The 115,561-nt window shown below is 39.8% G+C and overlaps 5 protein-coding genes and 2 long non-coding RNA genes across 7 annotated transcripts in view; 3 read left to right on the forward strand and 4 right to left on the reverse strand.

The window, feature by feature from the left end:
- Positions 1-3,358, reverse strand: part of tap (basic helix-loop-helix neural transcription factor TAP) — a 3,835-nt gene extending 477 nt beyond the window's left edge. Inside the window, exons 1-3 of the mRNA XM_033479465.2 lie at positions 3,086-3,358; positions 2,031-2,228; positions 1-1,347 (exon numbers count right to left, since the gene is read on the reverse strand). The exon at positions 1-1,347 is cut by the window's left edge and continues 477 nt beyond it. Of these exons, the coding sequence (XP_033335356.1) occupies positions 838-1,347; positions 2,031-2,216 (696 nt within the window). The 5' untranslated portion in view covers positions 2,217-2,228; positions 3,086-3,358 and the 3' untranslated portion in view covers positions 1-837. The remainder of the gene's footprint in view (positions 1,348-2,030; positions 2,229-3,085) is intronic.
- Positions 3,359-17,966: 14,608 nt separating this feature from the next.
- Positions 17,967-20,086, forward strand: LOC117225803 (uncharacterized). The gene is made up of 2 exons (XR_004491611.2): positions 17,967-18,950; positions 19,770-20,086. It is a non-coding gene; the product is annotated as an uncharacterized LOC117225803 (long non-coding RNA).
- Positions 20,087-21,778: 1,692 nt separating this feature from the next.
- Positions 21,779-49,591, forward strand: Cad74A (cadherin 74A). The gene is made up of 14 exons (XM_033479423.2): positions 21,779-22,134; positions 36,473-36,776; positions 37,221-37,492; positions 38,361-38,525; positions 38,907-39,345; positions 40,366-40,607; positions 41,949-42,473; positions 42,551-42,903; positions 43,005-43,219; positions 44,177-44,736; positions 45,740-46,048; positions 46,111-46,405; positions 46,465-48,109; positions 48,220-49,591. Exons 2-14 carry the CDS (start codon positions 36,479-36,481, stop codon positions 48,428-48,430), a joined length of 5,529 nt encoding a protein of 1,842 aa, XP_033335314.2. The 5' UTR covers positions 21,779-22,134; positions 36,473-36,478; the 3' UTR covers positions 48,431-49,591.
- A 1,781-nt stretch (positions 49,592-51,372) lies between these two features.
- Positions 51,373-63,497, reverse strand: LOC117225804 (uncharacterized). The gene is made up of 5 exons (XM_076526248.1): positions 62,923-63,497; positions 58,308-58,696; positions 56,813-57,211; positions 55,632-56,042; positions 51,373-51,936 (listed from the first exon to the last, which is right to left on the reverse strand). The coding sequence occupies exons 1-5, from the start codon at positions 63,100-63,102 to the stop codon at positions 51,471-51,473; spliced, it is 1,845 nt and encodes a 614-aa protein (XP_076382363.1). The 5' UTR covers positions 63,103-63,497; the 3' UTR covers positions 51,373-51,470.
- A 1,817-nt stretch (positions 63,498-65,314) lies between these two features.
- On the reverse strand, positions 65,315-89,717 carry LOC117225695 (uncharacterized). Its single transcript, XM_076526202.1, has 3 exons — positions 89,559-89,717; positions 68,867-69,018; positions 65,315-68,764 (listed from the first exon to the last, which is right to left on the reverse strand). The coding sequence occupies exons 1-3, from the start codon at positions 89,559-89,561 to the stop codon at positions 65,692-65,694; spliced, it is 3,228 nt and encodes a 1,075-aa protein (XP_076382317.1). The 5' UTR covers positions 89,562-89,717; the 3' UTR covers positions 65,315-65,691.
- A 12,929-nt stretch (positions 89,718-102,646) lies between these two features.
- LOC143260507 (uncharacterized) lies at positions 102,647-104,268 on the forward strand. Its single transcript, XR_013034749.1, has 2 exons — positions 102,647-102,880; positions 103,960-104,268. It is a non-coding gene; the product is annotated as an uncharacterized LOC143260507 (long non-coding RNA).
- Positions 104,269-104,874: 606 nt separating this feature from the next.
- LOC117225783 (uncharacterized) lies at positions 104,875-109,055 on the reverse strand. The gene is made up of 3 exons (XM_033479546.2): positions 108,900-109,055; positions 106,507-106,663; positions 104,875-105,260 (listed from the first exon to the last, which is right to left on the reverse strand). Exons 1-3 carry the CDS (start codon positions 108,915-108,917, stop codon positions 105,202-105,204), a joined length of 234 nt encoding a protein of 77 aa, XP_033335437.1. The 5' UTR covers positions 108,918-109,055; the 3' UTR covers positions 104,875-105,201.
- Between the last annotated feature and the right edge of the window lie 6,506 nt (positions 109,056-115,561).

The following is a 115,561-nucleotide window of genomic DNA, read 5'->3' on the forward strand; positions in this document are numbered from 1 at the left end:
TTCGTTTCATATAGAGTACTCTCTTACAAAGTAAATAACGATCACCGCTCGCACTGGCCTAATCATTTTTACAATCGCCGACGGACGAGTTTCGGCATTTAAATGGACCCCGCAACCGGTAAAAAAATAAACACGCGGGAGAGAAATTCAACGTTATCTTTGTAATCGTAGCTGCAACGGATAGCCGAGATTTTTCCGATTAAAATGAGTCCAAACACGACGCAATTCGCATTCGTTTAAGCCAATCTACGGTTAATTAATAAACTGATCTACAGGGTGAGCAGAATAATTCGATCAGAGAGAGTTTGAGTAATTCAGTTGTCTTCGATCATTTGAGAAGAAAAGCGAGGCGAAGTATTTTTTTGGTTACTGATTACGGGTCACTGGATGCATCTTGACTACACGCGATCAAAACATTGACGAATTGAAATAACAAAGATTACGATCGTTTTATCATCGTCATAATTGTCCATTCAAACGATACAACGTTCCTCCCCGATATTTTGTATCGATGTCTCCTATTATCGAACGCAAGGAATAGCGGTCAAGACATTTCGACCACCCTGTATCTAGTGATAAGCTTTTTCTGATTCGATCACTATCGTGTTTGGACTCATTTTAATCGCAAAAACCTCCTCTATCCAACGCCGCTATGATAACACCCCTAACACCGAGATTACTCTCTTTCTCGCGCGTTCACTTGGCCCGGTCGTTTTATTTTCACTGTCGTCATCGTACCCGTACAGATATCAGATAAATTGAACCGTGCGGACTTCAAGCAAGTGGGTCATCGCGGATTCGAAGTAAATTGAACCTCGCACCGTCGAAAAACGTTTCCTAAAGACACTGGTACATGTTGTTGTGGCCCATGTGGTGGGTCGGCGGCAGCTGGTGTTGCGCGTGGTACATCCTCTGGTCGTAGCACGGCTGGTACTGCATCGGCGGGCTGACGCTCTGGTCGCTGTAGCAGTCGTATTCTTGCCATTCGGGGACGAATCTCTCCTGCGGATAGGGGAACGCGTTGTGGGACGGGCCGAGCCGCTTCTGGGCGGCCACCGCGCAGCTTCCCGTCGACGACGTGATCATGTTCCCGTTCTCGCCGATGCTCACCGTCACGTTGCCCACGTTCACCGTGATCTCGCCGGTCTCCGTGTTGCCCAGCGTCTGCGACAGCGCCCAAATGTAGTTGTGGGCGAAACGCAGCGTCTCGATTTTCGTGAGCTTCGTGTCCTCCGGGAAAGTCGGCAACGCCATCCTCAACCGCTCCAACGCGTCGTTCAGCGTGTGCATCCTGTGACGCTCGCGATCGTTCGCCTTTATGCGACGGTTCCTTTTCAGCCGGAGCACCTGCGAGCCGATCAATAGGCACACGTGAACCACTCTCGATCGTCTTTCGGGGCTCTTTGATTTTTGTTCAAGGTGGAACGCGAAGTGCTGCTTCGCAGGCAGACTTCTTTTTTGGCCGAGGTTATTTTTATGGATTTTATTGACCGGACATTTTTTATGTTAATTTGATTGTTTTCAGAGGACAGATTTTTCTAACGTTTTATTAGGGGGGGGGGGGACTTTAGTGAATTTGTTAATAATTTACTGATAGATGGTTTAAATGTTTTTCGAAACTAATAATGGTGAATATTGTAACGAGTAATGTTATTGTTTAGTAAATACAAAAATAAATTATTTGACCGTGATTTTATTGTTGACAAAAATTAGATATTGCTCGAAATTAATAATGGTGAAAATTGTAATGGGCGATCCTACTGTTCAGTAGATACAAAAATAAAAAATTTTACTGTTGAGCAAAATTGAAGATATTCTTCAAAATTAATAATGATACAAATTGTAACGGATGACGCTACTGTTCAGTAGATACAAGAATAAATAATTTTACTGTTGAGCAAAATTGAAGATATTCTTCAAAATTAATAATGATACAAATTATAATTGACGCTACCCTCTAGTAATAATGAATTATGATTTCTGTGTGTGTGATGTGTGTGTGTGTGTGTTGAAGCTAGAACTGCGTTTACCTGCGTGGGGCTCTTACACCGCGTGTTCCGAGTTTTCTTCCTCTTTTCTTCTTTCGCCGGCGGGAAGAGGCACTCGGCTTGGATCTCGTGTTTAGGCGATTCGAAGCTGACGTCGAACCCCGAGTCCGAGGAACTCGACAGCTCGTCGAATCCTCCTTCGCTGCAGAACGAGTACTCCGAGGACATCGTGGACGCTTTCTGTGAAACGAAATATCCCTTTGTATCAACAAACTGTCGTAAAATGTGCTTTATATTTGATGAATATATTTGTTACATTATCTTAGTATTTTACGAATTTTAATTTTTATAAATATTGTTGATAAACTGTCTTAAAGAGTGCTATATATTTGACAAATTTAATTATTATAGTATTTCAGTATTTTACGAATTTTAATTTTTATAAATATTGTCGATAAACTGTCTTAAAGAATGCTTTATATTTGACGAATTTAATTCTTATATTATTTCAGTATTTTACGAAATTTTAATTTTTATAAATATTGTCGATAAAAACTGTTATAAATTATGCTTTACGTTTTACGAATTTTATTGTTACACTATGTTACTGTTTTATAAAATTTAAATCTTGGAGAAATTGTCAGTAAACAGCTTCGAACTATGCTTTATATTTTACGAATTTGTTTGTTAGACTATTTTGCTATTTTACGAAAGTTAAATCTTATAAATATTGTGAACAAACTTCCTTAAAATGTGCTTTATATTTTACCAATTTAATTGTCACATTACTTTACTATTTCACCAAATTTAAATCGCACAAATATTGTCAATAAATTACCTCAAGCAATTATATTTCAAAAATTTAATTACTATATTATATCAATAGATTAAAATAGGTAAAAATAACACAGTGAAAGTTTTCCATTCTTTCAATCTTTCTACTATTTTAAATTGCAATTGTTCATTGTAAATCGCAAAAACACAGACACAATAAATAATTTTAAACGAACATCCTCGAATAGTAATTTCAAAACGATCATCCCACGAACCCAATAAAAATATTCATTGCGACCGTAATTCACAAAAAGATCTCTTACTTGTTCCAATCCGACGAGAAATACAGTCCCTGATTCAATTGAAATTTATCCAGATCAGTCACCGCACACAAACTGTCACGTGTCGTAAATATATCCACGTTGAAAATTATGTGTCGTAAATATTTCCACGTCACAAAATCGCCTGCCGCAATTTTCCTGCGTCACAAAATTAATTGCTGCAATTTTCCTGTATCACAAAATTAATTACCGTAATCTTCCTGCGTCACAAAATTAATTACCGTAATCTTCCTGCGTCACAAAATTAATTACCGTAATTTTCCAGCGTCACAAAATTAATTGCCGTAATTTTCCTGCGCCACAAAATTAATTACCGTAATTTTCCTGCATCACAAAATTAATTGCCGTAATTTTCCTGCGTCACAAAATTAATTGCCGTGATTTTCCTGCGTCACAAAATTAATTGCCGTAATTTTCCTACGACACAAAACTCCCCAAAATTCCACAACGTCGCAATAATTCAATTCCCCTAAAATCCACAGCGTTGCAAAATCAAGTTCCCGCAGGTTCGACGACGTAGCAACGTTCTACGCGTGTCGTAATTTCCCTAAATCGTTTCTCAGCGCGGCAGAAATATAGTTTTTTCACGGCATCCCGTCGGCGGCGGCGAGAAAAAGTCGAAATAAGAAACGCGGAGCGTCCTAGACGGGGCACAATTTGGTACTGCGAAAGTGGCACAGGGCTCTTAGAACATATATACTCTCCCGGGGGTATTTTGCCCCCTCCATAGGGGCGGCTACGGTGCTTCTATGGGGCACCGTACCGACAGTTCACCCCATAATCACGACCGGTGCCGGGGCACCCAACGTTCTCCCCTCCGCGAGCCTCTCTGTGTGCATTAGACGCGTGCCACGGCGATGTAGTCGTCCAGTTTAGGAGATTAGAGGTTTTAGGGCGATTACACCTCTTTATGGATCTTCTGCGAGAAGGTGAGTACGATGTTCGGCGGTGTGTCGGGGGAATTGTTGTTACGAGAACCTTCTGTTGCATCGATAATCGCGTTTCTCAATTCCTCGCGCTCTCCTAATTCAATGATACTTCATTTCGCTGTACCTAATTTAACTGTATTTAATTTAACTGTGCTTAATTCACCTGTAATTGATTTACTCGTGTCTAATTCATTTGTGTTTATTTTATTCGTATCTGATTTATTTGTATTCATTTTATTCGTAACTAATTCAACTATACTTAATTTTACTGTATTTAATTTATTTGTACCTAATTTACTTGAACCTAATTCAAATATACTTAATTTACTTGTACCTAATTCAACTATACTTAATTTAACTGTACCTAATTTAACTATATTTAATTTAACTGTGTTTAATTTATTTGTATCTAATTTACTTGTACCTAATTTATTTGTACCTATTTTATTTCTACCTAATTCACTTGTACCTAATGTATTTGTACTTATTTTATCCCTACCTAATTAATTTGTACCTAATTTACTTTACTATAATTTATTTTTACTTATTTTATTTCTACCTAATTTATACTTGTATCATAGTTTATTTTTACTTATTTCATTTCTATCTGATATACCTGTACCTAATTTACTTGCACCTATTTTATTTGTACATAATTTAACTATAATTTACTTGTACCATAATTTATTTTTACTTATTTTATTTCTACCTAATTTACTTATATTATAGTTTATTTTTACTTATTTCATTTCTATCTGATTTACCTGTACCTAATTTACTTGTATCTAATTTATTTGTACCTAGTTTACTTGTACTATAATTTATTTTTCTTTATTTTATTTCTACCGAATTTACTTGTATCATAATTTATTCTTACTTATTTCATTTCTATCTGATTAACCTGTACTTAATTTACTTGTACCTAAATTAATTGTACCTAATTTACTTGTACCATAATTTATTTTTACTTATTTTATTTCAACCTAATTTACTTGCAGCATAATTTACTTTTACTTATTTTATTTCTACCTAATTTACTTGTACCTAATTTACTTGTACCTAATTTACCTATACCCAATTTACCTATACCCAATTTACCCAATATTTGACCCTGCCATATTTGTCGCAATTGCATAAAATCCGCAGTCTAGTTAAGAAGTACAGCCCCTATAGTGATGTCAACCGTGCACACAGCAGTGTACAGTAGGCAGCCTACGTAAGGAGCAGCCACGAATGCGTGTTCATTCTCATTCTCGCTCCACGAATTAATGTACACGTCTCGAACGTGATAGTAACTATCATTAATCCTTTATAATAACTGTATCGTTCGTTGTAAATATTTCGGAGATATTGTAATTAATTGTTCATTCTCACCTGTGCAATGATTAACAGCAGAACAGAAACAGTCCTCCTTCGCTGGGAGAAAGGTGAAAAATATCGCTTCGATGATCGTCGCAGCTAGTGTTCCAGGATGTACGATTTAAAACAAGTGGACGATAATCTAATGAAACCGACCAGCCATCTGTCACATTCGCTAATCAGCTGATAATGCTGGGCACCATCGCTATGGTAACGCGAAGGCAAATCAGTCGCAATGGGACAGGTATTTTCTAGCCGAATTAGATCGTTTATCCATTATTGTACGATAATGTAATGTGCATTTCATTTTGAATTTTTATAGTAACTGATAACATTCCATTCCCATTAAATTGCAGTGTTTATTTAATTTGATATGAATTTATATGAATCTGATCTTTGATGTTTCGATAATTTGTATTCAAATTTAATATTTAATTAATTTGAAGTGAGATTTATAAGATTGAATTAATTTGTATTTAAATTTAGTATTTCATTCATTTGTATTCATTGCTCTCTCTCTCTCTCTCTCTCTCTCTCTGTGTGTGTGTGTGTGTGTGTGTGTGTGTGTGTGTGTGTGTGTGTGTGTGTGATATTTGAATTATTCGACTTCAAAGTTAATATTTAATTCATTCGAATTGAAATTTAATATTTAATTCATTCGAATTCAAATTGGACATATAATTAATTTGTATTCCAATTGAATATTTAATTAATTCGAGATCCAATTAAATATGTAATTAATTCCAATTCCAATTGAATATTTACTTCATTCGAATTCATACTGAATATTTCATTAAGTCAAATTCAAATTGGATATTTAATTAATTTGAATTTAAATTGAGTATTTAATTGATTTCAATTCTAGTGGAATATTTAATTAATTCTAATTCTAATTGAATATTTATTTAATCAATTCTAATTCCAATTGAATATTTAATCAATTCTAATTCTAATTGAATATTCAATTAATTTTAATTCTAATGTAATATTTAATTAATTTGGATTCTAATTGAATATTTAATTAACTTCAATTTCAATTGAATGTTCAATTAATTCTAATTCTAACTGAATATTCAATTAATTCCAATTCGAATTGAGTATTTAATCAATTTGAATTCAAATTGAATATATTTAATCAATTCAATGTAGTAAAAGATTAGCAATTATGCAGTTAATAGTAATTCTTCGGTAGTTGTGGCAGTGATATTGAGTGAACAGCGATCGCACGTCGATCTAAGTAATCTCAGCCCATGTTTCAATAAAATATGAAATTAGACGCGCAGATACACAGGCTTCCGAGGTTCCCAGGAAATATCAGTGTGCGAAGGGATCACCGGTAGCAAGATAGGATACTCAGTAATCTTCGATTTCCACGGGCATTAACGTCGATCAATCACAGTTACGTCAATTATTCGACAGCTATCTCAATTTCCACAATATTGAAAGGTTACTTCAATCTGGAAGTTCGCAAAAATTGATTTTTATCCTCTCTTATTTTTTTCAAGTATGTATATTCAATAAATGGCTGCAATAATGTTGCCAAAATCTCGATGAAATAGCTCTCTGCACCAGAATATTAAAATTAATACATAGAGTGTCTCAGAAATAATATTACGAACGAAAGTGATGCGAAAGTGATCGAAGGTAAAATTAATTCTCACTGTTTTTCCAATCAAAAGATTTCTTAAGGAGCAAATCAGTGTTTCCATTGAATTCTACAGGGTGTCCCAAACGTTCTGTTACAAACTGAAGGGAGCGATTCCTGAGAAAATTTGAAAAAACTTTTTCCTTTGCGAAAATTGTCTCCGAGGCCCGGTTAACGGGTTATTAACGAAACGCGCGAACCAATCAGAGCCCGACGCGTCATCGGCCGCGAGGGCGTGGCGCCGGCCGTACTCACTCGCCGATTGGCCGACGTTTCTCGTCAATATCTCGTTAACGGAGCCTCGGAGAAGATTTCCGCAAAGGAAAAAGTTGTTCCAAATCGTCTCGGGAATCTCTTTCTCGTATCCGCGACACCGTTTCTGAAACGCCTTGTAGAATCCAACGATAACACCGACTTAATAGTTCCGAGCGCATAATTACACGAAAAAGCGAAAACATCTCTGTAATAGATACTTCTTAGCGACTCGTTCGTGCCCTTACGACTATCATAATTCATGTCCATCGCTCCTGATACCGTCTAACGACCCGAGACACGATCACCAGAAGAAGCGTAAAGAGTTCCTTCATCCGTACCGGCCATTGAACGATCACAGTGATTCGAGCGTACGTGCTATTGATGCACGGTAACAGTTTAGAACACGCGAGCGCGGTAATTACGGTTCGCCCTTAGACGCCGTCTTGGAATACCTTCCCGTCCCGTAAACGGGAGACGGATAATCACGCGTATAATGACCGCGATATTACGGAACTGTGTACGACCGTGTACGATTTACATAATTGCGACGCTTCCGACCGATCATTTCCCGAACGGCTCGGACACGGGTCTTTTTCGCTTTGCTGGGTGCTCTTTTTGTGTAAACAGCATTTATGTGCGCCGTAAAACGAATAATTTAATGTACATAATTTAATGTACACGGATTTAATGTACGTGATTCAATGCGCACGATTTACCGTACAAAATTTCATGTACATAATCTAATGTATATGAATGATTCACTGTACATAATTTAACGTAGATAATTTAATGTACATAATTTAATGTATATGACTCACTGTACATAATTTAACGTAGATGATTTAATGTACATAATATGATGTACGTGATTTACTGTACAGAATTTAATGTACATGATTCGATGTATGTCATTCAATGGACATATTTTAATACACATGGAATGGAATGGAATGTAACGACATGTAATTGAATTCACAAATATAATGTAATGTAACGTAATATAATGTTCAATGTTCAATCAATAATGTTTAATGTAATGTTCAATGTAATGCACAATGTAATGCACAATGTAACGTAATGTAATGTAATGTAATGCACAATGTAACGTAATGTAATGTAATGTAATGCACAATGTAACGTAATGTAATGCACAATGTAATGTACAATTTAATGTAATGTAATGTAATGCACAATGTAATGTAATGTAATGTAATGCAGAATGTAATATAATGTAATGTAATGTAATGTAATGTAATGCAGAATGTAATGTAATGTAATGTAATGTAATGTAATGTAATGTAATGTAATGTAATGTACAATGTAATGTAATGTAATGTAATGTACAATGTAATGTAATGTAATGTAATGTAATGTAATGCACAATGTAATGTACAATGTAATGTAATGTAATGCACAATGTAATGTAATGTACAATGTAATGTAATGCAATGTAATGCACAATGTACAATGTAATGTAATGCAATGTAATGCACAATGTAATGTAATGTAATGCAATGTAATGCACAATGTAATGTAATGTACAATGTAATGTAATGCACAATGTAATGTAATGTACAATGTAATGTAATGTACAATGTAATGTACAATGTAATGTAATATAATGTAATATAATATAATACATTGTATATATATTATTATTTGTATGCATATTAATATGTATATTATTATTATTATTATATATATATATTATTTAATGTATGTGATAGTAAAAATAATAATAATATATATTATGTAAAATGTATACGATGAAATGCCAGGATGCCAGGTCGATCCGAGCGAAGCATGAGCCGAGGCTGCATGATTTGCATGACACGGTTTGATCCGATTCGATCGAGTCTATCGAGCGGAGAAGAGGCTAAACGATAGCCCCGTACATAATACAGCTCTTCACGGCACGCATTTGCATCGAAAGTGCTCGTCCACAGTACCATACTAGGGATTATGCGCACCTAGCGATCCGGATTCTTTCGCCACTTCGTAAAATCGTCCCGCGGTGAAACATCGCCGCGCCGATTCTTTTTTCCTTTGTTTTCTAACGGTCCGCGAAAGAATGTTTCACGCCCAGAAAGTCGGCGGTCTTTCTTATCGACGGATCGGTAGAGTAGAACGCTGACACGCGGGAAAGTTAGGAATTCAGGTCGACTTTCCGAGGAAATACGATGAAACGCGATTTTTTGATATTGTGGGTCCGCGGTGGCCGGGTCACGTTGACCCCCTTGCGTTTAAATCGTTCTGAAAGTTTTACATTTCTGGTTAGTAAATTTGAGAAATTTTTGCTGCAGTGTGAACAACGAAAACACTAGGTCTAGAATTAATAATAATATTATTATATAGTGTATCACACACATGGATGTAATATAATATATATACAATAGAATGTAATATTATTATGTAATATATTATATATCTCATATAGTTTACATATATTTCGATATATCTGATATGTCATAAATTATTTATTATGGATATATTATGTTTGATATATTGTAAATTATATATTATAGATATATTATATCTGATGCATTATAAATTATATATTATAGATATATTATATCTGATATATATTATAAATTATATGTTGTAGATATATATCTAACATATTGTAAATTATACATTATAGACACATTATATTTGATATATTACAAAATATATATTATATTTGATATATTATAACAATATTATATATCATATAATCTTATATTATATTAGAATAAAATAATTATTCTAGAGTTATTTTTATGATATAATTGGTATAACCGAGTATTTAATAACTAAATATTTAACAATATATATTTAATAAATATTTAATCAATTATTTAATATTAACTGAATAAGAAGCAATTCCGATTGTTTTTTATTCATACGTCTACAATTAATAATTAATTAATGAAACTGAGGAGACAGAAGAAGTATTTAGTAGAATTGTTATTGACAAATATTGCTAATATTTGGTAGAATTTAATAATAAATACTGTTATTATAAATAAATGAATGAATGAATAAATAAATAAATAAATCGAAAAAGAAAGAAAGAAGAAAAGAAATGAAATGAAAAAATGAAATCGGCGTCTGTTATGGGCAACGACAGGGACCGACTGTGGAATTATTATTTATCGACGTGGCCAATAAATTGTCCAATTAGAGCGAATCGTTTCACAGACCTTCCTCGTACCCTTTTTCCGCGTTCGATAGCTTCCCGCACGCCCCTTTCTTTTTATGTTTGATCTTCGATTCTGCACGCACCGGGTAGCAAATCTTTCGTGTAATTCCCAATATTTCCGCGGCCAGATCGAACATGTGTCGGAAACGGTGTCGATTTCACGGGCTCCATTTATCGATGGAACGCGGCACGAATTCTCGAAGTGTGATAAAAAAGGGTTGGAGAAGGGCCCTGTGCACCCTTCCGTCGCACGGGGTGAGGCCAGGCCTTGTTTAGGTGACAGTTTAGGTGATTCGAAACCGCCACGTCGATTTTTATTTCCTTCGATTTTTGGATGACGAATTACCTTCACGAGATTTGAACAATATTTATAACAATTTTCCGATCGCTCGCTAAAATACAATTTGAACCCTTTTCAGGACAGGATAATTTTTTAAAGATTGTAACGGATGTACCAAATTGTCCTGCCAAAATAAAAAAAAAAATTTTTCCAAAAGGAGAGAGATATTTTCTTATCTTATCAAAATTTAAACAATGGATACCTAATGTCGCAAATTAATTTTGCAGAGTTAACGACGTTAGAAAATTATATAATGTCTAGACCGTGGATTTTATATATTTATTACAAAAATGAGTGCACGATTTTTACAATAGCAGAAGTATTTTTAAAAAAGTCGTTAACATTATTTAATATTAAGAATTTAATATTAAAAATGTACACATTATTATCGAATTAATAGAGTTATTAGATCATAATAATTGATAATAATTGATAATAATTGATAATAATTGATAATAATTGATAATAATTGACAATAATTGACAATAATTGACAATAATTGACAATAATTGATAATAATTGATAATAATTGACAATAATTGATAATAATTGATAATAATTGATAATAATTGACAATAATTGATAATAATTGATAATAATTGATAATAATTGATAATAATTGATAATAATTGATAATAATTGATAATAATTGATAATAATTGATAATAATTGACAATAATTGATAATAATTGATAATAATTGATAATAATTGATAATAATTGATAATAATTGATAATAATTGATAATAATTGATAATAATTGATAATAATTGATAATAATTAACAAAACTTAATAATAATTGGTAATAATTGACAATAATTGACAATAATCGATAATAATTAATAGAGTAGTTAACAATAAATATTCTGATATTTACATAAAGATGTCAGACTGCAGAGAGTCGTATTAAACAATACAGGTGTTTATAATAATAATAAAAACAATACAGGTGTTAATAACAGCAATTTAAACGATACAGCTGTTTGCGATAACAATCCGTAGAACAACAAACTGCGAAAGAAATGATTTCGCGAGGCTCGGTACAGGCCGACTGAAAAGTTCCCGAAGGTGTCGCGGCAGACCGCCATAAATGGTTTCGCCTGCAAAAGGTGTGCTGCGTGAGAAGTGGGTTAACTAACTGGCAACACCCATGTTTCATATAGTTCACGGGAGATTTCCCAGACCGGTAAGTAACGAGAAGCACCGCTCGCCGAGGAACGCCGGACGGCGCGCGTAAGAAGGAGGGAAGGCAGCCGGCGATCTCTTTGTTCAGCAGGACACTATCCCACGGCTTTCCTCCTTCTTGCGCCGCGACAATAGCTTCTGCCGCGTCGTCTGCTTACGACGACGCACAGATGCGATCGCATGAGCGACAGCCAGAACCTGCGCCGCGCGTGACAACCCGCGATTGCGACACACGGCGGATTATAAGGCGATGAGGTAACTGCACGGCGAAAGGGACGACACTGGAAAATCGTGGGAGTCGTGTGATAACGCGGCCCATGACTCCTGGAAATCGGCGACGCGATTTTTTTATCGGATGGCTGACCGACTGTAATTGGAGTAAAGTAGTGATAACAGTGAAATATGCGATTTAGTGTTTGTTATTAAAAAAATATGACTTTAGGTGTATGATAAAAAGATATGATTTTAGGTGTATGATAAAAAATATGATTTAGCGTGTATGATAACGTCATGTATAATTTAATGTACACCACAAAATATATGATGAAATGGTGTATGATGAAATATACGATGAAATTGTGTATGATGAAATATATGATGAAATGATTTAGCGTACAAGACAATATATGATAAAATATAATAGTATATAATGAAATATATGATTTAGTGTACAAGACAAAATATATGATAAAATAGTATATGATGAAATATATGATTTAGCATACAAGACAAAATATATGATAAAATATAATAGTACATAATGAAACATATGATTTAATATACATGACAAAATATATGATAAAATAGTATATGATAGTATAGTAGAGTTATTTTTAATCGATAGATAGTATAGTATAATATTTAGGGTATCTCACGAAATATGTATATGATATAATAGTATATGATAAAATATGTGATCCAATGTATATTATAAAATATATGATTTAGTGTACACGACAAAATGTATGACAAAATAGTATATTGTAAAATATATGATTTAGTGTATACGATAAAATGTATGATAAAATATTATATGATGGAATATATGATTTAGTATACAAGATAAAATATATGATAAAATACAATAGTATATGATGAAATATATGATTTAGTATACAAGATAAAATATATGACAAAATATAATAGTACATGATGTAATATATGATTTAGTATACATAAAAATATACATATATGATAAAGTATATGATGAATTATATAATTTAGTGTATTTAGTGTGATTCGATATTATACTGCTGAAATAAATTATAGCACATCAAAATTTTGCTTAAAAATCGGCCAAATTTGACCGACGATAACTCCGCGAGAAATCATCATACGTTGATAATTCTTTTTCCAAATTAAAGCTTGAAACCTCTACTTTAAGATAACCTATCTCGATTTTATATTTTCCGCACGCTCACCATTGTAACTAATTAAATATAACCATAGAAAAACCACCCCTTTCCTGGTGACTGACGCAAGCGACCGACAAGGATAACTTTAACGCGCTATAACTTCGCGAAAAAAAATCGCAACCACGTTTATTTTTCATCGAAATCAAGGGGAAAGATTGAACTTTATCCAGCTGGAAACGGCATTCCAGACAAAAATTCGACAAAGTCCCTGCATTTCCTGAAATTTGGCAATTTTCGACAGGAAATCGCATCGCATTTTAAGGGTTACAATGGCGAGGGTGCGTCGAATTTAAAATCCAGAAACAGTGTCTCAAAGCGACGGTTTCATGCCGAATGCATTCCGAAACATTCTCACGTACTGATCGGCTAATTAATAGGTTATTCGACGTCGCCGACGATTGCGTAATCCTGGCAAAGTCTTCGACGCGCGGCGACTTTCTCCGAATCTGAACCGGCGTCGAACAATGTCGATCTTATCTGGTTCCTTGTTAGACGTCGTCGCAGGCTACAAGAAAACGGAGCCACGGCAACGAGCCCGGTGCAACGCATAATTACCAACTGGAGCGTATTACTCCGAACCGCACGCGCGCGCGCGCGACACGCGTGACGATCATGCTGCAATCGGGTCGCCTTTGGAAAATTTTCTCGACGTGGTTTTATATCCGAGAGGATTTTCCTGAAAATTTTTCAGAATTTTACGAGGAAAATCTTTCATTTTAAGGTTCGTGTATATAATCATAAAATTAAAATTTGAAGTATACAATTACAATTTGAAGTATACAATTACAATTTGAAGTATACAATTACAATTTGAAGTATACAATTACAATTTGAAGTATACAATTACAATTTGAAGTATACAATTACAATTTGAAGTATACAATTACAATTTGAAGTATACAATTACAATTTAAAGTATAAAATTAAAATTTGAAGTATACAATTAAAATTACAAGTATACAATTACAATTTGAAGTTGCAAAATTAAAAATTAAAAAGTTTGAAACCCGAAATATTTGCTGCACAATTCCTGCACAAAATTATTAATAAAAAATGTGAAACTTGGAGTGCAAAATTCCAAACTGAAAAATTGGAAACTGGAAGTATACAATTACAAATGAAAAAATTCAAAACCTAGAGTGCAAAATTCCAAACTGAAAAATTAAAAACTGAAAGTATAAAATTAGAAATTAAAGAATTAAAAATTTGGAGCACAGAATTCCAAACTGAAAAATTGAAAATTGCAATTGCAAAATTAGAAATTCGAAAGTCCAAAACCCGAAATACAGAATTCTAAAACCGAAAAAAACAAAAGCTGCTGCACAAAATTACTAATAAAAAAAAAATATAAAACTTGGAGTAAAAAGTCACGACCGGAAATATGGAAAATTTCAAGCACCGAAATTAGAAACGAAAAATGGAAAGCTTGAAATACGAAGCACCGTTTGTACGTGAAACGGCGAGACCGACGAGATAGCGACCGTAGTTCGCGAAAGGGAGCTAAGGGAAGGGAGGAACGAAAGGGAAACCGTGTTGCGCAACTGTGAAGTCTGTAGGAAGCATGTCCGCTTCCGGTTTCCATTTCGCGGTTTAGTTCCATTGTGGTGGATAGGAAGGAGCCGGGACACTCGTTGCCTAAGATGTTTTCCACGGCTGCCAGCATTTCTAACCGCGAAAATTCGATCGCCGCTCCTTGGAAATGTGAAATGTCTGCTATAGGATATTGTGTTAAACGTGGACGTAGAATGGTGCACGTATTAATTTCGTATAATATGCACCGTTATTTCATACCCGTGTGACGATCGATGAAAAATACCAAAAAGACCATAATTGAAAAGACAAGAATTTTTAAAAAATATAAAATATCGTGTCTCATTCAAATAACGAGTCCTTAAAATGTTCAGATTGTTGCAAATATTGCCTCGTTTCTACATGAATTGAATAATTGAATAATGCATACAATGTATGTATATACATATATACATATATTTAATATACTTAATATATGCATATTAATATACGTACGCATTACATTAATATATAATATAATATTTCATATATCATTGAAATATAATATATTATATTATTTTTGATATATTTTAGTTATATTATTATTGATATATATTGATAACAGATACATTAATGTTAATATATTAGCATCATATATAATATTAGTATGATATATAATTATATATAATAATGATAGCATCTATATAATAGCATATATATTAATATTAGCATCGTATATGATATTAGTATGATATATAATATATTATATTAATATCAATATATAGCAGATACATTAATATTAACATATTAGCATCATATATAATATTAGTATGATATATAATATATTACATTGATATTAATATATAGCAGATACATTAATATTAACATATTAGTATGATATGTAATATATTATATTAATATTAATATATCAGTATGATATATATAACTTATAAATATTAATATATTACATACTAGTATCATATATCAGTATAATCTATTATACAATAATATTTACTATATCAACGTGATAAAACATTTTCTCTGTCAACAAATAAAACGTCTAAACTGCAACCAGGAAATTCTGAGTTAATTAAGAATTGAATTTTGGGAACGTGAAACCAACGAAACAGAGCCGTGCGCCAGAGCGAATGGAGGATACGACGAGGATCCGCGACTGGAAAGGTCGTGTAAACAGGATGGCGGGAACGAGGGCGTCGAGGATCAGCGGGAGAGGCGCGCGGCGGTCGGGGGGAGGCCAGGAGCGTTGGTAAGACGAGAAGAGAGCGCGTGTACAGTTACCAAAGGCCGAGGCGAGCGGCTCCACCTCCGACGATAAAGCATCGGCCGTCTTTGAAAAGTCGAACGCACAGTGTGTTCTCACCTTTAGCGGGACGATTCCGGGGCCGCATCCGCCTCGATTTTCAACGGACACCGTTCGAGAAGGACACCCCCTCCCCACCACGTCCGAACGAACGCGGCTGGTTCGTTACGTATGCCCGATCCTAGATCGTTATCGCGACGGCAGAAGTTCGACGTATAATCGTCCGCACGTGAATGCCGGACGCGTACACGTCGCCGAAGGTCGAGACATTCTCAGGCGGCATACCTTCGCCGGCAGCGCCCCGTTGCAAAACTTCGAATGCCAGCCGGGAAAAAGCATCGGTGACAAGGAAATGTCTGCTGGCGATGGCTCACTTCTGTTTTCTGCTGATCCGCCCTTCGAGTGCTGACCGGAGACGGGAAAGTATGGTTTAATACCTCTGTTATGTGTATAATTGTATGATGGCTTTATTGTACAGGGTGTTCCAGGACTCGTGTCGAGAACGGCTGAAGTTTATTATTTGTTTATAAAATTTGAAGTTTAGGCTTCAAGTTTATTAAATTGTATATTAAATCGTATATTAAATTGTTTATTAAATCCTATATTAAAGTGTATATTAAATCGTATATTAAATCGTATATTAAATTTTTTATTAAATCCTATTTTAAAGTGTATATTAAATCGTATATATATATATTAAATCGTATATTAAATCGTATATTAAATTGTTTATTGAATCCTATATTAAATTGTATATTAAATCCTATATTAAATCGTATATTAAATCGCATATTAAATCGTATATTAAATCGTATATTAAATCATATATTAAATCGTATATTAAATTGTATATAAAATCGTATATTAAATCGCATATTAAATCGTATATTAAATCGTATATTAAATCATATATTAAATCGTATATTAAATTGTATATAAAATCCTATATATTAAATCATATATTAAATCGTATATTAAATTGTACATTAAATCGTATATTAAATTGTATATTAAATCCTACATTAAATTATATATATTAAATCGTATACATTGAGTTATATACATTGCATAATCTATATAAAATTATATACGTTGGAGCATGCATTATTTTATAATATATTGTAAAATTTAAAACATATATTTTACCATTAAACATTAAATCATAAAATATTTTGTCAATCTATATTGAACCATGTATTATGTTACCTATATCGAATCATATATTTTATCACATATTTTGTTCTATCATATTCTTATTATATGTATATATTTTATTCTGTACACAAAGTACAAAGTACAAATTACAAAATACAATATACAATATATAATATGCAAAGTACGAGATTCAAAATATAAAATATAGGAAGGAATATAGGAAATATAGGAAAATATAGGAAGCACAAAGTACAAAATACAATATACAAAGTACGAAGTAAAATATACAAAGTATAAAGTAGGATGAACAAAGTACAAAGTACAAAATAGGAAATACAAAATAAAAAAGTACAAAATAGGAAATACAAAGCACAAAGTTCAAAATACAAAGTGCAGAATAATAATTGTACCAAATACAAAGTAAAAAATAGAAAGTACAAAGTACAAAATACAAAATACAAAATACAATATACAAAGTACAAAGTACAAAGTACAAAGTATAAAATACAATATACAAAGTACGAACTTCAAAATATAAAGGACAAAGTACAAAATAGGAAGTACAAAATAACAATTGTACACAATACAATCTAAAAAATAGGAAGTACAAAATACAAAGTACAGAATAACAATTGTACACAATACAAAGTGAAAAATAAAAATTCAAGAAAATACAAATTATACAAAATGTAAAGCACAAAATAACAATTGTTCACAATACAAAGTATAAAATAAAAATTCCAGAAAATAGAAACCGTACAAAATACAAAGCACAAAACAAATTTATACAAAATACGAAATACAAACTAAAAATTATATAAAATACAAAGCACGAAATAAAAATTGCTTACAATACAAGCTACAAAATCAAAATCAAAACTGAAACAGATAATTGCACGGTACTTAATTAACTACACAACGCCACCACGACACATTAAAAACCTCCCAGCTCACGAGCTTTAAAAAACAGCAGAAACCAAACACCACTTAAAGAAACCACCGCCCCGCGATATCGCCTGCAGGGGTTGTTCACCCGGCGCTTTAATTTCTCGCAATCAGCGGAGCGGTTTCGCGGGAAGAAATCCTCCCGATGTATCCTCGTTATCTCCCTCGAGCCGCTAATTTTCCAAGAACCCGTGCTCTTCCTCGTTTCCATCGAGGACTTGCTCCGAGGCCTTATCGGCGATCGAGAAGGAATGCCCCGCGCCGGTACGTTGAACCGCGAAACGACGATAAACGGCACGACGGAATTGCCGGTTGCATCGTCCCGGATTATCGGCCGAGTGCACGCGTCCCGCGGGATGCATGCCGGGAAGCTCTACGCGTGTAAGTATGCGCGCCGCGCGGCTTCCGTAAGTGTGCCGTGCCGTGCCGTGCTGAGCGCCGTTTCCGGTAGGACGCTCCGGTGCGTCCAAGCTCCGGCGTAACCTGCGCCCGCGTGTAGGTGCGCGCCGTGCCGCGGATGCAACGGACTTGTTCCGCGAAACCTGGTTCCTCCGTCGACCAAGATTTCCTGCTACGAAACGCGAAGAGTAATTGCACACGGGATGCAGGTGCGTCGTTTTCCTTTATAGCCGATTAATTGCGACGATATTTTGTTGGCATGCGATTATATTTATTTTACAGCTGGAAATATTTGAAACATTATTTAAAATAGAATGAATGAAATTGAATTTTATTTAATTAGTATCGTAATGTTGTAATGTATTTATAGAGAAATTCTTCAGATAACATTTTGTTGTTCCGAAATTATTTACGTGTCATTATATTATCATATTATCGTATTATGAAAATATATAACTATATTTTAATATAATAATAAAATATATTAACTAATATTAAAATAATATTAATATAAAATATATTAACTAATATATTAACTAAAATATATAAAATATACTATCATACTATCATATCATCATATTATCATATAGAAAAATATAGAACGTAGAATGAAATCATACTATCATACTATTATACCATCATACTATCATATAGAATAATATAGAACGCAGAATGCAAGAAAATGATCGAAAACCGTCCAGAGTCAATGTCAATATTTGTCCAAATGCTTACGAGACCGTGAAGTATCATGAAAATCCGTGAAACGGCGTGAACTTACGGAGCATGTAATATTTACGCACGTGGCAAAAGTAATTCACCGGCGTAACGATCGAGATGCAATGTAGTGGAAAGCAGAACAGTTTTTTTTCCACTGTATATAAATAAAGATCAGCGAAAACGTGCCAGCCGATTCGATCTTAATTAACTGTTGGAATTATGTTATATACATATACCTGTGCCACACCGGTCGTTCCAACTGGGTTTCAAATACATATATATATATATATAAACGTATTTTTCTCTTTCAGACTTACGAGCCACTGAAATTGGAGAAAATGCTGCTGCGCGACATACTTCTCCAACAACTTTTTTTTTCTCGTTTAAACGTGTACGCGCGGCGCGATAGAAATTGTGAAACTTTCGTGAAAATTCAATAACGACGTCGTTGCTGCGGACATTTTTGACGTGTTACAATGGCTATTGTAATGATTTATTGATGTTCAAATTGCTGTAAATCATTGTAGCATGTACTAGTATAGATTATTATACTAGGTAAATGTAATGTAATAATATAATGATAATAATAGTTATTGTATACAAATATATAAATGTGTTTATGGGCAAACATTTTTTATAATAATATATTCAATATAAAATAATATATCCACATATATGTGTCCATGTATTATTATTATTATATTATTGTATTATATTAAACAATATTTACAAAACTCTGCGTCCATTCAAAGAATACGCTAATAATGCAACAGATTAATTGTAGAAAAAAATAAAAAGTAGAGAAGATTAGCATAATAAAATGTGTTGTCTTCTAAAATTCCCTATGAATATAGAAAGCCAAATAAACATTACAGAACGTACAATTTATAAAGCAGCTTTAATTTAGCGGATGTGTAACGCAATATAGGTGTGTAATACTTAATTGTTTGATATACATGTACAACATGTATACAAATGTTGTTCAACATTTAACTGTCTAAAATAAAGTGTACAATATTAAATTGCTTAATATACATGTACAATAATCAATCGTCTAATACGGATGTATAATAAATAAATCGTCTAATATAAATCTATAGCAATAAATAATCTAGTATTAAATTGTCTAATACATATATATACATATAGTAACAAATCGTCTAATATTAATGTGCAGTAATAAAACGTCTGATAACAAATTGTCTAATTTACATGTGCTTTAATAAAATGTTTATCATAGACGTGTAATAATAAATTGTCTAATAGAGAGGTGTAATAATAAATGCCTAATAGAAAGGTGTAATAATAAATTGTCTGATAGACGCGTGTAATAATAAATTGTCTAATAGACGTATGTAATAATAAATTATCTAATAGAGAGATATAATAATAAATTGTCTCATAGACACGTGCAATAATAAATAGTCTAATAGAGAGGTGTAATAACAAATTGTCCAATAGAGAGGTGTAATAATGAATTGTCTATTAAACACGTGTAATAATAAATTGTCTAATAAACACGTGTGATGATAAATAGTCTAATAGGGAGGTGTAATAATAAATTGTCTAATAGAGAGGTGTAATGATAAATAGTCTAATAGAGAGGTATAATAATGAATTATCTAATAGAGAGATGTAATGATAAATTGTCTTCAAAGTTGTAATAACAAATTGTCTAATAGAGAGTTGTAATAATAAATGGTCTAATAGAGGGATGTAATAACAAATTGTCCAATAGAGAGGTGTAATAACAAATTGTCAAGTAAACACGTGTAATAATAAATAGACTAATAGAGAGGTGTAATAATAAATTGTCCAATAGAGAGGTGTAATAACAAATTGTCAAGTAAACACGTGTAATAATAAATAGTCTAATAGAGAGGTGTAATAATAAATTGTCTAATACAGATGTCCAATAAGATGTTATTCGCGAGAAGGAAAAAGTTTCAGGTCGCATCCAGAGAGCGGCCAGGTGAGAGAAAGAAAGAGAGAGAGAGAGAGAGAGAGAGAGAGAGAGAGATCCCTCTAGCTATCCTCGGCGCTCGATCACGGCCATGATGGAACCACGAAAGAGGCTCACCTGGCACGTCGAGGCACAAAAGGATCAAAGAGGTTCGCCCCCCTTTCGCTCGGTGTTACGGGGCACAGACTGTAGCCTCTCTCCTTCGAGCTGAGTAGCCGTTTCTCTCCATCTCTCTCTCTCGCTCTTTCTCCATCTCTCTCTCTCTCTCTCTCTCTCTCTCTCGCCATCTCTCTCGCTTCATTCCTTCCACTCCCATAGCAGAGGCCGCATACCTCCTTAGGATGCAGTGTAGACCTGTCCATTGGCTGGCAGACATCGGTTCTTTTCCGAAACGGCGACGGCGACGGCGACGACGACGACGAAGGTGGACGAGGACTCATGAAACCGAGAGGATAGGGACTGAGGGAGCCGGCGGGATCGGATAGTTGTTGCGAGAGTAGCGAGCCCGGCTGTGCGTCATGAGGTTCAGTGAATACGTGAACGTTCCTTGAACTGAGAAGAAGCTTGAAGTGTTGCTCTCTCGGCGACGCGAGCACCGTCCGCGGAGTGAGAGACCGAGGAGAAAGAAAAGAGCGAAAAAACACACGTGCCGCGATGAGCTGATACGCGACGCGGTGCTGCGAGGACGTAGGATCTTGAACCGACTTTATGAGGTAAGGACCTTGGCGGATCACGTTTTTCGTGCCGTGAAAAACATCGCTGTAACGGACTGACACTGTGCGTCACGCCGCCGGTACCGAGCGGTGGCCACGACCACGACGGACACCCGAATTCCTTCGAAATTAGCGGCGCTCGTTCGGAGAAAATCTCGGACGAAGTATCCGAGCGATCCGGGCTTGTGTCAGTTTCGTGCGACTGGTTCCTCGTACTGCAAAGTGTCGTGTCGATGGTCGATGCTGTTTTGGATTACTTTTAACAGCTCGGCCGCCGCGGTAACTGCCTTGATCATTTTTTAACGTTGATGTTGTTCGTTGAAACAATTCAATGATGACAGGTGAAGGATGAATGATTCGATGAATTTTTTAGCGTGGTTGGGAGACGATGTGGTAATGATAAAATGACAATGATGAAATGATAATGTTTACATGATAATGATGAAATAATAATGCTTAAATGACAATGACAAAATAATAATGATTACGTGATAATGATTTAATGATAATGATGAAACGGTAATGATCAAATGACAATGACAAAATAATAATGATTAAATGATAATGATAAAATGACAATGATAAAATGATAATGATGAAAAGATAATGGTGACATGATAATGACAAAATAATAATGATAAAATGACGATGATAAAATGATAATGACGAAATGACAATAACAAAATAATAATGATTACATGATAATGATGAAATAATAATACTTGAATGACAATGATAAAATAATAATGATTACGTGATAATGATTTAATGATAATGACGCAATGATAATGATTAAATGACAATGACAAAATAATAATGATGAAATGATAATGATACATTAAAGAATATTCTGATAAATGATATTAATGATTTTAATGTTATTAATGATTATCACGAAAGACTCCGTTAAAGTCAATAATAAAATATAATGATAACAGCGAATGATATAAAACCAATGATAAAAACACATTGATAAAATAACAACGATGAAAGACGCAGCAAAAATCTTTAATAAAAGACAGTGATAAAAATCCAACGATAAAAAGACAATTAAAAATTTACAACAGTAATAAAACAACATGGCCACCTCTGAAAATCCATCTTCAAGTCTGCGTAATTAATCGAATAAAATTAATCGAATAATATACCATATAGGAGTTAAAGCGGCAGCCGAAGTGTTAAGAGCCCCGTTCTTCCCATGCGGGCATACAGATCTCCGAGCGAACCGCGAACGAAATGGTACAATGACAATGCCTCGAAGCACGCGGATCTTGCCGAACTAATACAATCCCTCCGTTTTCGCCGCCCTCCGCACCGCCCCGCGTTCCGCCGGGAACCAGTCTGACCGGCGCGCGAGTGGGCTAGGCGCCGAAGTCTCCCGGGCTTCGTAGAACCGGTGTCAAGTTCGTGAAACAGGAAAATCGCTCGCACACGGAGCAACAGCTTTCGTAGATTCCTTCGTCGAATCGTTTTTTCTTTTTTTTCCCTTATTATTATCGGCGCGCAGCCTTGACCCCGCATGGGAAATCCGATTGGTGTTTTCTAGGCGTTCGAGGACACAGTGCCATTTTGTTTCTGTGGCGCATTTGTCACTGTCGGTCGAACGGGTCGGAGATATATTGCTGTGACGTTGTTTGGGAATTCATTTTGTCGGAATTTATTTTGTTCTTTAGGAAAGTAGTGATGTAGCGGTTGAGAAGTGGTGTATTTGGTTTTGTAGGTTTTAGAAGGATGTTTTAGGGTTGATTATGGAGTCATGTTGCTAGGTTGTGCTAGAAGGTTATTATAGATGTAGTAAATTTTTTACAATTGTGTCTCCAGCTTGTTAACAAAAATGGACAATTTGGAAGGAGGGGATGCGATTGTTCGAGCCTTGCGACTCGTTTTTTTTGTTGTTTTTGACAATCGGCGACTATAAAGACGAGCCACGAGGCTCGAATAATTGTTTTTCCTCTTCACAAGTTGTCCATTTTTTATTTAGAAGCTAAAGGACAATTGGGCAGATTTTACTGTATATGTTATAGAAGGATGTGTAGATGTATGATATAGATTGATGTCATAGAAGGATGTATTAGGAGGATGTTATGGATTGATGTTATAGTTGGATGTTAGAGGTTCATGTTGTAGATTGATCCCGTACACAGATGTTATAGGTTGATGATGTAGATTGATGTTGTAGGAGGATGTATTAGAAGGATGTTGCAGATTCATGTTATAGATGGATGCTATAAATTCATGTTGTAGATTGATCTTGTAGACGGATGTTATGGGTTGTAGGAGAAAATAGATTGATGTTGTAGGAGGGTGTATTAGAAGGATGTTGTACATTCATGTTATAGATGGATGTTATGCATTGATATTATAGATTGATGTTGTAAAAGGATGTTACGGGTTGATGTTATAGATTCATGTTACAGATGGATGTTACGAGTTGATGTTATAGATTGATGTTGTAAAAAGATGTCATGGGTTGATGTCGTAGATTGATATTATAGAATGATGTTATGGGGTGATGCTGTAGAATGTATTAGAAGGATGTATTAGGAGAATGTTATAATATTGATGTTATAGTTCCACACAAACACACACACACACACACACACACACACACACACACACACACACACACACACACACACACACACACACATGCTCTAAGAGGATTTATTAGAAAGATCTTGTAGATTGATGTTATAGATTCATGTTACAGATAGATGTTATGGATTGATAGATGTTGTTATGGATAGATGTTGTAGATTGATGTTGTACAAGGATGTATTACATGGATGTGTTATAGATTCATATTATAGATGATATTATAGGTTGATGTTGTAGATTCATATTGTACAAGGATGTATTAGGTGGATATTATAGTTTCATGTTGTAGAATGATGTTATGAGATGATGTTATGAGATGATGTTGTAGGATGTATTACAAGGATGTATTAAGAGGATGTTGTATATTGATGTTTTAGTTCCATGTTCTACAAGAATTTATTAGAAGGATCTTGTAGATTAATGTTATAGATTCATATTATAGATGGATGTTATCGGTTGATGTTGTATATTTATGATGTATAAAAGGATGTATTAGAAGGATATTATAGATTCATGTTATAGATGGATGTTATGGATCGATATTATAGGATGTATTAGAAGAATATTATAGATTGACGTTATAGATGGATGTTATGGGTTTATGTTGCAGATTGATGTCATAGTTTCATGTTCAGGAAAGATGTTATCAGTTGATGTTGTAGATTGATGATGTAGAAGGATGTTATGGATTGACGTTGTATACTGATATCGTAGAAGGATGTCAATAGTTGATGTTGCAGGATTGATGTTATAGATTTATATTACAAATGGATGTTATGGGATGATGTTGCAGATTCATATTATAGATGGATGTTATGGGTTAATGTTGTAAATTGATCTTATAGAAGAATATATTATAGAAGGATGTTATAGATTGATGTTACAGTTTCATGTTAAAGAAGGATGTTATGAATTGATGTTGTAGAGGGATGTTTTGAGCTGATATTGTAGATTGATGATGTAGAAGGATGTTATGAGTTGACTTTGTAGATTGATGTCTTAAAAAGATGTCATAAATTGATATTGTAAAAAAATGTTATGAGTTGATTTTGTAGAAGGATCTTATGGCTTGTAGAAGGATATTAAGGATTGATGTTGTACACAGATTTCGCGTAGAAGAATATCATGAACCGATATTCTAGAATTGACGTTCTAGATTGATGTTGTAGAAGAATGTTACGACTTCATATTGCAAAAAGATCTGCTAGAGTGATGTTACACACTGATGTTATATTTTCATGTTGTAGAAGAATGTTATAGCTTGACGTTGTCGATCAATGTTTCAGATTGATCTATTACAGTGATCGTATAAAGCGACCGCCTCGTGTTCTACGTATAGAAATATGCGAATGGAAAGTCACGCATTACGTATTCGACGAGTTGCAAAACTGAAAAAGCATAGTCTCTCCAGATAATCGTGTTAAATCTCTCTCTCTCTCTCTCTCTAATTACGGATACACATATTTCTAGACCTGTCTTCCAATGTTTTTTCATTACTTTCCCCACAAAAGTTTTCCAAACTGGTTCTTCAATTTTTTTTCTTTCTCAATCTTTCTGGTTCTCCAAAAGTTTTTCAAATACGTTCTTCATGTTGATTCGTTCTCCAAAAGTTACATCATTTTGTTTGTCCTACAAATGTTCATCAGATTCGTCTCTACTATATTATTTATTATATTATTATTATAATAGTATATTAGTATCATATTAATATATAATATTACAATAATACATTATATTCTATACTATAATATAATATATATAATATATAATATATTATATTGTACTATAATAATATATTAAAATAGTATATTAGTATTATATTAATACATTAAATTATATAGTATAATAGTATATTATGTATATTATAAAATATATAATATATTATATTAGACTATGATAATATATTACAATAGCATAGTAGTATTATATTAGTACATTATATTATATTATACTATAATAATATTTTAAAACAGTATATTAGTATTATATTAATACATTAAATTATACAGTATAATATTATATTATATATATTATAAAATATATAATATATTATATTAGACTACGATAATATATTACAATAGCATAGTAGTATTATATTAATACATTATATTATATTATATATATTATATCATACTATAACAATATTTTTTAAAATATTATATTAACATTATATTAACTCATTACATTATACTTTATAATTATTTATTTACATCCAAAAAGTCCTTCAAACACGTCAATCATTTTCGTTCCACCCGGCAAGTTCTCGAAGTTCGCAGCTCGTCCACCGAAACGTCTCCGTTACCCCTGAATAACCGTACACGGCGGTAAAACGCGAGCACGTTCCATTTCTCGTTCGTCGAAACGAACGCGTCGGCAGGAAGTGTCGTCGTCCGGAGCGCGGCGAGTCGATGGAAACCGGCATCGGAGGTGCAGGATTTAATCGGTAAAAGCGGCGCGCATCCTGTCCGCGGTGGAAGCGCGGCCGGAGCCGGTCGCAAAGAACGTGGCTCGATGAAGAAGTGGACGCGTGGCAGGACGCGTTGCTTTTCTTAGTCATTCATCCTGGTATCACCTGGTCACACAGTGTCAGGATTCCAGTCGCGTAACGTAATGGCGGGGCCGGCGGTGGGGGCACCGGCCTAACGGTTTTTTTTAGCCTCGCTCGGTCGCGCTCGCTTCTCCGTTTTCTGGCGTCTCCGTTTCACCGCCTTTCCCGGCGATTAACGAGTCTAGGACGACGAGTCCTCGCGCACGAGCGCCGCGGAACAGTTAGCCGCTGCTCTGGCTCCCGCAGAAAATCAGTTTCGCCGGGTGAAAATGCTTACGCCAATGACGGGGACCGTGAATCGCATTTTTTAACGAAAATGTCGTTGGATCTGAATAAATTCAGTCCCGGCATTCCGATAAGCGATTCAAGATTCCAGATGTGGTTCGAACTGAGTACAGTGATTTCTCCATAATTCGCGCTCAAATTACGCACAAAAATCATTTTTATGGTTATCGATTGTCAAGCTTATTTAATTTTTATTGTATATAATTTTATTTTAATTTTATTCAATTTTAATTTTATTTAATTCTATATAATTCTTTTCAATTTTAATTATACTTAATTCTATATAGTTTTATTTTAATTTTATTTAATTTTAATTTTACTTGATTCTATATAATTTTGTTTAATTTTATTTAATTTTATTTAATTTTATTTAATTTTATTTAATTTTATTTAAATTTATTTTAATTTTATTTTAATTTTACTTAATTGAATATAATTTGACTTTAATTTTATTTCATTTTACATAATTTGATTTTAATTTTGTTTCATGTTATACAATTTTATTTTAATTTCATTTCAATTTTATATAATTACTTGATTTGATTTTTCGATATTTGATTTTGCGGCCCTTTTTATAATAAAATTCTCTTCCCAAATTTTTTATTAGCACTCTTTTAATTTTTTTTAACACTCTGAGCGCGAATTTGGGAGAAATTACAATATACCGTTGAGCACGTCCATTATTCAATTTCGCTGTATCGTTTGTACGGCGTCTGATTGGGAGTAACTGTCTCTTCTATTTAACTCTTTCTCTCCACGTATCATGTCTGCGAATTATATCTGTGCCAGGCCCGAATTACCTCTGATTGCGTTAAGTGACCCAAAAAAAAACAATCGCCTCCAACTTCACGAGATCATAGCGTTTCCACAATGTCTGATTTGTTCTCAAGGTCATCGCGTACCGACCTCCACGATTTTCGAAATTCCTCGCGTTCATAATCCGCTCGTATAAATAGAATTCTGCCGTGATTTGGTTGTCGAATGGAACGGCACCGGACGCGTCGAGGCTGCGATTCATTGATGACCGGGGTGCCCACTTTTCTCCTTAAGCTCAATGGGACTCGGTCAATTTTGTCATTCGAAATTGATTGAAGGTAACGACCGCTCTTGCCCCGATACCTTCTGGTGATACTTTGGATGGGTTCGGCGAAGAATGAGGCCAACTCCTTTGGATCCATAATTAGAAAAAAAATTTCCACTTATTTGAATAATGCAAAGAAATGTATAATACATCGAATTTAAGACTCGATAACTTTGCACACGCTTATCTAAACATCTCCTCGGCAATTCGCTAGACAAGGGAGTTTCCTTGAGCGATTTCAAGCAACTTTGTCCTTTGCAAAACTGTTCTACGAGGCTTCGTTTACGAGATATCCGCGAAGAACGCGGAGCCAATCGGAGCGCGCGTTCAGCTGGCGAAGAGGCGGAGCGCAGCGCAGCGCTAGTCGCGAGGGCGTGGCGTCAGTCGCACTCGCTCTCCCATTGGTCCCTGTTTTTCGCCAATAACTCGTAAACGAAGCCTCGTAGAACATTTTCGTAAAGGAAAAAATTGCTCCAAATCGTCCGAGGAATTGCCTGCTTCAAGGACCTGCTACATTTTCCTAAAATGTTCCCACGACTTTAGATATTCTTTTAGACTTCGAACATTTCCATTCTCTCTTGAATTCTATCGTATTATTGCCCACAAAATCGAACATGTACACATCTCAGCAACTCGTTAAATAGCAACAAATTCGATAGCGAAAAAATTGTTCGAAATCACGGCACGGTGAATTCGAACCGGTTAATTAACCAGACGGCGATAATTCGTCGAACGCGATCGCCTGCCGCGGTCGGATTCTCTGCGAAGCACGTATTCCCGTCTCGGTTGAATCAATCACCCCGATCCCCGGCGTATCATTTTACACACGGTCGCCGGTAATTGCCGCATCTCCTCGCAGTTTCTCGCGCGGCACACGCGCGTCTCGCCTCGCCGCATTTAGCGAGCAACGTCGATGCTATAGCCGTCACGGGTCTTGACGCTGCTGCTTTTCCGCGTTGCGCGGCCCACCGTGGCGGGAATCGCGCGCCGAGAGTGCGTGCGCCTAATTATTGTTGCGGATCGGCGACCGACTGCGCCGCCGATAAATATTCACCGCGATACTCCGACCGTTCCGTTTTATATCCGCAACCGAGACGGCAGCGCCACCTACGAATAATTCCCATGAATATTGAAAACGTTGTTGCGCGCCGACGCGGACACGGCAAAACCGCTGTCTCGTAAAAGTTTATGAAAGTAAACAAACGGGCGTCGCTGTTACATAATGCATTGCGCGAGCACGTTGCGATTTGTGGCTGCTGGAAGGTATTCGCGGAATGCGTTAGATTTTTTTTTCGATGGCTTCCTGACTCGATCATTTATGCTCCGAACATTTTCAGTCTCCCAATCGCGATCTTTCCACCGCACCGACACCAACGTGTTAAAATCGCCGACGCATCGAACGAACTTCTCCGTTCGATTTAAACCTCTCGCTTGCACAACGAACGAGTCGAGGGGCTCTGATTCAGCGCAGAGATCCGCGATCCGCGGCCAATAAAGTACAGTAGTATCGTAGAGCCTCGATGGCTGCGCCTAAGCTCGGATTTTATTTATAGATTTCGAACCGGTTACATTATGTACCGTGCTAGCGTCGTCCCGGTGTTTCGAAAGATTTACACACCGTGGAAATTCATTCCTCCCGGTGTGCGTAACGCTGATCGAACGTACACGTACAGGGTGTCCGAAAGTTGTGATATTTCAGGGAAATTCGGGAAACCAGGGGTTCTTGAGGTCATTTGAAGCAACTTTTTCCTTTGCGAAAATGTTCTATTACGCTTCGTTTACGAGATATTAACGAAAAACGTACGGAGCCACGCCCCTGCGCGTCATCGCTCCGCCCTCGATCAGCAATTGGGCCGCGTTTTATGCTAATAACTCTTAAACGGAGCCTCGTAGAACATTTTCGCTAAGGAAAAAGTTACTTGAAATGATCTCGGGAATCATCCATTTCTGGATTGCGAGACATTTATGGGACACCCTGTGACCTTCGAGGATCTTTAGTGACCTTGAAAGTCGTGTAGAACATTTTCGCTGAGGAAAAGAATGCTTCAAATGACCTCGGGAACCCCTCATTTCCCGGAAATATTATTAATACAATTTCGGGACACCCTGTACATACGTCACCGGCGCAGAATTTCCGCCACGGAAGACGGACGGTTAGCGTGCTCGCTGATGTCTCTTGCTCAATAATTACCTTTCTCGCGGACAATAGAGGACGGCTGCCTTCGGGAACACGGAAGTCGTGTACGGCGGTGTGCAGAAAAACACGGACCAACTGTCGGGGCAATTGTCCCCGGTAATTGTTCGCTCCTACGCAGAGCAACGATCAGTTCTCACGCGTTGCTCCGACATTGTTTCGTCAAACGGTTCGAACACGCCGGCGTGCGCTAATTTCTCCAGTTTGTGCGAAACATTTTTCTTGCACAGTTCGCAGCGGCTTTAGGGTATACTGATTTATTTGGGACGAGCGTGGTGCAAACAAGATCCTTTTTCTTGTTTTAGTTTAAAATAATATACATTATATTATATATTATATTATATATTACGTATATTATCTTATATATTATATTATATTATGTTATATATTATATATATATTAGATTAAAATAAATTAAAAATAATGAGATTTATTAACGGTGAACAGAATTGTGGGAGAAAGAATTAATTGTTTAGGTGGATACTGAAAAAGTAATTCGACATTATATGTTTAAGGTTATATCAGGGATAAGCGGAGTTTGAATCACAAGGCCTAACTTAGACTTAAGCTGGAACTATTCCTTACTTAGCCTTTACTTAGCCTAGACCTGATTTAAACATAACCTATATTTTGAATGTCTAAGACTTTTTAAAAACTGTTCTCGAAAATTATAAACTTTTGAACATTCTAAGCAGATTTAATGCTGGCTTAATCCAGACTTAAGTACATCCCTAACATAGACCTAACATAGACCTAAGTTAGAACGAATTTAGTCCTCGCATATGTGTCTAAGTTATATTTACAACGTCCGAAGCGTTTAAAAAGAACCACTCACAGAAATAACAATCTCGCGAACGTTATAACTTACAAGTATAGACCTAACCCTGACCTAACCCTGACGCAGACCTGATTTAGAACGAATTTAGGCCAAATATAAGTCTAAGTTATGCTTGCAACGTTCGAAGCGTTTAAATGGAACCATTCGCTAAAATAACAAACTTGCGAACGTTGTAACTTAGAAGTATAGACCTAACCTTGAAGCAGACCTAACGCAGAATTAATATAGAAGGAAATTAGACCTAACAAAAGTCCAAGTTACCCTTGCAATTTTCAAAGCGTTTAAAATGAACCAATCACGAAAATAACAAACTTGCGAATCTTGTAACTTGCAAGTATAGACCTAACCCTGACCTAACTCTGATACAGACCTAACGCAGACCTAATTTAGAACAAAATTAAACCTAACAGAAGTACAAGCAATCCTTACAACGTTCGAAGCGTTTATAAGGAACCATTCACGAAAATAACAATCTTGCGAACAGTGTAACTTACAAGTATGGACTTAACCCTGACCTAACCCTAACGCAGATCCAATTTAGAACGAACTTAATCCTAACATAATTCTAAGCTGTAGCATTATTATTTAACGTCATAACTTACGAATATAGATCGAAGTCTTGATCTGATCAAGATTAGGTCTACATTAGATCGAGGTTAAGTCTGCGTTAGGTTCACAGTTTTCCGCGAATATCTCGAAAACTAAAGCCGAACGGCGATAACACATATATAGAAAAGTTGCTCAAAATATCATCCCTGATAACATACTTCGAGGTCGCGAAAATCGGCGCCACTAAAAACATTTATGCAAAAATAAATTAAAAGAAAAAAGATAAACACGATCTATTCCCGGTTTACTCGTGAGCGTAAAGTAAATAAACCTTTCGGTTTCATGCCGCTTCTATTGATCAAGTCGCGATCAGATACTGTATCTCGCGATCAGACAGCGTATCTCGCGATTTGCTCCAAATAGCGAACTGCATTCTAAGGTAACACGGTCTGAATATTGTTGCTGGTCGGTCTTGAGAGCGGCGGGAAAACGTAATCGGTCGAGTGGCTCCGATCCCATACGAACGGCCCTCCCGAGTGAGAGTTACGACGTTGGTAGAACAGCGCGGAACGCGTTCCGCGTTTATCTCAGCCGATGCTGGCACGGTTGCGCAACACTTTTGTTCGGAATCCGTACGGAGGCTCTACTAGAAAGTTACCGGCCCGCCGTCGATCACGACCGATCCGCTCGCAACGCCGATACGCGGTGCCCGTTGGCCCGCGATGCTTCGCCGGTTGATCTTGAAACGACTGTTTTCGATGCCCGATAGCAATGGGTGCCACGAAAATCATCGCCGACGCTCGGAAAACGCGACGAACGAAACGGACGTACGGGTTTCAAATCGCGATTACTGAATTTAATCGACAACGCGACCGTGGCGAACCGATATCCCGTAGTTATTGGTCTGGGGAGCGATAATTTCTGGACAAAAGTGAATTTATGGGCTTTTATGTTTGTAGACAAATTTTTCGCGACGAAAGAGGACAACTCGGAGCCTCGAAATTCAAAACAAATATAATCTGAGTACAATCTGAGCGTCAATTAGGAAGAATTATATATATAATTATAATATTTATTATATATAATAATATTATATTATAACTATATTATAATATATATTATATTATATTATAATTATAATATTTATTTTATATGATAATATTGTATTATAACTATATTATAATATATATTATATTATATTATAATTATAATTATAATATTTATTATATATAATAATATAATATTATAATTATAATTACTTTTCTGTTTTTTCTTTTTTTTGTAATTGCTTACTTATAAATAAAGGACTCTAGATCACGATTACGTCACGAAGAAAAAAAGTACTGACTTTTCGATTTTTTTCCATCGCTCGCATTGCTGCGTTTGGGCGAAACTGGTCGGCGACTTTTTTCGGCGAGATAAAAGGACGGCCGGCCGTGTAACAGGACAATTCAATTTACGGACAGGCGAGAAGAGTTCCGCGATCTCCTGAAATGGAATCTGATTTCTAACGGCTTTTCACTGACCGCGCGCGCTCTCTTGGTCGAACACGCGGCCGGCGCGACACGCTTGCGGCGCGACGCTGTCCGAGCCGTTTTTCTGTCCGCGTCCGGGAAAAGAACGCGGCACGCAGTCGTTTTGTACGCGGCCGGCAGAACCGGTGGCCTCGGCGAACCGTTGCGTCCTCTCCGCGGAGTTTAGCCGTTTCCTCTCCGGCCCACTCGTCTGCGGTCTGGCCGCCGCATTTTTCCGGCAGCGCGGACGCCACGGTGCCCGTGTCCGAGCAAGAAACTTGCGGCCGCTTATTATAGAAGTCCCCTGAACTCTCGTATCGTTATCTGGCATTCCCTTTTCCTTGTTTGGAGGCAGGAGACATCGACGGAGACCGCGGCCGATGCTATTTCGCACCGTTTTCTTGGACGAACGTGGCCGAGCATCGGGCGCCATTTTGTTCGCGCCAGCGACGTTCTTGTGAATCGATGGAAATCGACGGAATGCACACAAAAGTGTTTATTAATGTTTATATAACGTTTTTTTTGGAATGCGTTTACATTAATTAAAGAACATTTGCTAGTCGTCGAAACTTTACAGGAGTGAATAAAAACGAATCTCTTTTTCTTTAAGTAAATATATATATATAATTTAATATAATATATAATATAATATTTATAATATGTTGACAAATGACTTCCTTACAGTTGCGGTATGAAATGCGTAAATGCTCTATTATTGAATATATATATATTGTAAAAAAATAAATAAATATGTTAACACTCGGAACGAGGCGATTCCTGAGGCCATTTGCAGTAACTTTTTCCTTTACGAAAATGTTCTACGAGGCTCCGTTTACGAGATATTAACGAAAAACACTGACCAATCGGAGGGCGTTCCGATGACCGGCGCTCCGCCCGCTGGGGCGCTGCCGCGTCACGCCGGACGGGGCGTCAGCCGTACGCGATTTTTCATTGGTCGTTGTTTTACGTTAATATCTCGTAAACGCAGCCTCGTAGAACATTTTCGCAAAGGAAAAAGTTGCTTCAAATGACTTGAGGAATTTTTTCCGGGTGTTCACATAATTATGGAACACCCTGTATAATGAAAAAAGACGTTGATAAACTGAGTACAGAAAGATCGAAGAAGATAGAAACTAAAGAAGGAAATTTTTTCTTTAAGAAAAATAAAAGCGGAACCCTGGTTGCGAGTGCAACAAGTATTGCAAAGGAATTGCGAGAATTCACGGGAACGTTGGCAACACCGAGGTATTCCTGCTTTCCCAACCGTCGATTATGCTACACTTTTATTTCTACGGTGCCGCGAACTATGCGGCCCGCGAAAGGTTATTTCGTTCCCAGTCGGTAATTCCACGTGTTACATTATAGTAATCGCGATGCTACTCGTCCCAACGACCACGGGCCAGCGAAGTAGCACGGCACACCTCGCGGCCGAGGCACGTCCGTCCCGAGGACCGGAAGTGAACGGAATCGCGGCCGACTATAACACAGCGAGCATTGATAAAGGAAAACTTTTCTTGAGTCGCGTCGCTTCGATTTGCTCCTAATGAAAGTTGCCGGGAGGTCGGCGCACCGTTGCCCGCTGCGCCGGCTCTTCCATTTTCAGTTTCCACTGTCGTAATCCCTTCCCTGATGCAACAGCAGTCGACGCCTGGCGTCCGGTACCATGCGTGCAGAGGCGTAAATGCACGCCATTATAATTTTTAATGAGACCGAGGTTCGATGGACGGCTGAATGGAGAAGAAAGTGCGCGGTTTATTTTATGGCGTTGACGCACGAATCATTGGGACAGTTCATAGTTAGGTTTAAGTGGTACCTTGAGACAATTAAGAGTATCCGCCATCTTGGTACGCCACGCTAGTGTCGTAATCTATCGTTAAATTGCAGTATTAAGCAGACCCTTGGGCTATTCCAGCGGTTTACTGCGTCGATTATTTTATAATGGTCTAAAGTTTGACATTTTGGAGAACGTACAGACGTGGATTGAATGTTTAGGAAATGCTATTGATGATTCACGAATCGATTGTTGCGAAAATGAAGCATCAAAATATCTAGAACGGAACACTTGCGAGTTCAGTAATGTCTCCCTTACTGACGCTCATATTGTCCACTAAAATGGACAATTTGGGAAGAGGAGATACGATTATTTGAGCCCTCCTGCTCGTTTTTATAATTGTGGACAATTTATAACTATAAAAATAAACCGCAAGGCTCGAATAATCGTATCTCCTCTTCCCAAATTGTCAATTTTTGTGGTCAATCTGGGCGTCAATTAGAGAGATATTACTCTAGCTTGAAACGTTTGAAAAGACACGCGATCAAAAAAGTGATGTAGAGTTCCAAGCAGCTAATTAACAATTTGACATTTTGAAGAACGTACAGACGTGGACTAAACTTTTAGAAAATACTGTGCACCACTCCCGAATTGCTCGTTGCAATAGCGTAGCGTCGAAATGTCTAGAACGGAACACTTGCGAGTACAGTAATGTCTCCCTTACTGACGCTCATATTGTCCACTAAAATGGACAATTTGGGAAGAGGAGATACGATTATTCGAGCCCTCCTGCTCGTTTTTATAATTGTGGACAATTTATAACTATAAAAATAAACCGCAAGGCTCGAATGATCGTATCTCCTCTTCCCAAATTGTCCATTTTTGTGGTCAATCTGGGCGTCAATTCGAGAGACATTACTGTAGCCAAGTAACAACTTCGAAACAATGTTTCCCTGGCAGGTGACGATGTGGACGCTTCTGCTGCTCACGCTCTTCCTATCGCCTCCGTCATGGGGTCAGGTGATCAACCGTGCCCCGCATTTCGTGCAAGGTGGCGACATGGCCAGGCTGGCGGTGTCGGAGGGCACGCCGCCGGGCGCTCCCGTCTACAAGCTGCAGGGTGAGGACCCTGAGGCCTCCAGGCTGCACTACTCCATCAGCGGGGAGTACTTCACGGTGAATCGTGACACCGGCGTCGTCGTTCTCCGAAAGCCGCTGGACAGGGAGACGCAAGACCTGATCGAAGTGATCATCAGCATAACGGGTAACTATGCCGGCTTCATCGCGGCTGTACCGTTACGCCGCTGCGCCGGAATATCAATGGGCAATCGCGCGTACATCTAGGCCAATAGACGAATTCAACACGGCGGCATCGTTCGCGGAAGAACGGTGCTCGTCGGACCGCGTTCACGAAACACGTTCACGGAACGCCGACTTCTCCGTCCCTAATGACCGCGACGACCATAATCGACATGGCTGAATTTCCTCGTTCTATCGTGAAAATATAGATTCCATTTGAGCGAAAAAGAATCGTCGATTTTACTCGTAAAAGTACCAGCACGCGATTGGTCATGCTACAGTAGCCTTAAAATGACCTTGATATAACCTTGGGAGAGCACAGCGGGTTCTGAAAGTGGATGCTCTAAGGGATGAGGGGAGAAGTGGACATTTAGGCGAGCAACGCTGTAATTGGCGACATCTTTTCCAGACGAAGGGATCGCCGGATCGGAGCCGAATACTGTGTCCCTTCGCCGCGAGATCGCCGTGCTGGACGAGAACGACAACCCGCCGGTCTACCACGGCAGGCCGTACGCGGCCAGGGTGCCCGAAAGCGCGCACGTGGGTGGCCTGTTGGTTCCGCCTGGCACGATCACGATCACCGACTTGGACGGCGGCGTGAACGCGGACATCCACGTGGAGTGCGTCTCCGCGTCGCGGGACGACGACGTCTGCGATGTCTTCGATGTCCTCGCCGAGAAGGTGACCACTTTTGTCTTCGCGAGTTCGTTTTGTTGTGTTGAACGATTTTGGCGGAATATTTTTAGACATCCGATCACACAGAATTTATTTTATGCTATGCTCGCGCAATAGCACCATGGCGTACTAATTATGTTCCATAATTATGTTATCAGGAAGGAGGTGATTCCTGAGGTCATTTGGAGCAACTTTTTCCTTTGCGAAAAAGTTCTACGAGGCTCCGTTCACGAGTTGTTAACGAAAAACACTGACCAATCGGAGAGCGAGCGCGGCCGGCGCTCCGCCCGCGAGGGCGCGGCCTCATCGTGCCGGCCGTCTGCGGAGCGGCAGTGGCAGGGTGGGCGGGACGCCTGCCGCACGCGATCTCTCATTGGTCAGAGTTTTTCGTTTATATCTTGTAAACAGAGCCTCGTGGAACATTTTCGCAAAGGAGAAAGTTGCTGCAAATGACCTGAGGAATCATCTCCTGTCGGGAATTCAGATAATTATGGAACACGTCGTAGTATCGTAGCGCGGAACAGTAAATTCTCCCTAATTGACGCTTGGCTTGAAAACTAAAACAGTTTGGGAAGAAGACGTACAATTAAGTCTCGCCTAGCGGTCGATTTTTATAGTTGTTGACAATCGGTAACTATACAAATAATAACAATCATATATAACGATTACATACCACAAAATATAAAATATAATAGAAATAATCGTCTCTCCTCTTCCAAAATCGTCCATTTTCGTTTCCAAGCTGAATTAGGGAGTACTTACTACGACACCGTAGCATCGCAGTGCCAATCGTTCGCTACGTTTAAGCAATGCTTCTCGGAGGCACCGGCAAATCGCCGGCGAGTCTCGCTGACCCGAACTGCTTCTTGTCCAGCTGGCAGAGGGGAGGTACGACGTGCAGATCACGCTGGCGAAGCCGCTCGATTACGAGCGGAGGAATTCGTACCTGATCAATCTGCTGGCGGTGGACGGTGCCAGCGACGCGGCCAAGGTGCTGCAGGCTAGAGCCACTGTGGCCGTCGACGTTCTCGACGTTCAGGTAAGTGGGTCTTGACCGTGGCCGGAGGTAACTGTACATCCATCTCCCGATCGGCCTGTATCGGTTAACGAGAGACGGCGTATGCTAAAACCGGCCGGAAAATGCTGCGTTACCCGGTGACTCCGTTACCGAGCGCGTCGCACTTTCACCGAGCCCCGCGAGCCGCCGCGCCGTCCCCGCGCGCCCCGCGAGGTCGCGGAGCAACGGCTGCCGCGAAATTGATCCCGCGAATCTTCCCGAGTGTCCCGAGCAACGGGACACGGGACCGCCGAACGGGGCCCGATGATTCGCGAGGTCGTTTCGGGCCCAAGCGGGCCCAAACCGACCCAAGCGGGCCCAAGCGGACCGAAGCAGGACAGTTGCGAGAAATGTCGTTTTCAGGATCAGCCGCCCGTGTTCCTGAACGCGCCGTACAGCGCGGCGTTGCCGGAGAACACGCCGACCGGCCACACGGTCCTGACGGTGAGGGCCCGTGACGGCGACACCGGCGAGCCGAGGAACCTGCTGCTCGCCCTCGAGGAGGACGAGAAGGGCCACTTCGACCTGGAGGTGTCGCGGGAAGGTGACGTCACCGTCGGCAAACTGGTCACCGCTAACGTCTCCCTCGACAGGGAGGACCCAAAGATTCTGCAGAATGGGGGCATCTACACGTTCCAGGTGAAGGCCACCGAGCTCATCAACAACGAGATACCCGCGGACACGGCGACCTCGATCATCACCATCGTCGTCACCGACGTGGATGATCAGATGCCCGTTTTCAACGAGAACGTATTCGACGTCATGATCTCGGAGGACATCGGGCTGGACACCCCGTTGCCAGGTGGGCCATGATAGGATCTAAGAGGACGGTTTTAGCGTTGCCTGGTCTGATTCGCGGTTGCAGTTATCCTAATTGACGTTTAACCTTAATCTCCATCATTGACGCTTACCTTAAGTATCCCTAATTGACGTTTGGAAACAAAAATGGACAATTTGGAAAGAGGAGGTTCAATTATCCCAGCCTTGCGGCTCGTTATTGTAGCTATCTATTATTATTTAATTTAATTTTATATGATTTTATTTCAATTTTATTTAATTCTATATAATTTTATTTTTATTTTATTTAATTCCATTTAATTTTATTTTTATTTTATTTAATTTTATATAATTTTATTTTAATTATAAAATAGGCCGCAAGGCTCGAATAATCGTATCTTTCCTTCTCAAATTGTCCATTTTTATGTGCAATCTGAGCGTTAATTAGGGAGAATTTACTGTAATGTTAAAGTTGCTAATGAAAGGGTCAGAAAGACGTGCTGGATTGCGGCGCGAGGCATCGCGCAGCAGGAAGTGGGGGCATGCCACACACGGCTGGAAGTGGGTGGTGCCCTGGGCGGTGCCTCGCGCGGAAGGAAGTGGGGGTTGCCCCGCGCGGCCGAAAGTGGGCGGTGCCTCGGGCGGCAGGAAGTGGGGGATGCCCCGCGCGGCAGAAAGTGGGCAGTGTATCGCGCGGCAGGAAGTGGTAGGTGCCTCGTGTGGCAGGAAGTGGGAGGTGCCTCGCTGCGTAATCCAGCGCGTCTTTCTGACATTCTATTAGCAACTTCAACATGAATTATCTCAAAAACTATGAGCCGTCTGCCCCAAAACCTGGGTATTATTGGATTCAGCTTTTCAAGCTCACCATACCGAATCTCATCAAAATGTGAGCGTCAATCCTGCGGACCTTCCCTTGTAAGTATTGCTCCTCTTGCTCCCTTTGGCGTTCTAAAATCTCGCAGGTCTTCTTCTCAGCTCCTAATAGTACTCTAATCCTTGTATTTAACTAAAAGACGAATATGTACAACTTTTGTTCAATTGACAGGTCTGAATGTGATCGTGAGCGACGGCGACGTCGGCGAGAACGCCAGGTACACGTTAGCTCTGAGGGACGTGCCAGGGTACCCTGGAATTAGCGACGCGTTCACCGTTAGCCCGAAGGAAGCCCAAGGCAGGGTCCCCGTTGTGATCAAGGCGAGGAACGTCGAGGTGCTGGACTACGACGTGGACGACCCTGCGAAGAGAGAACTCAAATTCGACGTTGTCGCGCTCGTCGGGAACGAAGCGGTACTCATTTCTTAGCGAATTTCTCCTTTACGCTATGGTGACTCAGGCGTTGAGCGACTACAGTCACCCATAGATGATGCGGTAGTAATTTCTTCCGAAATGACTCAGGGACGGAATTGTAACCGCAGGTATAAAAATACTGAGCCGCGATTCTTCGAAGGCAGTGGCTAGCATGCTAGGATAAAGCTGATGACGTAACTTTTTTATTTATAATTTTTTATCCACGAAAATTTTTCCAATTAAAATGATACCAAACATGACATGCTTTAGATCGTATTGATTTATTATGCATTTTTTTATTTACGAAAAAAGCATCAACCAATTGTTAATATATGAAATATTAAAGGCAACGTCAAAGAATGTATGTGTGCCGTTTGAAAGAAAATATCAGCGAAGTTAGGCTATTTGAGCCTGCGTTCGACTGTCATTTGGAGAAGACCTGGCTCGATTCGACGACATTCGGAGAAGACTTGGCTCGATTCGATGACATTTGGAGAAGACTTGGCTCGACTCGATGACATTTCGAGAAGACTTGGCTCAACTTGATGACATTTGGAGAAGACTTGGCTCGATTCGATGACATTTGGAGAAAACGTGGCTCCATTCGACGACATTCGGAGAATACATGGCTCCATTCGACGACATTCGGAGAAGTCTTGGCTCGATTCGACGACATTTGGAGAAGACGTGGCTCTATTTGATGACATTCAAAGGAGACTTGGCTCGATTCGACGACATTTGAAGAAGACCTGACTTGATTTGACGATATTTGGAGAAGACCTGGCATGACCCAACGACATTCGGATAATTTATAGCTCGATTTGACGCCATTCGGAGGACGAGCCTACTCGATCGGACAGCGCCGATTAATCAGAAACATTTCTCCGAACTATATCATGTTTGGTCTCATTTTAACCAGAAAACTGTCAGCAATATTTTGAAAAGAAAATCAATTTAAAAATATTAAAATCCAAAAAAGTTATATCACCGTATCATGAATTGTCTTCCGGAAATTCAGAGTCAAAGAAGCCACGTCGCCTACCGTGTCACCTACCCCGTCAAATCTTGGCATAGGCGTAGCAAAAAAAATCAATAAATTACAGGGCCGTAGCAATATCGAGACACCATTCATGGCACACCGAGATTGTCATTTAGAGTGAAATTACTGCACCCAGTCAGAAATTGAAGGCTATAGTCATCAATGGTCCCCAGCCAGCGTCACTCGTTGAGTCACCATAGTCACCTATGTCCTACCTAGTCGCCTAGGGGAGGGGATAAGGGGTCACAGATTACTAAAAAATCTCATCAGTATAGATCATTCGCCATGATACTAACTTTCAGGTAGCCACGTGCCGAGTCCACATCCGCTTGGTGGACGCGAACGACCACAGCCCGAAGTTCACGCACCCGTTCTACGAGTTCTCGGTGCCCGAGGACGCGGAGATAGGGAGCAAACTGGGCGACGTGGTGGCGAATGACCGCGACAGCGGCTCCTTCGGCGAGCTATCGTACGCGCTGCGAGGTTTCGGTGCCGACAAGTTCAAGACGGACCCGAAGACCGGCGGCGTGTTCGTCGGCAAGCCGTTGGACTACGAGTCGAAGAGGCTGTACTTCCCGACGATGGAGGCCACTGACGGAGGCGGGAAGGTGTCCGTCGCCGGCATCTTCATAGACCTGGTGGACGTGAACGACAACAAGCCAGTCTTCGAGCAGTCCACGTTCTCCAGAACGGTCAGAGAGGACGCGACCAGTTTCGATCCGCAGATGTTCGTCAGGGCGACGGACGCCGACGGGCCCAGCCAGGGGAACGGCAAGGTGACCTACTCGATCAGTTCGCACAACAGCGTGACGGACGATGTCTTCAAGGTGATTGGAACGACGCTGTCTTCGAAGACCCCACGTGGTATATTTATTATTTATTCACTTATGAGATCCTCTCGCAGATAAATCCGGACACCGGCGAGGTGACGATGTCGAAGCCGGTCCGCTCCGGGGACACCGAGAGAGGCATTTACGAGCTGAAGATTCGCGCCACGGACGCGGGAACGCCGCCACTGTTCTCCGAGGCGGAGCTCCTGGTCCGAGTCGGCGTGCCCGGGAATCAGAAGCCCATATTCCGTGGGAATTACAAGTCGAATCTTCCCGGGCCGAGCAGCTATCGCGCGAGGCTCTTGGAGAACGCTTCGCCCGGAACGGAAGTGATCAGAGTGGTGGCGAACGATCCCGATGGACGTGACAATCTGTTGCAGTATCACATCGCGTCCGGTGCTAAAGACAACTTCGTTATAAACTCTAGGTACCTTAGACACGTTCCGGTCGGTGTTGCGCGCGCGCAAACGACACGATTACGAACGTTCGACGATTCCCGTGACGATATATGGACTTGTATGGTTCTAGCTCTGGTGTGATTACTGTGTCTCCAGATGCCCGTCTGGATCTGGAAACCGGCGGCGAGAAATACGAAGTGATCGTTTATGCCGTAGACTCCGGCACGCCTGTCAGGGAAACCGCCTCCACCACCGTCACCGTGAACATCGTCGACGTGAACAACAAGCCGCCGGTGTTCAACGTGTCGACGTATCTTGTTTACGTGTCCGAGAGAGCTGGCATTGGTAAGATATCGATCCGCTGGTACGGTAAAGTCTTCTTAGTTATAATAAATATTTATTTTGTAATAAAATGGGCCGCAGAATCAAATACTAAAAAATCTAATCAAAGTAAAATTAAAATAAATTATATAAATACTAAATAAATAATCAATTAAATAAAATTGAATAAAAATGAATAGAATCGAATAGAATCGAATAGAATCGAATAGAATCGAATAGAATCGAATAGAATCGAATAGAATCGAATAGAATCGAATAGAATCGAATAGAATCGAATAGAATCGAATAGAATCGAATAGAATCGAATAGAATCGAATAGAATCGAATGGAATCGAATAAAATCGAATAAAATTGAGTAAAACTGAATAGAATCGAATAGAATCGAATAAAATTGAAATAAAATTGAAATAAAATTGAAATAAAATTGAAATAAAATTGAAATAAAATTGAAATAAAATTGAAATAAAATTGAAATAAAATTGAAATAAAATTGAAATAAAATTGAAATAAAATTGAAATAAAATTGAAATAAAATTGAAATAAAATTGAAATAAAATTGAAATAAAATTGAAATAAAATTGAAATAAAATTGAAATAAAATTGAAATAAAATTGAAATAAAATTGAAATAAAATTGAAATAAAATTGAAATAAAATTGAAATAAAATTGAAATAAAATTGAAATAAAATTGAAATAAAATTGAAATAAAATTGAAATAAAATTGAAATAAAATTGAAATAAAATTGAAATAAAATTGAAATAAAATTGAAATAAAATTGAAATAAAATTGAAATAAAATTGAAATAAAATTGAAATAAAATTGAAATAAGATTGAAATAAAATTGAAATAAAATTGAACAAAATTGAACAAAATTGAACAAAATCGAACAAAATCGAACAAAATCGAATAAAATCGATATTGAATAAAATTGAATACAATTGAATATAATTATTAAACAGGCGAGCCTGTCCTGAAGGTGGCGGCTACCGACCCCGACTCTGACGCCATCTTAGAATACTCCTTGGTGGAGCCGATAAAGGCTGTCGATAAAACCGGCGTGGCACTGAAGAGCACCGCGTCCTACGACTACAAGACGGCTTTCCGTATCAATTCAACTACCGGTCAGATAACGGTGAACCGCGTCCTTGACTACCAAGTGGCAGCGGTGATCATCCTGACCGTTCAAGCCCGGGACTCGAACGCCGTCGTCAACAAGGAGAAGCAGTTCGCGAGGGTCGAGGTGACGATCTACATACAAGCGTACAGCGACGACAATCCGACGTTCTCCAACACCGGGTGGTCCCCTAACAACCCCGTGATCAGGATTTCGGTGCCGGAAGAACAACCGCTCGGCACGACCTTGTTGATGCTGTCGGCCAAAGAGCCCACCACTGGCTACGCTGTGCAGAGGTTCGAGCTGGTCAGGGACGACAACGACGAGGGATACGTCAACGTCGGTGTCCAGAGCGGGAACGTTGTCCTCAGCAGGATATTGGACTACGAGGCGCTAGTTCGGAAGGTATTGTCGAGATCTGGTGGCGATGAGACCTAGATGACCTAGAAAGAGGACGTGGTTCCTTTTAGGTGATTTTGAAGGCATTGACGAGCGTAGCAGTACAGGGTGTAAAAAATGTTACGTTATGGCTGTCGTAGACGTATTCTACGACTTCAGATCGATGGGATCTCTTAAAAAAAAACTTTTCGCAGGAGTGACCTTAATCACATTTTGCAAGGTCAAGCTTTTTTATAATGGCATCCTGCTGCACTTGTCGAGAGGAGCGAACTTTCGAAAGGAACCACATGGCCCAGAGCAATCATTTTGGTATCACCTTGACCTTGACTTTTAGTAGAAAAACAATAACTTTCTTTGTTCAATTACTGAAATGACTGAAATCAGGGTCATAGTATAGCAGGTCGGTTGAATTCATTACTTCATCAGCAATAGCCCTAAAAAGTAAAAAATACAGGGTGCTGTTTAAAATAGTCAGGGCGACCTTAGCTTTCAGTGGAAAAACTTCTTGGAATTTGTTATTTTTCAATATGTAACCGACGAAATACTAACTTTCGTTCGAAACATTTCTTTCTCAGCCGTCGAAAGTGCTTGAAAACTCCTGGCGACGGTTATGCGACAATTTAACACAATTTAACCTAGTATATAAATTACTGCAAATAGAATTCAATCGAGAAACGTTCAAAGTTAAATTACACCAAAACCGTTGCTCTGAGACATATGGTTCCGTTTGCAAGTTTGCTCCTCTCGACGAGTAGAACAGGATGCCATCGTAAAAAATGTTTGACCTTGAAAACCACGGCCAAGGTCACTCCTGCGAAAAGCTTCTTTTCAACAAATCTCCATCGACCCAATGGTGTAGAATACATCTACGATCCTTTTTTCACGTCCTGTACAGATTAAAACGTATAATTCCTCTAGACATCCGATGATTCCACATCCATCAGAGTCCCGAATGACGACTGACTCGATTTGGCCTAGATAGTCCCCCTTAAAGACCTTATCCTTCCAGTCGATCCGGTTCAAAGTGCGCGCGCTGGCCAGGGACTACGAGATCACGCGCAAGATGTCCGAGGCGAACGTGATCGTCGAGGTGCAGGACACGAACGACAACAGCCCGATATTCACGCAGGACGACTACAAGATCTCCGTCCTGGAGTCCGCGAAGCCGGGAAAGACGGTGCTTACCGTGAAAGCGACGGACATGGACAGCTCGGTGACGGAGCAAGAGATCGAGCGCGGCTACGGCGAGGTCAGGTACTCCATCACCGGTGAGAACGCGAACATGTTCGAGGTCGATCCGACAAGTGGCAGCATTCAGGTGAGCTATTCCGCGCGCCTAAACCTATTCAATAAGCCTAACATCCGGCCGAATGTCCACAGATAAACGTGAACACGAGCCTGGACAGGGAAAAGCAGTCGGTGCTGCGGTTCTACGCGGTGGCCTCGGATATGCCGCAGGGTGGCGCCGAGCAGCGCAGCACCAGGGCCCTGGTGACCATCGACGTGCTGGACGTGAACGACAACGCGCCGACCTTCGAGCAGGAGGCGTACACAGCTGTGATACCAGAAAACGCCCCGCCACGTGTCAGCGTGGTGAACATCACCGCGACGGACCCGGACGAGGGCGAGGGCGGGGTGATACACTTCGAGATCATCGACGAGGGCGAGGCGAACGGTGAGTAGCCCGACTGAAGACCTGATCCAGGACCCTGACCAACGCCAACGCGTTCGCAGGACTCTTCAAGATAAACCACACGACCGGCGAGATCTTCTCCGGCAAGGCGTTGACGGGGAAGGGCAGGACGGAGCCGTACATCATGAGGATCAGGGCGCAGGACGGCGGTGAGCCGGAGCTGTACACCGACGTGATTCTGACGTTGTACATAGGCGACGTGGTCAGCAACGACGGGGTGCCGTTGTTCATCAGGCCAACGTTCGAGGAGGTGGCCCACATAGCCGAGAACTCTACCCTAGGCAGCCCGGTGTTCCAGGTGGTGGCCTCGGACCCGGACGACCCGAATCTGCCGAACGGCAAGATCACCTTCAAGTTCCTGGAGGACGGGAACTTCGGCAAGGACGCCAGCGCCTTCAGGATCAACGCCGAGACCGGACTGATCACCACCAGGAAGCTGCTGGACCGCGAGCTGAAGGACAGCTACACGCTGATCCTGGTGGCCCAGGACCTCGGAAGCCCGCCCCAGCAAGCGACCAGGGTGCTGCAGGTGATCGTGGACGACATAGACGACCACAAGCCGCGCTTCAAGAGGAACCTGGACAGCCCGCCCATCGAGCTGACGATCTACGAGGAGACGCCGCCTGGCACCAGGGTGGGGCTGATCGAGGCCATCGACGAGGACATCGGAGAGAACGGGAAGATCGACTACGCCATCGTCTACGGGAACGAGGCGTGGCTGTTCGTCGTTGAACGCCTGGAAAACAACTCGGCCGTGATCAGGTCCAACGACCGTCTGGACCGCGAGTCCATGGACCGTCATTTGCTGACCGTGAAATGCTTCCCGTATTCAACGAAGAGGTCCAACATCATCCCGAAGCCGTACAACCGGCAGGACCCGTCGCAGAGGCAGGTTCTGATCAGGGTGCTCGACATCGACGACAACAAGCCCACCTTCAGGAAGCAAAACGTCACACTGGGCGTCCGGCTGAACGTCCCGATAGACACCAGCCTGATCACCTTCGAGGCCTTCGACGCGGACTCGGACGCCCTGCCCATCAAGTACAGCATGAGCAAGGCGTCCTTCGCGTCCCTCGTCGACCCCTCCATGTCCAGGCGGGAGATCCCCTCGCAGCTGGCCCTGAACCAGCAGTCCGGAGAGCTGAGGACCACCGGGTCCATGTCCAGCTATGCGGACGGTTACATGGAGATCGTGATCTCTGCCAATAATTCCGTGACACCTGGCAGAGAGACGAATATCACGCTGAGGATCTTCCTGCTTCGCGACAGGGACATGCTGAAGTTCGTGTTCTCGAAGCCGCCCGTCGAGGTCAGGAAGACCCTGGAGGACTTCGAGAGGGCCGTGCAGCTTGCGCTGTCCCTGCCGATCAGCGTGAACGTCTATGACACACAGTTCTACTCGAAGGAGGACAACTCGTTGGACTTCTCGTCGACCAGCTCCTGCTTCCAGATGGTCGGCAAGGAGGCCTACGACCTGGACGAGATGAAGGCGCTGCTCACGGACCCGAGGAATGAGGAGCTGAAGAAGGTCTACAGGGCCTACCACGTCGAGAAGGTGCAGCAGTGCGCCGCGCTGGTCGCCAGGGCCGACGCCTCGATGACGCAGATGTGGGTCCTGGCGATCGCTGTACTCGTCGGCGTCGCCACCATCGTCTCCAGCTGCGCCCTCTGCTGCATGCATACCAAGTGAGTTTCTTCGGTAGTTCTGGGTCTTCGGTGGAACTTGATTGTTCAAGTCTGCAGGGGTCCTTCTAATCGTGGGGCTAAAGGGGCTAAAAGGGGGCTTTTGCCAACAGGTACAAACGCCAGGTGAAGCACGCAAGGTTGCGGGACCAGCCGCGGCTGCCACTGAGCTACGTCTCTTCAGGCCCAGGAATGGTCAGCGCCGCGTCCCACACCACGCTTGGACCGGGGACCATGGTGTCCTTGGGGCCTCACGAAAGTCCTTACGAATGGGGCGCGGACACTACGCTCTACCATCCTAGCACGCTTGAGTCCAGGACCTAGTAGAAGACGCTTATCTCAGGAGGCAACTAATCGTGGATTCACAGACCACTTTTGCTGGTTCATGTTGAACAGTCGCGTCTCTTCGGGGAGTCCCGAAGTTTCGACAAACGGTGCATTATTATCGGAGGAACGTTGAGAATTGTTGATCTCAGTGCTATCATTTATCGGGCAGGCTGACCCAGAACTTGCGGTCCGAGGCGATTCCTCGGGCGATTTTGAACAATTTTTTCCTTTGCGGGAATGTTCTACGAGACTTCGTTCTCGAGATATCGACCAAAAACGCGGATTAGTTAGAGCGAAGGCACAGTCGGCGCCCCGCCCCACGCGGTCACTATCCCGCCCCACGCGACCGCCGCCCACTGACGCGGAAGCGCGCGGCGCGGCACTGACCGCGTGGGCGGAGCGTTGGCCGTACTCGGCCACCGATTGGACCATGTTTATTCGTCGATATCTCGTTAACGGAACCTTGTAGAACATTTTCGCAAAGGAAAAAGTTGCTCAATATCACGCGAGGAATAAGTTAGACGTTCTGGTACACCCTGTAAAGTACTACGTTCGCACGGAAATCAAAGGAAAGTACAACGATGATCTTATTAACTATACCGCCGGGGTGTCTCATAGATTATTTGAATTTGTCAATGTTTCGAGCATGCTCGATATTCCCAGTGCTATGCCGGACGTTTCTTGAAGTCTTGCGAAGAGAAGACGTGCTATGCCATTGATACCGGTGAGATTTACTGTTAGGTGGAATGGAGATTCGTACTGTTACGTTTCGCACGTGGAAGCTGGCGGTCGTGTTCGAGAGTCGGCGAAGACAGGAAGGCCGTAGAACACGTTGTCTATTGTAATATGTATTATAGCTGTCCGAGAGGAGGGTGCAATAGCGTCGCGGAATAAGTCACGAGATCGCGGAACGAATCGTGCAACGAAGTCGACGAATGGTGCTATAACGTAAGATCGCCGCGTTCGTGCCAATGCACGGCGACACGTGCGACACGCGGCTGCATTTGCTGGCTGAAGCGGATCAGCTCGCGCGGATTGTATATTTTTTTCTTTTAGACCGTACTCTGATTTCAACTCATACCGGTCGCGACATTATCGTAGAAATGCGGGCGTTTTCTCTTGTAATATATTTAGCAATTAAATAAATTACTAAATAAATCTGCCTTCTGTGTTATCCCCGATCGTTCACCTTCGATGAAAATTACATTTCGATTTGTTGGTCCGAATAAACGTAGTTAAATTGAAATAAACTTTTACATTTTATGAAATAAATTCTGAACTGGCATTTTTAAATTTTAGTAATTGAAAGAATTTTAAATTGTCTTACTGAATTAATATAATAGAACGAATTTCGAAACAATCATTTCGAACAATTGAACTTAAGGAAATTTTAATTTAATTTGTTTAATTAATTTCATTTAATGTAGAGACGATAGAAGAGTTTCGGGATATTATTATAGTATTTTTTACTTGTCCCAATGAGTGGAAGAGGAACGACAAAAATCCTCGATCTATTTATAATAATTAATATTATTATGTTATTATATGAACATATTATTAATTAATAATATAATAATATAGTAATATAGTAATATAATAATATAATAATATAATAATATAATAATATAATAATATAATAATATAATAATATAATAATATAATAATATAATAATATAATAATATAATAATATAATAATATAATAATATAATAATATAATAATATAAAAATATAATAATATAATAATATTAATTAATATAAATAGACCGAGGATTTTTGTTGTTTATATATGATATGCAATCTATAATTATTATAATTTATAAACTATAAATGTTCCATTTTCCAATGGAAACGGTTCGAACCGCACAGAAACGGATAATCGCGGATTCGGCCACAGTATTCGTGGCCTATGAAGCAATCGCCGGATCGTCGAATATCTTTGGATTACACGAGCCGAGATCTTCGGAGATTCTAGACGCCCTCGACGGAAATGTCAAGGCGAGGCGGAGCACCGTAGTTAATTTGATCTCGCGGAGCAGCGATCTGTGAAACAGAAGAAATTCCGAGGGGGCCTCCAGGTGGATTTCTATAATAATGAATGTTTATCGTTGATTAGAATGGTCCGTTCGATATGAGAATGGCGAAAGTATTACATTCCGTTCCGGTTTTATTCATATTGCATGATTACATCGTTTAATATCCTAGAATGTCTAAGAACAGTTCTCGAGCCCGACAAATATTTCAAATGCTAATTAATTTTCTCATTTGGTACACATTGTTTTACGTTCTAACGATTTTTACATGAAGAATCAGTTTTATTTTCGGAAAGATGTTAATATTATTCTTTTTAATATAATATTTTATTTTATTGTACTGTATTGGGTAGAATATAATATAATATAATGTTAATCATAGAATAAATATAATATTATAGTGTACAATATAACATTAATATCTTTTCTAATATTAATATTATATTATATACTATAATATTACATTTATTATACGATGTTATATAATGTTATATTCATTATATGATATTGTATAATATTATATTCATTATATGATATTGTATAATATTATATTCAGTATATGATATTATGCAATAGTATATTCATTATATGATATTATGTAATATTATATTCATTATATGACATTATATAATATTACATTCATTGTATGGTATAATATAACATATTATCAATTGCATAATATCATATAATATAATATTCATTGTGTAATATTATATAATATTATATTTATTACATGGTATCATATAATATCATATTCATTATATGATATTATATAATACTATATTCATTATATAACATTATATAATGTTACATTCATTGCATAATATAATATAATATTATATTCATTATTTGATATTATATAATATTATATTGTAACATTAAACATAATATTACAATAGAAATACAATTTTTTCATTCAAAGTGAAAAACAAAAATCTTCACCAATAAATATCCTAATCTCGAGATTCAGTCTTCTAGGCTTTTTCAAGGTGGCAAAACTTTCATCTTAATTTACGGACACGGTCTCAGCGAACCGTTTGAATCCCTCGACGGTGTCTAGGTCCTTGGTAACGTCCTCGCTCTTAACCTCCTTCACGGTCGTCGTCTCCGGTATGACAGTGGTAACATCCTCGACTTCATTTTCGACAGTGGTGCCGACGATCTTCATCGCTTCGTATTCATACTTCTCAGTGCTCGCGTAGTCCTCTTCGACGCTCGATTTATGGTTTGCCGGGACAGTTACCGGTTTCTCGGAATCGTCGGTGCTCGCATTCTTCGTCTCCTCTTTGCCGTCGAGAACGGTTTCCTGGTAACGCGACGCGACGAACCCCGACGGACTCTCGTTCTCCACGTGTTTCGATCGCGCCACCGCCAAGTGCTTGGCGATCGTCTCGATTGGCGTCCACACCTTGTTTACGAACTGCTGCTGGTCCTCTGGGTCCATCGACTGTGACCGATGAATTATGTCGTGTCTGAAAAATTATGGTAATTTTGCTGAGCGCGTTAATTTATTTATCGCGGGTGTCGAGGTGGATTTGAGAAGTCCTGTTTTTTAGTGATTTTATTTTGGTGGCGAGGTAAAGGAAGTTATTTGTTAGGTTATGCGTTAGATCTGGATTAGGCCTGGATTAAGTCTGGATTAGGTCTAGGATAAGTTTGATTTGGGATAATTTTACTTATAGCACTCAGATTTTTATGTTAAATTGAGAACGGTGATTCAAATAGCTTGAATATTGTAAATATGGCTTTAGGCTAGGTTAGATCTGGCTTATGTTTAGGTTAGGTCTATTGGGTTAGGTATATTTTTCAAAATTCGCAATTTTATAATAATCGGGAACGAGGTTTCAAATACCTTGAATGTTGTAAACATAGCCTTGTGTGTGTGTGTGTGTGTGTGTGGCTTAGGTTAGGTCTGGCTTAAGTCTCAGTTAGGTTATATTGGTTGAATAGTCTTAGTTAGATCTATGTTAAGTCTGAGTTAGGTCTACCTTTTTCCTCCGCAAGTTTATAATAATCGAGAGTGGTGACTTAAATATCTTGAAAGTTATAAATGTAGTCTTAAACTATGTTAGGTCTGACTTAAGTCTCAGTTAGGTCTTGGTTAGGTCTACTTTCAACAATTAGCATGTGCATATTATTCGAGATTGATGCTCACGTTGCTTTTAACAGCACAAGTACATGTTAGGTCAAATTCTGGTCTGCGTTAAGTCTGGGTTAAATACGAGTTAGGTCTGTGTTAGGTCTATGTTAGGTCTGAGTTAGATCTACTTTTTACCTTCGCAAATTTATAATAATCGAGAACGATGTTCACGTTGCTTTTAAAAGCACACATACATGTTAGGTTCAATTCTGGACTGCGTTAAGTCTGTGTTAAGTACGAGTTAAGTCTGTGTTACGTCTGCGTTAGTCCTGGGTTGGGTATATTTTTACCTTCGCAAATTTATAATAATCGCGAACGGTGTTTTAAATACTTTGAATGTTGTAAATATAGTCTTGACCTAGGTTAGGTCTGGCTTAAGTCTCAGTTAGGTCTTCGTTAAGCCCACTCTCAACAATTCGCAAGTGTATAACATTCGAGAACGATGTTCACGTTGCTTCTAACAGCACAAGTACATCTTACGTCCAATTCTGAATTGCGTTAAGTCTGCGTTAGGTACGAGTTAGGTCCATGTTAGGTCTGCGTTAGGTCTACGTTAGGTCCGACTTAGGTCTGGCGGATAAAAATTTTAAAAAATTCCGCTCAAATTCCTGCGTACTAACAACGACCATCTGTTAACCGAAACATTCCTTAGAGCATTATTCTGTCGCCTCGTCTGACGTCTTGGCTGAAAATTTTACGGCGCACAATCCGCGCGCGACGCGTTCTCCACGAAAGCGAACGAAACAGAGGCATGCGTCCCAAGTGAAGCAACCCGGTCATCGGAGCGGCGAGCCTTTTTCTGCGCGCGCGCGCGCGCGTTTCGTACGAATTTAGCCGGTGACATTTCACGTGGCCGTCGTTAACGAGCCACCGAACGAACGGTCCCCGTACGATTTTCTTGGCTCTCCTTTTTTTCTCTCCTTTCTTCCATCGATCCCTCGACGATCGTGCAGACACGTTCGGTGAAAGTCCGATCCTCCCGGCGGAATTCGCAGATAAATCTAGCGAATGATCTCCGGAGGACTGGCGCGCCGGCGAACGATTCCACGATTTACAGGCCGATACGTCGACCAGGCCGCGACGTTTTCCGTATCGCCGACGAATTCGCTTCGCGATTATGTAACCGAAACTAGGTGAGGCGACCGTGTTAGTACGCCGGCGCATCGTGGGCGACGATTTTGCATAATATTCAACGTTTCACCGTAACCTCTGGAAACCGACCGATCATTCCTATAATTTACGTTTCCCGATAATTTTATGTAATTTAATACACAACTGGGATCCCCGACGCGCGCACGGATCGTCAACGTTCGTGTTTGTTCGACCCGTCGTCGTCTCACGGTCGATTTCGCAACGACGCGATCGTCGTGGATCGGATCGTCGTTAACAATTCGCTCGGAGTAAGAGAACGTCGTTTACATTGTAGTTAAACGAAGAATAATGATCTCCCGCTGCGCGGTGGTGCCGATCATCTCTGGCAAATTATGCTCGAGACGGTGAGCCAATAGCGATGTGCTGTGAAACGAGAGGCTGCGAGCGAGAGAGAAGGGACTTTGTGTATTTTTTTTAGAGACACGCAGAATTAAGGTATTTTAATTAATTAAATTAAAATCGTAAGGTTGCACGATTTTGATTACTTTCTCGACATTCTTACGTTTTTTTTTTTAAATTGGGAAATTGTAATACATTGGCGTGGAAATTCGTTTTTTAATTTGAGTAATTTATTCAGCTGTGTGTAGGTGGCGCGACAGTCGAAGAGTGTAGATGGCGCGGCAGCCGAAGTGTTAGTAGGCTGATGAATAAATAGTAGCCTAATTGTAACAGTTACATCATATTGTTACGTCATATTGATCGAAATAATTCGATGGATCGAGGATTAGATCATAGCAGCTTAATAACAAATCGTTTTTCATTTAATAAATTGCTATTAAATTGTCAGTAAATTGTTAGTAAATTATTAGTAAATTGCTATTAAATTGTTAGTAAAGTCACTATGTTGTTAGCAAATTGTTATTAAATTTCTAGTAAATTGTTACTAAATTGTAACTAAATTCCTATTAAATTGCTAATTAATTGTCACTAAATTGCTAGTAAATTGCTATTAAATTTTTAGTAAAGTCATTAAATTGCTAGCAAATTATTATTAAATTTCTAGTAAATTGTTACTAAATTGTAACTAAATTCCTATTAAATTGTTAGTTAATTGTCACTAAATTGCTAGCAAATTGCTAGTAAATTGCTATTAAATTGTTAGTAAAGTCATGAAATTGCTAGCAAATTATTATTAAATTTCTAGTAAATTGTTATTAAATTGTAACTAAATTCCTATTAAATTGTTAGTTAATTGTCACTAAATTGCTAGTAAATTGCTATTAAATTGTTAGTAAATTGTTACTACATTTCTATTGAATTTTTACTAAATTGTCACTAAATTGTTAACAAATTGCTATTAAATTTCTAGCAAATTGTTATGAAATTGCCAGCAAATTGCTATTAACTTTCTAGTAAATTGTTACTAAATTATTAGTAAATTCCTATTAAATTGTTAGTTAATTGTCACTAAATTGCTAGTAAATTGCTATTAAATTTCTAGTAAATTGTTACTAAATTCTAATTTAATTGCTATAAAATTATTAGTCAACTTTCACTAAATTGCTAGCAAATTGCTATTAAATTTCTAGTATTGTAAATTGCTATTAAATTGTTATTAAACTGTTACTAAATTGTTTGTAAATTTCTATTGAATTTTTAATAAATTGTCACTATATTGCTGGTAAACTGCTATTAAATTTCTAATAAATTATTATTAATTTTTTAGTAAATAGCTATTAAATTATCAGCAGGTTGATACTAAGTTATTACTAAATTGTTACTAAATTCTTACAAAATCGTATCCAAATCGTCACAAAATCCTTACCAAACAATTCCTAAAAAATGACAACATTTTTCAACAATGTTACAACAAATTCAGATCTAATCTCCATCGCAAAAAGCGACAAACTCTGTCCAAAAAGTCTGACCTCTTACCTGGACATCTTGTTCTTCCTTTTCGGGTACAAGTTCAAGTGGAAGATCATCTGCTGCCTCTCCTCTTCGTCAGTCAGCGGCTGATTAGGCACCGCGAGCATCTGTTGCGGCGGCACCGGCGCGTAGAACTTAGGCACCCTGTTAGACTGAAACGGTCGCCTGATATCGTAATCGTCTGCAGGGACCTGTTTCGGTCTGGTGTTCTTCTTGCTCTGCTCCAGGACGTCGGTGATCGGATAGATATCCAACATCACGCTGAACGGTTTCGGTTTGCGACGTTTCGCCGGATTGTAGGCAGCCACGTTCTCGTATTGCTGATCAGTCGCTGGCAGGGGCTGCGCCGCGTAGGTCACCGGCCTGTTGTAGGGGTCGTAGTATGGATTGTACCGCTGCAACCCAGTTGGAGCGAATCTGGAAGGGTTTGTTGACTTTCGAGTGGAGGTTCGAGTGAAGTTCTAGGAGGATCTGATGATTTAATGGGGACATTTTTACTGTGGCTTTGTTGGCCAACCAGAAGACGAGAGGAGAAATTGTATGTCTGATGATGTTTTTAGAGAAAAAAAGAACAAGAGGGGGAGCTTCATATTTAACCCTCGAGTACATATGTGAGCCTCTGAGATAAAAGTACCCACATAGGAAGTACTGATAGCTCCCCAGTCCCATAATTAAGAATTAAACGATTGTTGAGGTCATTTCAAGCAATTTTTTCCTTTACGAAAATTGTCTCCGATGCACCGTTCACGAGTTATTAACGAAAAACTGTGACCAATGAGACGCGAGCTCAGCCGACGCGAGACGGGTACGGCTGACGCCCCGTCCGCGCGACCACCACCGCTGCGCCAGACGGTAGGCGCGACGCGGCATCGGCCGCGAGGGCGGAGCGCCAGCCGCACTCGCTCTCCGATTGGCCACTGTTTTTAGTTAATAACTCGTAAACGCAGCGTCGTAGAACATTTTCGCTAAGGAAAAAGTTGCTCCAAATGACCTCAGCAATCGCCTCGTCCCAGGTGTTAACACAATCATGGGACACGCTGTATAATAATATCTATACATATTTTACAGCTCCATAAACGTTATTATAATACAATTGAAATATTCTAAATTGCCATGATTACATTTCCAAATGACAAAAGAAGACACCTAACATTTTCAAATACTCTATGTATGTGTTTCATTCAGACCTGACATTGGACGTGGCCAACAGATTGACGTCCCCCGGATGCTTTGGTTTGTACTGATAGAAGGGATCCTCGTTCGAGTACGGATAGCCGTCCTCCTCCTCGGACCGATCGCTGTTGGACATCATCTCGCCGATGTCCGACGTCATGTCGTACTTCTTCGGGTTCACGTAAACACCGGTGAACTTGATGCCTCTGTTCGGCAGCTCGGCCTCGTTCGTCAGGTACTTTATGATGTCCTGTATGCTCCGCGACGCGTGCGGATACCGGTATTGCGTCAGCTGAGGATACTTCAGACGCTTGAAGGCCGTCGGCTGCTGGGACTTCAGCTCCCAATGGAACGGCGTCGGCCGGCTCTCCTCGGAGCTCTCGTCATCGTCGATCGAGCTTGGATACCTGTGTCTGATCAATATTCATTTACACGGAGTGTAAGAAAACATCTGCTTGATGTTTTCAATCCCATTCAGCCGATCGATTAATATTTGCTCACGGAGTTGTGCAAAGATGTTTCGTATCAGTTTAATGTTCGAGGGAGTCTGGTTTATCTTCGATTTATTAATTCGATTTATTTATTAATTATTATTATTATTATTATTTATTTAGCACATGGGAGTTAGACCCGATTTTAGTGGCCTTGGAACATGTACGGTGTCCCATAATTACGTTAACACCCTGAGGGAGGTGATTCCCGAGGCCATTTGAAGCAACTTTTTCCTTTGCGGAAATGTTCTACGACGCTTCGTTTACGAGTTATCAACGAAAAACAGTGACCAATCGGAGAGCGAGTGTGGTCGGCGCTCCGCCCCTGCAGCCAATGTCGCACCGCGCCGGCCGTCTGGCGCAGCGGCGGTGGTCGTGAGGACGGGACGTCAGCCGTACACGCCTCTCATTGGTCACAGTGTTTCGTTAATAACTTGTGAACGGTGCCTCGGAGACGATTTTCGTAAAGGAAAAAGTTGCTTAAAATAATCTGAGGAATCACCACACTCCGGATGTTTATATAATTATGGAACACCCTGTATTTTGGACTACCTTTTTCCAGAGATATTGACGTGAAGACTCGGCTTTCGAGATGGTATACTAACTCAGACATAACCTAGAATTAATCTAGCTTAATCTAGACTTAAGTTAGAATAAATGTAGACTTAATCTAGACTTAATCTAGAATTAATCTAGACTTAATCTAGACGTAATTTAGACCTGATTTAGACCTAATTTACACTCTCAACGTTCAAAATATTTAAAAACCGTTATTATAGCTTTACAAGTATAGGTTATGTCTCGGCATTACGTGAAACGGTAATTCGAAATTTCCTAAAAAAATGTCCCGTTCGAAAACGCCTCGACAAACCCATAATCCGTCTCGTTTCGTTCGGTGTCCAGCTGCGCGTGCGACGTCGCAACCATTTCGACGATTGTCAATGAATCGATTGCGTCACAAATTTCGTAAACAGTCGAGCGTCGCGCGCTCGGAGATTGCGAGAAGTTGATCACATACCTTTGTCTCACGCGGTAGACAGCCGCGTGATTGTCGAACAACTGTTTGCCCTCCGCGGGCGACGCGTCGCCGTTACCATCCACGGACTTCAGCACTCTTTTCCGTAATTTGTAGTTGTTCAGATTCTGCGTGCGCAGTTCGGCGTCCGGCAGTTCGTTGTTGCCGACGCCGGCGTACGGGAACATGTTGTTCCCATTGTCGGACCGATCCTGGAGGGAAACCGGATGTCCGAGCACGGAGCGATTCGTCGCCGATCCGTTCACGAATTTCCTCGTCGCGTTGGTCGGCTTCCTCAAGGCATGCTGCAGGATGTACATGTGCTTCGACTCCTGGTTCACCTTGCTGTTCACGGCTGTGGCGGATGCGAAGTCGTACAGAAATATACCGACCTGCAATCAGACGCCGAGGGAGACATAACCTGTTTTTCCGAATTTCGAATTTGGACTCGTCACGTGCATTTGTACCACTCGTTAAAACTGTTTAACGTATTTTATAATTAGTTAACACATAATTATGATACATAAATTGTAATTAATTAATAGAAATTTATAGACTGAAGTAAACGATTCACCGAGTCATTTGGAGAAATTTTTTCCTTTGCGAAAATTTTCTCCGAGGTTCCGTTAACGAGTTATCGAAGATAAACACGGACCAATCGGGGAGCGCGGTGGACAGCGGCGCGGCGGTCGCGAGGGCGGGGCGCCGGCCGCACTGCTCCCTCATTGGCTCACGTTTACTGGCCAATAACTCGTGAACGGAGCCTCGTAGAGAATTTTCGCAAAGGAAAAAGTTTCTCGTAATCACTTGAGGAATCGCCGGCTTCAAGGACTCTCGACGTTCTCAACATACTCTGTATATTTTTCGCAAATCAAAATTGTGTCTGCATCCGTTGCACGAGATGGAAACTGAATGGCAAGTTCACTCCATCTGCAGTCATTTCAACAGGTTAAAAATAATTCATTGACATTGTTAAATTCTTTTGTCATAATTTTATAAAAAGGGAATAAAAAATAGGTGGATATTTTTCCCCAAGAAAATATCTCAAAAAATTGCGATCGCTACAATCAAGAACCTTCATAACCTGGTTCGATTATTTCCACTGTTTTTTTTTTGCTTTGTAATTTGCATGCGCTGGAAGACCGAGCTCGTTAAACTCCGTGCTTTCTCTAATTAAACAGTCTAGTCGATTGTAATCTGGTTTCTACGGTTGTGATATCGTTTGGATTTTTTCGACGGAAAAGGCAATGGAAAAAAAAATTCGACGCCGACTCCGTTTGTCGCCGGTGTCTCGGGTTTCTAACGTGATCGGCGTGATTGCCGCGTTAACGAGAGTTAATTCGTGTCGAAACACAGTTAACGCCCTATATGTGAAGCGTGCAGAAATATCGTCTTTGACGCTTGGCTCGCCATGCATGGAAGGGCTATGCAGAGATTTGCGGTGAAATTGTGATTTTTAGCATCACCGCGGCGCGCCTGTTACATTAATCATGGGAGAAAACTCGGCGAGATGTAATTGCGCCCATTGTTCTACGGAATGCCGCCTCGTTAAGACACAAAGGGTCCGAAAGCTTTACTTTTTTCACGACAATCGTGGCCATTGTCGGACCGAGCCGCGCCGTTTATCTGGTTTCACATAATATTTATGATAATTATAGCGCGAACCCGTTTCTAATTGCCCATTTTATAAATTAGTCTTCGAGTATCTCCATTGTTCGCGAATCGGACGATTTAATTAAACATTTTTTTTGCTTTTATTTCCAACTGCAACAGGAATCGCTATTTTACTAATTGATATTAAATTATATTATTATATTATTCTATTATTTTGTTATTCTGTTATTATATTATTATATTATTCCGTTATTTTGTTATTCTATTATTCTATTATTCTACCATTTTGTTATTCTATTATTATATTATTCTGCTATTCTGTTATTCTATTATTCTATTATTCTATTATTCTGTTATTATGTTATTCTATTATTCTATTATTATATTACTGTTATATTATTGTATTATTATATTGTTTTATTATTATATTATTATAATATTATATTATTATATTATTATAATATTATATTATTATATTATTGTATTATTATATTATTATATTGTGATCATTAACAATTTATACAAAACCCAAAATGATTTCAAAAAGTTGTTGCTGATTTATCTTTCTCATTTATTGCATAAGTATACTTTGACATAATAATAGCAAATATATAGGTGATTCCATAGCTATATAAAGAAAGATATAAACATTTCACAACGAAATTAAACATCATGGATTAATTTTGTTAACAAATTGTTCCACCGGTTTGTAAATTGTTTACAAAATACCACAACCCGATTGTCGATATGTGCACATCAACGTGCAATTAACAGTTTTAACAACAGTTTTATTAACACAGACGTGTATCACTTTATAACAAGGATCTAATAGACACGCGGTTTTCTAGACCAACTTTCGAGCAATTAAAAAAGCCGCTGGCCCGATTGAATCCCACCGGGACAGGACGCCCGATAAATTAATAATTCCACGCGGAATTTTCTATTTACGTCATCGCCCGTTCATTAAGGATCTGTTGACCCCGCTTGAGTGCGCGTGCGCGCGCGCGCGCGAGCGCGTTAAATCGTGCGAACGTACGAACACGGATAACGTTTAGACACGATCCGACGCAGTGAACTGTTAATGAGCGACGGATAATGGGCCGGGATCACGCCGAGGAAGTCGTTGAACCGGATGGCCGTGGCAACAGGAACAACTGTGCCGATCTCGGTCGACGAGCAGATCGAAGGATTGTGCAACGCCCGGCGTAATTAGCCGGTGATCTAACGTCGATTAATATCGTCCGAGCGAGGGCTTGGGAAAATGGAGAATTTTCGGGGTAATTGTCATTTTAATATGAGCTAAAATTAATTGAATCACGTCTTGCGAAGCGAAATTTTGTGGAACAGTTTAGTTATTAGCGGTACTAATTGCTAAATAATTTTGTATTAATCAGTGCTGGCAGAGTGTAACGTCTTCGAAGTGGTAAGGAATTTTTTTGAACAGAATTAGAGAATTTAGAGAAACAGTAGATTGTGATCTGAGATTAGTGGAACAATATATTGTGATACTAAATAGTTTTATATTAATTAGTGTTCACAGAATAAGTTGTCAGAAAGATAAGGAATTTCTTTTTAATGGAGTTTGTAAATTTAGTGAAACAGTACATTGTGATCTGAATCTAATAAAACAGTATGTTGTGATACTAAAAATAGTTTTACGTTAATTAGTGTTGACAGAGTAAGTTATTGAATAGGTAAGGAATTTTGCTAAACAGAATTACTAAATTTTGTGAAACAGTACATTGTGATCTGAATTTAGTGGAACAGTACATTTTGATTCGAATTTAGTGAAACAATTCATTGCAAATAGAGTTTAGTGAAACAGTACATATTGTAGTCTGAATTTATTGGAACAGTACATTGTGATCTGAGTTTAGTAAAACAGTACATTGTGATCAGAATTTAATAAAAGAGTATGTTGTGATACTAAATCGATTTACGTTAATTAGTGCTGACAGAGTAAGTCAATGAGAAGGTAAGGATTTTTTTTGAATAGAATTAGAGAATTTAGAGAAGCAGTAGATTGTGATCTGAGTTTAGTGGGTCAATATATTGTGATACTAAATAGTATCAGGAATTTTTTTTCTGATTTAATTAATAAATTTAGTGAAACAGTACATTGTGATCTGAGTTTAATAAAACAGTACATTGTGATCTGAATTTAATAAAACACTACGTTGTGATACTAAATAGATTTGCGTTAATTAGTGTTGGCAGAGTAAGTCATCGAAAAGATAAGGAATTTTTCTGAACAGAATTACTGAATTTAGTGAAACAGTACATTGTGATCCGAATCACTGAATTATCTAACATTAAATAATATTCATAGAGTAACATCTGGGAAAAATAAAGAATGTCCATCACAACAAACATTTTACTGAAACCAAATTTATTTTTATGAAATTTAGCGAAACTAAAATCAGTGAAACAATACATTGTGATCCTGATTACTGAATTATCCATCAATTATCATTGGTGGACTACCATATGGAAAAAAATAAGGAATGTTTACAACAATCATTACTCCAACGAAACCAAATTCGTTATAATAAATTTCTTAATTCAATGAATTTTGAATTCGTAACGAATAACGAAATTTACTGAAACAGTACATTGTGACAGTTCTATTTATTCACCATCAATTACTATTCACACAGAAATATACTAATCAGAAAAATAAATAAAAAAAATAACGTCCACGAAAAATATAATTTGAATGAAACGAAAAACGAAACAGTCCGTCGCGATACTAATCACCAAACAACGTTGCGTCACTAATTAGCGAACAATGTAACAACAATCGCTACTGATAAATAAATCGTCAAAATATTAATAAAACAACATCTTCGAAGATCTAAGAATTTTTCCTAACCAGCCAGTGTCCACTGGCCTAATCGTTCCAACGAAGCAAAATATCCGCGAACGAAATTCATCGAACACAATTCGCGAACTCGCGCGACACCGATTCCCCAATTCGCGCGCACCGTCGCCAACGCATACTCACCAATACCACTGCACCCACGACCATAACTCCGATAGCGAATTTCCTGGTGATGAGGCCGTACCGGCTCCTGGTCTCTCGATCGCTGTGATCAGAATAAAGTCCGAGCTGTGATATACTGATCGCGGTCCTCCGTTCGGTCTCAAGCATGTCCTCTCGCTGGCTGGAATCCTCCGTGACCATTCATTGGCGACGTCCAAGCGACCCTAACTCTTGAACCCTGCGCTTCGCGAGCTACTTGCGAGCAGATCGCTCTGCGATCGGCATCAAAAAAGCCACCGAAAGACCCGGAGAGCTGACTTTGATCAAAGAGCGACGCCCGTCAAGATGCTGATTTCCGCGGGAAATTCGTCAGAGAGACCGCGCTGCACCCGATCCGATCATCGTCGAGGACTCTCAGCGTCGATCGATCCGTCACTTCGCGCGAGACGATCGCTTCGCGGCCTCGGAATATCTCGGAAAAGAACGCCGCTCGGTGTTCCACCGAAGCGCCATACGCGACTAACGAGCTCTCATTTCGCGCCGCGGAGTTTTCACTGGCGATTCTATCGCGTAGAAAATTTCTTCGCACGTGGGGATGAGGCTCGTTATGCCAGCAGCCTGATGGGCTACTTGCCACGCCATGGGGATCGGGGCTGCGAGGTGAATGTCAATGCCATCGGCGGATCGCGCCGTCCCTTTGTCGCGCTGGGTGCCCCCCTAAATGACTTGTCCTGTTAACGAACGCGCAGCTGGAACCTTGGCATGATTGCTCAGAAATCACTGCTCGATACCCTGTGCGACGTCGGCGAGAGCGAGTCGAGTTATCGCCGAATTCGGCGCACGATTTTCGCACGCGCCGATTGCCGGAGCTTCGTCTAAAAGAGCACGGACGGATGTTAATACTAAATTTACGGAATCCGTTAATATGACGGTTCATTAACTTTTTAATTTTTTAATTCACGATTATTCGTAAATATATGTTGCCCACTTAATAAATGTTACAATAACGCTTGCTAGAAATCGCGATAAATGTCTTATCGTTGCTTTTATAAACTAATACGAAACAGCTGTTTTTTAATATGAAACAGCTCCGTAAATCGAGTGTAAATACTGCAGCGAATCCGTCGCGGTAACGGCATCGCGTACTTTCGTACGCGCGGCTGAAAACGACGCGTCGTCCGTGAGTGCTGTTTCATGTAAAATCGCGTTTCACAATCGTTAATATTCATGAGCGAGCTCTCGCAGGCGGAAAGGTGACTCTAGAGGCCCCGTGGCGGGTCAGGTGCGGGCCTCTTCGGGCCCGTCAGGTGCGCGGCGACTTCGGCACTCGAGCGTGCGATGGGTGCTCTTTCTCTTGGGTGCTCTTCTCGTCGAGCACTGGGCGCAGAAGATCGAGATGGGCGCGACGAAATTGAGCGTAGCATTCGCGTGGGAGAAGCGTGAAAAACTTTCACCGTCTAGCTGCCGAAATAACCGAGGATTCGGCGGAAAAAGGGAGGGGAGAGCGTTTCGTCTGGGGCCCATTTAAGGACTCATCAGTGAGATTATTTTAGCGGGCCCTTGCCTTGGGATGTCTGAAGGATGGGTGAGGTTTGTGTACAGGGCGTCCCTAAAATGTCTCACAATACTGAAATGGAGGATAAATGAGATCATTTGAAACAACTTTTTCCTTCGCGAAAATGTTCTACGAGGCTTCGTTTACGAGTTATCAGCGAAAAAGCACTGGCCAATGAGAGGCGAGCGCGGCTGGCGCCAGGCGGCGGAGCCAAAGAGCGGAGCCGGGCGTCGACCGCTGGTTGGCGAGGCCGCCTCGCGTCAGTTGCGCTCGACTCTCATTGGTCACTGTTTTTCGTTAATAACTCGTGAACGAAGGCTCGTAGAACATTTTCGCAAAAGAAAAAGTTATTTCAAATGTCCTAGTGATAACAAAATTATGGAACATGATGTATACAAACAGAGGCAGATCGGTTACTTGCGGAAAAGAAGAATTCATCTACTGGCGAGTCAACATGTGACATCGTCCGAAGCAGCGAGAAATGCAGGGTGTCACAAAAATGTCTCGCAATCGGGAAGTGGAGCTTCCTGATGTCATTTGAAGCACCTTTTTCCTTTGCGAAAATGCGATCCGCGGCTTCGTTTACGATGTATTGACGAAAAACATACGGCGCCACGCCTCTGCTCGTCCTCGCTCCGCCCTCGCTCTCTCATTGGTCACAGTTTTTCGTTAATAACTTCGTAGTACTAAAATAATTTCGTAAACGAAGCCTCGTAGAACATTTCCGCGAAGGAAAAAGTTTCTTGAAATGACCTCAGGAAGCCCCCTCTTCCGGATTGCGGTACATTTTCGGGACACTCCGTAGAAATCTCCCTTCCAACTTCAGCGTGCACCAGCGGGTACAACGATATACAACGATTACCATTTCATAGAAACTTTATTGACCGGCCGGTTACATGCTCGACACGAACCGAATCGGAACGTTCCGGTTACGCGTGGGAGACGGTTCACGGTGGTGGCTTGCCAAGATACTTTTTATTCGGCTTTCACAAACGTTACAGCGGCTGGGTCCTCGACAAATAACCTTGACACGCCGTACGACATAAATCCGTCCCTAGTGATCACAGCGATCTATGATCGACGTGGCGCGATCTATGCTGAACCGTGACGCCTCGTCTCCCGTTGGCGCCACCATAAATAGCTCTTACTTTACAACGCGGGGTTCGTACGTAAAAAAAACGAGATTACAAAAGAATGACACGCAGTTCGCTGGGACCGCCCGCGACGGCGGTCCATCATCGGACAAACGGCGGCAGTTCGAGCGGATTCTCCGGCACCTCGTAGAAGTAGCCGATCGGCCGCTTCGTGGTGGGCGGGAGCGTAGGCGGCGGCGCCGGGCTGCCGGTCGGCGGAGGCGTGTACACGGTCGATGTGGGCGTCAGCGTGTAGATGGGCGTGGGCGGAGGGGGCGGAGTCACGGTGACGCGCGGAGGCGTCGGGCTCGAGGGAGGGAGGTACGGCTCCGGTCGGGTGTTCGGTCGTTCGCTGTTCGGCGGCAGGTACGACGACGGCCCCGTGGGACCGTGGGTCGTGGGCCCTGGACTCGGGTAGGTGACCCTTGACGTGGTGTAAGTGGTTCTGGGCGTGGTGTAGGTGTCTCTAGGCGTGGTGTAGGTGGTCCTAGGCGTGGTGTAAATATCCCTAGGCGTGGTGTAGGTGGTCCTAGGCGTGGTGTAGATATCCCTAGGCGTGGTGTAGATATCCCTAGGCGTAGTGTAGATATCCCTAGGCGTGGTATATGTGGTCCTAGGCGTGGTGTAGATATCCCTAGGCGTGGTGAAGGTAGTCCTAGGCGTGGTGTAGGTAGGCCTAGGCGTGGTGTTGTACGTAATGCTATGATCAGGTGGTAGATAGCTGGTAGGTCCCCTCGTTGGAACGTGAGAGGTCGTGTAGGAGGGCCTGGTAGTATAGTCATAGTACGTCGTAGGTCTAGAAGTCGTGGGTCCATAAGTCGGCCTCGTTGTGGGTCCATAAGTAGGCCCCGTGGTGGGTCCATAAGTAGGCCTGGTCGTAGGCCCATAAGTGGGCCCCGTGGTGGGTCCATAGGTCGGCCTCGACGTAGGTCCATAAGTAGGTCCCGTCGTGGGCCCATAAGTGGGCCTCGTCGTGGGTCCGTAAGTGAACCTCTGCGTGGTCACGTCGGGCCTCGTTGGAAGGGTCCCATAAGACGGTCTTGTCGTAGGCTGCGTTCGGTCCGGCGGCAGGTAGGTGTTGGGTTGTGTTGGTGGTCGTGGGGGCCTGGTTGGCGGGGTCCTGGGCGTCTGGGGCGGTGGTGGAGGGGGAGGTCTGGTAGGTGGCTGCGGCGGGAAGGGTGGGAGATAAGGTGTCGGCGGTGTTGGAGGCTGCGGGCGGGGAGGAGGTCTGGTGGGTGGCTGTGGAGGTTGCGGAGGGTGGGGGGGTCTGGTAGGCGGCTGCGGCGGCAGATAAGGTGTCGCCGGCTTCTTTGGTGGTTGAGGAGGTGGCGGGGGTCTGATTGGCGGTTGCGGCGGATGCGGTGGTGGAGGGGGGTATCTGGTAGGTTGCTGAGGCGGGAACGGGGGGAGGTAAGGTGTCGATGGTGTCTTCGGCGGCTGTGGCGGTGACGGCGGTCTGATTGGAGGTTGCGGTGGGTGCGGGGGCCTGGTCACAGGTGGCTCTGGGGGTATATAAGGTGTCGGGGGCTTTGGTGGATGTGGAGGTCTGGTCACAGGAGGTTCTGGGGGTATGTAAGGCGTCGGTGGTTTGGGCGGTGGTGGCGGAGGTCTGGTAGGCGGCTGCGGAGGGAAAGGCGGTAGGTAAGGCGTCGATGGGGTCACCGGCGGCTGCGGCGGCCGCGGCGGAGAGGGTGGCCTAGTGGGTGGCGCCGGTGGGAAGGGCGGTAGATAAGGCGTCGACGGCTGGATTGGTGGGTGTGGTTGCGGCGGCGGAGGTCTGGTGGGAGGGGGGCCGGGTGGGAAGTGCGGCGGCGTTTTCGGCGGTGGTGGGAAGGTCGGCGATGGTATTGGGTAATCGTATCCCGTCGATGGCTTTCTCGGAGGGGTCACTGGAGGGGATGGAGGCTTCGGTTGTGGTGGGAAAGGCGGCCTGGTAGGAGGCTGCGGCGGTGACGGTGGGAAATACGGCGGCAGTGGTGGATGCGTCTGCGGCGCCGGGTAAGTGGGCGGAGGCTGGGGCGGTCGTGGCGTCGGCCTTGGCGGCTGCGTCGGGAACGGCGGCAGGTAAGGCGTCGGCGGTGACGCAGGGGGCACATAAGGTGTAGGTGGCTTTGGTGGTTGTGGCGGTGGTCTGACCGGTGGTTGCGTCGGGAACGGTGGTAAGTAAGGTGAAGACGGCTGCCTAGGTGGCTGCGGTGGCGGCGCTGGCGGCCTGGTGGGGGGAGGACCAGGCGGGAAATGTGGCGGCGTCTTTGCTGGTGGTGGGAACGTCACCGACGGTATCGAATAATCGTAACCAGTCGATGGATATCTAGGAGGAGGACCTATCGGTGGGGACGGAGGTCTTGCCGGCGGGAAATCGGGCCTTGGAGGCTGTGGAGGGGATGGCGGTCTCACCGGCGGGAAATCTGGCCTCGGAGGCTGCGGAGGGGATGGCGGTCTCACTGGCGGAAAATCAGGCCTCGGAGGCTGTGGTGGGGATGGGGGCCTCACCGGTGGAAAATCTGGCCTCGGAGGCTGCGGAGGGGATGGCGGTCTCACTGGCGGAAAATCAGGCCTCGGAGGCTGTGGTGGGGATGGTGGTCTCACTGGCGGAAAATCTGGCCTCGGAGGCTGTGGAGGGGATGGCGGTCTCACCGGAGGAAAATCTGGCCTGGGAGGCTGTGGAGGGGATGGCGGTCTCACTGGCGGAAAATCGGGCCTCGGAGGCTGTGGAGGAGATGGAGGCCTCACTGGTGGGAAATCTGGCCTCGGCGGCTGAGGAGATGGGGGCCTCACTGGTGGCCCGGGTGGAAACTGCGGCCTGCTCGGGGGCCTTAGCGGCTCCTTCGGCACTGGGTAATCGTATCCGATGACCGGCGGCCTGGAAGTAGGCGGCGGCGATGGTCCATGCGGCTGTGTAAACTCTATAGGCGACTGCGTATAAGATGGCGTGACGGTGGGCCTTGTCGGTGGGCCCGTCGGCGGACCATGCGATGGCCGCGTCGGCGACGGATACGTGTATCCTCCCGTCGGTCTGGTCACGTCATGGGGTCTGGTGACGTCGTGGGGCCTGGTGACGTCATGGGGCCTGGTCGGAGGCTGAGTGTACCCCGGAGTCGTGTCGTAGTGATACTCCGGCTTGGTGACCGGTGGTCCGTGCGTTCCAGTTGGTCTCGTTGGTGGCTGCGGGGAGCTGAAACGGACCGATAAAAATTAAATTAAGTACCACCGCGTCGCCCGCCTCGTCGCCCGGTTATTATCATCATCATCATCATCATCGTCGACGGACTATTACCGTGGCGGTAAGGTGAACTTCTCCTCCGGCGGCTCATAGTTGTATCCACCGAAACTAGATTTTGCTAGTATCGCCCGCTTGCTTCTCTCATTGGACGTTTGCGCACGGCATACGGAGAGCACCGCCGCTACGGCTGCGATCCACAGGACACGCTGAAAGCACACCGTAAACGGCCGAAACTGTGTAGAACTGTCACGAGGCGGGTTTAGCGCGTCGTCGCGATTCTAGTCAAGGTGAACGTGTTTTGCGATATACACCATTGGAACTCACGCAGCACGGTCATTCAGAAAGCGCAGAGCCACCGTTATACTGGATTAATAACGCCGCGCGGATTCCGGATCGAATTAAGCCGCACGGACTATTCACGTAATCGATCCTAATACACGTGTATGTATGTATATGTATGTATATATATATGTATATCGAATACCGTCTTCGTGGGATTATCTCACGCCTCGCCCACGAGCCTCTTATATAACGGCGCTCGGCCGCATAGCGCGTCGCTATGATGATGTGCCAATGATCGTGAAAGGCTCGCCCGTGCGAAATGCAACGCACTCTCAATTGATTAACTGCTGCTCCATCGTCGTGCGGCCCGCGTCGCGCTGTCCGACCGATTTCCGAATTCTCTCTTCGCTAAGGAACGCGTTGCCCCGCGCACCGCCAATTATAAGTCCCGAGCACGAACGTAGGGCCCGGTGTTTCGAAAACCTTGCGGCGCACTTCGCGCCGCTAATTAGTCGCTCCGTGGCTAATAAGCCACGTCGTGACACTTTTATGTCGACGGAAACGGCGTTCTGTCGCGGCCGATCCGACGCGGACACCCGACCGCCGAAGTCGGCGCCCGCGCCGGCGGGCACCCAACGCTCCGGCGCGTCCCATCCGAAGCGACGTTTCGGACCGAATGAGGTCTAATGGAGCCGGCGGTGGCCACCGCTATGATCGTGGGGGAGCTTCATAAATCAGGGAGAGAGAGAGAGTCAGAGAGAGAGAGAGAGAGAGAGAGAGAGAGAGAGGAGCAGAAGAGACCGGCCGGAAAATTAAAACCGTTTAATCCGTTTGCGAAACCGTGGTGCACGGTACGAATGATGGTTCTGGGCTCTCAAAGAAACGTCCAGTGACCTTTAGACGTGTAATTTATAAAGAGGGATCCGCGAGCGGCTGCGGCCAGATGTCCCCCTCCGCCGTCTTTCGCCAGTATGTGAAAGGCCTCTAATGTATAAGTGGTGTCACGACGCCGCGTCGGGCCCCGCTGCGCACGCGATACAGATACAGCAAGGTTACCGTTTTCTTGAGAAATTTTGAGGTCTCACGGTCCCGCCGACGGTGTTCGCCGACCAATCCGGATGAATAAATCTTCGAGGTGATAAGGCCCAAGGACGTCGCGACGGTCTCACGGCTTCGCGGATTAGTCGGATCGTTCGCTGATGCGAACGAATGTTCGCGATGCTCGAAATGTTAATTACGATGCTGGGACTTTGGTAGATTTGCGATTGCGTCGTGTAGGGCCTTATCGGTGAACGAGCGGGGCCAGATCTGGGCATCGCACAGTGGTCCAGTTTGAAGAACTCAGTGACGTTTTATGAAAATTTCAATTGTTCGATAATTATTCGATTTGTTTTACGAAAGTCTGTGAAGCGCAGAAATGTTGAAAAATTAATGAAATTCAATAAATATTTTAGTTAGCCTAACTTCTCACTTTTCTTGCGATGTCTTGATCATCGTGTTCAATGTTTTCTCTCAATCGTTTTATATTATTATTATAATATAAAATATAATAAAAATATAATATTATAAAATACCTTCCTAATAAGAAATCATATATTTTATTAGTCATAATATATAATGTCTCATAATTATGGTACTTCCGGGAAGTGAGGGATTCCCGAGATCATTTCAAGCAACTTTTTCCTTTACAAAAATTTTGTCCGAGGCATCGTTCACGAGTTATTAACAAAAAAGCACTGACCAATGAGAGGCTAGCGCGGCTGACGCGAGGCGGCGGAACCAATGAGCGGAGCCGGGCTCGACCGTTGGTTGGAGCGGCCGCCTAGCGCCAACTGCGCTCGCCTTTTCTTGGTCACTATTTTTCGTTAATAACTCGTAAACGAAGCCTCGTAGAACATTTTCGCAAAGGAAAAAGTTGCTTCAAATAACCTCAGGAACCCCTCATTTATCGGAAGTACCATAATTTCGGAACACCCTGTATATTAATAAAAGTAACACCGATCGATGCGTAAGGAATTTAAAAAATTCGCTACATTCGACAGAGGATAGCTTTCAGAATCCTTCAGTCTCTTGGTTCTAACAGAAAAGAATATTTTCTATACAGCTTTCTTCAAATAACAGCGAAAATATCGCGTTCCTATAGCAACCACTTTGGAAGTTATAATTGTTTAAAGAGGACCGCGTCGTGCGCCGCTCATGGCCGCGCTCGGCCGCCGATATTCCATGAATCGTATTGCATAAAACTCGTTATTCGTAGGAGATATAAATACTTAATACTTAATACTATATATTTATAAAGTAAAAAATAATTTGCCACATTTAAACAATTACATAATTACATTTAAACAATGCTTTTCTTAAATCAAACATAGCAATGAAAATTTATCGAAATTTATCGCTTAACAAATGCAACAAATATATTCAATTACCGGCAGCTAAAAATTACTATTTTTTAATCATTTTCAATGGAAAATTCCATTGCGATATCTTAGATGGTTCAAAAGTTGTAACAACTTGTCACTGGATTTTCTGAACCGGACTATTGTCCGACTGTCTATCTTCCGGTTATCGGGTGTCGGAGGCTGTTTGTCGAAAGAAAGTACGTTCGGAGAAGGCAGATGCGACCCGACGACGCATCGCTGAAGAATTGGGTCCGGCCGCGGAGTGGGAGAGGCGACTGCTTACTGTCGGAGGACCGTGACGAATCCCACGCATCCCAGAATCTCATATGCGAAATCGTCTTCCACGATTCAATTCTTATATTATTTCTATCGTTTCTGCCATTGTTTCTATCTTCATGCTATTTTTATAATATATATAATATATTAATATCAATATGTGATAATATTATATATAATATATATAATATATTAATATATTAATATTAATATAATATATATAATATATTAATATATTAATATTAATATAGGATAATATTATATATAATATATTAATATTAATACATGATAATATTATATATTTATATTATCATATTATTTGTTATATTCATTATTACATATATTTATATTAATTATATTATTTTATATATATTTATAACACGTTTTTCTAAAATTCGGCCACCGCGATGTTCGGTCTTGGAAAAATTGTAGATCTTGTAATCTCGGTCTCGTAATCTTGAATTTATAATCATAACGATTTATAATATAATTTACAACCTTAACAACCATAAAAATATTCTGAAAATATTCTATTTCTATCCGACGCAGCATCTTTCGAGAATCCAATCGCGCGCGCGCCGCCGCATCGCGACGGACGAGCACGGTAGATAGGAAGCGTCTAGTTACCGCAGGTTCGACCGAGGCTGCCATAAGGTTACCATGTCGTTCGCGACGAACTATCGCACCGCTGCGGCACAATGAACGCCGTGCCGCGAGGGCGCTATCAAAATAAACGCGTCGTCGACTCTCGCCGCCGAGCACCCATTGCGATCGCAGGCAGGTTTCTCTGAACGGTGGTCGTAAATCGCGCGGAAAAGAAGGCCTCTAACTGAAAACGTTCCGTTTCGTGTCGCTGTTTAGCGTAACGATGATTGCAGGCCGCGCCGGTCGTAAATTCGAGCATCGCGATGCGGCCGTCCGGCTTAGTTCGCGCGAGCGACGAACGCAGGCGATCGGTCGTTTCGACCGGCGTTTATTTACACCTAGTGAAAGCGGCAACGCTGCGAGGCGAGGAGGCCTCCGGCCAGAACGAGAAACCAATGTTACAACAGTTTTCTACGAGCGGGTAATTCGCGAGCCCCGAGGTGCAAAATTCTGTCGCAATCGGGCGCCGTGTCGCTTCTGGCTACCGAGTCTGCTACCGTCCGCCACGACGAACGAAAGGGAATTAGAATGTACAATTAGCTTCGAAAAACTAACTGCAACGAATTCTCCCTAATTGACCCGCGGCTTGGAAACGAAAGTTGACAATTAGGCATGTGGAGATAGTTTTAGACCTTAGTTTTAGGTTAGTTGTGATTGTAGATTTTTATTTTTTATAGTTGACGATTGTCAACAATTATAAGAACAATCGTACCTTCTCTTCCCTAAGTGTTCATTTTTGTGTACAAGCTGGGGGACGATTGGAGAGAATTTACTGTGTTAGGAGTTACAGTAAATTTGTCTGCAATTGTCCCTCGGCTTGGAAACGAATGGACAGATAGGGAAGAGGAGACACGATTATTGGAGCCTCGCTACTCGTTTTTATAGTCCATTTTTGTTTAAAAGCTATGGGTTGATTAGAGAGAATTTACTGTATCTGCAATTTATCTGCAATTGTCCCTCGGTGTGGAAAGGAAAATAGACAGTTAGGGAAGAGAAGACATGATTATTCGAGCCTCGCGGTTCTTTTTTAAAATTTTCCAATTGTCAACAATTATAAAAACGAGGTACAGGGTTCGAATAATCATATCTCCTCTACCAAAAATTCTCGATTTTATTTTACAAGCTGAGAAACAATTAGGGAAGAGGAGACACGTCTATTAAAGCCTCGCGACTCGTTTTTGTAGTCTATTTTTGTTTAAAAGCTGAGGGACAGTTACAGCGAATTTACTGTATTTAGGAGTTACAGTAAATTTATCTCCAATTGTCCTTCGGCTTGGAAACGAAAATGGATAGTTAGGGAAGAGAAGACATGATTATTCGAGCCTCGCGATTCTTTTTTATAGTTGCCAATTGTCAACAATTATAAAAACGAGGTACAGGGTTCGAATAATCGTATCTCCTCTACCAAAAACTCTTAAGTTTAGTTTACAAACTGAGGGATAATTAGGGAAGAGGAGACACAATTATTGGAGCCTCGCGACTCGTTTTTATAGTCCATTTTCGTGTAAAAGTCGTTGGACAATAAGAGAGAATTTACTGTATTAGAAATTGCCGTAAATTCTCTCCAATTGTCCCACGGCTTGGAAACGAAAATGAACAGTTAGGGAAGAGAAGACACGATCACAGTTTTAGCTTAGTTACGATTATACATTATAATTTTTGTAATTGCCGATTGTCGACAATTTTAAAAACGAGGTGCAGGGTTCAAATAATCGTATCTTCTCTTCCCTAACTGTCCAGTTTCACGTAAAAACTGAGGGACAATTACAGAGAATTTACTATATTAGGAGTTACAGTAAATTCCCTCCAATTGACCCTCGGCTTGAAAACAAAAGTGAACAGTTAGGGAAGAGGAGACACGATCAATGAAGCTTACATAGTTGCCGATTACCAACAATTCTAAAAACGTGGACAATTAGGGAGACTTTACTGTATTTCGCGTCGACTAATTAGACTCTCTGTTGTTCATGTCTTAAACTTGCTTTCTATAACCATCGTTCACTTCGTTCAATTGCCGGAGATTGACCGAATTGACGAATACGTCGGGTCGCAGATGACCCGGTCACCGGTGATCGACGGTTATCGCTAGAACTGCCGCGTCCAAAACGCGACTGACACATCATTATTTTGTAACAACGACTAGATTAGATTTAGTTAAACGTTCTACGATCGACGAGACCCGTAGAAAGTATCGAATCGACACGTTCGCCGGCAAAAAAGAGACAGGATTCGCGAAACGACAGCAGCGCACCGGTCATCAATCTTCGAGCAATCAATTTAGCCGTTAATTCTCACAGGCTTCTATCGGCCGGTTAATTGATTTCGTAGGCTTTTTGTTGCGGCGGTCGATTTGTCAGTCGGCGAACCGCGCGTCGCCGCGCGACCGCGAGGCTCGTTCGTCCGGCGAACGGCCGAGCCAGGAGAGAAAAGAATGTTCGGGTGTCGTTGCATAATGGAGAGCCGCGGGTCACGTATTTGCTACTAATAAAGTGCGAGACGCGGCCGCGTCTTCGGGGCACGGCTTTCTAATTATCTCGCGCCGTCGATGACCGGCGCTCGTTTAGCGAAGAAAGAAACGGCCGAGGCGCATCGATCATGATGTTGTCGTAACTCGAACGTTTCGAAAAGGAAAACGCCGGTGCCGGGGGAACGTGATTTTCCGCGGGAAAGCGGCAAGTGGAGCGCGCAGGTATCAATTAACGTTCATTAACGCCGCGCGTCGAACGCCGGCTGGCGGCTCTGTTACGCGGCGAAGACGATTCCTCATTGATTTTCGCGACGTTCCAGCATGTTGTCGAGGCCATTGGATTGAACAGATTTCCCGTAAATAGGCCGACGAACTTCTAGAAAGTTTCGCGGATGGCGTATCGATATTGATCCGAAGTATCGTGACATGACCTAACTTTTATAAATAAATATTTTTTGAATTCGATGAAATTTTTATATGTTGTAGAGATTGATATTTCGAAGAAGTTTTTCCTTTGCACAAAATGTCACCGGACTTCGGTTTCCGAGATATTTAGGAAAGACTGTACGGCTCGCTGAGACCTAACGCAGACCTAACCGAGACCTAATCGGGATCTAACTGAGACCCAAACTATGTACAGCTACGAATAACAGTATTGTGCTGATATCTTGGCAGTTCGCTATGATGTGTTGACGCTAAACACTCTGGAACTAACATAGATCTAGTGCAGACGTAATACAGATTTAACCTGGACCTAATATGGACCTAACCTGGGGGCAACGTAGACGTAATAGAGAATCGATTTGTATACAGATTGGAAAACCAGTTTTGCATGGATACCTTGGTTGTTCACCGCGATGTACTAGACCTAAATACACTGAAACTAACGTAGACCTCACCTAGACCTAATTCAGAGTTAATCTAGACCTAACCTGAATATAATCTATACATAATCGAGACTTAAACTGTATATATTGTGTGGACTTCTTGGTTGTTCACCGTGATGTACTAATCCTAAATATACTAAAATTAATACGGACCTAACCTAGTCCTAATCCAGTGTTAATCTAGATCTAATCTGAGTTTAGTCTAAACCTAAACAAGACTTAAACTGTATATAGCTTCGAAATTCAGTTTTATGCGGATATCTCGATTATTCACCATGATGTACTGAACCTAAATACACTGAAACTTATGTAGACCTAACCTAGACCTAATCCAGTGTTAACCTAGATCTAATCTAAGTGTAGTCTAGACCTAAAAAAGACTTAAACTATATACAACTTCGAAATTTAGTTTTGTACGGATATCTTCGTTGTTCACCGTGATATACTAAAGCCAAATAAACTAAAATTAAGCTAGACCTAATCTAGGATTAATCAAGACCTAACATAGACCTAACCAGTGTATAAGCTACACATAATCGACACTTAAACTGTATATATTGTTACTACTTCTTGGTTGTTCACCGTAATGTATGAAACCTAAATATATTAAAACTAACGTAGACCTAACCTAGACCTAACCCGAGTGTAACCTAGACCTAAACAAGCATTAAACTGTGTTTAGCTTCGAAATTCAGTTTTCCACGGATATCTTAGTTGTTTACCGTTACACACTGTACCGAAATACACAAAAACTAACGTAGACCTAACCTAGAGCTAACCCAGACCTAATCCATAGTTAACGTAGACCTAGCCAGTGTGAAACCTAGACCTAAACAAGCCTTAAACTGTACACAGCATCGAAATCCAGTTTTGCGCGGACGTCTCAAATAATTGTTGCCATATAATTTTGCAATTTTATAAAAATAAAATACTCGAATTTAATGAAAATTTGTTAGTTCATCATCGCGGTCGTCGAAGTGCCAAGAGACGAGTCAAAATTTTCGAGATCGTCCCGTCACGCCGCTACGATTCTAACTCAATTACTCTAATCTCCAGTCGTTGCTCTTAAACGCTCGTTCTAAAGAGAATCGTGCAGAATTAATCGAACAGTTCTCCGTGTCCCTGTCGCGGATCACGAGGCGCGCGGGAAGAAGCACGATATAGGAGAAAGTCCGGGCACGAACGTGCGCGAGTTATCTCGACCGCGTCTCTCGTTCGGCTCACCCACGTAATAGCGTGTAACGGCGGCACAAACCGTGCGGAGGAATGCGACAAAAGCGACAGAGGGCCATTGTCGCGCGGGCACCGGCGATAAAAGTTCGCGCGCTTTTCTCGTTTAGCATCACAAAGATCGGCGCGCGCTGCTCGATCCGACGCGTTGCAGAAACCGCTGACCGGCGGCGCCGTTGCGATAGGCTCTCTCGCGAAGATGCAAATGACCGACTCCGTCGACGAGGATAAAAATAACTACCGCCTTCTTCTTAACGCGTTATTAAAAGATCGCGTAAACATCGCCGGGAGGTCGATGCTTCTAATTGAATTTAACGTTTTTTATTTTTCGTTCGTTAACTGGCATTCCAAGCTGTTCGTCTGTCGATGCGGCTCGATGTAACGCAGCCGTTGCGGCCGCGGGAAAAGGTTCCCGGCTGCGCGGCTGCGTCGGAGACTCGTTTCACCGCGGATGAAATCTCGGACCGATACGATCCCGCGTGTTATTACGAATATCTCGAGAAGGACGCGTTTCTGGGAAAAACGTTTGATACAAAAGTTGCTAGATTTTATATGGTGGATATAATTGGCACATTTACGTTTTTTTTGTTGGTCGGCTCGAAGGTTATTTGGAAGGTAACTTTGATTTTTTAAAGGAAACTTATGTTTTTATTCAGAGATCTCGATTCTACGTGGAATAAGAATAAACTTTTGTATGAAACATTTTTTCGTCAGATTTGTTCTTACAAAAATATTTAATGAAATGAATAATTTGTTCACTGTTCTTTGGATTTCAAATTTTAAATGATGCTGGTTTTTTTTTATTTGGATAACTTTTCAGACGGTTTTACTATTAGATTCCATTTTACATAATTGATTTTGTTAATTTTTACTAATTTTATTAATTTTACTAATTTTAGTAATTTTACTAGTTTTATTGATGTCATTACAGCTTTTATGACTGGAAATGGAAAACAAAAATCACATAAAAAAATCCTTTATGTGAAATCTGCAGAGAAAACAGAAATTCGTTTTGTTAAGAATTTTCTGATGGACTTTCTTTCGATCTCAGTTTCCATGTTCGCCGACTGATTTCTCGCAGAAATCAGCACCAATTCGCTGGAGCGAAGTCACGGTTAATGGAACCGTGAGAAACGGCAGTGATGCTACTTCGGTTTGCAGATCTGTTAGCTGGTTTACGCGCGCGTTGCAAAACCATTCATGCTGCCATGCGATGTTTCGTTACGCCGCAACTTTGAAAGGACATGATCCGACTTTATCGCCGGCCGGTCGCTAATCATTTTTCCCGTGACGCAAAAGCATGAACCGATGGCTAGCAAAGTGATTGGGCCCACTGAAACCATGAGCGTCGTGTTCTTCTGCCAGCGTCGCTTGAACGTTCCTTTTGATCTTCTACAGAGTTTGTTGCAAGTTATTCTCTTTCCTGTCGCAATACTTTGTTCCAATTTTTTACAATTACTATAAGCAACGGGATTTATTTTTTCGTTAAAAGTAAATTTTTATCACTTCTTACAGCTGTCATAAAAATTTTGTTTCTTTATTATTTTTTATTATTTCTATTTTTTGTTATTTCTATTTTTTATTATTATTGCTTTTTATTATTTCTATTTTTCGTTATTTTTATTTTTTATTATTTTTATTTTTATTATTTCTATTTTTATTATTTTTATTTTTTATTATTTCTATTTTTATTATTTTTATTTTTTATTATTTCTATTTTTATTATTTTTATTTTTTACTATTTCTATTTTTATTACTTTTATTTTTTATTATTTCTATTTTTATTATTTTTATTTTTTATTATTTGTATTTTTGTTATTTTTATTTTTTATTATTTTATTATTATTATTATTATTATTTTGTTATTATATTTACTAATTATATTGTTTAATGAAGTAAATATATTATCAGCACCCAATTTGCTTGAGTAAGCTGACCACCTGGCGAGAGGTGCGACCAATCAGCCTATCAATTACCGGTCGTCTGAGAAAGCCGACACGCTCATAATGTCGAGCAGTCGTCGGCTTGTGTCGAACGAAAGAAAAAAAGAACTGTCCACCGGCGGCAGGTTTAATTGAAACGTCCGAGGTGATGCTCGGAGGCGAGGCACGCGCGGAATTCAGACGGCAGACGTGCATCCTTCTCATCAAGGCTGTATTACGGCACACGAGGGAATACGGACAAGTGGATGGATACGCGGAGCCATTAAACCTTAAAGCGGGGACTGCGGTGCCGGGTGTAAAAGAGCGGGACGGCAGGCGAAACGAGACGGACTCGTAGAAACTGAAAGTTGTTTGCGCCGGATGTCAATTGCCCCATCGCCGGTGAACTATCATTGACCTTCCTCTTCTATTCTATCTCTTTCTGGCGCACGGCCGGCGTTATCAGCGAGATGATCGTCGCGGCGATTGCTTCGACCGAGCAACGAGGTAACTGGGCCAATCGAAGACCGTAAAGTTGAACTTAGATCATCGTCGATAGGGTCGCGGAGATAATTGGGACAATGGAAGGCTGCGCGAAGACCTAGAACAGGCTCGTCGATTATGGAATTTTTGTCGTCGGGTGTGTTACGAATTAAGATTGTTAATGATATATTGATTTGGGTGGTGGATTAAATACGAGTGGCATTTTTGGAAAATTCGTAGACGATTTTTTGAGATACAGTAGTTAGATCGAGGATTTTATGAAGATTTTTAAGAGTCGCTTCGAGAAGGTTAGAATTAAAGACAAATTTTCTTTATCGACTGAAAGAGAGAGAGAGAGAGAGAGAGAGAGAGAGAGAGATTTTTTGCTCATTTAATAATAAAATTAAAGAGATTATTTTATCGAACTTGTTAAAAAAGTTAATCGTGTCAATTTATGTGTTTGATGGCCGTTTGAAAATCGCCTCGTGCCATAAATACGCGAAGAAAGTTATTAGGAGACCTAACGCAGACCTAACCCTGACCTAACCTAGACTAAACAAACATTTACAAAATTGAGGGTTCTGTTGTATGTCTGGTAGTCGATTGAAAATCTTAATGAGCCAGAAAAGCATAAAGGAGGTTATTAGGAGACCTAATGCAGACCTAACATAGACCTAACCCTGACTTAACCTGGATTAAACAGTTATTTACAAAATTCAGGGTTATGTTATATGTTTTATAGCCCATTGAAAATCTCAGTGAGCCATAAAAGCGTAAAGGAGGTTATTAGGAGATCCAATGCAGACCTAATACAGACCTAATCCTGACCTAACAGACATTTATAAAATCCAGGGTTATGTTAATATGTCAGATGGCCGATTGAATATCTCCACGTGCCATAAATGCGTAAAGAATGTTATTAGTAAATCTAACGCAGATCTAACATAGACCTAACTCTGACCTAACCTAGACTAAATAGAGATTTGCAGAAATTCAGGGATACGTTATATGTTTGATAGCCAATTAAAAATCCTAATGTGCCATAAAAGCATACAGGAGGTTACTAAGAGATCTAATGCAGACCTAACACAGACCTAACTCTGACCTAACCTATACCAAGCAGACGTTTATTAGGTCCAGGTTACTTTAGAAGTCAACCTTGACAATTATAAATCAACGTAGAGTATCGGAGGACCTAACTTAGATCTAACGCAGATCTAGACAAAACCTAACCTAGACCTAACACGGACCTAACCTAGACCTAATCTGTGTTTATAGCACGTTCAAAGCATTTTACAATTTGTGAACGATACAACTTATAATTAGACCGCATGAATTTACGTAAAAAACTGTGCAAGTGAATCAACAAAATAGATAGAATATTAATAAAAAATCTTGAAAAATTGTTACAATATTTCGGTACTGCAATATTTGTTAAACAAATCGAAGAAGGTATTAGTGTCTGTCCAACGATTTTACAAAGATCCTCAGTCCACTTTCAAAAGTAAATTAAAATCTGAGCTAGGTTTGAGTTAGGTCTGGGTTAGGTGTGGGTTAGGTCATTGTTAGTACCGAGTTAGGTACTACGTGGCGACACAGACGCAACCAAAAGGACAGCTTTGCCCAAGAAACCAAGGGATCGAAGAATTTCTATTTCAGGACAAATGTCTCAGCATTGTTGGTAAAAGTCAGCGAGCTCATTGTCCCGTCAATCTCTAAATGCTTAATCCGCGGATGACGCAAGGTGTCTGGGCTCGATCGAGTGCCGTGTAAAATGAATTTATGGTAATATGAGCATAATGACTCATCTCATTGCCGGCTGACGAACTGGAGCCTCGAGCGCGGTGAAGAGGGACACGCGGTTTCCAGAATGTTACGTTCGCGGGAATAAATGTGTCGCAACCAGTTCCCAATTAACGCCGGATGCGGCGGAGCACACGAGGAGCGTTCTACCTAGCGAGCACCGTTGACGAGTGCAATTAACAGACGCTGGACGAGACCGGCTGAGCCTTCCGTGACATTCGTCACGGAACGACCCTAATCGATCTGATTCGCCGGATAACAGTTTCTCAACCGGGAAAAACAAATCAAAAGAGAGAGAGAAGTCCTCGATATTCAAATCTTCGCTTATTTACCGCAAATGTCAATTCGGAAAGTTCACCTGATTACCGCCAGCCGGCCATTGTTCATCACCGGTCATAAATGTCAGCCACGACAGATTAGTTAGCGGAGACGCGATCGTGACGATCCAGCTGAGATAGAGGCTGGATCTCGGGGGAGACGATCGAGACCGGTGCGATCTGGAATCCTTATTCGGTGGCCAAAATTATTTCACTTTGAGAATCATTTTGCAGCACTTCTCTGAACTTGTCTAGACATCAGCTGGGATATTGCCGAGTCAAGAATACGATTTAACGTTGACAAATTAGAGGCAAGCTTCTTTTTTCTGCGCATCAAAATTTCTTCGAAATTTTTTATACTGAAATTCGTGGAAAATGAGTACTGGTCATTTTATAGCAGGTCGTTGAATTCGTCTCGATATCTGCTGCGATATTGTAGAGTTGAAAGTATGATTTAACGTTAAAAAATTAGAGCAAGTTTCGTTTTTTGTTCATTAAAATTTTTTAGAAATGTTTTATACTGAATTTCGTGGAAAACGAGTACTGGTGATTTTACAGTAGCTCCCTGAATTCGACGCAACTGGAATATTATCCAATTGAAAATATAATTTGACATTAAAAAATTGAAGGCAAATCTCGTTTTTTATGAAGCAAAATTTTTTTAGAAATTTTTTATACCGAATTTTGTGGAAAATGAGTACTGGTCATTTTACAGCATATCGTTGAATTCGTCTCGATATCAGCTGAAATATTATCGAGTCGAAAATATAATTAGACATAAAAAGATTAGGGGCAAACCTCGTTTTTTATGCACCAAAATTTTTTAGAAATTTTTTATATCGAGGCTCATAGAAAATGAATACTGGTAAAGGTTTCGGTAAAAATTTGAAACTGGCGATTCTTGTGCAGCAAAAATGTTTAAAAAATTTCTTTATATTATATTATTTTCTTTCTATTATTAAAATTTTAGCAACAATTTCAAGGTATCAATATTGAAAAAAAAGATCGGAGCGTTGCAATTTCAAGTGAACAAAAACTTCGTCGCTACGTCGAACCGCAGAAATTGACTTTTGGCCAGCAAATTCGACTTTCGGACCGCTGCGTAACACCGCCTCCAGACCTCGCGGATCGATCAATTTATCATCGCGCTGTAGATCGATCGATTGGCAAATCACGGGACTTTCGAAACGCGCGGTCCCCGCGGTAATCGGCATGATTTTTGTACCTCGTTAAGCGGAGTCATCGGACGATCGGAGGAGCCTCTTCCAACAGAGTCGTCCGACGTATCGACGCTCGGATGATTTTACTGGTGTTGCGAAACCGCCTTGAGGAACCATAGAGGCATTAATGTCGGTTGCCGCGAACAGCCAGGCCGTTTAATGCACGCGTAAACGTGAATTCGATGGTTATGCTACATTCCTGTGCGTCATCGCGCTCGTAGTTTATTATCCTATTAACGTTTTCGCTGGCTATTACGCGACAAGTCGTGTCAGGTTCTTCGCGACGCCTGCATTAGCGGCTGTTCGCTGAACGACAGTCTACGGAGTGCCCTGTGTCTTTTTTTACGCGACACTGGAACGCCATAAATTGACTCGCTAACCAATGATCGTTGTTTGGAGTCTGTGTTAGTACAATTCTTTTTGTTACACAACGGTATGGACAATTATCTTTTATATACGTTGGCAGAGACAATGAATTTTGTTAAAAATAATAATGGTTTTGTCTCGAAATTATGTTACTTCCGGGAAGCGAGGGATTCCTGAGGTCATTTGGAGCAACTTTTTCCTTTACAAAAAATTTATACGTGGCTTCGTTTACGAGTTATTAACGGAAACATACTGACCAATGAGGGACGTGCTCGGCTGGCGCGAGGCGGCCCAGCCAACAAGCGCTCGAAGCCCGGTTCCGCTGGCTCGAGCTTGCCTCTCATTGGTCAGTATGTTTTCGTTAATAACTTGTAAACGATTCGTCGTAGAACATTTTCGCAAAGGAAAAAGTTGTTAGAAATGACCCCAGGAACCTCTCATTTCCAGGAGGTAACATAATTTCGGAACGCTCTCAACATTGGTACAGACAATTATCTGTGTTATACATTAGTACAGACAATTATTTATACTACGTATTGGTGCAGACAATTATTTGTATCATAAATTAGTACAGACAATTATTCGCATTAAACAATAGTACAGACTATTATTTATATTATACATTAGCGCAGGCAATTATTTGCACTTCGTTAGTACCGACAAGTAATTGTACCATGTGCAGAAAATTAATTGTATTTGTATAGACAATTAATTGTATCATGTATTAGTACAGACAATCAATTGTACCATATATTAGAACAGATAATTATTGCACCATGTATTAGTGCAGACAATTAACTGTACTACGTATTAGTACAGATAATTAATTGTACCATGTATTAGTGCAGTCAATTAATTGCTCTATGTATTAGTACAGATAATTAATTGCGCCATGTATTCGTACGGACAATTAATTGCACCATCTATTAGTACAGACAATTTTAATTGCACCATGTATTCGTACAGACAATTAATTGTACCACGTATTAGTACAGCCAATTAATTGTACCATTTATTAGTACAGACAATTAATTGCATCATGTATTAGCACAGACAGTTAATTGTACTATTTATTAGCACAGACAATTAATTGTACCATATATTAGTACACACAATTAATTGTACCATGTACTAATACAGACAATTAATTGTATTATAAATTAGTGAAGACAATTGCCAGAATTATGTATCACTGCAAACGATTACTCGAGTCTCGTGTTTCCATCGCGTGCATTTAATCTCGTTTTCTCACGCTACAAATGATTGAACAATCAGCCGAAAACAATCGGCAACCTCGCAGCTCCACGATGCCTCGTTTGAAAATTTGAAAGGGTCGAATCGCCGGAGAGGATCAATTGTTGTGCAATTAAGTGCTCGTCTATTGATCTTTTACCCCGATTACTTCGAACAAGAGACTCCCATGCTCAGCTGCCGATTACATGCATTACATCGCGGGACCATTGAACACGACGAACCCGTACAGGTGTTATTAAGTCTTTCAGCATGCGAGGGAATCGTAACAGGGAGGCGCGAGAGCGACGATGCCTGATAATGCTAACGCGTCTATAAATAATCCTAATTCGGATCTGCGGTCATCGTTAATCTGTTACTCGCGGTATGGAATCTGCTAGAAATTTCTAAAATTTAATTCTCAAGTGATATCACGGATCTCCAAAAAAAATGACCGGTTCATCGGAGACCCAGGCCAAAAGGTGCATGAAATGTTCTAATATAGTTTCTGATAAAGGCTACATTGTATTTTTATTTAAACTAGTGCATAAATTTAAAAAATGGTTGAAATAATAAAATAGTAGCAATCATGAAATAGTTAAAATAACGATATTGTAAAAGTTATTGAATTGTTAAAATAATAAAAGAGTAAATATCATGAAATAGTTAAAATAACATAGTATATAATATAATATAATATATAATAGCAGTTGATATATTGAAATAGTTATTCTAATAAAATAGTTGCTGGAACTATTGTTACCAAGTGCTAAAATATTTAAAATAATAATATAGTTAAAATAGTAAAATAATCGATATTATTGAACTAGTCATGCTATTAAAATAATTGCCGCGATAAAATAGTTAGACTACTAAAATAGATGAAAAACAATGTGGTAGTTAAAATAATTAAATTGCTAAAATAAACAATTGTTGCAATACAAGGATTGAAACAATAAAACAGTTAACATAACGGAGCATCTGAACCAATAAAACACTCTACACGAAAATTGAAGTAATAAAATTGAATAATAAAAGTGAAATAATAAAATTGAATAATAGAATTGAAATAATAAAATTGAAATAATATAATTGAATAATGAACTTTAAATAATACAATTGAAATAATAAAATTGAATAATAAAATTTGAATAATAAAATTGAATAATAAAATTGGAATAATAAAATTGAATAATAAACTTGAAATAATAAAATTGAAATAATAAAATTGAATAATAAAATTGAACAATAAACTTGAAATAATATAATTGAATAATAAACTTTAAATAATACAATTGAAATAATAAAATTGAAATAATAAAATTTAATAATAAAATTGGAATAATAAAATTGGAATAATAAAATTGAATAATAAAATTGAATAATAAACTTGAAATAATAAAATTGAAATAATAAAATTGAACAATAAACTTGAAATAATAAAATTGAATAATAAACTTGAAATAATACAATTGAAATAATAAAATTGAATAATAAACTTGAAATAATACAATTGAAATAATAAAATTGAATAATAAAATTGAATAATAAACTTGAAATAATAGAATTGAAATAATAAAATTGAATAATAAAATTGAACAATAAACTTGAAATAATAAAATTGAAATAATAAAATTGAATAATAAAATTGAACAATAAACTTGAAATAATAAAATTGAATAATAAAATTAAATAATAAAATCGAAAAGATAAAATTGAAATAATAAAATTGAAAAATAATATGTAGATCACCCGTGACCCTTTGCACCGTTCAAGGGTGATAAAATAAGTTAATGAACTTGCGTCGAAGCGTATCAAGTGTATCGCGGAACCTCGAGAAATGATTTTCCCGATGGTTCAGAGGAAAGTCGAACTTCGCCGGGTTCAAGCGTTCGTTGTTTCGCGGGGAATGTGAACCTGTTACCGTCGCCATCGGCATCGTATATGCGTGGAATTGCGCGTGGAAGAATTCGAATCCACTGCGGGGCTACTTGAGAACTGGTCAAGAGAGAAGACCTTCGGTTGCGACACCGACTTGTTGAAATTTCTAACGATGCACCACCGCCAATCGAATATTTCGATTGCGAGGCAATTTTTACGAGAGTATCGCAGCGCCGGGCTGACCTTTCGCGAGCAAAAAGTTTCCACGTTACGTGGTCACGAAGATAGCTTTGGGCAGACGAGCCAGGTAGATTCACAATCCCGTGCGGTTACTATTAAAATCAATTTAAGTAATAACACGTGTGTGTAACACCGCGGAGAGGCAGACAATCTGATTAAGGAAGCGTTTTCGCACGGTGAACAGGTGTCGTGCATGCCTCTGATAAGGATCTACATTTCTACAGCTGCGAGATGTAGATCTTTGTGGAACGCTGTAAAGTCGACGAAAAAATTCTATGCCTCGATCGTGAGACAACGAAGTGAGGTAAAAATTGCCTGCGTTCGTTGCAGTGAACCGAAGTCAATTAAAAATGTACTATCACGATACGCAACGATGTAATTTAAAATGGAAATATTCTGGTACAATTTGCAACAATGTGAAATTACAATAAAAATTGCCTGTCTTAATTGTAACAAAGCAAAGTGGAATAGAAATATTCTAGCTCAATTTGCAACAATATGAAGTCAAATAAAAATTGCATGTCTCAGTTGCAACAAAGTAAGATGAAATAGAAATATTCCAGCCCAATTTGCAGCATTCTGAAGCATACCAAAATTGAATATATCAAATGCAAGAAAGTCAAGTAGAATAGAAATTATTCTAGCATATATTGTAACAATGTGAAGTGAAATAAAAATTGTCTGTCTCAGTTGCAACGAAATAAAGTGAAATAGAAATATTCTAATCCAATTTGCAACAACGTGAAACAGAATAAAAATTGTCTACTTCAATTGCAACAAAGTCAAGCAAAATAGAAATTATTCTAGCTCAAATTGCAACAATGTGAAGTCAAATAGAAATTGTCTACTTCAATTACAATAAAAGTTAAGTAAAATAGAAATTATTCTAGCCCAATTTGCAACAATATGAAGTCAAATAAAAATTGCCCGACTCAGCTGGAACAAAGTCAAGTAAAATGGAAATATTCTAACGCAATTTGCAACAATGTTAAATTAAATAAGAATTTTCTACCTCAGTTGCAACAAAGTCAATTAAAATAGCGATATTTCAGCACAATTTTTAACAAGCAAAAGTCAAATAGAAATCGTCTACCTAAATTTGCAGCAAACAAAAAGAAGATAAACATTTTTCCCTGGTTCAAGAGATGAAAAGTTTCAGCAGCAAGGTATTGTGAACGTTGCTAACTGAACAACGTAACAAATGGAATCGGAGGGCCTCCAGCAGGAGAGGCTCCAAGTTAAGGAACAATAATAACCTCTGACATTTGCCGCGATAACAGCTGGCTGTCGCTCGCATCTCGCTATTAATTCCGAGTGGCTGCGGACGCCGTACGTGTAAATACCAAGTGGCAAGCTCACCGGTGGAAATACTGTTTTGCATCAACGAAAGTAATCGTGTCATGCAAACTAAAAAAACCGACGATCTCCACTGTGTCCTGTTTCTCCACGTTTCCGAATTCTACGCGAGCTCAATATTCAAGCACAAAAAATGTACTCTTTTGTTCCATTTGCCTCTTAAATGATGAAGTCTGGGTCAGTTTGGACCCTCAGATATTGTTGCTAAACTGTTCAGTCTCTCGTAAATAACTTAAATTTTTATACATTTCGTCAAAGTCTGTAGAAAAATTGGGACTACGTTTTGTTAAAATTAAAAATCTAGTTGTATTTTTTTTTAATTTGTTGTTGCGGCATTTTTTAATTTTCTTGAATGGAAAGGAGAATTCAGAACTAATTCAAACCTAACCTAGATTTAACAAAGGAGTCAAGTAAAAATTGGTTACTTCAATTTGCAATAAATTGAAGGCAAATAAAAATGTTTTAAAAATATTCTACGTCAATTTGAAAGAAACTGAAGTCGAGAAAAATTTGTCTACCACAATTGCAACAAACTGGAGTAAGGTAAAAATCGTCTACACTAATTTGAGCAAGTTAAGAAATAAAATAAAAATATTCTACTCCAGTTTGCAACAATCTGAAGTCAAATAAAAATTGTCTCCCTAAATTGCAACAAAGCGAAGTCGAATGAAATTTGTCCATCACAATTGCAACAAACTAGAATGAAACAAAAATTGTCTGCAATAATTTGAGCAAGCTAAAAGATAAAATAAATATATTCTACCCCACTTAGCAACAATCTGAAGTCAAATAAATATTGTCTCCCTAAATTGCAACAAAGTGAAGTCGAATAAAATTTGTCCATCACAATTGCAACAAACTAGAATGAAACAAAAATTGTCTGAAATAATTTGAGCAAGCTAACAAATGAAATAAAAATATTCTACCCCATTTTGCAACAACTAGAAGTCAAATGAAAATTGTCTACTTAAATTGCAACAAACTAGAGTGAAACAAAAATTGTCTGCAATCATTTTAGTAAGCTAAAAAATAAAATAAAAATTCTCTACCTCAATCGCAGCAAACTACAATGAAATAAAAAGCCATATTCTTTAAATCTAGATTAGCTATATGTTAGGTCTCGATTAGGTCAGAATTGACTCTGTCGCAGTAAATTTTTCCGTTACATCGAGCTCTCCAGAAGACTACTATAGAAAAGACAAAACTCCTACAAAAAACATACTAAAAGTCACACCGAGTTCAATCTTTATCCGAAAAAAGCGTCAACAAATTCGATTCTCTCCACTCGAAATAAAATTCTTTCTAAATCAAAAAAACTACATAAATTATTTCAATCTGCTTAAAACATGCGACGATTCTTAAATCCGAGCATGGCCCCTCGTTGAACCCAGACAAATTCGAAAATCGACCAAAAACCGCCTCGGAAAGACGACACAGCGTCCACTAAAATACCCGCGAACTCGTCGACCAATACCCTAATCAGAGCAATCGATCAGCAACTACAATCACGATTATTTCGGAAACGTCGAAGCACAAGATCACGGGGGGCCCGTCGGGGCAGCCTAGTGGGTCCGCTGCGCGAGAGGCCGCGGCCGCCGGCGCGGGCCAGCGGCGTTCGCCGCGGCACAGTCCACCGTCACGAGAGGAACAATCCTTTGCCCCGATTGCACAGCCCGTGTACAGCCCCATCGTTTGAGCCGCGCGGCACTTGTTCACTGGGACGCCCGCACTTTACTTACCATCGTGGTCGTGTCGCGCGTCCTATTTCCCGGGACAACCGACGAAACAGTTCACCATGCGTGGAAGGGACACACTCCGGTTGCGAACATAGAAGTGGCTGTGCGTGGTCTCTCACACGCGGGAGCTGATCGGCCCCGTGAGAGATGACTTCTTCGTCCCGAGGAACGCGGAGAGCATTTATAGGATTCACCCGATTCGCTGGTGGGGAGCCGGAACGTTCGGTCCATGCGATTATTGCGAGCCGACGTCCACGGGAGGATGCTGTAACTCTTTCCCGAGGAGAGGATGGGACGCGTCCGGCGGCGCGGGGGAGCGAGATGCCGGAGGGGTGGGAGCCCGGGAGAAAGACGCCGCGAAGAGAGGCCGGATGAGAGAAAGAGAGAGGGAGAAAGAGGGAGAGAGAGAGAGAGAGAGAGAGGGAGAAAGAGGGAGAGAGAGAGAGAGAGAGGGAGAAAGAGGGAGAGAGAGAGAGAGAGAGAGAGTGTGTGAGTGAGTGTGCGGAGTGGAAGAAAGTGAGAGTGGAGTCGCGAGCAAGAAGGACGAAGCGAAGACGAACGCTGCCTGAAAAGGTCCAACATGTGCGCGCGGTTGCGTCGGATGACACCGGTTGCTATCTAACGCAAGGTGCCAGCCGCGAAGGACGCGTGGCCGACGCACGGCGCGCGGTCGCACGGATCCCCGAAAATATGAGTTAAATGAACGATATTTTTATGTCCCTATCTTTCATCGTGAGTAAGACAGTTTCATTTCTTTTGGATTATAGAATCCGATTATGGTGTCATTTTTTTAATTCGACGAGAAATTAGGAGTAATTAATGTAAGAAATGATATCATAGATATAACGTAATAAATAATATAATAGATATAAAGCAATAATTGATATAATAAATATAATATAGTAAATAATATAATAAATATAATGTAGTAAACAATATATTAAATGATATAATAAATATAATGTAATAAATAATACAATAGATATAATATAATAAATAATATAATAAATATGATACAGTAAATAATATAATAAATATAATACAATAATTAATATAATAAATATAATATAGTAAATAATATAATAAATATAATACAATAATTAATATAATAAATATAATATAGTAAATAATATAATAAATAATATAATAAATACAATATAATAAATAATATAAATTTCTAGTTTATAAACTATTAAAGTTTGTCCAACTAATTAATGATAAAAATTGTTACCCTTGCCATTGCCTACAAATTAATATTTGACGTGTTCCACGAAACGTCACATAAATAAATATAAAAATGCGCGTTTAGAAAGCAAAAAACAGCCTGCAAAATGGTACCTAAACAATATTTTTGTTTCACAGAAAACATCAGTCAATGTCAATTAAAAATTACTATTTATCAAATGCAAAAAATGTAATCACCTACAGCCGAGAACGGTTATTTTTTTTAAATATTTCCAGCGAAAATTTCATTGCGATATCTCTAACGGTTCAAAAGTTACAACAACGTGTCTCACGGACGACCGTGCGTCGCTTTCGAGGAATCCAAGGACGAAGGAAGGACTCGACGCGGCAGAGGAGCCGGCCGCCTTTTGATCCGCCACCGTAGGGTGTCATTAGACCGGGGGGTGTCGTTCGGGTCTGATCGCATCGGCTGAGGTAACGCGACAGGGACTCGGCCGGCGAAGGACGCGCGACCGATCAGATGGCCGATCCAAGTCAACGACACGTAATGTTTACGACACCGGGCGTTCAGTGAAATTTATCGATGATGAGTTTCGCCTCGGTTCGGGCGAATGCTACGGAGGCGAGCCGATCCTGGATCAGCCTGTCCTGAATATCGATATCGTGAGCAATGGAGGCCGTCGCTTGTTTATATTAATAGGGGCCGCGTCGGTTTTCGCGAGGACGCCTGTCGCCAGGACGTCGTGACTGAATGTTGCTGCCGGAGCTTCGGATTGGATCTGTTCACGTGAGAATTTTGATTCCTAGAAATTCTATGTTTGTGAAAATTGCTAATTTTACGTTCTAGTGAAAGAATTTGTAACGCCATAACGAATGTTACGTCATAAGGTAGCTGTCTACAGGAAGTTCCGAAATTACGTTATTTCCGGGAACCGATGGATTCCTGAGGTCATTCCGAACAACTTTTTCCTTTGCCAAAATGTTCTACGAGGCTCCGTTTACGAGTTATTAACGAAACAATACTGACCAATGAGAGGCGCGCGAGGCGGCCGCGCCAACCTGCGGTCGACGCCCGACCGCGCTTATTGGCTCCGCCGCGTGGCGGCAGCCGCGCGCGCCTCTCATTGGGCAGCGTTTATCGCTAATAACTCGTAAACGAAGCCTCGTAGAACATTTCCGCAAAGGAAAAAGTTGCTCCAAATGATCTCAGGAATCTGTCATTTCCCGGAAGTAGCATAATTTTGGGGACTCTGTTTTCTAAGCCTGTATGCAAGCGACAAGCTATATGGCTGACCAATAATTGAATTTTTTCTTACAAAAACATAAAAATATTTGATTACAGAGAAACTGTTCGATATCGCAGAAATTGTTCCGTGGTTCGTTAATAATCGTTACGGTGCTCCGGAGCACGGGTCAGCGAATGCACCGGCATCGGAAGGATTATATAGGTCGAGCGACGCGTCCAAGAGACATCGTTCAACAAAAGTGGCCACGTTCTCTTGCAAATCGTCGATCAAATGTCACGCGACATGTCGCGATGCGCGCGATTCGTCCTGCTAACTTTGTTCGAAGCTGAGCGACGATCGAGGGTCCGTCAATCTTCTTACGATAACACGTCCAACCTAACTCGTTATGTCATTTGGCGCTAAAACAAGCGAAAACTCCGGTCGGGGCATGACTAGAAAGTGGACACGTAATAATTCTGTAATCGTGCGCGAAAGGCGCTATCTCGTAAACGCCGCGTAACAGAATTCTAATTAAGTCGTGTTGGCCAGACTTAACGGTGGTCCGGGAAGCGGTATTTTCTGGACAAAATTAAGCACTGCGTTACGGGAACACGATTTCCATGGTGTAAGTCGATTATGTGAAGCATAATCTTTAGAATAATATATTTTGTAATAATAATAACAATAGTAATAGTAATAATAATAGTAGTAATAATAACAATAATAATAATAATAAAATAATAATAATAATAATAATAATAATAATAATAGTAATAGTAATATTGATTTTTGGTTTTCATAGCGGGGGAAAATCTTCAACAAGATCCCCAACAGCTAGGTATAAAAATAATAATAGTAATAATAATAACAACAACAACAACAATAATAATAATAATAGTAATAACAATTAACAGTAATAAATTTAGTTATAATTTTTTTCAGTTCTGAAGAGTATTACTAACAAACTAGGGAGATCCTATGACTAATATTTAAACAAATTGGATCCCGATAAAAAGTTTGCTTCTTATAGTACAAAAATCGCGAGATCATGAAAGTAAACGATTAAACTATAAACAGATTTTTTCGACATGCGAAAATTGGAGAATTTTAATTTTGTCCAGACAACACTGTCTTCCAGACCACCGTGCCGCGAGGACTTAATTACGTTGCGACAGACCGTTGCGGTCTGCGGATGTTGCGAACTATCATAAATTATTGATCGTGCGACAACGAACGTTTCCGGAACGATAAAATTGCCTAATTCATTATCGGTCGAACTGCAAATCGATTTTAAGCAGACGAATAATTTTCCTTCACAACGATTACGAAATAAACATCGAATTAATTAATTAATTACCGGATAATTGAATGATTCGACAAAGTCGCAGCGAGGTCGAAAAAAGCGGGAACGGAGGATAAAAGCTCGTCCGACGGCCGTTTCGAGCTCGTGAGAATAGTTCTCTCGCGGAGCATGACGACAGAAACGGGAACAAACTCTGCGCAGTTTTTCCGTTTATAATTCAGATGTCATAATCTCGAATGCCGTCGCATTGTTTCTGGATATCGGCGGCATCTGACGAAAAGCGGATTTCGCGCAACATTCTCAGAGAGCAGAAAGACGCGCGCGCACTCGCGAGACGCAGAGTCGACGCTCGACGATCGACTGCAATAATTGCGTTACGCGAGTTCATCGTTCTACCGTGCGCGGGTGATCCAGCGATCTCGCTGACGCTTCGATCGGCGCCGGTATCGTGAGACGCCGCAACAAAAGACGTTTACTATAGGCATAGCCAAACCGGAGCATTAATTTCACAGAATATTACGGAATGGAATAACATTTTAATTAGCAAAAAAAAGTTCGTTCAAGTACACGGATATTTGATTCGATTAATTAGAAATAACTAGACTGCTGGCCTTTCAATGCGGCTCCATGTGAAGTTTCACATTCTGCAACGCTGTTGCGTGGAGTATAGGCGTAATTATATGTCTCTTGAATATATTCTCGAATACGTCGGTAGAATGTGCGATGAAAATGTTGTTTGTTGGGTGACGGAAATTGATGATAACGAAGCAGACATTTGGGCAAACATTCTTCAAAATTTGTATACATTCTTCAACATTCTTCAACATTCTCGAACATTCTTCAACATTCATCAACATTCTTAAACATTCTCCAACATTATCCAACATTATCCAACATTTTCAAACATTCTCAATCATTCTTCAACATTCTTTATCATCCTTTAACAGTCTTCAACATTATTCAACATTCTCCAACATTCTTGAAAGCTTTGTTAACATTCTTCAACATTATCCAACATTCTTCTACAGTTTTTAACATTAAATTACATTCTTCAGCATTCTTGAAGATTTTTTAACATTCTTCAACATTTTTCTATATTCTTGAAAATTATTTAACATTCTTGAACATTCTTGAATGTTTTTTTTAACATTCTCGCACATTCTTCAACATTCTTTAACATTTTGGAAGATTTTTCAACATTCCTGAATCATTCTTGAAGATTTTTTAACATTCTTATACATTCTTGAACATTCTTGAACATTCTTATACATTCATCAACATTCTTGAACACATTATTATGTTATGCAATGGAGAAGTCATTCTTTTGATAGTACAAAATTAGGTAAACTGTGGAAGCTGGATTGAGAAAACATACAACAGGACAATTTTCTGTACAACTTTGCATTCCTGAACATTCTTCAACATTCTTAAAAATTCCTGAAAATTCCTGAACACTTTTAAACATTCTTCAACATTCCTCAACATTCAACATTCTTGAAGATTTCTTAATATTCCTCCACATACTTTAGAATTCTTGAAGGTTTTTTAACATTCTTATATATACATTCTTGAACATTCTTGAACATTCTCATACGTTCATCAACATTCTTGAACACACTATTATGTTGTGCAATGAAGAAGTCATTATTTTGATAGTGCAAAATTAGGTAAACTGTGGAAGCTGGATTGAGAAAACATACAACGGGAGAATTTTCTGTAAAACTTTGCGTTCCTGAACATTCTTCAACATTCGTAAACATTCCTGAACATTCCTGAACACTTTTAAACATTCTTCAACATTCCTCAACATTCAACATTCTTGAAGATTTCTTAATATTCCTCCACATTCTTTAGAATTCTTGAAGATTTTTTAACATTCTTATATATATATATATATATATATATATATATATATATATATATACATTCTTGAACACATTATTATGTTGTGCAATGAAGAAGTCATTCCTTTAATAGTACAAAGTTAGGTAAACGATGGAAGTTGGATTGAGATAGCATACATCAAGGTAATTTTCTGTAAAACTTTGAACATTCTTAAACATTCGTAAACATTCCTGAACGTTCTCAAACATCCCTGAACATTCTTAAACATTCGTAAACATTCCTGAACATTCTTAAACATTCGCAAACATTCCTGAACATTCTCGAACATTCTCAAACATTCTCGAACATTCTCAAATATTCTCGAACATTCTCAAACATTCTCGAACACTCTCAAACATTCTTGAACATTCTTGAAGCATCCTGAACCAATTTCGAACAGATTATCTCATGCAACGAGGGATTTCTTCGCGCGTCAAACAGAAATTTCAACGATTGACAGCATATCGTATCAACTACGATAATTTATGTTATTTCGCTACTTGACGATGCATTTAATTAATTGCTGTTTACGTTGAAGTCACGATGACAGCAACCTGACATGTACTGTCCCAGGTGTGCGGCTTCGTTCCGGCGTAGACTCGGAGCCGTTGCGAAATAAAATTGGCACTTAAAACGGGCCATCCAATTTCTCTTTTGCAATCGCTTGTTTAACACCATCCCTCTAAGATCCTCGTAATGGTTGCTCGTAAACCACGCCGTGTACCGCGCGAACGATTCCCTTCGACGAGACCTTGAGAGAATCTGGGAACACTCGGCAAATCCTCGTTCGTGAACACCACTCGAATGTGACGGTTTAATTGGACTTTAATAATCGATCGGACGTACACGATGCTCGAATCAAGGCTCCGCAGGCCATGCTTTCAACCTTTCCATTCCCGCCAACCCCTGACCAACGTGGATCGATAAGGAGGATCGATGCCTTTCGATTCTCCGCGCGTTGCGAGTGCTTATCTAATTAATCAGCCAGCCATTGGCTACTCCTCGAGATGAAATCGTGTCGCCGTTTCGAAACGCCGTGCACAACAATGATCTTGACAATTATTTATTTCAGCGATTCTTCGTTAGACTCCGGTGACCTTGAAGTATATTTTCAAGGACACTGTTTTTTAATTACTTTTCACATCGACACGATTCGGTTGGTCCTCATTCCTCTCAGATTCCAGCAGAATATTTTCTTTTAGAATTTTCAATGAGGTTTCATCTTGGAAGTAGTATCAGGTTAGGACTGCGTTAGACTTGCGTTAGGTTTAGGTTAGAATTGGAACGACTTTTCTTCGTATTGGGATAGATTTTCGTTGGATTTGGGTTAGGTCTCGATTAAGTCAACAAAACTGGTTATTTTTAAAGTAAATAATTACGCGGTCAACATTATCATATTATCATATTATCATATTATCATATTATCATATTATCATATTATCATATTATCATATTATCATATTATCATATTATCATATTATCATATTATCATATTATCATATTATCATATTATCATATTATCATATTATCATATTATCATATTATCATATTATCATATTATCATATTATCACATTATCATATTAGCATATTATCATATTATCATATTATCATATTATCACATTATCATATTATCATATTGTTATGTTACTATTATATTGTTATCATATCATTATATTATCATATTATATTACTATATTATCATATTAGCATATTAGCATATTATCATATCATCATATTGTCATATTATTATGTTACTATATTATTATATTATTATTATTATATTGTTATCATATAATAATACATTATAATATTATTGATTCCATCGCCATCTCAACTTTAAATAACATTCTCCCACCGTCTCCCTTCTCTCTTTCACCGTCTCTCCGTACGGCCTCTAAAAAATATTTTCGTACGATAAATTATACGTATATCATGAATCTAAACGAGCCAAGATTTACGCAGACGGTCCCCGAATAACGAACTCCCGAGCCACGTGCGATTAAAGATTATGCCATAATTATGGAATTTTTATTCCGAATTGTGCAACAGTCTTCTCGAAAACGACGAATGATGTTCGGCCGAGTCTTTGAATCATTCGGAGACTTTTAGTAGCAATCGACAATACCCTACGCAACTACGTTCCCCTATAAATATTCTGAAATACAAACATTACGGTACGCGACGTCTCGATTGTGCAAAATTACAATTACAATTAATGATAATCGATGTACCACGACGGGGAGAATGTGGACTCACCGAGCGAGACGACGCTTCCTAAGTAGTGCAAAGTAGCTTTCGACATACATCTGTCGTTACAATCGGAATTATGATCTTGGAGGATGAAATTATTCCATTGGAATCCGCGGTATTCCGTTAGAATTTGTATTAATGAAGTAGAATTACGATTATTAGACTAGAATCTAAGTTATTAAATTAAAATCTGAGTTATTAAATTAAACTCTGAATTAATAAATTAGATTCTGAATGATTAAATTAGACACTGAATTATTAAATTAGATGCTGAATGATTAAATTAGATTCTGAATTATTAAATTAGATGCTGAATGATTAAATTAGATTCTGAATTATTAAATTAGGTTCAATTATTAAATTAGATTCTGAATATTAAATTAGACTCAGAATTATTAAATTAGATTCTGAATGATTCAATTAGATTCTAAATTATTAAATTAAGCTCTGAATTATTAATTTAGATTCTGAATATTAAATTAGACTCTGAATTATTAAATTAGATTATGAATATTAAATTAGACTCAGAATTATTAAATTAGATTCTGAATGATTCAATTAGATTATAAATTATTAAATTAAGCTCTGAATTATTAATTTAGATTCTGAATATTAAATTAGACTCTGAATTATTAAATTAGATTATGAATATTAAATTAGACTCAGAATTATTAAATTAGATTCTGAATGATTCAATTAGATTCTAAATTATTAAATTAAGCTCTGAATTATTAAATTCGACTCTGAATACTTAAATTAGTCTCTGAATTATTAAATCCGATTCTGAATTATTAAATCAGTATCTGAATGATTAAATTAGAATTCGAATTATTAATTCGGTATCTGAATTATTAAATTAGATTCTAAATTATTAAAAGTAGACTTTGAATTATTAAATTAGATTCTGAATGATTAAATTATACTCGGAATTATTAAATCAGATTCTGAATGATTAAATTAGCCTCTGAATGATTAAATTAGCTTCTGAATGATTAAATTAGATTCTGAATTATTGAATTAAATTCTGAATGATTAAATTAGACTTTGAATGATTAAATTAGGATCTGAATGATTAAATTAGACTCTGAATTATTAAATCAGACTCTGAATGATTAAATTAGTAACTAGTAGAATATAGTTACAATATCACCAGATTAGTGTATTTATTTTATATGTACATATTAATAAATAAAACAAAATAAAAGATTTTGTCGAGCACAAAGTCTTACAACAAAATGTATCCATGCCAAGGTAAAAAATAGTATAATTTAACCTAATAATGCTACGATATTTGGCAACATCGCACTGCCACCATTGTATCGGCAACACTGGCTCGGCAATCGTTTCGAATGTTTACAGTCGACGTCCAGCCGAAACTTCCTAGTTGAAACAAACATCTAAAGCGCTGAACGAATTCGCAAAAAGGGGACGGGATTATTAAGAATTCGTCGAAATCGTGACGAGCCGCGATTTTCAGTGCCGGACACAGGCACACACGTGAACCGTCTCGCTATCCGGGAATGAATGAAGTTCTCTTTTCCACACGAGCCTGACCTTTCTCTTAGTATTTAGTTTTCCTTTGAATGAGAGGGCAGCCACACGATCACGGAAAGGCTCCGGATCACGTTCGACCTTCGATCTTTTGCCCGCGTCGATGAACACCGTTGTACCGAGGCCGGTGGTCCCCCGGACAAAAGCTGGCCCACCGCACCGAAATGCTACGCCGAAGGCCACGGCTACCACGGCAGAGATGTCCGAGCGACGATTCCGCGCGCGTACTTTTTTCCAGATAGATCGTGGCAGACTGATTTATAGACTCCGGTCCCTTTCTCTAATCAGGTTCTCATCGCGGCCACGTTCCACTATGTATGATTTATAGATCGTACGCGACGTCGATTCCCAGCCGGCGTCCACGACAATTTTTGTAGGCAACAGTAGCTTCGCGTTACATAATTAAAGTTCATCTTTCACCTTTACGCGCGTCGCCTTTTTCGTTTTCTATTATTTCACTCTGGCGTATGATATTAAAGAAAAAAGCATCGTAAGCGACTCTTTATTTAGAAAACGAGCGCGTACAGTCACTCCGCCGAAGTATCTCGGGACAACAGATCTTTTTCCACCGATTCTTCGCTTTTGGCGCGGAATTTCGACGAAAGATTATTCCTGTGCCTTGACCGGCCGAATGTTTTCGCGAGTGACTGTACGGCGTCGCGTGTACAGGAATTTCCCTGTGTCGTTGTATAATACTATATTAATATTTTGCAATAGTGGCACCGCTAGAACGAGCGTTTAGCCCGCCACGACGAACATTATTCCCGATAGATAATTCGTATTCCAGAAAAATGTTAACCGTTTGATGGAGCTACTCAGTCACGGTGGATTAATAGCAGTCGCGACTAAATTACATGGATTCAATATTTTAATAGACATCGTGTTCGACGGCTGCTTTTTCGCTTCCTTTCACGGCGACGGTGAAAAAGCGAATTAACCGATGGGTAATGAGAACCATTAGGGTCAACAAATAATAATGTATGTTAAGGTTTCATTGCGATGTTGCGGTCTTGTATTGCCGTCTCCATTTATTGATAACCTTCTCACGTCGATGAAGTTTGTTTCAACCATCGAGTGTTCCAATTGGGCGCCGATTCTAAACATTTGAAACGAACGTCGCGCCAGCGTTGCCGATACGACAGGAGCCATGCGGTATTGCCGATACAACGGCAGCCGTGCGGCGTTACCGATACAATACTAGCTATGCAGTGTTGCCGATACAGTAACAGCTATGCAATTTTGTGGATATTGTGGCGATCACACGGTGTTGCCGATGTAATGGCAGCTGTGCGGTGTTGTCTGTACAATGGCACTCATGCGGTGTTGCCGATACGATGGTACCCATGCAGTGTTGCCGATACAATGACAGTCATGCGGTGTTGCCGATACAATAGCAGCTATGCAATGTTGCCAGTACAACGGTAGACAATGCGGTGTTGCCGATACAATAGCAGCTATGCAATGTTGCCAGTACAACGGTCGACAATGCGGTGTTGCCGATACAATAGCAGCTACGCGATCTTGCTGATACAATAGTAGAAACGCGGTGTTGCCGATAGAATACTAGTCATGCGTTGTTGTCAATATAATGGTAGCCATGCAGTGTTGCCAATACAAAAGCAGCTTTACAATGTTACCGATACAATAGTAATAATGCGGTGTTGCCGATACAATGGTAGCCGTGCAGTGTTGTCGATATAATAGCAACTATACAATGTTTCCGATACAGCGGTAGCAATGCGGTGTTGCCGATACAACAGCAGCTATGGAATGTTGTCGGTACAATGGTAGGCAATGCGGTGTTGCCTGTACAATGGCATTCATGCGGTGTTGCCGATACGATAGTACCCATGCAGTGTTGCGGATACAATAGTTGCCATGCGGTGTTGCCGATACAATGGTTGGTAGCTATGCAGCGTTGCCGATGCAATAGCAGCTATGCGGTGTCGCCGATATAATGGCAGCCACGCAGTATTGCAGATACAATGATAGCCATGCAGTGTTGTCGATATCGTGGCATTATTAGATTAGGTTACGTCATTCCGAAAAACATAGTTTTACTTTCTTTAGAAATTTTGTATTCGGAAATGTCATCCGTTTCGTGTCATTTAAATATATATATATTAAATAAAAATATATTAATGTATAATGAATAAATAAAATTTTCTCTACTAGCTAGACAGACTTTCAGAATTGTCATTTTTTACAGAACACGGTGTCTCCAAAATGCCTTATAAGATGTCTCCGTCGCGCTGTAAGACGCGCCTTATCCTTTCCAGAGAGAATTATTATGACAAGGTTTATGGCTATACCGGAAACGGCTATTCGCCTTTCGATTTTCATCGTGCTCGTTCGAAGGCGACCTCGGAATCAAAATTCCGACGAATTAGTGTATCATTAGTGAATCTGTCTAGCATCATCAAAGAGAGGGGCGGAGAGGGGGAGGCAGTTTGAAAGGCGCAAACGAACGCCGGCGATTTCGTAACCGCATTATATGATACGCTACAAAGACCGCAGCGATAGCTTCTTCAGGAAATCTTGCGACTGATTACGCAACGGACATTTTCGAATGCTCGATCGGAACGAGGATCGGAACGTTAGTCGGAGGACGGACCCGTCCCAAATACGTCGTTAGCCTTCTCGGTCCCGCCGTCTATTTAAATAACGTTGCAAAACTTTATTACGCGGCTATCCGAGATAGCCTGCGAGCGCCACTTTATGGTCCCGATAAATCTCCCGGAATTAGTGTTCTACGCACTGCTAAAGGTTATAGACTTAAGTATTAAATAATTATTGTGCCGTAGAGGGAGTGCGCGCGAAAGGGAAAGACGATTACGAAGGTCGACGACGTGCTGCGTTAGATTTCGGTGACCTTGAGATGTGTTGCCGAGGCTGATAGGATTAAGAACTTTATTCTGGTCATGTTAGCGTCCTTAGTTTTCGAGATGTTCACTGTACCAGGGTTAGGTTAGGGTGAATCATTTTTTTGGACTTGTTTTCGAGTCCTTAGTTTTCGAGACGTTCACTGTACTAATGTTAGGTTAGGTCGAACAACTTTTTTCTGAAAATGTTAGTGTTCTTAGTATTCCAGATGTTCACTGTAGCAAGGTTAGGTTAGGACGAACAATTTTTTGGACATGTTAGAGTTCTTATTTTTCGAGATATTCAGTGTACTAAAGTTAGGTTAGGACGTACAGCTTTTCCTGAATATTTTAGTGCCTTTGTTTGTGAGATGTTCACTGTTCCAAGGTTAGGTTAGGACGAACCATTTTTTTAGATATGTTAGAGTCCTTATTTTTCGAGATATTCACTGTTCTAAAGTTAGGTTAGGACGTATAACTATTGCTGAACATGTTACTGTCCTTAGTTTTCGCGATATTCACTGTTCCAAAGTTAGATTAGAATGAACATTCTATTGGACATGTTCGAGGTTAGGTCTCGACCACATAGAGCGACCCATCGTAGTCACTAAAACCGAAGATGGCTCCCTCGAATTTCAAATTCACGAAATAAATTAAACGATACAATAAAACGTTTTGACTGGACTAAGATTAAAAATCCACGAAATCTCTAAGATAAACACTATAAAATGTTAATTTTGAAAATCCGGAAAGTATAATTCCTGGACAGTTGTAATCGACGGAAAAATTGCTGAGAATGAAACGGCGCGCGCCTGCGTTTAACTTGCAGTTTGCGGTCGATTGCGGTTTACCTGTTGCTAAGTAAGAGCCTGGGCGACCTGAAAAGTCGTGGCTGACCTCTGCACCTGCACATACGGATCACCGCGGACGAGTTCCCTCTGAAACGTCGCGGTGTTGCCCAATTGTGCGACGAAGAAGGACGGAGAAACAGGATTTTACTAATGCTTGACGCGTGTGCTTTTAATGCATCGCCACCGTTAATTAGCGACATCATAATTACGCAGGTATACACGAACTGCTCGTACAGTTGCCTCGAAAAATACACGCGGACACCTGCGCGATAATGTTCTCGAAAGTCGTCGTAAATAAACAATTTGTGTAATTTTGAGAAACGCGTGAGCGATTGGAAAAATATTCCAGAATGTGACAGGGTGAATGAAAATTGGAAACCTTTCGCATCAACAGAGAGCAGCGTGTTTGAAGCATCGTTGAATCATTTTTAGCGGCGACTGTACACCTATTAAAGCGAGTTAGACGTTCTGGATGATCGGTAGCCAGCACTGAACGGTTTCGATCGGAACAAGAAAGCGTTGCGTACTTTGTGCAGAATAAAATGTTTCTGCAAAAATGTTACTGACAATTTAAACTTTCTTAGAAAATACGTAGAACAAATTATCATTTGAGATTACAAACTGTCCTGATTATACCGAGTTTTATGTATGTTACAAAAAGGTCACCATTCAAATTTTAACAAATTGCTTTTCCCTCCTTGTATTTCTATGCATCATCTAATTATATCAATTAACATTTAAAGCATCAAATAACTTCTATACAAAGCAAAAATATTTTAGAGAACATAATGATGTCCTTTGGATCATTTGAAACAACTTTTTCCTTTGCGAGAATCTTCTCCGAGGCTTCGTTAACGAGATATTAACGAAAAACGCGGACCAATTGCAAAGCGAGCGCAGCGGCCGCTCCGCCCTCGCGGCCAATGCCGCGTCGCGCTCGCTGCCGCGCCGCCTACGCGTCCGCTGTACTAGCGCCCCGATTCGTCCGCGTTTTTCCTCGATAACTCGTAAACGAAGCCTCAAATGAACTTTCCGCAAAGGAAAAAGTTTCTTGAAATCGCCTCAGGAATCATTTCCCTCAGTTTTCGACACCAATTACGAGATACCTTGTATGTAAGAGGAATATCGCGGACGAGGCAGGTATTGCTAAATACTAAACGATATCGTTAATGTGAAAGGATAATGAAAAATGGTTGTTACGCACGCGGGACGACACTGCAGAGATTCGAGGAATTTAGAAATCACAAGAGCAAGATCGTGGGACGAGATATTGACTATTCCGATGGTTTCAGGTGCGACACCCACGTGGCAATGACTTTTACACGGATGCAGACGAGGTCGCAGACACCGGCGATCGCCACGGCTTTCGAGATACGTCTTCACAATGGCGCGCTGAGTCACAACAAATGAAAACCGACGATTTTTCCTCGGCCAAGTCGTAACAATGGCAACTGTTACCGACACGTTTGACGTTCATGCGGATAGATTTCTCTTGTTGCTACTATGTTGTTCAGTGTGCCTAATATGGTATTAGGTCAACTGTGCTTTTATTTGAAAATGTGTTCGTATTCCGATGAATAAATTGTTAGTCTTCAGAAAAATTCTAGATTTGTATTTTTATTTTTGGTGTTATTTTAGATAGGCAATTTTTATATCTAAATTTAGTACAAAACAAGAATATTGAAATTTTGTGCAGTCGATTTTGTTGGAGATTAGTATCGTGATAAAATAGCAAAACAACAAAATAACGAAATAACAAAATAACAAAATTACAGAAATGACAAAATTACAAAATAACAAAATAAGAAAATTACAAAAATAAGAAAAATAAAAATTACAAAAGAAAAATTAAGATAACAAAAATATGAAAAATTGAAATAGCAGAAATAACAAAAATAAAACTTACAAAAATAACAAAAATAAAAATAGCAAAATTGTTATTTTGCACCGTTTTAAATTGCTATTGTCTCAGACGCGCCAACATAATTTTTAAATCAGAATCAGTGATTGGAAATAATTATCTCCCGTCTCGAATAAAAAATTTCCAGCTCTGACACCGTCCTCGCCAGTTGCCGCGTAGCTTTTAACGGACGGCTGTCGAAGCGGCCAATAAAACCCGCAAGAACACGGCGTGTCCATTAAAAAAGTCCAGCATTTATTAATTATCGGTTTGCACAACGTTCGTGGCAGTAAAAGAGTCCTTTGGATTCGATGAGTTTGAAAGTTGTTTTTATTGTTGCTTGCAATATATATCGCTACGATTACTTCACTGCTGGTTAAAAAGGATCAACGACGGATAAATGCGGTTAGCGTGGCTAGGGCAGGGGGCGTGGAGGGGGGAGTGGAATAGAAGTATTTTGGCATCGCCTCGGGTAGCGGTTAGAACGCGGGACGCGTTACGACGAGGCGCCGTGTTCCAATCGCTGCTAATGTTTATACGACGACAAAGGTCTGCGCTAGAAGATCATGCGAAACGAGAGCCTCCGTGACGGACCGCGTGTACAGTAGCCGAATCCAAAGGTTGGTCTGTGCGATTAGTAATAGCCACCGTAGTGGCCGTATCCAAGGCCGTAGCCATGATGGTGGAAGCCGCCTGGAGGGAGAAGAAGATTACGGTGTCAATTGAAGAACGTCGATGAATGCTTTGTTTACAGTCAATGACCGATGAACAACGTCGATGAACATTTTGTTTTGTTTATTTTTCATTTCGAAATAATTATTTCAATCAAGGACGACTACAAATGAACGTGAAAATGATCATTGTAACGACAGCTTTCAAAAGTGAAATAATTTTGTGTTACACATATATTATTTTGTTTTATAAACAATTGTGCGGTGCGAATAGATTTTTTGAGAAATAAAGCAGTTTCAGAAACGTAGAAAGATTGATTTAGTAAGTATACAAAATATTCATTGACGTCGGAGCCAGCCCTGTCGCGCTCTAAATTCCCTTGCAATATTCCGCCTCTGCAATTTCCCACGAGTAAATGCATGGTATTGTCGCGATATCTACAAAAACATTTTGTGCATTTTATGGGCACGAGAACACAATACAATCTCGCGGGATAAACGGGTCTAACGTGTACATTGAGATATGCAGGGAATTTCATAATGTGCCAGAGTTACGTTACTTCCAGAAACGAGAGGTTCCTCGGTTCATTTGAAGTAACTTTTTCCTTGGCGAAATTGTTCTACGAGGTTTCGTTCGCGAGTTATTAAGGAAAAAGCACGGACCAATGAGAAGCGAGCTCGCGAGGTGTGAGGCGGCCGCATCAATGGGCGGCCGAGGCCCAGTCCCGCTGATTGGCTCAGCCACGAAGCGCCAGCAGAGCGCGCCTCTCATTGGTCAATGTTTAACCGTAATTATGTCAACAGCCGGGAAGGGGAGATTCCTGAGGTCATTTGGAGCAACTTTTTCCTTTGCGAAATTGTTCTACGAGGCTTCCTTTACGAGTTATTAACGAAAAACAGTGACCAATCGGAGAGCGAGTGCGGTCGGCGCTCCGCCCTTGTGGCCAATGCCGCGTCGCGCCTGCCGTCTGACGTAGCGGCAGTGATCGCAAGGGCCGGGCCACCCGGATCAGTCGCACCCGCCTCGCGTCAGCCGAGCGCGCCTCTCATTGGTCAACGTCTTTCGTTAATAACTCGTAAACGAAGCCTCGTAGAATATTCTCGCAAAGGAAAAAGTTGCTTCAAATGACTCGAGGAACCCCTCGGGAACCTCCGGAAGTAACATAATTTTCAGACACTCTATATATACGTCATTGCTGCAGTGAATGGACTTTGACCATGATACATGAACGCTTAAGGAGTTAATGCGGTACCAGGGTATCTCTTACCGTAGCCGTGTCCGTAGCCGTGTCCATATCCACCGTAGAACGGGTACCTGTAGCCATAATGGTGAGGATATCCGTAGCCGCCACCGTAGCCGTATCCCAGGTATCCTGGTCTCGCAGACGCTACAGCGAAGATTACAGCCAGCAGCAGGACCGTGTACTGTGCAAACGGAAAAAGACAAATTTGTAGACCGAGAAAGAATGATAACGATGTGTAAAGATCGCAAGAGTGTGTAAGAATGGCAACAATGTATACAAGTGGCAACGATGTATGTAAATGGCAACAATGTATAAAAATGGCAAGAATGCGTATGACTGACGTTTTGTAAAAATGGCAATAATGTACAAGAATTGCAACAATGCATATGAATGGCAACAATGTGAAAAAAATAACAATAATGTATAAGAAGGACAACCGTGCATAAGAATGGCAAAGGCAATGCAGATGAATTGCAACAAGTTTACAAGGTTAGAAACGATAGTTTAGAAACGACAATAATGTATAAGAATGGGAACATTGCATATGAATGGCAACAATGTGAAAAACTGACAATAATGTGTAAGAACGACAACAATGCATGAGAATGACAACAATGTATAAAAATGGCACGAGTGCGTATGAATGGCAACATTCTGTAAAAATGACAACAATGCATAAGAATGGCAACATTGCATAAAAATGGCAACAATGCATAGAAATGGCAAAAATATATAAGAATGGCAACAATGTATAAGAATAGCAACAATGCGTAGAAATGGCAACATTGCATATGAATAGCAACACTGTATAAAAATGGCAAGAATGCATATGAACCGGCAACAACATGCAAAAACGGCAACAACTTGTAAAAATAGCAACTAATGTATAAGAATTGCAACAGTGCACGAGAATGGCAACAATGTATAAGAATGCATAAATGTGACAACGACGACAACAATGATAACAACTAAAGCAATGATAATTGATAAGAAAAATTTATGAGCTGTTCGAAGAAATTCGTGTCAATTTTGTTGAATGAGGTTCAGACGTTTCTAAACATTTTTACAATTGTTAAAAACAAATGTCTGGTGTTCATATCTAGGAAAAATTGATATATTATATAAATTGTTACATTGAAATATAAAAGCGTTGCCCTGAATTTTCCTGATAAATTTAATAAATATATTTCAACAATATCAGTCGTGTTCAATGTTCAATTAAAATAATAGGACAGTTATGCATACTTGAAAATGTCTAAATATTCAAGCGACAAGAATTGTTATAATTGCAGGATTATTTAATCGAACTTGGCATGGAAATAATGCGATTGAAACGATTCTATAATATAATCTGCTATAATTCTATGTCTCCTAATATGGATGTAATATGCTATTGATATAATGCTATTGATACAATTATTTCATCTAATCTGACATAGAAATGGTTCGTTCAAAGTAACTGCTCCAAATCACCTGAATACTCAAAAATTCAGCACCAAAGTTCGAGTGTTGCCGATTACATTATAATATTATACAATTATTATTCAATGGAACCTGTCATTAGAAGAGTTCGGATTAAAACAATTTCACAGTATATATCAATACTTAAAAGCGCACTGACATTTAAGAGTAATATTAAAGGGTTATTTAAGAGGGTTAATTAATAGGATTATTTAATGTAACTTGGCATAGAATTAATTCAATGAAAACAACTCTTTCAAATAAATCTGATCAGTGAAAAATGCAGTAATTAACGTATCCTGGCACAGGAATAGTTAAATACTCCATAAATTGAACACTTAAAAATGCACTGACGCGCGCGCGCGTTACACAAAAATGACAGCAACGCTATTGCAATTATTTAATCAAACCAGACATGGTAAAATAGCATTATTTATTTCAATTAATTTATTTTATTCATTACGAATATTATGAAAATTTTATTTATTAAATGAATACACCATTTAAGATGATATTTATTTTATTTATGAAAACTTATTGTTCATTTTAATTCAATTGTTTTATTTATTATGAAAGTTATTGAATATTTTATTTATGAAATGAATGAAATTAGGAATGTCAAGATATTGATGATCGAAGCAATAAATAGCTTGTCATTTGGTTTATATATTACTATTTACTATTTATTATTTATTATTATTACATGTTATATATTATATGAAAATTATGATAATTTTATTTATGAAATGAATGAATCGGAGAATGTCAAGATATTGATGATCGAAGCAACAAATAGCTTGTCGTTTGGTTTATATATTATTATTTACTATTTATTATTTATTATTAATATATATTATATAAAATTATTATGTTATAGAACACTCCATCGCCTGACTACGACGACAGGTTAAATTTAATAAATTAAAAAAGCGAACAGAACCGGACAGTGTACTCACGAGTTTCAAGCAAGCCATTCTCTGTCAGGTGACACTAGGCCGTTCGCAACCTGTAGCAAAAATCCACTAATTTTCCTCCGATCTATCCGCTGAGTTGCCACTGTACGTTCGGCGACGGTCCCGTGTTCTTTTATAAGAAAGGCGGGGTCCCGAGCCGGCGACCCCCAACGGCAATTTTCCCAGCCTTCGTATTGGCTTTCCTCCGTTAACGCTAATAGCTAAGCACCGGCCGCATTGTTACCCTGGAATTATGCGAATGCAACGCGTCATTATGAGAAAAAGAGAGGAGGGCCGCGCGAGCGTTTCGGGATGATACGCGCGACGGCCCGGCGACGGCGACGACGACGACAACGACGACGACGAAGCACGCCCGCCTTGACATCCAAATTCGTCGTCGGAACGGTTCAACGTTCTTACATGTGTGTGTGTGTATGTGTGTGTGGTTTCTCAATTGCGACCGGCTCTCCGTGAAATACGGCGCATAAAAAAAAAGAAGAAATAACACAATGCGAACGATGGAAATTCACTGTTTCGTTGGGAAATTCGCCGGGGAATACCGGCGTAATCATGGTGCCTCCCGTGAAATTAGCGTTCCCGGTAATCATGGGACGGAACCACCGTGAATGAACGCCTCTGCACGGTCATTTCGGGGCCTGTTCGGGGACCGGTGCGCGCTGGTCTGAGCGAGCGTTCTAGCCGGCCGAAATTCCGTCGTTTCGATACGAAGTGATAATTGTAGTTAGGTGCAATTTAAATAGAAAATATGTTGGACATAATTGTTAGTATTTTTTATTGTAATGTATTATTGTAATATAAAATGTAAAATGATATGTACAATACCTTATTATATGTGAAATATAATATAATATAATATAATATAATATAATATAATATAACATGATATAATATAATATAATATAATATAATATAATATAATATAATATAATATAATATAATATAATATAATATAATATATACAATTAATATAGTATAATATGTGGGGATAATATGAGATGCAATATGTATACAGTATTATATAATACATATAGTATAATGTGTAACGTATACAATTTAATGTTTAATATGTACAGTTTAATATAATATATACAATACAATATGTAATATATGCAGTATAATATAATATATACAATACTATATAATATATACAGTATAATCTAGTATACATATATAATATCATATTATAGGAGATATGCAATATACAATATTATATAATATAATATATATAATATAATATAATTATATATCATCTATTATTAATTTATATATTATTATAATATAATGTAATATAGAATATAGTATAATATATATATATAATACAATATAATGTATATAATATGTAGAATATAATATAAGTAATATATAGAATATAAAATAATGTAATGTATAAAATATACCTTTTTAACATTTTGCATAATTTTTTCGCTTTTTCGAAACACTAGTTAACCTATTCCCTGACGAGAACAAATTGCAATAATCCAAATTTCGAATAATCTTTCTATTCGATAAAAATCTCATGTCACCTTGATATTCTTAAAAGATATCATGTACGTTTGACTTCACCATGTCACAGCCGACAAGGAGACAAATTCATCGACCTACCACACGTGCAACCTTCGACTGAGCTTCAGCTGAGAAATTCGCGACGATCGAGAAAAATAATTTTCTACGCGTTAATGAAACGAGCATGCAACTCTGAGGGTCAAGGTTACGAAGAGTTACTTCGAACAGAGACGTAAACAGTAAACACGCTTAACTTTGATCCGATTATTTGCTGAAACAGTATGAATGAAGTCATCTTGAACTATAGAATAGTTCAGTTAAAGTTACACGAGAGCATTAATTTAATCATGTATTGCTTTCCGGCTTCCGAAAAAAATTTAATATCTTATCGACGTTCGGTGATTCCGAGAAGAAAGATGGACTGATCAGTGACTTTCTACAGACAGCGATATATCGAACGACTGCATCATTGCAGACAAACAATTTACAGTATTTTACAGTGTGTGTGTAATATGATTTATACTATATGAAATAATATAGAGAATATGTTATGAGATATACAATGTAAAATAATATATGCAATATGTTATGAGATATTCAATATACAATAATATATATAATATAAAATAATATATACAATATAATATAGATATATGAAATATATAATATGAAATATTATACACAATATAATATATTATTATGTACTATATATTATATTCTATATATCATATTATATTGTATATATAATATAAAATATGATATACAATATATATAATATAATATATACAATATAAAATAAAATATAAATATAATATAGTACATGTGCAATATGATATATTATATACAACATAAAATAATATATATAATATAACATAGTATATGCAATATAAAATATTATATACAATATTATATTTATATATTACTTTATATTGTATTATATATGCAATATGAAATATTATATGCAGTATAATATATTACATACAATATAAGATATTATATATAATATAAAATAATATATAAATACAATATAGTATATGCAATATGATATATTATATACGACATAAAATAATACATATATAATATAATATAATATATGCAATATAAAATATTATATACAGTATAACATATTACATACAATATAAAATAATATATAAATATAATATAGAATATGCAATATGATATATTATATTATATTGTAGTATATGCAATATAATATAATATAAATATAATATAATTTTAACATTTTTTACATGTATCATATATACCTAATATATGATATATACTTATGATAAGTATATACAATATACATATTGGACTGCCAATAAAATTTATTAATACAAGAATTTCAGAGAACAATGAACAGGCAATAAAATTATTATAAAAATCGAAATCAGAGAAGTCAAATTTGATTTTTTAATAAAACGAACTTCACTTTTCTACGATCTGTTTTAATGTGCGGATCGAAAGAGCGAGAGAGTAATAATAATAAAAAAATAAGAGAGAAAGAAAGAACGTAAAAATTATTCTAAAATTAATCAAATAAATATAAACGTTAAGTCAACAACCAATAAAAATTAATTAACAATTGCTTCACTATCACACTTCCGTTATCACTTATAATCATACAGAGAACACATTTAAGTAGAATAAAAATCTTTTGTCTTCGATGAAACGTTCGGAATCGACTTTTGGCCAGCTAAATCGACCGACTGGACCGCCGCAGCTTTTCGGAGACGCGTACGCCTGGATGATTAGCGGCCATTACACGCGCTTTATTCGCGATGAATCGCTCGTTGTCCGCAACGTGACCGAGCTCTCGAAATGCAAATTTCTGGAGACCGTCACTTCTCGCGAAGTGATTTATGAATTTTTCGAAACGTTCGCGCGACGCACACAGTCATCTCGCTGAAATCCCCGTACGCCGTTCGAAACGGAGTCAGAATTATTCGAAGTCCACCGGACGAACGATCTTTTAAAAGCTTCCGAGAAATTTCAACGTGTCGGCCTGCGGTTTAAAAATTCCGACGCGAAAATTCTGTCGCTGTTCCGCGAGCTCGTAAACGCGGAACGTCGCCGACGAAATTATGGGATTAATGGAGCCGCGACGTACGCCGTCGGCATAAAAATCGTCGAACGTTTCGAAGTGTAATCGAACGGCGATTGCGTGTTTCACAGGAATCAATGAATAACTTATATTTCATCGGGGAGACCCGACGGCCAGGTGGTACCACTTACGGTAAAAGCGGTGGACGGCGATCAGTCGACAGCCGTTGATTAATTAACGAACGGTTTAATTGTCTCGAAATACAGCGCGTTTCACTGAAGCTTTTACACAGCGATATCTCCGTTGTCGTTAACGATACTGAAAAACGCTAGAGGAACCAATTGCATGGTTCAAAGGGATACACGTTCCAGTGGAAATAGTTTCTTCTTGAAGGTCATACTTTTCGAGATCTCAAGGTCATCGATTATTTTTTAAATAGGATTATATATTTCTATTATGGTATTAAGACAGCGAAGCTCAAGATGAATATAATGACCTATGGTATGGAATTTCTGTGTCCTTCGCGCGACCTTGAAACAGTCGAGAATCGCATTGTACGCAGCGATTTGAATTGCCGCGCCGAAATCGACTGCGATTCGAATGAAAAAGGGAATTAAAGAATGTGTAGAAGTCAATGGAGATTATTCTGAACATTTATTCCAATTAACTGTTCATAGTTGATCCCTCTCTTGTATTTATTTAAGTATTTGCGCCCATTTCTAAATATTATAAGGTTCATTCGTGCTCAAGGTCACGCAAAGGTCACGGTGTTACAGGCGATTGGATTCGTCTTGATCTTAGCTATCGTGCTATTATAATAGAAATATATAATCCTATTTAAAAAATCATCGATGACTTTGATATCTCGAAAAGTATGAACTATAGAAAGAAATTGTTTCCACCACAATATGCATCTCTTCGAACCGTATAATTCGTTCCTTTAACATTTTTCGCTACCGTTAACGATAACGGAGATATTGCTTCGTGAACAGTCTCCAGTGAAGCACACTTAGACAACGGGCGCGCGCGCGCGCAGAGACGCGGCGGGTTTCGAGAGCACTGAGGATGGCACCCGCGGGTATCGTAATCGAAACGAAAAGAGAACGAAGAAGAAAAGTCAAATGTTACGTAACAGGCGCAAGCCGGGCAGGCGGATCGTGTTGCCAAACGTCGGGATTACACGGTGCGCGCCGGTTCGACGAAATCGCGAGATAAAAAAGGCACGGCGATCGGTGCACGCGAGCGTTCGATTAATTGTACCATAGTCGGGCCACTAGTCGATCCTAAAATAACAGACGATCGGTAGCTCGATCGGTAGCCAAAATGTTCGTCGACAATTCGCATCGAGAACGCGATCAGTTCGATCGCTTCGTGACGTTTCTTTTTTTTTCTTTTTTAAATAATTATTCCCTCGAATTTTTATCGAAGACAAAAATACGAAGACGCTTCTGGTCGCCGTACGAGGATTACTAATCAATTCGCATGGTAGACGGGTCCGAATGCATTGCCTCACGCTGCGAAATCTGCCGATGACTCGGGAGAAGACACGATAATTGATCGTTGTGCGCGCGGCAACTAATTATTACGTTTCTCGTGAGGGGAAAAAATGGCGTGACTCCGTGAATCATTAATTGTGGCCTGCTTTCCTCCACGATGCTTGCACTATTCCGCGCTCGGCAACGCGGCACTTCGAGTCCTTTGAACCTTTACGGTCGCAGAATTTCGTTGGATTGTCTGCCGGAAACGATTTATCTGTTTTATCTGTGCGAAAGAATGTGTCAAGCAAATATATTAATTGTCCGATAAATTTTATTGTATTAGTTAGACAATTTTTAGAATTCCCATTTTCTGAGTTGGTTTCGTCTTCTTTGGCCGCGCCTTGTTTTACTGTACCATTTGGCAACACTGTATTTCGAATACCTGGCAATACTGTATTTTGAATACTCGACAACATTGCATTTCAAATACTTGGCAATACTGTATTTTGAATACTCGACGACATTGCATTACGAATACTTGGCAACCCTGTATTTCGAATATCTGGCAACACTGTATTTCGTATAACTGGAAATGATGTACTTCGAATACTCGGCAACACTGTATTTCGAATACCTGACGGTACTCTATTTCAAATACTCGGCAACACTGTATTTCGAATACTTGGCAACACTGTATTTAGAATATCTGGCAATACTGTATTCTGGATACCTGGAAACACTGTTTTTTGAATATCTAGGAATACCGCATATCGAATACTTGGCAACAATGCATTTCGAATACTTGGAATCACTGTCTTTTAAATACCTGGCAACACTGTATTTCGAATAGTCAGCAACATCGTATTTCGAATACCTGGCAACACTGTAATTCGAAAACCTGGCAACACCGTATTTCGAATATCTGATAGCACTGTTTTTGAATACCTGATAACATTGTTGTTTGAATATTTGGCAATACTCTATTTACTTTACTTATTTTATTTACTCTATATACTTGGAATTAATGTATTTCGAAAACCTGGCAATACTGTATTTCGAAAACCTGGCAACACCGTATTTCGAATATCTGGTAGCAATGTTTTTGAATACCTGGTAACACTGTTGTTTGAATATTTAGCAATACTCTATTTAGAATACTTGGCAACACTGTATTTCGAATACCCGGCAACACTGTATTTCGAACACTAGCGTATCAACCCCGTGTCACGTCTGAAAACGGATATGCTTGACATCGCGTTTGTCCTAGCTACATCGTCTTTGAATTCTAACCTCACTTTTCCAGCCTCAACAATTTCTAACCTCACTTTCCTAAGCCTCGCAATTTCTAACCTCGCTACTCCAGCCCTTACGATTCCTAACCTCACTGTTCCAGCCCTTACAATTTATAACCTCACTTTTCCAGCCTTCGCGGTCCCTGACCTCTCAAATTCCGTCAGAAATACAGTTCTCGAAACAACCAAATTCGTGTTGCCCGTCGCGAATTCTTTCAACATTTTTTATTCTCTAGCGTGTCTCTACATCCATTTTCAGATGACACGCCTCGATTTCCTCAAGAGCAATAGCAGCGTTGAATAAAACGATGAACCATGAACAAGCAA

Source organism: Megalopta genalis, chromosome 14 (assembly GCF_051020955.1).
Source record: "Megalopta genalis isolate 19385.01 chromosome 14, iyMegGena1_principal, whole genome shotgun sequence".
Classification (NCBI taxonomy): Eukaryota; Metazoa; Arthropoda; class Insecta; order Hymenoptera; family Halictidae; genus Megalopta; species Megalopta genalis.

What these genes read in the sequence shown, in the direction of transcription:
- Cad74A (XM_033479423.2), top strand. Translation starts at nt 36,479, where the DNA reads ATGTGGACGCTTCTGCTGCTCACGCTCTTCCTATCGCCTCCGTCATGG. An exon ending in AGTGATCATCAGCATAACGG is followed by an intron (nt 36,777 to 37,220) that starts GTAACTATGCCG and finishes CATCTTTTCCAG; the next exon opens with ACGAAGGGATCGCCGGATCG. An exon ending in TCGACGTTCTCGACGTTCAG is followed by an intron (nt 38,526 to 38,906) that starts GTAAGTGGGTCT and finishes TGTCGTTTTCAG; the next exon opens with GATCAGCCGCCCGTGTTCCT.
- LOC117225804 (XM_076526248.1), bottom strand. Translation starts at nt 63,102, where the DNA reads ATGGTCACGGAGGATTCCAGCCAGCGAGAGGACATGCTTGAGACCGAA. An exon ending in TTGGCCACGTCCAATGTCAG is followed by an intron (nt 56,043 to 56,812) that starts GTCTGAATGAAA and finishes AAACCCTTCCAG; the next exon opens with ATTCGCTCCAACTGGGTTGC. An exon ending in AGGAAGAACAAGATGTCCAG is followed by an intron (nt 51,937 to 55,631) that starts GTAAGAGGTCAG and finishes ATAATTTTTCAG; the next exon opens with ACACGACATAATTCATCGGT.
- LOC117225695 (XM_076526202.1), bottom strand. An exon ending in AAGTTCACCTTACCGCCACG is followed by an intron (nt 68,765 to 68,866) that starts GTAATAGTCCGT and finishes GGTCCGTTTCAG; the next exon opens with CTCCCCGCAGCCACCAACGA.
- LOC117225783 (XM_033479546.2), bottom strand. An exon ending in CGGCTACGGACACGGCTACG is followed by an intron (nt 105,261 to 106,506) that starts GTAAGAGATACC and finishes TTCTCCCTCCAG; the next exon opens with GCGGCTTCCACCATCATGGC.